Source organism: Thalassophryne amazonica, chromosome 17, assembly GCF_902500255.1.
Source record: "Thalassophryne amazonica chromosome 17, fThaAma1.1, whole genome shotgun sequence".
NCBI classification, from domain to species: domain Eukaryota; kingdom Metazoa; phylum Chordata; class Actinopteri; order Batrachoidiformes; family Batrachoididae; genus Thalassophryne; species Thalassophryne amazonica.
This window is the reverse complement of record NC_047119.1, coordinates 31,273,653-31,417,831: the sequence shown is the minus strand read 5'-3', so window position 1 is coordinate 31,417,831 and position 144,179 is coordinate 31,273,653. Positions and strand designations below refer to the sequence as shown.

General features: G+C 41.2%; 2 protein-coding genes and 1 long non-coding RNA gene across 4 annotated transcripts in view; 2 read left to right on the top strand and 1 right to left on the bottom strand.

Moving 5' to 3' along the window:
* The first annotated feature begins 5,580 nt into the window (after window positions 1-5,580).
* Window positions 5,581-14,072, top strand: LOC117529267. The gene is made up of 3 exons (XR_004565967.1): window positions 5,581-5,591; window positions 12,927-12,931; window positions 13,950-14,072. It is a non-coding gene; the product is annotated as an uncharacterized LOC117529267 (long non-coding RNA).
* A 17,899-nt stretch (window positions 14,073-31,971) lies between these two features.
* LOC117529734 (leucine-rich repeat-containing protein 75B-like) lies at window positions 31,972-110,565 on the top strand. Of its 2 annotated transcripts, XM_034192588.1 has the most exons (5): window positions 31,972-32,596; window positions 52,868-52,996; window positions 56,638-56,643; window positions 69,794-69,900; window positions 109,885-110,565. In XM_034192588.1, the coding sequence occupies exons 1-5, from the start codon at window positions 32,303-32,305 to the stop codon at window positions 110,465-110,467; spliced, it is 1,119 nt and encodes a 372-aa protein (XP_034048479.1). In that variant the 5' UTR covers window positions 31,972-32,302; the 3' UTR covers window positions 110,468-110,565. The 2 variants fall into 2 exon arrangements, with proteins under 2 accessions (XP_034048479.1, XP_034048481.1); XM_034192590.1 differs by lacking the exon at window positions 56,638-56,643 and having other exon boundaries at window positions 69,788-69,900.
* A 30,447-nt stretch (window positions 110,566-141,012) lies between these two features.
* The window catches only part of LOC117529400 (E3 ubiquitin-protein ligase TRIM39-like), a 6,811-nt gene continuing 3,644 nt past the window's right edge, over window positions 141,013-144,179 (bottom strand). Inside the window, exon 2 of the mRNA XM_034192168.1 lies at window positions 141,013-142,941. Coding sequence (XP_034048059.1) covers window positions 141,301-142,932 — 1,632 coding nt within the window. The 5' untranslated portion in view covers window positions 142,933-142,941 and the 3' untranslated portion in view covers window positions 141,013-141,300. The remainder of the gene's footprint in view (window positions 142,942-144,179) is intronic.

The following is a 144,179-nucleotide window of genomic DNA, read 5'->3' as shown; positions in this document are numbered from 1 at the left end:
TATTTTAAAAACAATAAAGACTATTGTATTGTAACTCCTCAAATTAAATACAGCACATTATGAGGATGAAGTGACTAGTGTGTAGTGCACTTTGTTGCATCAGATCAAAGCCAAAAGCAACTTTGTTGTTTATAATCTCCCACAGACACGTCTGCCACCTGCTGGATGGATTGTGGAAAATAATAAATATCTGTGGTACTTGCAGTGCTGTGAGGTTAGTTAGCTTGATTCAAAAAGTGAAGGCCCCCTGTTCAAAGCCACCTGTGCCCTGGAAGAGAGTCTCATATCAACATGCTGTTCCATATCTAACCCTTTGTGGTGACCCTGAACAAATCAGGAACAAAAATTACTCAACAACAGCTATGATAATTATACAACCCCTGGCATAAATTATGGAATCACCGGCCTCGGAGGATGTTCATTCAGTTGTTTAATTTTGTAGAAAAAAAGCAGATCACAGACATGACACAAAACTAAAGTCATTTCAAATGGCAACTTTCTGGCTTTAAGAAACACTATAAGAAATCAGGAAAAAAGATTGTGGCAGTCAGTAACGGTTACTTTTTTAGACCAAGCAGAGGGAAAAAAATATGGACTCACTCAATTCTGAGGAATAAATTATGGAATCACCCTGTAAATTTTCATCCCCAAAACTAACACCTGCATCAGATCAGATCTGCTCGTTAGTCTGCATCTAAAAAGGAGTGATCACACCTTGGAGAGCTGTTGCACCAAGTGGACTGACATGAATCATGGCTCCAACACAAGAGATGTCAATTGAAACAAAGGAGAGGATTATCAAACTCTTAAAAGAGGGTAAATCATCACGCAATGTTGCAAAAGATGTTGGTTGTTCACAGTCAGCTGTGTCTAAACTCTGGACCAAATACAAACAACATGGAAAGGTTGCCTTTAACAACATGGAAAGGTTGTTAAAGGCAAACATACTGGTAGACCAAGGAAGACATCAAAGAGTCAAGACAGAAAACTTAAAGCAATATGTCTCAAAAATCGAAAATGCACAACAAAACAAATGAGGAACGAATGGAAGGAAACTAGAGTCAACGTCTGTGACCGAACTGTAAGAAACCGCCTAAAGGAAATGGGATTTACATACAGAAAAGCTAAACAAAAGCCATCATTAACACCTAAACAGAAAAAAACAAGGTTACAATGGGCTAAGGAAAAGCAAGCATGGACTGTGGATGACTGGATGAAAGTCATATTCAGTGATGAATCTTGAATCTGCATTGGGCAAGGTGATGATGCCGGAACCTTTGTTTGGTGCCGTTCCAATGAGATTTATAAAGATGACTGCCTGAAGAGAACATGTAAATTTCCACAGTCATTGATGATATGGGGCTGCATGTCAGGCAAAGGCACTGGGGAGATGGCTGTCATTACATCATCAATAAATGCACAAGTTTATGTTGATATTTTGGACAGTTTTCTTATCCCATCAATTGAAAGGATGTTTGGGGATGATGAAATCATTTTTCAAGATGATAATGCATCTTGCCATAGAGCAAAAACTGTGAAAACATTCCTTGCAAAAAGACACATATGGTCAATGTCATGGCATAGGGTCAATGTCATGGCCTGCAAATAGTCCGGATCTTAATCCAATTGAAATTCTTTGGTGGAAGTTGAAGAAAATGGTCCATGACAAGGCTCCAACCTGCAAAGCTGATCTGGCAACAGCAATCAGAGAAAGTTGGAGCCAGATTGATGGAGTACTGTTTGTTACTCATTAAGTCCATGCCTCAGAGACTGCAAGCTGTTATAAAAGCCAGAGGTGGTGCAACAAAATACTAGTGATGTGTTGGAGCGTTCTTTTGTTTTTCATGATTCCATAATTTTTTCCTCAGAATTGAGTGATTCCATATTTTTTTTCCCTCTGCTTGGTCTAAAAAAGTAACCGTTACTGACTGCCACAATTATTTTTCCTGATTTCTTATAGTGTTTCCTAAAGCCAGAAAGTTGCCATTTGAAATGACTTTAGTTTTGTGTCATGTCTGTGAGCTTCTTTTTTTCTACAAAATTAAACAACTGAATGAACATCCTCCGAGGCTGGTGATTCCATAATTTTTGCCAGGGGTTGTATATACAGTTTGGTTGAAATATGTTCTCATTTGATCACACTGCCCTTCAAATCAGTGTCAGTTAGTGCTTTACACTGGTAACTGCATAATGGAATATGATGCAAAGTATGTGGATAAATATTGGATGAAATATACAGCAGAACAACAAAGTAAAACCAGAATTTAAGGATGGATAGAATGCATGGCTAGGGGTGATCCCAAGCATTTTCACTGGTACAGTAATTTAGTGATAACACAAATCAAACACTGCTTTGAAATGTTTCAAAACAACTGACACACCTGTGTTTTTTAAACATTATTCTGGAGTCCACATATAAAGGAAGGTGACACAATATGGATCACAATATACAGCAGAAAGATCAATCGGACTTATATAATAATGGATAGAATGTATGGCTCGAGATGGTGAAAAATATTCTGTCAGTACTGCAACTGGTAACAATGCTTTGAAGCCTTTTCACACCTTTGTTCTGGAGTCCACATGAAAACATAATATGGACCAAAAAAACAAAAAGAAAGAAAGAAATCCCACAACTGAATAGTAAAACAAAACTGGAATTATAGAATAGATAGAAAGTATGGCTGGGGTGGTGCCAAATCTATTCAGTTTTTGTCATTGCAAGTTAATGATGATGCCCACCTGGTAAATACTGGCGCCTGGTGGTCATTTCAGGAATATGCATCCATTTCAAGTGATTTTCATGATCTGTTGGTACACTGTTGCATACTTTGCTTGTTTCTTTATGGCATTCATGATCATGGATAACCGCTTTTTTCAGTAATGAGTAATATAATGCTTTAATCTTTACAAATCAGTAATCACATTAAAGTTACTTCTCCAAGTCACTGTGCATTACTGTTAGTTTTGTGTTGTGGGTTAAAACTGGCCCATGGGCAGGGGGAGGCCAGGGGTTCAGGTGAACTGCCCACTTCACCCATGTTTGATGCTGGGAGCTGTTCATCTGCTGTTTTGTGCAGCAGCTCCGAGTTGAAAAAACAGTTGTCATCTCTCAAAGTGCGGTAACAGCAGCACACCTGCACTGAGCTTTGCAAAGACATTTTTACACTTTTTAAAAACTCTTTGCCGCTCTGTGAGTGTCCTCGCCAAAAACAGCTGAACACCCACAACATGTTAACAACAAATACTAATGCTCTCTTTACACCCAAGTCGCTTTCTGAGAACAGCATGATGTAAAAAAACACAGTCTGATTGTGCTTTTTGCATAAATACACATTATCCATTCTTATTGCTCAGAAGGCAAACCAGGGGCGAATCCAGATGCAAAAGGGGAATGGGGGAAGGGACATGACCCCCACAACATCCTTGGATTAACGGTCCACTTTTGAAGACACTTTTTCATATTACTACTACTGCTCCTACTACTACTACTACTACTACTACTACTACTACTACTACTAGTACTAGAAATATAGCAAAGATTCGTGCCATCCTGTCTATGGCTTATGCTGAGACTCTGATTCATGCTTTTGTCTCTTCTAGATTGGACTACTGCAATGTTCTATTTTCTGGTTTACCACAGTCCAGCATTAGGGGTCTCCAATTGGTTCAAAATGCTGCTGCCAGACCTTTGACAGGAAGCAGAAAGTTTCAACACATTACATCCATTTTGGTATCTCTTCACTGGTTTCCTGTCCCTGTGAGATCAGATTTTGAGGTTCTGTTAATAACCTTTAAAATTATTCACAAACTAGCACTTCCATACCTAGCTGACCTACTTAAACCCTACTGACCCAGGCTCTGGGTTCTCAGGGTGCAGGACTATTTTGTGTCCCTAGGGTGAATAAAAAGTCTGTGGGTCACAGAGCTTTCTCTTATCATGCCCCTGTTCTGTGAAATGATCTCCCTGCATCAATAAAACAGTCAGATTCAGAGACAGATGCAGACACTTTCAAGTCCATTCTTAAGATGAACTTATTTTCCCTTTCGTATTGCTAGCATACTGGCATGTTACTATGCTTTCTATCCTTTTAAATTCAGTTTATTAATAAACAGAGCGGGCTGCGGCCTCAGCTTTATCTAAAGTCTGGGTCTTTTAGTGAAGCTTAGGGCTAGTGCCCGGTGATCACCTTCTGTTTTTCTTGTTGCTTAATGCTGACAAATTATATTGTATTTGTTGTCTTTCTGCCGCCTGATTGTTTTTTTTCTCTCATCCAGAGATGGGAGTGGGTGTCGTCTTCTGCAGGCCTCCCGTCCTGTGCACCAGTATGGACTCCCAAAATTTACTGTATATTTGTATTGTCAGTTGTGTCGGTAGTATGTCCCGAGCAGATGGTCACCACTTTGAGTCTGTTCTGCTTGAGGTTTCTTCCTCAAATCATCAGAGGGAATTTTTCCTTACCACTGTCACCTGTGTGCTTGCTCTTGGGGTTGGTAAGGTCAGACCTTACTTGTGTGAAGCACCTTGAGGCAACTTTGCTGTGATTTGGCACTACTGCATATAAATGAAATAAATTGAATTACTATTACTAGTACTTATAATAACAATAATACATATATAATTGTGTTCCATCACTGCCCTAAATGTTTACAGCCACTTTTTGAACTCTACTTACACACAGACACACACACACATATATATATATATATATATATATATATATATATATATATATATATATATATATATATGTTTGTTTTTCTTTTTGTAGTGTACAGTAGCTCTTTTGGAGCACCCCAATTTCATTGTACCCACCCCGTACACTGACAATGAAGACAATTCCATTCTATTCTATTCTATAATAATAAGAAGAATCATTTTCAACAACTAAACTGTTTAGGAGAAAAATACTAGAAAGAATCTAATTGGTACATTTACCGACAATGTAGATTATTAATTGTGTTACTGTTACTGTGCTGTCAACAGTTTTATGAGCTCAAGAAAGGCTGTCTATTTTATTTTTTATAAAAACAAGTATTTATGTTCATTGAATTCAAGAAAGAATGACTTTATAGTGTATAAGTTCAACTTAAAATGTCAGGACATACGTACATTGTTTACTTTAGTTCCTATTATAAAATGCAATTCCAATATAGTGACTATTGGCAAAACTGGTTATCATTTTCATGTTGAAGTGTGTAAGTGTATGTGTTTGTGTGTGTGTGTGGGGCGGGGGGGGGGGGGGGGGGGTTGTCAAGGTTGGGTAGGATTACTTTGAAATGTAATCCAAAAGTAATCAGATTACAAGTAATCCAAATGTACATACATACATGTAATCCACATGTATTCTTTCAAAGTAATCCTACCCAACCTTGGCTGTTGTAACTAGTAACTAAGTTACTTTTTCAAGGAGTAATCAGTAATTGGATTCCTTTTTCAACTGTGGCATCAGTGTTCATGACATGTTGCCCTGACTGAAGACGTCTGCAACCAGTCGTGAACACGTTTTGCACTGTGTGACCTCTTTACATTTCAACAGGTAATTTGAAAGTGGTCGTGAAAACGGCTTATTAGTTCGACACAAGATGCCGTGACACTGTGCAGTGAGCGTACATGTGATTGGCTGAGCCCAGCACCAGCTCGGAGTAAAGCCGGGGCGTGCACACTGTGCATGCATAGTGTGCGCACGATGCTTTGCGAGGTCGATGACGAGCAGACGCACATGAAAAACCAGCAACTTTTCTTCAAGCTGTTTTTATTAGACTGAAAACAGCCGCATTTATTTATTTATTTTTGCACGCGTAATGTTTTGGCTTCATGTGGTAAAAAGAGAATCCTCTCCGCGCGCCGCCAAAGCATCCTCTCCGGAGTGATGGGCTCCAAGTTGACCAGACAGAGAAGTCTGGATTTGGAATCCAAACTGTCCAAGCGGAGACGGCAGAGGAATGACAGCCCTGGAGAAGGAGACACAAGTGTCACCGGCAGAGGCGGACGAGACTTCTTGTTTACCTCTTTGATGCTCAGATCCGACAAGCTTCCAGGGATGCTGCGCAAATCCAACCTCAGCCCGTATGTCAGACGGGTGGCTTGGATCCGGGAGATCCAGAGGCTCCTCCGGGAGCACAAGACGGAACAGGCAGCTGAAGTGCTCAAACTGCTCAGAAAGGTGAGAAAGTGCACAAAAATCTCACGTGAAATGGTCTTTGCGTGAGAAACAACATGCAATTGATGCCGAATTGATTCACTAATTGAGTCATTCAAATGCAGTTTATTTTCATCTGTGCCATACAGTTAATCCCGAATCTCTGCAAATATTTGAGCTACCCGCACGTTCCTGCAGCTTTATTAAAACCAGTGCAGCACTCAGTTCAGTGAGAGTTGATTCTAAATCAACCACCTGTTTCATGATGATGCGTCCTGCTAATTCCTGAAAGCTCATCTGGCTCCAAAAGACACAAAGTATCGTTTTTTTTATTGCTGTGAAATGATGTAAATGATAAAACTCAAGCTGTCCAGGCTGGATGTTTCCCCTGCATCTTCAGATAAAATCAAATAATGCTGCATTCCCAAACCCAGTCTCCCGGCATGTCGTGATTCAGCAGCACAAAATATACATGAATCTATTGCAGGGGTGGGCAACCTGTTCCAGAAAGAGCCATGAGGGTGCAGGTTTTCTTTGCAGCCACTGACTCCACCAGGTGATTTCACTGATTAACTGATTCCATCTGCTCAAAGTGATATTAATCAGTAAAATCACCTGGTGGAGTCAGTGGCTGCAAAGAAAACCTGCACCCTCATGGCTCTTTCTGGAACAGGTTGCCCACCCCTGATCTATTGGTTCGTCATATTGTCATGAAAAGTGCAAAATCTTCATCATGGGAGCATGAATTTATTCAAATTCATTCTGTGATGGGTGCACGTAATTAAGGAGTAGGGTTAGTAATAGTTAAAAAAAACCCGTCATGAAAATTTGAATAATTTTGTGACGGGAGGACGAAAATAAAGCGTGAGACTGTGCTGTGCGTACCAGGTGGGGGTCTGGGCTTTCCTTGTTGAATCATCCCACTTCTGACCCCAAAGCATTCCAGCTTCTACATGCAAACATAAACAACTGGGTGAATAAGCCTCATCTCTGAATAACCAATATTTGTGTAGAAATGTTAACATTTACACCTGTCTGCACCTACACCAACTCACTGGCCTCTTTATGTAGTGCTAATAAACCATTTCTTGAGTGTACAAACTATAAACAGAAATCAAAAAGTGTTAGTGACATATTTTAACACTGGTGTTATATTACTTAGTGTTTTTGTTGCAGTCTATTGGAGGAAAATACCTTTAGTTGGTTAATACCTGTAGCTGATTATTCATATGGACTTCGACATTCTTGTCATATTCAGTGACATCACAGCAACAACTATGTGAGTTTGCCGATAAATTCTGTTGGAGTTTTCCAGTAGGGCCTTTTCCAAAATGCTTTTCAAGTAGTAAATCTTTGAGTTTATAATTACTTTTATAGTGGAACAAACCAGTTGCCTACACAGTATGAACAAACAATTTTTTTTTTTTTTTTTTTTGGTATTCATTTATGAATATTAGTTCATTTTATTTCAGAGTGCAGGCAGTGTTTCCATCTTGATGTTGACATCTCTCCATCACATGCACATCTTTTCCTCTGTCACCATCATGTCACATATCAACACAATTAGAGCTGAAAGGTACTCAACTGACAGAAACAATACTCAACTACTTTTACATTTGTTGATTATTGTTTTTACTTTGTATTACTACTAGAGAACAGATTCATTATTTTATTAGTTTATCAAGAAAATACTACATACGTAGTCTTTGGTTCCACTTTGTGTAGTAGATATTTGTTTCCTCTATAATATCAATGCAGATTTTATATTTTATATTTTTTGTAGTGTTGGTTATTTTTGCATGGTTCTTAAGCTAGTATCTCACTGCACTGTGACTTTTGATGACAAATCGCAAATGGCATTCGCAAGGGATTTTGCAAATGTCTAGAAACACTCCCAGATGTTATCAATTTTCTTGTGTGAGTCACAGGGCCTTGCTTTCATGTCTCTGGAATTTTGAACATGTTCAAAAAATTTGCAGAACAATTTTCTTCAAAATAGTCACAGTGTCTTTGCAGGCCTCTAACCCTTTTCAATTTAGTTTCCATGAGTCAGAAAAGTTCAGGAAATGTAAGACAACTTTGTGAGGGGTTGGTGACCTATGGAACTAAATTGTGACTGATTGGAGACACAAATTAACTCTTGGACCCCTGGGAGCATGACAAAATTGCAAATACAGATCACTGTCATTCCAAGTGAAAATTGTCACTAATTTGTGTATTTTTCTCACAAATTTTTGTCTCCAACTACTCGCCAATAGTTGCAACCCAGTGAGATACTGGCTTTAGTGTTTTGCAAGGTGTTGGCCGAAGTGAATCTTCCCTCACTGAGCTTTGATCTTTACAGATTACATTAATCCTACTGACTGAGATTTGATCTTCATTGCTGGCTGTAATTTTTTTGACACATGACTTTTAGTCTTACTGACTGAGCTTTGATCATGACAGGTGACTTTTAGTCCTGCTGACTGAGCTTCGATCTTGACAGATGATTTTTAGTCCTGCTCATTTTAATCCTGCTAACTGCTTTGATCTTGACTAATGACATATGCATAATCAAAGTATTCTACATTTTCCAAATGATAAATTGAATGTTATGAAGTCGTGTACATAACCAGGTACAGTTATGTATTCTGGACAATAACATAATTTATTATGAAGCCATTTTAATGTATACGATAGACAAAATCATGAAACATAACATTACACCAGACTGGTTTTTGTGGAGGTTTATCGACAAATCTACGAGGCCTTTGTCTGAACTAAGATATGATTGACAGCATTTCTTTAAATTATGCTATGTAAAAATAATTGATATAACCTGCACGCTTTCAGCCTTCTTTCCTTTATATGAAACAATAAATATTAGGTGTATATCTCTTAGACTATTCTCAAGAAGACATTCACAGTAGTCAAGGGTTAACAAAAAGACTTGGTTGAAAAAACGGAAGTAAATAACCTAAATCCACAGCAAGCTGTATCTATTCTCTGTGACTTCCATTGTTCACTGCTTTCTGCGGGAGGGAGGTTTAAATGCTGAATATACAAAATCCACATAAGAAGGTGAGCTTTCTCCAAACCCTGCTTGCACTCTCTAATCTGTCACGGTTTGCACAACATTGTGCAAACACTTCTTTGTTATCAGCTTCATAGCGCCCAACTATAGATAAGGCGTTTGGTCTTGCATTTAAATCTTAAGTGTTACTCATTCCTGTTCGACATCTCTCAGGTCTAATCCTCACCTTCTGAAGGTTCATTCACACCAGAGAAGGAAAGAAAAGCTCTTGTTTTTCAGAGCTCAGCTTGGACTCTGCAGTGCCTTTTGGTAGCCAGGCAATGATCAAAGGGGGAGCAGTTCTGAAGTTCAGACAAAAGCACTTTTGATCAAGATTGCCCCCCCCCCCCCACCCCATCGTGAACCCCCCCCTCACCATCTGTACATCTGTATAGATAGATTAGAGCAGTACACAAGGCTGAGCAAAGGCATATTGTAGCTGAAAGGGCAGTTTTTTTGCATCCCCCCACCCCACCTCCCCATTTCCCACAAGCCATCCAGAAATATTCCACAGGGTAATGGTGGCAACTCAAAATTTTTAAACTTTGTGCATTTATTTAGCAGCAAAGCACTCAACCATGAATGCTTTTTGATGAATTGAACCAAATAAAGTAGTTGTCTCAGTCAATGAATCACTGTTTCAAAATGCACAAAACACTAAATGAACATTTATGGCAAAAAGTTAATTACTGTTTCAACGTGTTCGAACTGCTAAGAGGAATACTTTGTTCTTCTGTGTTGCAGCAAAACTCTCGAAACAGGAAAAGTTTTTTTTAATGCGCTGAACCAAATAAATCAAGTGGTTCAGTAAATGAATCACTAAATGAAGAAATTGGTTCAGAATATTATTCACTATTTCAAAATGCTTGAAACACTAAATGAGACATTTGCTTCAGGAAATTATTCAGCATTTCAAGATGTTTAAAACACACACACAAAAGATTCCTTGTACCTCTGGGATGTATTCCGGGTCCTACTCTCCAACTTTGACTACTGAGTAAGGCTTTGGAGTCCAGCAACTGAGGTACCTTTGCTAATGAGGAGTGGTTCACCTTGACTTTGCAGATGATACTGTGATCTTTGTGGAATCAATGAATGTCCTTGCAACAGTTAAAAACCTGAGCGAGGAATCTGAGTGCTCTGTGAATATATGGCCTCACTCTGGCTAGAGTAAGACCATATGCTCACTGGCAGTGTTTAATTTAACACTGTCAGTGTTAGTTTTACACTGGTGATTTTACTGTGTAGTGTATTGAGATGCATATCGAATTGTTGTGAGTGATGAGATTCACATGCCTAGGCTGGATCCACATGCTGGATTAGAGGATTTCTGTAACGGATGTGGAATGGACTCTGCTGCAGGAACAGATCCACCGAGTGGTTCGATGACACCCCCCGACAGTGGACTGGACACCTACATGAACTCTCATCAATTGCTGTTGTGTTGTGTTCTGTATTGTAACCCTTTTAGTAGAATGACCTAAGCGATGGGTCACCCCTTTGAGTCTGGTCTCCTTGAGGTTTCTTCCTCAATATCATCAGAGGGAGTTTTTCCTTACTGCTGTCGCCTGTGTGCTTGCTCTAGGGGTCGTAAGGTCAGACATTACTTTGTGTGAAGCACCTTGAGGCAGCTTTGTTGTGATTTGCCACTATATAAACTAAATAAATAAAAAAAATAAATTGAAATTACTGTGAAAGCTTAATTAAGCAAAGTGCTTTCATAGAATGGTTCACTGTTTCATAATGCTTCAAACACTTTTTGCCAAATTAAAACACCATGATAGCAGCAACCTGCACACAGTAGGGGCTCCATGCCTTAAAATATGAATCCTGGCTTCGCCATGTAGCAAAAAGTGGCAGGCAGTTTACAGTCAGATTTTCTGTACAGAAAATATAAACTTGTATGTTTGTTTGCAGGTTGTGAGTTTGGTCAACATTCTTGATACTGCATTTTTGAAAGCACAAATACCTGCTGTCTTGTAGGTTTTTTGGGCTGAAGCCACGTGCTTGACAAACAATACTTATGCGCTGAAAATCCAGGTGGAGATCTGCTGTAGAACAGATTTTTCACCTCAGGGAAGGGGAGGATTTGGAGTTAACCACTTTACCATGATAGATGTTGGCACATGTTTCTGTCACACAGTGAAGTCATTACAAAGAGGAACCAATCACACCGGTTCCCTTACAGTATCTCAATCATAGGTCTGCCCTCGGGGCCCTCAAGTTAATTAGTCTGGGATCTTCAAGATATTCATTAGCAAATAAAGTTTCAGCAAATATGCGTTTCAGTTATGCTCTGCAACATGCACATGGCCAAATTGATGTGTAATAATAGAGGAAACACTAATTAAAGTGCTTTGTTTGGTGCACAAACACCTTAGTGAGTGTTTATTTGGCCGTGGTATTCAACATGTTGTGTACATATGTGCATATCGGGATTTGGTGACTTGCATTCATTAATTACTTGCTTTAGGGCCCGTTCACACATACTACAAATGTGGTCGAATTGCGTATGAAGCAGGGATCATATGCAATATGTGTGAAATCGTAGCTGCTTCCAATGCCTCGTAACTTGTTGCTACAACTATTTGTGCACACCAGTAGCTGAAAGACAGAATGTGCCCTGTGAGAGCCCATTCGAACCCTCTCGTGGGAGGTGTCGCCCAAATTCCAGGTGACATCTAACACTACTTTGCTGTAAACAGGTCAAGATGTCCAGTTATTAGTGTTGTTCCAAGTGTTGCTTTATCACACGCATGACACGCATGCGTAGGCGGTCAGGGTTAGGGGAAATCTCTTGGCCGTAATTCTCCTCGGTCTGTACCTTTAGCAGTCCCGCAGAAGATACGGATGTACGTATCCTTAGCCACTTTGATTAAGGAAACATGCACACATTTTCCTTTGGTTCAAAATAAACTCCATAACATGACCTAAACTGTCATCCTCACGACGGGGAGACGCTTTGCCCTCAGCATCCTTTTTAATGTGCTTAAACTCCAGATGCTGCCATGCTGGGTAGGTTGTTCTCTATGTCCTTGTGCGCCCAAACCATGATGATATACCCTGACCAGATCCATTTCTAATGGGGAAATGTATTACATTGTCTGCTGGTTTGTTGACTAATAGCCAACATTTATGTGTCAAGACAATATTGAATCCATGTTTTACAAATTGTGGCCACATTTAAGTAGATTGTGCCCTTGTTTTACTCAAACGATGTGTAAAATGTGTGCGCAATGTAATAAAATGTGTGCACACTATTATAAAACATGGGCACAATATAATAGAATGTGCGCACAATATCATAAAATGAGCACACAATATCATAAAGCGTGCGCACATTCTCTCCACATGCAAAACATTTTGCGATGACACTCCCAGGGCTCCGTACATGTTACCCTGTACCCTGTAACTTTAACACATGCGCACATGTGTGATACACATGTATGTGGCACTTAGACAAATTTCACATCCAGCTCAAAAGTGATCATCTGCTGACTGTTTTCATGGTAATAGCACGAATGGCCACACATTTTCTAAATGCCAAGCGAGCGGTGTTAACCCTCCCACGAGAGGGTTCGAATGGGCTCTCACAGGGCACATTCTGTCTTTCAGCTGCTGGTGTGCACAAATAGTTGTAGCAACAAGTGTACGAGGCATTGGAAGCAGCTACGATTTCACACATATTGCATATGATCCCTGCTTCATACGCAATTCAACCACATTTGTAGTATGTGTGAACGGGCCCTAAAGCAAGTAATTAATGAATGCAAGTCACCAAATAAGCACATATCAATCAATCAATCAATCAATTTTTTTTATATAGCGCCAAATCACAACAAACAGTTGCCCCAAGGCGCTTTATATGTAAGGCAAGGCATACAAAATTATGGGTGTCCCAAAAATGTACATTTTAAAATGCTTTGTTTGAGCCTTAAAAAGCAGTAATTTTGTCACTATTGCTTCATTTCTTGTAGCAGAGACTCTGAAGTTTATTTTGATACCAAGCAAGCTCCAGGAAAAATGCCAAAACCAACCATACACCAACAGACAAAAATTATTGAACTTTGGCACCAGGCGAAAAGTGTCTAACAGGTGCAACGTCTTTGCTAAATTATTCAGGAATTCTATCTGCCTGAATTACGCACTCAGGCCCGTAGGAGAAGCAACATGATCCAGATGACAACCCACTGGTTCCAGCAGGATTGGGCACCACCCCATACAACCAAGGAAACAAGGCATTTTCTCAAAAACACTTTGAAGGCCGCTTTATCTCTTTCTACGATGATGTTGACAGGCCACCATATTCCCCTTGACCTTACTCCTCCAGACTTTTTCTTGTAGGGTTATCTCAAGTACACAATCTATGCAAACCCTAGGTCTCTGACTCTTGGAAAACATCCACTGAGAAACTCTGAACATTCCTCAGGAAATGTTTCCCAAACTGGTGGAGAACATGACAATGCATTTGTAGGCAGTAATCAGACAACATGGAGTCTATGTCGAACATGTCTAAAAGAAAACGACACCTTATATCAATATTTTAATTTAGGTGGCAATTTTGACATTAGTACAATAAACGTTAACCTTTCAGCTTTCTATCCAGACATGTATCTATTTAAAAAATATATATATTATGACCATCTTCTTTGCAGATGAAAAGCTGTATATTTTTCTGGTACACCTTGTATACAGTAAGAATGGAAGCATCAGGAACCCAAAGAGTTGGACATCATGCTCCTGCAAAGATACAGCCAGAGACCTCATGACTCTGTGAGCTCTTCCCAGGCATCTCTCAATCTCAAAGGCAGAGGACCCAGAGACATGAATACCTCCTTGAGTTCTATGCTTTCACCATATAGTGATACACTTCTGATGGCTGAGTCAAGGAAGGCATCTTAGCCTGAATTCTGCCTTCCCTCTGTTAGATGCACAGATTTAATATTTCTGGCTGGCCGTTATTAACTGGTGAAGGTGTATGCGCTCTCTTTGCCTTTTTAACTGTCCCCCATTGATAGAGAAATGTTGTCCGTGTGTCTGTCCATCCATAACGCTGTACTCCCCATAACTTTTCAGAGATTTGAGACACGTTTACCAAATTTGCAGCAGGAATGCATCCCTTGAAGGTCTAGGTCAAGTTTGATGATGAGTGAACTTGAAAATATTGAAGGTCACAAAGCAAAAAAAAAAACAACAACAACAACAAAAAAAAACCTAGTGCCTGTGGTGAAGGCTGTACTCTCAACAACCTTCCAAGGATTTCAGAAAGGTTTATCAAATTTGCAGCTGATGCATCTAGGCCAAGTGCAATGGGGACACAAGGTCTTCAGTGAAATATCACTTTTTTTAATTGCCTATCAGTAAATTTCAGTAAAATATTGAACACTGACTAAGAGCTGATATTGTAGCGGAGTAATTTTTCAAATTTTAGAGAAAAGCATCAAATCCTGACATCATATTTGTATTTAGTCTTGAGAAATCATTTTGCATTTAATCAATTAGACAGTTGGTGAATAACTGTTCATTTTAGCTTTTCTATTAAAAAAACTGATATTTTCAATATTAATCCACATATATGTAAGAAAATGTGTAAATTAGATTGTGAAGAATATGAAGATGATTGGACTGTAATGACGTGTCTATATTAAAAAATACATATATAAATACCAGCTGCCCGAATGTCCTTCACAAGATTCTCAGCTATGTCTCCACTGTAGAAAGCTTCTGGCCCCTCATCGGCTATTTTCTTGTAGGTATTGGCGAGGTTGGTAAACTTTATGTGGTCATTTTCTTTTAAGGTGTCGTTATTTTTCCCACAAAACACTTCACTGTAAGAGAGAAAACATGGTAAAAATCAATATTTCAAATAGTCATCCATTGTGTTTGTCTACTGTGACACTGACACCAAAGGCTGATGACTCACCACAGGGCTGGGTCCTGGGTGATGGTGGTTTTGTGCCTGGCTATAGCAGAAGCGAGTGCCTTGCCCAAATGAAACCTTCTTGTGCCAGCTTAATGCTTGGTTGGAATAAGTCACGCCAAGGTAATCTGCCATGCCGTTTGTGTGCCAGCTCATATCCTCGAATCTCCCCTGGTACAGCGATGGACAACCCTCCTTCAAATCAAAGAAACAGATTTAGATTGCTTCCTCTGACTCCACTTAAGGGGATATTTTCCTTTGGAATTTGTTTTTATGATCATATCACTGAAAGCTTAATCTTTTTTATTTATCGCTGTGACGCATTCCTCAGCTTGTTTGCAGCAGTGATAGCGCTGGTTGATGATTACCTTTCTGAGCTAAATCTGTGTTGCTCCCAAACATGTTTTCTGTTGCATTATTTGGTGCCGTCTCCCTGGCATCAATTATTTCAACTTTGCCTGTGTAGATGTCAGACATGATATATAAGAAGGACAGAATGATGTATCAATGAAAGAGGTGTTTGTTACAGTAAATCTTTAAGGTTGTACCGGTTGTTGCGTTATAGATGGTGAGAAAAAGTCCTCCTCCGATGCCCATACTGTGAGCGTTCATTAGCCCCACACACACACAAAGCAGCTATGGAGGCATCAACTGCAGAGCCCCCTTGCTTCAGGATGTCTCTGTGGGAATTAAACACATGCAGGGTGAAGGATTAATACACTTTAAAGATTTAAACACAATACTGAATGATTGATTAGGCAGAAATGCATGTTTTGGTTGATGCCATGTTTCAGTAGGTACTGTATAGTAAGATTGTGGGTGCATGGATCGCCACTAAGGGGTGGGTGAGAGAAAATTTGTAATGGCAAAAGGTTCATGTTTGTCCATATTTGTGGGGTTTTTTTTTTTGTTGTTTTTTTTATTTTTTTTTGGCTGGCTGATATTGGGGGCCAGTGGACAGCACCTCCCTGCATGTCAAACATTTTGTTTTGTTTTTGGTGGTGGTGAGGAATTTCACACATCTTGCCATCAAAAGGAAAATATTTTTGACACAGAAAATTGACTTTTTATCTTTGACAAGAAGAACAGACAGAGTGTGGCGCAGGCAGTCACACCGTTTTAATCAGGCACATTAATTAAACTGCTGACAGTTTATTTTCTTCTTCTATTGTATAAGGGGTGACAATAGTCCACCCCCTTCCAGTTATTTGTCCAAAGGTCCAAACTTTTCAAACTGTCAGCACACTGGACCGTGGTCCAGTTTCATTCAGTCTGAGACCAGCTCTTTTAGTTGAACCAAAATTGGGTCCTTCGTACGGAAGCGTATTACATTCACAGGATTAAAAAAAATAATTAGACCGCAGATCTCGTAATTATGAGAAAAAATCTCGTAATTACGAGTTCAGGATCTTGTAATTACGAGACAAGTTTTTCTTTTTTTGTAATCACTTCCGTATGGAAGCGTATTGTATTCACTGGATAAAAAAAAATTAGACCACAGATTTCCCAATTACGAGAAAAGTTGTCATAATTACAAGAAAAGTTGTCGTAATTACAAGATCAGCGGTTATATTATTTTTATCCAGTAAATGCAATATGCTTCCGTACTTTTGGTCCCAACTGTGTTACGAGAGAGCTTTCACACCTACTGTTTTGACAGAATATTATAACTAGTTGTTTGTTGAAGACCGTTATGGATTTTTGGTAGGTGAGTAGTTAATTGCCTACTTGAGCTGATGGACATGCATACATGTGAAACAAACAAACAACAAAATACATTATATTCTTTACACTTCCACGAGTATCCTACAGTACATAACTGTGTAGACTATCCACAACAGTTCTAAATATTATGGGCTTCTGGTTCTCCTGAAGAGGTTCTATTAAAAACAAGCTCAGAGTTACTCATTCTCATTCTTTAAAAATATTAACTGAACACAATACTAGTTAGAGATTAAAATGATAAACTGTGAATGTGAATTTGTGAATTTTAATCTTTTTGAACTGACCTTTGAGCTTGGTCTTGCGCAACACCGGTTATTGTTATGAAGGGGAAAGGGAGACAATGGCGGCGAGGGGTGTACGCAGGAGCCACTAATATAAACTTTAATACACTTAATACTTTAATACATTTAAGATAAGTGGTATGTAATAATTAAATAAAAACAGATCACATGAATTTGCCCTCCTTAATTTTGTTGTATACAAAACAAAATAGTCCAAAGATATTCTGTTGCTTTTAACCAACCATAACTAGTTTGTCACAAATTTAACCACTTTCAAGGCATTCAGAGGTGATTCATATCTGGTTTAGAACCCATATGGAATAGTTCAATATCATTTCAGAACATTTTGTCCTTGATAACGACCAATTTTAAACGTTAAAAAAACAGATTGTCTATAATGTAGGCACATTTCAAGCAATTTTACTTTTGGATTAGAAAAATTGTCTTAAAAGTGGGAAAACAACTGTTAAGTTTCTGGCAATCCATAATTTAAGTAATTTAAGTAATCCATTAAAGTAATTTAAGTAATCCATAATTTGAATAATAGTTTCAGGTCTGTTGTTTGCAGACATTCTCTGTGTGTATGGTGCATCCAGAACATATTCACAGCGTGGAGTATTGTGTGTAGAATTTTGAGGAAAAAAATTGAATTCATCCGTTTTGGAACAAGGCTGTAACATTAAAAAATGTGGGAAATGTGCAGTACTGGGATGCACTGTATATTGTGGATGGAAATTTGCATTTGTGTATCTTGTTGTCATTACTTGCTGCCAGTGTTTGCCAACAACTACATTACGGCGTGTGAACTCGAACCTGCCGACCTCTGAACATGGTCCAGCATCTGCTGCCACAGCTGCTGTGGAGAAAACACCTGGATCTTTCATTCCACCCACACCGAAGTAAACACCCAAAAATGTGGCAGCAGATGCCACCAGCAGAAGAGACAAGGCAATGATTATTGTTTTATTCACCATGGTTAAGTCCAGGAATGACTGGACTGCAAAGAGTTGCTGCCTGTAAACAGAAAAAAACATTTTATTCATGTTTTAAATAGGGAAATACACCTTCACAACATATGCATATTTACATACAGTGATAATATCCATGAATCCAGGGGATTTAGTGTTGATTTGAATAAAAGTTCAGATACAGTGGAACAAAACAATTTTGTGGGATGTTGAGTTTAATTCCATTACTATTCCACTATGTCATAAGTGGACCTCTGCCTTTGGCAGAGTTCTTCTAGGGCAATTAGATTTACTTGATAATTGCAACCATGTCCAGAAACAGCATTAGTGAAGGTTACAAATTATCTTCTTATGGCCTCAGACAGTGGACTCATCTCTGTGCTTGTTCTGTTAGACCTCAGTGCTGCTTTTGATACTGTTGACCATAAAATTTTATTACAGAGATTAGAGCATGCCATAGGTATTAAAGGCACTGCGCTGCGGTGGTTTGAATCATATTTATCTAATAGATTACAATTTGTTCATGTAAATGGGGAATCTTCACAGACTAAGGTTAATTATGGAGTTCCACAAGGTTCTGTGCTAGGACCAATTTAATTCACTTTATACATGCTTCCCTTAGGCAGTATTATTAGATGGCATTGCTTAAATTTTCATTGTTACGCAGATGATACCCAGCTTTATCTATCCATGAAGCCAGAGGACACACACCAATTAGCTAAACTGCAGGATTGTCTTACAGACATAAAGACATGGATGACCTCTAATTTCCTGCTTTTAAACTCAGATAAAACTGAAGTTATTGTACTTGGCCCCACAAATCTTAGAAACATGGTGTCTAACCAGATCCTTACTCTGGATGGCATTACCCTGACCTCTAGTAATACTGTGAGAAATCTTGGAGTCATTTTGATCAGGATATGTCATTCAAAGCGCATATTAAACAAATATGTAGGACTGCTTTTTTGCATTTACGCAATATCTCTAAAATTAGAAAGGTCTTGTCTCAGAGTGATGCTGAAAAACTAATTCATGCATTTATTTCCTCTAGGCTGGACTATTGTAATTCATTATTATCAGGTTGTCCTAAAAGTTCCCTGAAAAGCCTTCAGTTAATTCAAAATGCTGCAGCTAGAGTACTAACGGGGACTAGAAGGAGAGAGCATATCTCACCCATATTGGCCTCTCTTCATTGGCTTCCTGTTAATTCTAGAATAGAATTTAAAATTCTTCTTCTTACTTATAAGGTTTTGAATAATCAGGTCCCATCTTATCTTAGGGACCCATAGTACCATATCACCCCAATAGAGCGCTTCGCTCTCAGACTGCAGGCTTACTTGTAGTTCCTAGGGTTTGTAAGAGTAGAATGGGAGGCAGAGCCTTCAGCTTTCAGGCTCCTCTCCTGTGGAACCAGCTCCCAATTCAGATCAGGGAGACAGACACCCTCTCTACTTTTAAGATTAGGCTTAAAACTTTCCTTTTTGCTAAAGCTTACAGTTAGCGCTGGATCAGGTGACCCTGAACCATCCCTTAGTTATGCTGCTATAGACTTAGACTGCTGGGGGGTTCCCATGATGCACTGAGTGTTTCTTTCTCTTTTTGCTCTGTAGCACCACTCTGCATTTAATCATTAGTGATGATCTCTGCTCCCCTCCACAGCATGTCTTTTTCCTGGTTCTCTCCCTCAGCCCCAACCAGTCCCAGCAGAAGACTGCCCCTCCCTGAGCCTGGTTCTGCTGGAGGTTTCTTCCTGTTAAAAGGGAGTTTTTCCTTCCCCTGTCGCCAAGTGCTTGCTCACAGGGGGTCGTTTTGACCGTTGGGGTTTTTACGTAATTATTGTATGGCTTGCCTTACAATATAAAGTGCCTTGGGCAGCTGTTTGTTGTGATTTGGCGCTATATAAATAAAATTGATTGAATTGATTGATGTCCATGAAGGGCTACAACAATCTGACATTTGACCCTAATTACTTTGACCTTCACTCAGACAACTGACCTTGGCTGACAATGCCACAGCAGTTCTTGAATCCACCTAAGTGTGTACCCATATTTGGTCCAAATTGGGTTGAAAATCAAATTACTTGAACTTGACCTTTGTCAAAATAAACATTTTAACAGTAATTTCAGGGACAACCTTCATTGTCATATCAAGGTTGGTAGAAATCAGCAAAAAGACCCGGAAGGAGTTGACCAACTGACAAGTCGACAAGACTTTGACCCCAATGACTTTGGCAAATTTGGCTTTGCCTGGCAGTTCTGGAACCCACCCCATATGTGTGCCAAAATCAATACAAATCAGTGAAAAACTTCCATTTTGACCAATGACCTTGAGCCTTGAACATGGAAATCCCTAAAACCTTGGTCCGAAACTATTTCCTGAAAGGATGAAAATGAAAGCAAGGTCTTGTCCCATTCAGCCAGTTTGAGCCTATGAACTCTCAATGTCCTTTGTTCCAAAAACCATCTACATTCACAACTCCAGATAACTGACCAGATCTGAGCCACAGTCTCTTTTACATAAATCTGTTTTCATTGTTTTTAGTGTTTAATATGTAATGTGTCTTTGTTAATATGTTCGTCTTGTTTGTAAGAGACAGTTGCATCGTATTTTGTTGGTGAGCCTAAACATTTTTCCACCTTAGTGGACATTCATTCATTCATCTTCTACCGCCGTAGTCCAATTCAGGGTCGCAGGGGGCCAGAGCCCATCCCAGCAGTCATAGGGCGTGAGGTGGAGTACACCCAGGACAGGACGCCAGTCTGTCGCAGGGCCACAAACAGACAAAAAACAAACACAGACACACCCACACGCGCACACCACCTACGGACAATTTAAGATCCCATTCCACCTAACCTGCATGTCTTTGGATGTGGGAGGAAACCGGAGCACCGGGAGGAACCCACGCAAACACGGGGAGAACATGCAAATTCCACACAGAAGAAGGCCACGGGAATTTAACCCACGACCTTCTCTCTGTGAGGCAACAGTGCTAACCACCTTAGTGGACATAAAGTTTTATTCTATGTAAGATGCCAGGATCTAACTTCAGCAATAAGGATCTAAAGTCAACCATCAGATTAAACTTTAGGGTCAAAGCTCATTATTGGGATTAAAAGGTGAACAATCAGACTAATGTCTGCAATTGGTTCAGATGTCAATGGTTAGGATCAAAGATGAGGATGAAAGATATGGAATTACAATCACACATCAGGATCAAAGATGGTGATCAGGATCATAGGTCAACCATCAGGACCAAAGGCCAGCTATCAGGCTCAAAAGCCAATGGTCAGGACTACAGATGAGGATGGAAGATGAGAGATTATGATCACATAGCAAAATCAAAGATAATGATCAAGATCAAAGTTCAACCATCAGACCTCAGGTCAGCAATCATGCTCAAATGTCAATGTTCAGGATCAAAGATGAGGATGTAAGATTAGAGGCCTTGATCACACATCAGTGTCAAAGATGAATAATCTGGAGCTAAAGGTCAGTGATCGAGAACAAAGATATGAAAATAAGAACAGAGACATAAACAGAGGTGCTTGGATGGTTGGCAGAGGGATGTGCTCTCACAGTTTTCTTCTAGTTTATATATAATACTGCACTATCCAGCAGAAATAATTCCCCTCTGATGCAGAATTTCTTCCTGTCTGCAAAAACAAACAAACAAAAAAGTGTGGAGGATTTAAACTAACAATTCCGCCACAGTAGCTGTCACGCAGATTCTTAATGCACTGGATTACGTATCACACAAGAATCGAGGCTCCCTTCACCGGGCCTATTCTACCACACATTACAAACCTCACACAGAATATTTGTATCTCACTGAAGCCTGTCTTCACATAGTCCTTATTTCAGACAACAACCATTTTATCAGCATAAATGAGGTTATGGATAAATATTGAATAACTCCACTAAACTATGGTGTCCAACATTATCACTGGCCAAACCGGCACAGATGTGTCAAACAATCTCTCGTCTTACCTTAATTTTTTGCAGGCCTCAGTGACTCGCTGTTCACCGTGTAGCTTCACCAACGTCTCTCAGAGCCGGTCAAAGGATCATAGGCAGTTCACCAGGTGCTTAGAATGTACAGTTACTATCTCACAGTCATTAAACTTAACTCACTACCCTATAAACACCTGTTATGTTACCAAGGTTTAAAACAAAAATCAACGCAGTTACAACAGGCTTGAAGAGATTCACATAATAAAATAATGTGTCATCTGTTGACCTTGCAAACTGCCACAAACTAACAAGTGTAACACTGAAACTATCGGAAAGAACAATCCTTTTGGAAACGTGCCTTTTTATCTGCTGTGAAATTTTTAAACACCACAAAGATTAACCAACAGCAGCGTCAAATTGCTGGGTTGTCTCATTGCAAATAGATGACATATGACTAGATTGTTCTTTGAAGATTTGCATTTAAATGGAGCCCCTCCTCTCTGGGAAAACGCAGGTTTTTTTAAACAGCAGGGAGAGCTGGACGCACAAACGGCCATCAGTCCTTTGTTTAAACAGGCACTGAGGTAAAGAGGATGATATTTCAAATGATATTCGGCTCTGATGCCTGTTTTGCACCATTTGACATGAGAAATGTGAAGCATTAGTGCATCATTCTGTGTAACTAGTATTAAAGGAAATATCTCACTTTCACACTGAACACAAAACAAAGACAAACGTTTTATCTGCTTTTTTTAAAAATGTGGTTATCTTAGCTACAGCTGAGATCACACAAAGTGTTCGTATTATCTCAACTGTGACCTTTAGCTGTGCAACATGCTGAACATTAAAAGGATGTACACTTCAGCTCCTCATGAATACACAACAGGAAGTCATATGTAATAAATCTGGGCTAAGGCTACTAATTGGTCATGTAGCCAAATATTAGGAGAAATGCATGTCACTTAAGGAATTTGGCTGTTTTTTTTTAGCGGAGGGGTCACACATAGTTCATACAAATAGCCTACATGGTGCATTTATTGAGGCAACTATCACTGTACGACTTAAAGAAACTAATTTTGGCTAAAGAGAAAATCATTTAGCCAGATATTATTTTCATCTGTGAATAGTGCATTCCCAGATTTCAATGTATTAAAATATTCCTTCCATTGCACAAATGGAAAACATTCATTATTGTATCACAACTAAATAAATCTGTCATTTGTTCTGCTGCTTAAGCAACAACAGCAGGCACAGAGACAACTCTGCGCCCCCCAGCAGTACTCTGCAGGTTAGCTACTGACACACCGATTGCTTAGCGAGTATCACTGAGGAGCTCAGCAAGCACACATCTTTCCTCAGTCCAATGGAAAAATTGCTATAGGAATTTGTCCAGTTCTTCATCTGACAGCAGCCTGTTGCCTCTGAAGATGTCCTGGAGGAGAGGACACTGTGGGGACTGAGGATTTACCTTCTTTGTGTCATGGAAGCATTTTTACAAAAAATTAATGAAGCTGTTCAATAGAGCAAAACACATGGGGCAAAAATGCACAGTAAATAGAACCAAAATATATGTACATGATGTTACTCATATAATAAATGTCATGTGACATACAATCTACCAATTAAATGACAATTATCTTTTAGGTGTCATAATATACAATTATAGACTTTTGATTTCGGTGTACCCATGATTATGGGGACCTGGTCAGGATGAGTTTCACTGAGCCTCGGTGAACCTCATCCTGACCAGGTCCCCATAATCATGGGTACACCGAAATCAAAAGTCTATAACTGCTTTATTATATGATAAACAAGAAAATTGGGAGTTTGTCAAACATACTAAAACTGAAAAATCAATTTCAGTTTTAACTTTTATTATTACTGTCATACTGCACCAACTGACATCCATCGATCGACTGGAGATGCCTGTTAAGTCCGTGATGAAGAGTCATCAGGCTTGTTTTCTTATAAAGTTCGCCATTCGCCTGTCTAGCTTCCGTGTAAAATCGACCGAGTCTCTCCGTCAAGCATCCGGCTGTCACAGTTTCAAAGTTGGGCGCATATCCCTTTACAGTGACGTACTTGCGAAACAGGTTGGCTGATGACTGTGTATTTCTGCGGGTGTTCTTCACATCTTTTTCGTGTAAAATTTGTTTTAAGTCAGCGTCGCTAACAAACGCAAACCTGTCTTCTGCCATCTTGTCAACAAACTGACAGCCAAAGAAGGCGTCCGCTCGATTAGCTAGCGCTACGCTGCATGCGAGGTTACTCATTTCCCATGCACGGTCTACTCGGTTCCACCAGCGGTCAACTCGGCATGTGGTACAGCTCAGAAAGTGGCGAATGGGCCATCAGAAGTTGGCAAAACTGAATAGTAAAAACAAAACTGGAATTATAGAATAGATAGAAAGTGTGGCTGGGGTGGTGCCAAATCTATTCACTTTTTGTCATTACTATTAATGATGATGCCCACCTGGTAAATACTGGCGCCTGGTGGTCATTTCAGGAATATGCATCCATTTCAAGTGATTTTCATGATCTGTGGGTACACTGTTGCATACTTTGCTTGTTTCTTTATGGCATTCATGATCATGGATAACCGCTTTTTTCAGTAATGAGTAATCTAACACTTTAATCTTTACAAATCAGTAATCACATTAAAGTTACTTCTCCAAGTCACTGTGCGTTACTATTAGTTTTGTGTTGTGGGTTAAAACTGGCCCATGGGCAGGGGGAGGCCAGGGGTTCAGCTGAACTGCCCACTTCACCCATGTTTGATGCTGGGAGCTGGTCATCTGCTGTTTTGTGCAGCAGCTCCGAGTTGAAAAAAACAGTTGTCATCTCTCAAAGTGCAGTAATGGCAGCGCTTTGCAAAGACATTTTTACACTTTTTAAAACTCTTTGCTGCTCTGTGAGTGTCCTCACAAAAAAACAGCCGAAGACCCACGACACGTTAACAACAAATACTAATGCTCTCTTTACACCCAAGTCGCTTTCTGAGAACAGCATGATGTAAAAACACAGTCTGATTGTGCTTTTTGCATAAATACACATTATCCATCCCTTTTCAGCGACGTACTTGTGAAACAGGTTGGCTGCTGACTGTGTATTTCTGCGGGTGTTCTTCGCATCTTTTTCTTGTAAAATTCATTTTAAGTCAGCGTCGCTAACAGACGTAAACCTGTCTTCTGCCATCTTGTCAACAAACTGACAGCCAAAGTAGGCATTGTATCGCGTTATGTGATTGGTCGTTATCGATAGAAGGCGTCGCTCCATTAGCTAGCGCTACGCTGCACGCGAGGTGTACTCATTTCGCACGCACGGTCTACTCGGTTCCACCAGCGGTCAACTCGGCATGTGGTACAGCTCAGAAAGTGGCGAATGGGCCAATCAGAAGTTGGCAAAATCCCGTACCATATAATACAATATAGCACCAGCCCAGAATGTCCATTCAGATTATATGAATCAATGAGGGTTTTTTTTCTCTTTTCTTTTCTTTTTAGGATGATCAGGATTTAGTGTTTTCTAAACTGGAATATTTTGGCAGTTTTTAACCACAAAATTTCAGAGTGGGAATGCTGTGACAGTTTGGATTCAAACGGCATGTGGTACTTACTTACTGAAATACAAATGACTGATTTTACCTGCATCACCAACCAAAATTTTTGGTACTTGTGAACAAAATTCTGTAAAGTGATGATTCTTCAAACAACAAATAAACTGCATGGGGGGGGGACTTATGCAGTGTAACCAGTGCCACCCTGTCTCTTTAAAACAATATCAAGTTTCCCCTAGGACACTTGTATAGTTTACAGACCTCTGCAGGTGCTTGGATCGAGACATCTAAATGCACTTACCACAGTTCTTCTGAAGAGTTAGGCTGTTGTCAATTCATGTAATCTGACCCAGTGATGTTCCCATCAGGGATCTGTGAAGGCTACGAGTCATATTTATTTTGCAGAAGATTCTGTATGTCTTCAGCTGTGTATTTGTGGTTATTGTTATTTTGTGGAATTAATTTGGGACCAGTCAGATGCCTTACTGATAATACTGCATGATGGATTCAATTAAATTTTATTTCATTCTGCATATTGTTGATAATTAACACCTGCATCCTGCATATTGTTGATTAATAACACCTGTATAATTACGTACTGGGGTGGACTATGATCTGAAAATACATTTGAATGTTCACAATATACCTAGAAAATGTGTTTATTTGTTTTTTTTTTAATAATGAAAATGGTTATTGAGTTTATTCCTTGTACTGGTACCATTGAACTTGGACAGCAAAAATGTAGATATGTTAAGTGACCCTAATCCTAATCCCAGCCAGATTGTGTAGATAATATTTTAAAAACAATAAAGACTATTGTATTGTAACTCCTCAAATTAAATACAGCACATTATGAGGATGAAGTGACTAGTGTGTAGTGCACTTTGTTGCATCAGATCAAAGCCAAAAGCAACTTTGTTGTTTATAATCTCCCACAGACACGTCTGCCACCTGCTGGATGGATTGTGGAAAATAATAAATATCTGTGGTACTTGCAGTGCTGTGAGGTTAGTTAGCTTGATTCAAAAAGTGAAGGCCCCCTGTTCAAAGCCACCTGTGCCCTGGAAGAGAGTCTCATATCAACATGCTGTTCCATATCTAACCCTTTGTGGTGACCCTGAACAAATCAGGAACAAAAATTACTCAACAACAGCTATGATAATTATACAACCCCTGGCATAAATTATGGAATCACCGGCCTCGGAGGATGTTCATTCAGTTGTTTAATTTTGTAGAAAAAAAGCAGATCACAGACATGACACAAAACTAAAGTCATTTCAAATGGCAACTTTCTGGCTTTAAGAAACACTATAAGAAATCAGGAAAAAAGATTGTGGCAGTCAGTAACGGTTACTTTTTTAGACCAAGCAGAGGGAAAAAAATATGGACTCACTCAATTCTGAGGAATAAATTATGGAATCACCCTGTAAATTTTCATCCCCAAAACTAACACCTGCATCAGATCAGATCTGCTCGTTAGTCTGCATCTAAAAAGGAGTGATCACACCTTGGAGAGCTGTTGCACCAAGTGGACTGACATGAATCATGGCTCCAACACAAGAGATGTCAATTGAAACAAAGGAGAGGATTATCAAACTCTTAAAAGAGGGTAAATCATCACGCAATGTTGCAAAAGATGTTGGTTGTTCACAGTCAGCTGTGTCTAAACTCTGGACCAATACAAACAACATGGAAAGGTTGCCTTTAACAACATGGAAAGGTTGTTAAAGGCAAACATACTGGTAGACCAAGGAAGACATCAAAGAGTCAGACAGAAACCTTAAAGCAATATGTCTCAAAATCGAAAATGCACAACAAAACAAATGAGGAAACGAATGGGAAGGAAACTAGAGTCAACGTCTGTGACCGAACTGTAAGAAACCGCCTAAAGGAAATGGGATTTACATACAGAAAAGCTAAAACAAAAGCCATCATAACACCTAAACAGAAAAAAACAAGGTTACAATGGGGCTAAGGAAAAGCAAGCATGGACTGTGGATGACTGGATGAAAGTCATATTCAGTGATGAATCTTGAATCTGCATTGGGCAAGGTGATGATGCCGGAACCTTTGTTTGGTGCCGTTCCAATGAGATTTATAAAGATGACTGCCTGAAGAGAACATGTAAATTTCCACAGTCATTGATGATATGGGGCTGCATGTCAGGCAAAGGCACTGGGGAGATGGCTGTCATTACATCATCAATAAATGCACAAGTTTATGTTGATATTTTTGGACAGTTTTCTTATCCATCAATTGAAAGGATGTTTGGGGATGATGAAATCATTTTTCAAGATGATAATGCATCTTGCCATAGAGCAAAAACTGTGAAAACATTCCTTGCAAAAAGACACATATGGTCAATGTCATGGCATAGGGTCAATGTCATGGCCTGCAAATAGTCCGATCTTAATCCAATTGAAATTCTTTGGTGGAAGTTGAAGAAAATGGTCCATGACAAGGCTCCAACCTGCAAAGCTGATCTGGCACAGCAATCAGAGAAAGTTGGAGCCAGATTGATGGAGTACTGTTTGTTACTCATTAAGTCCATGCCTCAGAGACTGCAAGCTGTTATAAAAGCCAGAGGTGGTGCAACAAAATACTAGTGATGTGTTGGAGCGTTCTTTTGTTTTTCATGATTCCATAATTTTTTCCTCAGAATTGAGTGATTCCATATTTTTTTTCCCTCTGCTTGGTCTAAAAAAGTAACCGTTACTGACTGCCACAATTATTTTTCCTGATTTCTTATAGTGTTTCCTAAAGCCAGAAAGTTGCCATTTGAAATGACTTTAGTTTTGTGTCATGTCTGTGAGCTTCTTTTTTCTACAAATTAAACAACTGAATGAACATCCTCCGAGGCTGGTGATTCCATAATTTTTGCCAGGGGTTGTATATACAGTTTGGTTGAAATATGTTCTCATTTGATCACACTGCCCTTCAAATCAGTGTCAGTTAGTGCTTTACACTGGTAACTGCATAATGGAATATGATGCAAAGTATGTGGATAAATATTGGATGAAATATACAGCAGAACAACAAAGTAAAACCAGAATTTAAGGATGGATAGAATGCATGGCTAGGGGTGATCCCAAGCATTTTCACTGGTACAGTAATTTAGTGATAACACAAATCAAACACTGCTTTGAAATGTTTCAAAACAACTGACACACCTGTGTTTTTTAAACATTATTCTGGAGTCCACATATAAAGGAAGGTGACACAATATGGATCACAATATACAGCAGAAAGATCAATCGGACTTATATAATAATGGATAGAATGTATGGCTCGAGATGGTGAAAAATATTCTGTCAGTACTGCAACTGGTAACAATGCTTTGAAGCCTTTTCACACCTTTGTTCTGGAGTCCACATGAAAACATAATATGGACCAAAAAACAAAAAGAAAGAAAGAAATCCACAACTGAATAGTAAAACAAAACTGGAATTATAGAATAGATAGAAAGTATGGCTGGGGTGGTGCCAAATCTATTCAGTTTTTGTCATTGCAAGTTAATGATGATGCCCACCTGGTAAATACTGGCGCCTGGTGGTCATTTCAGGAATATGCATCCATTTCAAGTGATTTTCATGATCTGTTGGTACACTGTTGCATACTTTGCTTGTTTCTTTATGGCATTCATGATCATGGATAACCGCTTTTTTCAGTAATGAGTAATATAATGCTTTAATCTTTACAAATCAGTAATCACATTAAAGTACTTCTCCAAGTCACTGTGCATTACTGTTAGTTTTGTGTTGTGGGTTTAAAACTGGCCCATGGGCAGGGGAGGCCAGGGGTTCAGGTGAACTGCCCACTTCACCCATGTTTGATGCTGGGAGCTGTTCATCTGCTGTTTTGTGCAGCAGCTCCGAGTTGAAAAAACAGTTGTCATCTCTCAAAGTGCGGTAACAGCAGCACACCTGCACTGAGCTTTGCAAAGACATTTTTACACTTTTTAAAAACTCCTTGCCGCTCTGTGAGTGTCCTCGCCAAAAACAGCTGAAACACCCACAACATGTTAACAACAAATACTAATGCTCTCTTTACACCCAAGTCGCTTTCTGAGAACAGCATGATGTAAAAAAACACAGTCTGATTGTGCTTTTGCATAAATAACATTATCCATTCTTATTGCTCAGAAGGCAAACCAGGGGCGAATCCAGATGCAAAAGGGGAATGGGGAAGGGACATGACCCCCACAACATCCTTGGATTAACGGTCCACTTTTGAAGACACTTTTTCATATTACTACTACTGCTCCTACTACTACTACTACTACTACTACTACTACTACTACTACTAGTACTAGAAATATAGCAAAGATTCGTGCCATCCTGTCTATGGCTTATGCTGAGACTCTGATTCATGCTTTTGTCTCTTCTAGATTGGACTACTGCAATGTTCTATTTTCTGGTTTACCACAGTCCAGCATTAGGGGTCCTCCAATTGGTTCAAAATGCTGCTGCCAGACCTTTGACAGGAAGCAGAAAGTTTCAACACATACATCCATTTTGGTATCTCTTCACGGGTTTCCTGTCCCTGTGAGATCAGATTTTGAGGTTCTGTTAATAACCTTTAAAATTATTCACAACTAGCACTTCCATACCTAGCTGACCTACTTAAACCCTACTGACCCAGGCTCTGGGTTCTCAGGGTGCAGGACTATTTGTGTCCCTAGGGTGAATAAAAAGTCTGTGGGTCACAGAGCTTTCTCTTATCATGCCCCTGTTCTGTGAAATGATCTCCCTGCATCAATAAAACAGTCAGATTCAGAGACAGATGCAGACACTTTCAAGTCCATTCTTAAGATGAACTTATTTTCCCTTTCGTATTGCTAGCATACTGGCATGTTACTATGCTTTCTATCCTTTTAAATTCAGTTTATTAATAAACAGAGCGGGCTGCGGCCTCAGCTTTATCTAAAGTCTGGGTCTTTTAGTGAAGCTTAGGGCTAGTGCCCGGTGATCACCTTCTGTTTTTCTTGTTGCTTAATGCTGACAAATTATATTGTATTTGTTGTCTTTCTGCCGCCTGATTGTTTTTTTTCTCTCATCCAGAGATGGGAGTGGGTGTCGTCTTCTGCAGGCCTCCCGTCCTGTGCACCAGTATGGACTCCCAAAATTTACTGTATATTTGTATTGTCAGTTGTGTCGGTAGTATGTCCCGAGCAGATGGTCACCACTTTGAGTCTGTTCTGCTTGAGGTTTCTTCCTCAAATCATCAGAGGGAATTTTTCCTTACCACTGTCACCTGTGTGCTTGCTCTTGGGGTTGGTAAGGTCAGACCTTACTTGTGTGAAGCACCTTGAGGCAACTTTGCTGTGATTTGGCACTACTGCATATAAATGAAATAAATTGAATTACTATTACTAGTACTTATAATAACAATAATACATATAATAATTGTGTTCCATCACTGCCCTAAATGTTTACAGCCACTTTTTGAACTCTACTTACACACAGACACACACACACATATATATATATATATATATATATATATATATATATAATATATATATATATATATATATATATATATATATATATATATATATATATATATATATATATATGTTTGTTTTTCTTTTTGTAGTGTACAGTAGCTCTTTTGGAGCACCCCAATTTCATTGTACCCACCCCGTACACTGACAATGAAGACAATTCCATTCTATTCTATTCTATAATAATAAGAAGAATCATTTTCAACAACTAAACTGTTTAGGAGAAAAATACTAGAAAGAATCTAATTGGTACATTTACCGACAATGTAGATTATTAATTGTGTTACTGTTACTGTGCTGTCAACAGTTTTATGAGGTCAAGAAAGGCTGTCTATTTTATTTTTTATAAAAACAAGTATTTATGTTCATTGAATTCAAGAAAGAATGACTTTATAGTGTATAAGTTCAACTTAAAATGTCAGGACATACGTACATTGTTTACTTTAGTTCCTATTATAAAATGCAATTCCAATATAGTGACTATTGGCAAAACTGGTTATCATTTTCATGTTGAAGTGTGTAAGTGTATGTGTTTGTGTGTGTGTGTGGGGCGGGGGGGGGGGGGGGGGGGGGGGGGGGTTGTCAAGGTTGGGTAGGATTACTTTGAAATGTAATCCAAAAGTAATCAGATTACAAGTAATCCAAATGTACATACATACATGTAATCCACATGTATTCTTTCAAAGTAATCCTACCCAACCTTGGCTGTTGTAACTAGTAACTAAGTTACTTTTTCAAGGAGTAATCAGTAATTGGATTCCTTTTCAACTGTGGCATCAGTGTTCATGACATGTTGCCCTGACTGAAGACGTCTGCAACCAGTCGTGAACACGTTTTGCACTGTGTGACCTCTTTACATTTCAACAGGTAATTTGAAAGTGGTCGTGAAAACGGCTTATTAGTTCGACACAAGATGCCGTGACACTGTGCAGTGAGCGTACATGTGATTGGCTGAGCCCAGCACCAGCTCGGAGTAAAGCCGGGGCGTGCACACTGTGCATGCATAGTGTGCGCACGATGCTTTGCGAGGTCGATGACGAGCAGACGCACATGAAAAACCAGCAACTTTTCTTCAAGCTGTTTTTATTAGACTGAAAACAGCCGCATTTATTTATTTATTTTTGCACGCGTAATGTTTTGGCTTCATGTGGTAAAAAGAGAATCCTCTCCGCGCGCCGCCAAAGCATCCTCTCCGGAGTGATGGGCTCCAAGTTGACCAGACAGAGAAGTCTGGATTTGGAATCCAAACTGTCCAAGCGGAGACGGCAGAGGAATGACAGCCCTGGAGAAGGAGACACAAGTGTCACCGGCAGAGGCGGACGAGACTTCTTGTTTACCTCTTTGATGCTCAGATCCGACAAGCTTCCAGGGATGCTGCGCAAATCCAACCTCAGCCCGTATGTCAGACGGGTGGCTTGGATCCGGGAGATCCAGAGGCTCCTCCGGGAGCACAAGACGGAACAGGCAGCTGAAGTGCTCAAACTGCTCAGAAAGGTGAGAAAGTGCACAAAAATCTCACGTGAAATGGTCTTTGCGTGAGAAACAACATGCAATTGATGCCGAATTGATTCACTAATTGAGTCATTCAAAATGCAGTTTATTTTCATCTGTGCCATACAGTTAATCCCGAATCTCTGCAAATATTTGAGCTACCCGCACGTTCCTGCAGCTTTATTAAAACCAGTGCAGCACTCAGTTCAGTGAGAGTTGATTCTAAATCAACCACCTGTTTCATGATGATGCGTCCTGCTAATTCCTGAAAGCTCATCTGGCTCCAAAAGACACAAAGTATCGTTTTTTTTATTGCTGTGAAATGATGTAAATGATAAAACTCAAGCTGTCCAGGCTGGATGTTTCCCCTGCATCTTCAGATAAAATCAAATAATGCTGCATTCCCAAACCCAGTCTCCCGGCATGTCGTGATTCAGCAGCACAAAATATACATGAATCTATTGCAGGGGTGGGCAACCTGTTCCAGAAAGAGCCATGAGGGTGCAGGTTTTCTTTGCAGCCACTGACTCCACCAGGTGATTTCACTGATTAACTGATTCCATCTGCTCAAAGTGATATTAATCAGTAAAATCACCTGGTGGAGTCAGTGGCTGCAAAGAAAACCTGCACCCTCATGGCTCTTTCTGGAACAGGTTGCCCACCCCTGATCTATTGGTTCGTCATATTGTCATGAAAAGTGCAAAATCTTCATCATGGGAGCATGAATTTATTCAAATTCATTCTGTGATGGGTGCACGTAATTAAGGAGTAGGGTTAGTAATAGTTAAAAAAAACCCGTCATGAAAATTTGAATAATTTTGTGACGGGAGGACGAAAATAAAGCGTGAGACTGTGCTGTGCGTACCAGGTGGGGGTCTGGGCTTTCCTTGTTGAATCATCCCACTTCTGACCCCAAAGCATTCCAGCTTCTACATGCAAACATAAACAACTGGGTGAATAAGCCTCATCTCTGAAATAACCAATATTTGTGTAGAAATGTTAACATTTACACCTGTCTGCACCTACACCAACTCACTGGCCTCTTTATGTAGTGCTAATAAACCATTTCTTGAGTGTACAAACTATAAACAGAAATCAAAAAGTGTTAGTGACATATTTTAACACTGGTGTTATATTACTTAGTGTTTTTGTTGCAGTCTATTGGAGGAAAATACCTTTAGTTGGTTAATACCTGTAGCTGATTATTCATATGGACTTCGACATTCTTGTCATATTCAGTGACATCACAGCAACAACTATGTGAGTTTGCCGATAAATTCTGTTGGAGTTTCCAGTAGGGGCCTTTTCCAAAATGCTTTTCAAGTAGTAAATCTTTGAGTTTATAATTACTTCTTATAGTGGAACAAACCAGTTGCCTACACAGTATGAACAAACAATTTTTTTTTTTTTTTTTTTGGTATTCATTTATGAATATTAGTTCATTTTATTTCAGAGTGCAGGCAGTGTTTCCATCTTGATGTTGACATCTCTCCATCACATGCACATCTTTTCCTCTGTCACCATCATGTCACATATCAACACAATTAGAGCTGAAAGGTACTCAACTGACAGAAACAATACTCAACTACTTTTACATTTGTTGATTATTGTTTTTACTTTGTATTACTACTAGAGAACAGATTCATTATTTTATTAGTTTATCAAGAAAATACTACATACGTAGTCTTTGGTTCCACTTTGTGTAGTAGATATTTGTTTCCTCTATAATATCAATGCAGATTTTATATTTTATATTTTTTGTAGTGTTGGTTATTTTTGCATGGTTCTTAAGCTAGTATCTCACTGCACTGTGACTTTTGATGACAAATCGCAAATGGCATTCGCAAGGGATTTTGCAAAATGTCTAGAAACACTCCCAGATGTTATCAATTTTCTTGTGTGAGTCACAGGGCCTTGCTTTCATGTCTCTGGAATTTTGAACATGTTCAAAAAATTTGCAGAACAAATTTTCTTTCAAAATAGTCACAGTGTCTTTGCAGGCCTCTAACCCTTTTCAATTTAGTTTCCATGAGTCAGAAAAGTTCAGGAAATGTAAGACAACTTTGTGAGGGGTTGGTGACCTATGGAACTAAATTGTGACTGATTGGAGACACAAATTAACTCTTGGACCCCTGGGAGCATGACAAAATTGCAAATACAGATCACTGTCATTCCAAGTGAAAATTGTCACTAATTTGTGTATTTTTCTCACAAATTTTTGTCTCCAACTACTCGCCAATAGTTGCAACCCCAGTGAGATACTGGCTTTAGTGTTTTGCAAGGTGTTGGCCGAAGTGAATCTTCCCTCACTGAGCTTTGATCTTTACAGATTACATTAATCCTACTGACTGAGATTTGATCTTCATTGCTGGCTGTAATTTTTTTGACACATGACTTTTAGTCTTACTGACTGAGCTTTGATCATGACAGATGACTTTTAGTCCTGCTGACTGAGCTTCGATCTTGACAGATGATTTTTAGTCCTGCTCATTTTAATCCTGCTAACTGCTTTGATCTTGACTAATGACATATGCATAATCAAAGTATTCTACATTTTCCAAATGATAAATTGAATGTTATGAAGTCGTGTACATAACCAAGGTACAGTTATGTATTCTGGACAATAACATAATTTATTATGAAGCCATTTTAATGTATACGATAGACAAAATCATGAAACATAACATTAACACCAGACTGGTTTTGTGGAGGTTTATCGACAAATCTACGAAGCCTTTGTCTGAACTAAGATATGATTGACAGCATTCTTTAAATTATGCTATGTAAAAATAATTGATATAACCTGCACGCTTTCAGCCTTCTTTCCTTTATATGAAACAATAAATAATTAGGTGTATATCTCTTAGACTATTCTCAAGAAGACATTCACAGTGTCAAGGGTTAACAAAAAGACTTGGTTGAAAAAACGGAAGTAAATAACCTAAATCCACAGCAAGCTGTATCTATTCTCTGTGACTTCCATTGTTCACTGCTTTCTGCGGGAGGGAGGTTTAAATGCTGAATATACAAATCCACATAAGAAGGTGAGCTTTCTCCAAACCCTGCTTGCACTCTCTAATCTGTCACGGTTGCACAACATTGTGCAAACACTTCTTTGTTATCAGCTTCATAGCGCCCAACTATAGATAAAGGCGTTTGGTCTTGCATTTAAATCTTAAGTGTTACTCATTCCTGTTCGACATCTCCTCAGGTCTAATCCTCACCTTCTGAAGGTTCATTCACACCAGAGAAGGAAAGAAAAGCTCTTGTTTTTCAGAGCTCAGCTTGGACTCTGCAGTGCCTTTTGGTAGCCAGGCAATGATCAAAGGGGGAGCAGTTCTGAAGTTCAGACAAAAGCACTTTTGATCAAGATTGCCCCCCCACCCCACCCCATCGTGAAACCCCCCTCACCATCTGTACATCTGTATAGATAGATTAGAGCAGTACACAAGGCTGAGCAAAGGCATATTGTAGCTGAAAGGGCAGTTTTTTTGCATCCCCCCACCCCACCTCCCCATTTCCCACAAGCCATCCAGAAATATTCCACAGGGTAATGGTGGCAACTCAAAATTTTTAAAACTTTGTGCATTTATTTAGCAGCAAAGCACTCAAACCATGAAATGCTTTTTGATGAATTGAACCAAATAAAGTAGTTGTCTCAGTCAATGAATCACTGTTTCAAAATGCACAAAACACTAAATGAAACATTTATGGCAAAAAGTTAATTACTGTTTCAACGTGTTCGAACTGCTAAGAGGAATACTTGTTCTTCTGTGTTGCAGCAAAACTCTCGAAACAGGAAAAGTTTTTTTAATGCGCTGAACCAAATAAATCAAGTGGTTCAGTAAATGAATCACTAAATGAAGAAATTGGTTCAGAATATTATTCACTATTTCAAAATGCTTGAAACACTAAATGAGACATTTGCTTCAGGAAATTATTCAGCATTTCAAGATGTTTAAAACACACACACAAAAGATTCCTTGTACCTCTGGGATGTATTCCGGGTCCTACTCTCCAACTTTGACTACTGAGTAAGGCTTTGGAGTCCAGCAACTGAGGTACCTTTGCTAATGAGGAGTGGTTCACCTTGACTTTGCAGATGATACTGTGATCTTTGTGGAATCAATGAATGTCCTTGCAACAGTTAAAAACCTGAGCGAGGAATCTGAGTGCTCTGTGAATATATGGCCTCACTCTGGCTAGAGTAAGACCATATGCTCACTGGCAGTGTTAATTTAACACTGTCAGTGTTAGTTTTACACTGGTGATTTTACTGTGTAGTGTATTGAGATGCATATCGAATTGTTGTGAGTGATGAGATTCACATGCCTAGGCTGGATCCACATGCTGGATTAGAGGATTTCTGTAACGGATGTGGAATGGACTCTGCTGCAGGAACAGATCCACCGAGTGGTTCGATGACACCCCCCGACAGTGGACTGGACACCTACATGAACTCTCATCAATTGCTGTTGTGTTGTGTTCTGTATTGTAACCCTTTTTAGTAGAATGACCTAAGCGATGGGTCACCCCTTTGAGTCTGGTCTCCTTGAGGTTTCTTCCTCAATATCATCAGAGGGAGTTTTTCCTTACTGCTGTCGCCTGTGTGCTTGCTCTAGGGGTCGGTAAGGTCAGACATTACTTTGTGTGAAGCACCTTGAGGCAGCTTTGTTGTGATTTGCCACTATATAAACTAAATAAATAAAAAAAAATAAATTGAAATTACTGTGAAAGCTTAATTAAGCAAGTGCTTCATAGAATGGTTCACTGTTTCATAATGCTTCAAACACTTTTTGCCAAATTAAAACACCATGATAGCAGCAACATGCACACAGTAGGGGCTCCATGCCTTAAAATATGAATTCCTGGCTTCGCCCATGTAGCAAAAAAGTGGCAGGCAGTTTACAGTCAGATTTTCTGTACAGAAATATAAACTTGTATGTTTGTTTGCAGGTTGTGAGTTTGGTCAACATTCTTGATAACTGCATTTTTGAAAAGCACAAATACCTGCTGTCTTGTAGGTTTTTTGGGCTGAAGCCACGTGCTTGACAAACAATACTTATGCGCTGAAAATCCAAGGTGGAGATCTGCTGTAGAACAGATTTTTCACCTCAGGGAAGGGGAGGATTTGGAGTTAACCACTTTACCATGATAGATGTTGGCACATGTTTCTGTCACACAGTGAAGTCATTACAAAGAGGAACCAATCACACCGGTTCCCTTACAGTATCTCAATCATAGGTCTGCCCTCGGGGCCCTCAAGTTAATTAGTCTGGGATCTTCAAGATATTCATTAGCAAATAAAGTTTCAGCAAATATGCGTTTCAGTTATGCTCTGCAACATGCACATGGCCAAATTGATGTGTAATAATAGAGGAAACACTAATTAAAGTGCTTTGTTTGGTGCACAAACACCTTAGTGAGTGTTTATTTGGCCGTGGTATTCAACATGTTGTGTACATATGTGCATATCGGGATTTGGTGACTTGCATTCATTAATTACTTGCTTTAGGGCCCGTTCACACATACTACAAATGTGGTCGAATTGCGTATGAAGCAGGGATCATATGCAATATGTGTGAAATCGTAGCTGCTTCCAATGCCTCGTAAACTTGTTGCTACAACTATTTGTGCACACCAGTAGCTGAAAGACAGAATGTGCCCTGTGAGAGCCCATTCGAACCCTCTCGTGGGAGGTGTCGCCCAAATTCCAGGTGACATCTAACACTACTTTGCTGTAAACAGGTCAAGATGTCCAGTTATTAGTGTTGTTCCAAGTGTTGCTTTATCACACGCATGACACGCATGCGTAGGCGGTCAGGGTTAGGGGAAATCTCTTGGCCGTAATTCTCCTCGGTCTGTACCTTTAGCAGTCCCGCAGAAGATACGGATGTACGTATCCTTAGCCACTTTGATTAAGGAAACATGCACACATTTTCCTTTGGTTCAAAATAAACTCCATAACATGACCTAAACTGTCATCCTCACGACGGGGAGACGCTTTGCCCTCAGCATCCTTTTTAATGTGCTTAAACTCCAGATGCTGCCATGCTGGGTAGGTTGTTCTCTATGTCCTTGTGCGCCCAAACCATGATGATATACCCTGACCAGATCCATTTCTAATGGGGAAATGTATTACATTGTCTGCTGGTTTGTTGACTAATAGCCAACATTTATGTGTCAAGACAATATTGAATCCATGTTTTACAAATTGTGGCCACATTTAAGTAGATTGTGCCCTTGTTTTACTCAAACGATGTGTAAAATGTGTGCGCAATGTAATAAAATGTGTGCACACTATTATAAAACATGGGCACAATATAATAGAATGTGCGCACAATATCATAAAATGAGCACACAATATCATAAAGCGTGCGCACATTCTCTCCACATGCAAAACATTTTGCGATGACACTCCCAGGGCTCCGTACATGTTACCCTGTACCCTGTAACTTTAACACATGCGCACATGTGTGATACACATGTATGTGGCACTTAGACAAATTTCACATCCAGCTCAAAAGTGATCATCTGCTGACTGTTTTCATGGTAATAGCACGAATGGCCACACATTTTCTAAATGCCAAGCGAGCGGTGTTAACCCTCCCACGAGAGGGTTCGAATGGGCTCTCACAGGGCACATTCTGTCTTTCAGCTGCTGGTGTGCACAAATAGTTGTAGCAACAAGTGTACGAGGCATTGGAAGCAGCTACGATTTCACACATATTGCATATGATCCCTGCTTCATACGCAATTCAACCACATTTGTAGTATGTGTGAACGGGCCCTAAAGCAAGTAATTAATGAATGCAAGTCACCAAATAAGCACATATCAATCAATCAATCAATCAATTTTTTTTATATAGCGCCAAATCACAACAAACAGTTGCCCCAAGGCGCTTTATATTGTAAGGCAAGGCCATACAATAATTATGTAAAACCCCAACGGTCAAAACGACCCCCTATGAGCAAGCACTTGGCTACAGTGGGAAGGAAAAACTCCCTTTTAACAGGAAGAAACCTCCAGCAGAACCAGGCTCAGGGAGGGGCAGTCCTCTGCTGGGACTGGTTGGGGCTGAGGGAGAGAACCAGGAAAAAGACATGCTGTGGAGGGGAGCAGAGATCGATCACTAATGATTAAATGCAGAGTGGTGCATACAGAGCAAAAAGAGAAAGAAACAGTGCATCATGGGAACCCCCCAGCAGTCTACGTCTATAGCAGCATAACTAAGGGATGGTTCAGGGTCACCTGATCCAGCCCTAACTATAAGCTTTAGCAAAAAGGAAAGTTTTAAGCCTAATCTTAAAAGTAGAGAGGGTGTCTGTCTCCCTGATCTGAATTGGGAGCTGGTTCCACAGGAGAGGAGCCTGAAAGCTGAAGGCTCTGCCTCCCATTCTACTCTTACAAACCCTAGGAACTACAAGTAAGCCTGCAGTCTGAGAGCAAAGCGCTCTATTGGGGTGATATGGTACTACGAGGTCCCTAAGATAAGATGGGACCTGATTATTCAAAACCTTATAAGTAAGAAGAAGAATTTTAAATTCTATTCTAGAATTAACAGGAAGCCAATGAAGAGAGGCCAATATGGGTGAGATATGCTCTCTCCTTCTAGTCCCCGTCAGTACTCTAGCTGCAGCATTTTGAATTAACTGAAGGCTTTTTAGGGAACTTTTAGGACAACCTGATAATAATGAATTACAATAGTCCAGCCTAGAGGAAATAAATGCATGAATTAGTTTTTCAGCATCACTCTGAGACAAGACCTTTCTGATTTTAGAGATATTGCGTAAATGCAAAAAAAGCAGTCCTACATATTTGTTTAATATGCGCTTTGAATGACATATCCTGATCAAAAATGACTCCAAGATTTCTCACAGTATTACTAGAGGTCAGGGTAATGCCATCCAGAGTAAGGATCTGGTTAGACACCATGTTTCTAAGATTTGTGGGGCCAAGTACAATAACTTCAGTTTTATCTGAGTTTAAAAGCAGGAAATTAGAGGTCATCCATGTCTTTATGTCTGTAAGACAATCCTGCAGTTTAGCTAATTGGTGTGTGTCCTCTGGCTTCATGGATAGATAAAGCTGGGTATCATCTGCGTATGGGTATCATCTGCGTAACAATGAAAATTTAAGCAATACCGTCTAATAATACTGCCTAAGGGAAGCATGTATAAAGTGAATAAAATTGGTCCTAGCACAGAACCTTGAGGAACTCCATAATTAACTTTAGTCTGTGAAGAAGATTCCCCATTTACATGAACAAATTGTAATCTATTAGACAAATATGATTCAAACCACCGCAGCGCAGTGCCTTTAATACCTATGGCATGCTCTAATCTCTGTAATAAAATTTTATGGTCAACAGTATCAAAAGCAGCACTGAGGTCTAACAGAACAAGCACAGAGATGAGTCCACTGTCCGAGGCCATAAGAAGATCATTGTAACCTTCACTAATGCTGTTTCTGTACTATGATGAATTCTAAAACCTGACTGAAACTCTTCAAATAGACCATTCCTCTGCAGATGATCAGTTAGCTGTTTTACAACTACCCTTTCAAGAATTTTTGAGAGAAAAGGAAGGTTGGAGATTGGCCTATAATTAGCTAAGATAGCTGGGTCAAGTGATGGCTTTTTAAGTAATGGTTTAATTACTGCCACCTTAAAAGCCGTGGTACATAGCCAACTAACAAAGATAGATTGATCATATTTAAGATCAAAGCATTAAATAATGGTAGGGCTTCCTTGAGCAGCCTGGTAGGAATGGGGTCTAATAAACATGTTGATGGTTTGGATGAAGTAACTAATGAAAATAACTCAGACAGAACAATCGGAGAGAAAGAGTCTAACCAAATACCGGCATCACTGAAAGCAGCCAAAGATAACGATACGTCTTTGGGATGGTTATGAGTAATTTTTTCTCTAATAGTTAAAATTTTGTTAGCAAAGAAAGTCATGAAGTCATTACTAGTTAAAGTTAATGGAACACTCAGCTCAATAGAGCTCTGACTCTTTGTCAGCCTGGCTACAGTGCTGAAAAGAAACCTGGGGTTGTTCTTATTTTCTTCAATTAGTGATGAGTAGAAAGATGTCCTAGCTTTACGGAGGGCTTTTTTATAGAGCAACAGACTCTTTTTCCAGTCTAAGTGAAGATCTTCTAAATTAGTGAGACGCCATTTCCTCTCCAACTTACGGGTTATCTGCTTTAAGCTATGAGTTTGTGAGTTATACCACGGAGTCAGGCACTTCTGATTTAAAGCTCTCTTTTTTAGAGGAGCTACAGCATCCAAAGTTGTCTTCAATGAGGATGTAAAACTATTGACGAGATACTCTATCTCACTTACAGAGTTTAGGTAGCTACTCTGCACTGTGTTGGTATATGGCATTAGAGAACATAAAGAAGGAATCATATCCTTAAACCTAGTTACAGCGCTTTCTGAAAGACTTCTAGTGTAATGAAACTTATTCCCCACTGCTGGGTAGTCCATCAGAGTAAATGTAAATGTTATTAAGAAATGATCAGACAGAAGGGAGTTTTCAGGGAATACTGTTAAGTCTTCTATTTCCATACCATAAGTCAGAACAAGATCTAAGATATGATTAAAGTGGTGGGTGGACACATTTACTTTTTGAGCAAAGCCAATAGAGTCTAATAATAGATTAAATGCTGTGTTGAGGCTGTCATTCTCAGCATCTGTGTGGATGTTAAAATCGCCCACTATAATTATCTTATCTGAGCTAAGCACTAAGTCAGACAAAAGGTCTGAAAATTCACAGAGAAACTCACAGTAACGACCAGGTGGACGATAGATAACAACAAATAAAACTGGTTTTTGGGACTTCCAATTTGGATGGACAAGACTAAGAGTCAAGCTTTCAAATGAATTAAAGCTCTGTCTGGGTTTTTGATTAATTAATAAGCTGGAATGGAAGATTGCTGCTAATCCTCCGCCCCGGCCCGTGCTATGAGCATTCTGACAGTTAGTGTGACTCGGGGGTGTTGACTCATTTAAACTAACATATTCATCCTGCTGTAACCAGGTTTCTGTAAGGCAGAATAAATCAATATGTTGATCAATTATTATATCATTTACCAACAGGGACTTAGAAGAGAGAGACCTAATGTTTAATAGACCACATTTAACTGTTTTAGTCTGTGGTGCAGTTGAAGGTGCTATATTATTTTTTCTTTTTGAATTTTTATGCTTAAATAGATTTTTGCTGGTTATTGGTGGTCTGGGAGCAGGCACCGTCTCTACGGGGATGGGGTAATGAGGGGATGGCAGGGGGAGAGAAGCTGCAGAGAGGTGTGTAAGACTACAACTCTGCTTCCTGGTCCCAACCCTGGATAGTCACGGTTTGGAGGATTTAAGAAAATTGGCCAGATTTCTAGAAATGAGAGCTGCTCCATCCAAAGTGGGATGGATGCCGTCTCTCCTATCTATGAAGCCCACCTCATTTTTTGGACACCACTCAGACAGCCAGCAATTCAAGGAGAACATGCGGCTAAACATGTTGTGTACATATGTACACAACATGTTGAATACCACGGCCAAATAAACACTCACTAAGGTGTTTGTGCACCAAACAAAGCACTTTAATTAGTGTTTCCTCTATTATTACACATCAATTTGTCCATATGCATGTTGCAGAGCATAACTGAAACGCATATTTGCTGATTCTTTATTTGCTAATGAATATCTTGAAGATCCCAGACTAATTAACTTGAGGGCCCTGAGGGCAGACCTATGATTGAGATACTGTAAGGGAACCAGTGTGATTGGTTCCTCTTTGTAATGACTTCACTGTGTGACAGAAACATGTGCCAACATCAGTGATGCCGGTAACGCGTTACTAAGTAACGCGTTACTTTAATCTGACCACTTTTTTAGTAACGAGTAATCTAACGCGTTAATCTTTCCAAATCAGTAATCAGATTAAAGTTACTTCTCCATGTCACTGTGCGTTACTATTATTCTTCATTGTGGGTCGATAACAGCATTAAACTTGGTCTGTGGGCAGGAGGTTGGGGTTCGACTGAACTGCCCACTTTAAGCGAGCTGTGAGCTTTTAATCCGCGGTTTTTTGCAGCTGCTCAACTCGTCCTCACCTCTTAAAGCGCGGTGATCAGCACACCTGCACTGAGCTTTACAAAGACATTTTTATACTTTTTTTCCTCCTTTATTTGGAATTGTGAGCTGAGCCGCTCTGTATCTGGTCGTTAAAAACAGCTGATCCTCCGCGACACGTCAACAACTAACACTATTTTCCACTCGAATGCACCTAAACTCTCTTTCTGAGGACCACATGATGTGAAAACGCAATAAAACTTTCTTACCTGTAAATCTGGTCATGTTTTCTGCATAAATAAATGTTATCCATTCTTTGTGCTCAAACGCCAAAGCAGGGGCGAATCTAGATGGAATGGGGGCGTGGGGCAAGGATGTGCCCCCCTCCCCCACAACACCCCTAGATTAAAGGTGCAATTTTGAAGCCGTTTTTACTACAACTAATATTGCTTAAAATAATAATAATTTCAACAAGTAAAATGTTTAGAGAGAATTTAAATGTTAGAAAAATGTTAGAATTTAATAGTTACATTTATAAACAATGTAGGTTCGAAATTGCAAGTTTTACTGTTACAGTGCTGTCAACAGTTAAATATGAGGTCAAGAAAGACGTCTTTATTTTACTTTTTATAAAACAAGTATTTATTTTCATTTAAGTCAAGAAAGGGTGACTATAAAGTGAGTTTTGGCAAAACAGGTATCATTGTCATGTTGAGGTGGCAGAGGGTTGTTGTCGGCAGCTGGGAAAAGTAACTAAAAAAGTAACTAGTAATCTAACTTAGTTACTTTTACAATTGAGTAATCAGTAAAGTAACTAAGTTACTTTTTCAAGGAGTAATCAGTAATCAGTAATTGGATTACTTTTTAAAAGTAACTGTGGCAACACTGGCCAACATCTATCATGGTAAAGTGGTTAACTCCAAATCCTCCCCTTCCCTGAGGTGAAAAATCTGTTCTACAGCAGATCTCCACCTCGGATTTTCAGCGCATAAGTATTGTTTGTCAAGCACGTCAAGTTTTTCTTCGTAAGGAAGACTATTAAATGGCTTCGCCAAAATCCGGTCCACAACATTCAAATTGTCTGCCATTATGTGCAGCTTGCTACCTAGCTAGCTCACTAGCTGGGACTGGCGCGAGGCTAGTGTGAAGTGTGTCCGCCTGTGAGTGCTTTGTGACGGTGGAGGAGCTCAGCAGCACCCGCTACTCGGTAGGGACAGAAACTGCGATAGAAGTCAGAAAGAGTGATGAAGTCAGCCTCCAAACACAAGCAGCTATAAAAAAAACAAAAAAAAAACACCAGAAATAGAAGCTTGATTTGTCGCTAGTCGTTTTTAACAAAGAAAATGCCACTAAGAAGATTAGGAAAGTCTCCGGTTCCACTCAGAACACAATGAAAACGCTCCCACGGATGTTTACACCAAAATATCGCTGATTCGCTCATTTCACTGTCAATCAAAAAGGGATTCAGCCTCAGACAGATCATCCAATCATCATGCAGAAGCTGAGCGTCTGGGCCACCCGAGGCCAGCCCACTGCCCCATAGACCCCCAGACACGCTGAGCGTCCGATGGGCGGGACAAAGCCCAGCATTTATTCAATGACTCGTCTCGTTTCGCTGCACTCTGCTTTGCTATTGAAGTCTGTTGTCAGCGTCCACACTGTTTAAAGCGCTGTGAAACTGCGGGTTTGAGTGAGAGGAAAGCCGCGTCGTTACCAGTGATAATTAGCTGATTCTGAACAAAAGTTGAGCGCGTTGTAGCGCATATTTAGTCAATGACATGTACACACAACAGTATATATTTGATCACTTATTTTTTGACATTTTAGGGGAATCTGATCTTCCCTTGCAGTCTTAGAGCAATCGCCTCTGACTTTAAGACACCTAAAGCACTTTACACTAAACGAACGGAGCATTTCGCAAATAATCACAACAAAAATTGTAATATTGGACATGCAAACCTACCTTTGTCTTGTTGTTTTTTCTCATCTTCCAACTTCTTCTTTTTTCTTTTCTCCGCTCCAGAGGGATAATTTATTTTCTGAGACATGACTTGCACTCACTTCGTTCCTCACGATTAGTCATCGACCACCTGACCTAAGCGGTGCATCTAAATTTGCCCAACGGTGGCAGCAGCCAACAGGAGGCATCAATTAACTTAGTATTGGTATTTTGTCAAAATGTATTTATTTATTTTTTTCGGGTGTAATACAATTTTGTTTAAATTATTCAATATTATTTTAATTTCATGTATATATTTACTTTTTTATCACAACATCTCGGTGCTCTCGGGGCCCCCTGGTGGCGTGGAGGCCCTAAGCGACCACGTAGTTGGCGTATGCCTTGGGCCGGCTCTGATTTCAACACAGTCAAAACTATTCTATTCTACCTATTAAACTATTCTATATATATTAACATGTCTTGACTTTTCAGATTTGCAAATGTGTTAGAGGCTGCCTGCATGTGGTATCTGCAGATACTTTCAAGAAAGTTTTTCATGTAACAACCATTTGTAAGAAGATCATTACAAAATGTTTGATTCTTTTTATTCTGCATAAACGCAAGTCACCAAAATGGGGATTATGTCACCTGACAGCTGTGACGCTTTTCTTGCGTTGAAACAGAAGACTGTGCATCTGGATTTGTCGCACACTGCAGCATATTTAATTGGATTTTAATGAACTGCATGTGTGGGATGATGTTCTCTGAATCAGAGCTCATCCTTTTTTCTTTTTTTCAGACTTTTATGGCACAGCGGGTGTCACACTAGACATGCAGTGAGTGGGATCTGAAAGCACAAGTAAACAGATGTTTAAAGACATTTCCAATGACAAACATGAAAATATTTCATGTTTTGTGTTTGCAATGCAGTTGAGTTATTCTGCGGTACCTACTTATGTTTGATGCACAAACAAGGTCACCAGCAGACACACGTATGTGGCACTACCCTGCATTGAAATTCCACCATCCTTCCTTTTATTGACACACGATGCCCACAGCATGTGCACAGAATGAGGTTTATTAAGGGGAGAGCTGGTCTGGAGGATTGCCCAGTGTCAGGGAATCCCACTGAGGTCTGCTAGAATCAGCTCAAAAGCTGAAGGAGGAGAAAATGCTGATGGGAGTTTTCCCTCTGAGTGTTTGGGCTGTCAGAGCATATTGTGCATGTTTTGTGCAGCTTCAACCTCCAGCTTTCTTTTTGAAAACCTTTGGTTCACACAGTTATCATTGTGTGCTGCTGAGCTCATTCTGGTTCTGTGCCCCTGCTTGAATGGTTTTACAAGGACGGTGAGGAGCATTGGGACTATTAGATGATGTTTCTGTTGTTGTAGCTATGTATGCAGTTATATCACAAACATAACATAACATATGTAACTTAAAAGGCTGACATTGTCCTACATGTGCAAAGCAATGCAAAATGCAACTCAAGTGTAATTGCTCCTTTCCGCTCAATGCATTTGTCATTTTCACTCCCAGTGCACATTTTCCATCAATACCAAATGTATTTGTGCACCCTGCAGACAGCAATGTGCAATAGCATAAGTACGAACATAAAACTGAATTGATTGCAAAAATGATACTGATGTCAATGAAACAGTTAATTTAAAAACCCAACTTCAATAGATCTGGTTTGTGCCATATTTTAACTCTGCTGTTTTTTCTGTGTGGCGATCAAGTAGACCAAGTGAAGGATTCAGTTTTACATCAGGTTGAACCTTTGATATTTCATAGAAAAAATATCTGCTAGTATTACAAAAATATATTAAAAACAGTAGTCATAGACTCCAACCTTATAACAGATAAAGCAGAGTCACTCCAACTGTGTCATATTGCACAGATAGAGAGCATGACAAAGAAAGACAGAAAAGAACTGTCTGTCATGGGTCAACGGATGGAGTCTATTTCAAAGTGGAGGTTAACTCGTTACAGCTAATGAGCATGCCTGTTTGAAACAGTCTGCTTTTAGAAAATATCATTCCACAGACACAGCTCTCACTAAAGTGGTGAATGAACTTCTGCTTGCAATGGATTCGGACACCACTATGGTTCTGGTGCTGTTAGATCTCAGTGCTGCATTTGATACCATGGATCATCATATTCTACTTGATAGGCTGGAAAATTATGTTGTGATTACTGGGAGTGCCCTTGCGTGGTTGACGTCATACTTGACCAGTCGTTCTCACTGTGTTTTGTACAGTAACAATACCTATAACCTTAGTGACATGAAATTTGGGGTTCCACAGGGGTCCGTCTTAGGCGCCCTGCTTTTCTCCCTTTATATAGCTCCCTTTGGGCACATATTGTGGCATTTTGGGATTACCTTTCACTGCTATGATGGTGATACTCATTCACATAAAATCCTGAGAAGGTTGCCTTGTATCAGTGAGAAGTTGGATGCCTAGAAACTTCCTACTTTTAAATCTTGATAAGATTGAAATGATGGTTCTTGGTCCAGTGAGACATCGGCATCAATTTGACCAGTTAACGCTTAGCATAGGCTCGTGTGTCATATATCACACTGACAAAGTGAGGAACCTTGGGGCAATTTTTGATCCTACATTGTCCTTTGACCTCCACATTAGAAATATTACGAGGACTGCTTTCTTCCATCTGCAAAATATAGCAAAGATTTGTCCCATCCTGTCTATGGCTGATGCTGAGACCCTGATCCATGCATTTATTTCTTCTCCACTGGACTACTGCAATGTTCTATTTTCTGGTTTACCGCAGTCTAGCATTAGGGGTCTCCAACTGGTTCAAAATGCTGCAGCCAGACTTTTGACACAAAGCAGAAAGTTCAACCACATTACACCCATTTTGGCATCCCTTCACTGGCTTCCTGTCCCAGTGAGATCAGATTTTAAGGTTCTGCTACTAGTCTATAAAATTGTTCATGGACTGGCACCTCCCTACTTAGCTGACCTAATTAAACCCTACGTACCGGCCCGGGCTTTGTGTTGTCAGGGTGCAGGACTACTTTGTGTCTCTAGGGTGAATAAGAAGTCTGCGGGTCATAGAGCATTCTCTTATTGTGCCCTGTTCTGTGGAATGATCTCCCTGCATCAATAAAACAGTCACATTCTGTGGAGACTTTCAAGTCCAGACTCAGGATGCACTTATATTCCCTTTCGTATGGCTAGCATACTGGCATAGGATAGTTTTACACTTTTTTCTCTTTCAATTCATTTTATTAGGAAACGGAGCATGCCGCAGCCTCAACTTTACCTAAATTCTGGGTCTTTTAGTGAAGCTTAGGGCTTGTGGCTGGCGATCATCTTAGTATTTCTTCTGTTTTTCTTGTTGATTAATGCAGGCAAAATTATACCGTATTTCTTGTCTTTCTGATGCCTGGTTCTGTTTTTTCTCTCTGTTTAAGGTGCAGCTCCATCCAGAGATGGGTGGGGTATTTGTGCTGGAGACCCTCCTGTCCTGTGCACCAACTGCATTTCCTGTATATTCGTTTTGCGAATTGTTCTGTAATTTATGTCTGTAGCATGGCCCAAGCAGAGGGTCACCCCTTTGAGTCTGGTCTGCTTGAGGTTTCTTCCTCAGAGGGAGTTTTCCCTTACCACTGCTGCTCTGGGGGTTAGTAAGGTTAGACCTTACTTGTGTGAAGCACCTTAAGGTAACTCTGTTGTGATTTGGTGCTACATAAATGAAAATAAATTGAAATTGAATTGAAATTGAATTGATGCCTCAGGCATGGTGGTTAGTTCGACATGTGAAGGGATTCAGTTTTCATGTAGATGTTACAGTAATTCATCTGTCACTGCAACTTGTGTACCAAAGTGTAGGTGACACCAAAAAATGTGCACAAATAATCACTGAAAATAATGAAATGTTGATATTTAAAAAAATCCTGAACAATAAAAGTTGATAAGTGCGCAGGTGAAGGATAAGCAAAAGCTGTCTGAAGCCTGCGCTCTATTTCAGCCCTCAGCCGCAAACACAGTGGAGGTCGAGCTGTTTACGGGCGATTTTTTTTCTAGTGTGGAGTTTTTTTTTTTTAAGTCCAGGCTGAACGTGTGTCTGAAGAAACTGTGGAGGACACAGCCTTATGGTTTTGAGCCTTATTCAGACCACAACAAGGGAGACAAAACCTTGGAGAAAAACCTTTAGTCTGACAACATTGATGATATTGGCAGATTTCAGAACACAGAATGGTGATTATAAAATAAATAATAAATAATGCAGGTGATTTGGGGATGCCGATGGAGGTGATACTTTTTTGCCAGCTCTTTGGTCTAATCAACTGATTTTAAAAAATATATACATATTTTTACTATCTGTGACATCAGAAAAACTGATGGTGTGGATTTTTTATTTATGATTTTTTTCTGAAAAACAGGTATATTCAAATCTGAAAAATGTCATGAGGGACTGATAATACCAGCTATTTTTTAAATAAATATCGTTTCCTTCTTGAATACTTAGTGTACTGTACATTAGTAGTGTAACAAGTTATTATTAAATATTAAAACCATTCACACAAGGAGTAAATAGTCTTACCTGTCCATTTCAGTGAGATCATCTGAAAACTTATCCACCTTTACAAAACAATGTCTGAAAATAATTTAATTTGTTGTTGTGGCTGAAGAAAAGTCCATGATGGTTCGAGTCTCTGCTGTACTGATCTGCGACCAGCCCGGTCAGCTACAGGTGTAATCTGTTCATTGCATCTGCAGCTGATGGTTCGAGCCTCTGCTGTGAATGGATCCTCTTGCTCCACTGCAAGCCGCTTTGCGCTGCAAGTTAAAAGACTTGCAGTTCCTCATCTGCTCCTAACGTCTCAGTCTGCATGCGACAAAATTCCCATGATCCACAAAACAATAAAATAAAATAAAATAATGTGAAAACAGTCAGCTTTGCCTCCATGTCGACTGGAGAAGCTGCAGACACCGTGCTTACGGGTTCGTCAATATAAGTGTCACCTACTCTTAAGCAATATGTTTTTCTTACCAAATGATTCTTGCACAAATCTGTTCTCTCACCACAGTACACACCTCAACAAACCTGTCCAGTGTGTTCATTCAGCACATCAGCATTAGGCATCTTGTAGTCTGGTTCAACAGGTGATGTGCAGATTGGTTGACTTCCTGATATGCTGACAAAATTCCCATGAGAAATGAACCAGATAAACTCAACCCCTTTGCACCTCTTTTAGTGCCTAGATTACACATCCTGTAAGAGTAGGGCAGTGAGTGTTTATACAACAGAGACGAGGCTAATGTTAAAAACATACAGAATTGTGCAAAAACAAATTCATTTCTATTCAAACAAACGTAAACAAAATTTGAACCCACACAAGGAAGTCAGCTTTCAAATTTAGCTGATTTGCTATATTTTGAAGTAAGAAGTAGTTACAGGTAATGTAGTTGTTTAGCAGTTGGTGCAAAACCATAAAAGTATAACTTCACAGACAGTAGTGCTATACTTTCTGAATTTAGGGCAAGATTTACTAATAGTGTGTAAAAATGTGCTCAAACACAATTGCACTCACAGATATGCGTGTATGTTGAGTTACTAACCGTGCCCAACAAGGACTGTGTCTGTCAAAATAAGATGTACTATTGTTGATGTAGCATTGTTGCCTTCATGAATATGCAATTTGGGGCTTGTCTACCTAAAAGCGCAAAACTGTAGGAGGAAACATGGAAATAGGTAATGTTTACACATGCGACATGATTTGTCAAGGTCAAAAGTAAATTGAGCAGATGCTGATAGTGTCTGGATTTTGCGAGTTTGAAAACTTGGCTTTTACTGATTGTGAATGTGATTGCCATTCAAGCACAGAGGCTGCACAGAAATGAAAAATCATTCATTATGAACATCAGGTAGACCAAAAACAGACACACATTTCAGAGTCTTTGTGGGACATCATGGCTGTGCGTAAAAAACATGCAGTGCTTGATCATGCTCATGTGCTAGCTATCACAAAAACCAACAAACAAACATAGAAAACAATGTCCTATTTCAAACATTTAATTCTTGTTTTATCCATCTTGGTTTAGCAAATTAGTGACGATTTATGACGCTTTCTGCTCATGGAAAGCACAGACAACTGTGCAAACTCCTGATCACCCATTATCAGAAGACGGAAAGGGTCACAGCAAGAAATTATTTAAAAGAAGGTCATGTCTGGATTATAGAGGATTAGAGGAAATTCTCTAACAATGAGAATCATGAATGCATGGAACAGCCCGCAGGAGGACATATTAACAGGATAAAGTGTTATCAGTTTGAAAAAGAGATGAGGCAAACATTGGAGAAGTCATGATAGCAAATATAATATAGACAGCATTAGATAAATCAATAAAATATACTGCTATTCAAGTGCCTTGTCTTCATGCATATTAGATCTGGATAAGGAGATGCCTTGCAGCTGCGCCGACTAACTTAACTTATGTGACTGATTTAATTTGAGTTTGCTCTTACGGTCATTAAATAAATTACATACTGCTGTCTGCGTCACATTACCACCCACTATTAACTGTGCATTTACTCTTAGTGAATCACCTACATAACTAGCTAAACCCCTACGCACAAAAATTGCCCATGCAATTTAAAACTCTGGGATCTTAGTAAATCAGGTCCTTAGTCTGTGTGAGAGAGTTAAACAAAAGAAAGAAACAATGCAACACTAATGCATCTCTGCCAAATACGGCACTGAAAGCATTAACTGGAAATGACCAGTGTCCTTTTTGTGCTCCAACACAAAGAAGGTGAGGATGGTAGAAGTTTTATTGAGCTCTGGGGATGTATCCTGGTTCCTGTGTCCATGAAACAATCCTTTGCTTGTCAGCACTAACAGTGGAGGGTTAGCAAACAGATGTGCGTCAATAATGACTCACTTTATATGGTTCGGAGCTGTGGTTTGTTGAAACGAGAGGATGCATGATACAGCATGACACGCGGTGAAGAAAGAGCATAAACATTGACACTTATTTCCTGTAAGTTTTCGTTTTTTTTCTTGTTTGATTTCAATACGAACTTTCATGTTGATTTGGTGCAATTTTCACATCGGATGCCCTTCCTGACACAACTCATTACATGAGAATGGGGCACTGGTGATCCTTGAACTGGGAACCTCCTGTTGTCGAAGCAAGAGACTGACCATTTGGTGTTGAGTGTAGATCAGATGTTTTGATGGCTGTTGAACCATGTGTTTCATAACCAATTCATTTCTCCACTTTTCCCTCAGGACTTGGGACTCCAGGGATCATCGCTCAGTGACATTTTGTATAAGAATGCAGCTTTTCTCAACTTGGTGGATCCCATCTCTCATGAACTGCTGCTCAGTCTGGCCCGGGACTTGCAATGTCCAAAAAAGGTATGAAACCAAACTGATCCAGTTTGAGTTAAGTCCTAGAGTTTATAAGAATCATGAACAAACAAACAAACAAAAAGAACTGCTTTTATCATTAAAAATTCTTAGTTTTGCACATCTGTTTCACAAAGCAAGATGAGGCAGAACCCTGGGTTCTTGATTTTGTGTTTGTTCCTGTTCCAGTGTTTTTGTACTTTGCCTTCCTGAGGATTACATTCATTATAATTTTCTTTTCCTATAGGTGCCAACAGTTGACAAGCAAGAAGGGACATAAAGTTGACACAGCAGATGGATGTTTATATATATATATTGGGGCCTTTTACATTAGCATTGCTATATGATGATATCAGTACAATCGAAGAATAAACTGTTCTCTAGACAGACCTTCATAATTTAGTCAGTTTAAGACCCTCTACCAAGGTCCATCAATTTTCTGTTTACATGATATTTTCCCCTTATTTGATCCTAATTACTGACTGTGATTGTTATGTCAAGCTTTGATCCTCATTCCAGAGCTTTGATCCTCATCCTTGAGCTTTGATCCTAATTGCCAAGCTTCCATCTCGATTGCAGAGCTTCCATCCCAGTCGTCGAGCTTTCATCCCATTCACTGAGCATTCATCCTGATGACAGAACTTTGATCTTGATCACTGAACTATGAATCAGTGAGCGTTTATCCTGATTGCTGACCTTTGATCTTGAATGCTGACCTTTAATCTTGATAACAGAATTTAGATCTTGGCCTTTGTGTTGTGTGGGCCGCTGAAGAGGAGGTACTGCTGGCCCACCACCACCAGAGGGCGCCCTGCCTGGAGTGCGGGCTCCAGGCACCAGAGGGGCGCTGCCGCCTCACAGGAGCAGCCGGGGTGACAGCTGTCACTTATCACTACGACAGCTGTCACCAATCATCTGATAAGCAGTGGTATATCAGCAAGACGACATCTCCACCTCTTTGCCGAGATATCGCTCTACCTAGGAGGTACAGTACTCAGCCGACTGTGTTGTCTTTTTGACATTAACACTTTGTTACTTTTGTGCGTTGAATAGCAGACATTTCTTCCGACGAGAGGTGGAGGTGGTTTTCCCCGCCATACGTGTTGCTGGGTGCAAACGCACCCACATTTAAATGTTTTTGTTCCTCGCCAGCAGTACCAGATCCGACACGCGGAGGCAGTGGCCACCTGGGAGTTCGGGACTTGGCGGCTCCAGTATTCCCGGGGTTCGGTGGCGGAGGAAATCGTGTGGTTCCGGTTCTGCTTTGGACAGACGTCTCTTATCTTCGAGCCTGCCCACGTGACACATTTTGTGAATTGACTTCTTTGTCTATTATTGTAATCTGTTGTGTTTGTTGTGCTTATTCAGTAAAGTGTTGTTATTTATTTGATCAGTGAGCTTTTATCCTGTTTGCTGAATTTGATACTGATCGCAGAACTTTGATTGGGATCACTCATCTTTGATTTTGATCTTTAGTCTTGATTACTCCTCTGATTTCAAAGTTTTGTCTTGATCACTAAGTACAGATACTAAAGAATACTGCTGAAGACATACAGGTAGCTCATTCATGGATCCTGTATTGTGCATCTCACTGACTGTCTGCTGACTGTATCATCACACTCCCATAGACCCCTGAAGAGAAATAAGAAAAGCTAAAACATCACATTCATGAATCTTACACAGTCTACCTGTAACTGACAGAGTGCATACACCCAGCGGGGCATTAAGAGCCAAATGCTTTATTGCTGTATCACCACCAGATGAGAGAAGAGGGTAGTTGTTTTTTCATAATTTCCACCATTTTCAGTGGGTTAGTAGTATATTGTAGATACACCAAGATGAAAAATTCCAGAAGGGTCCGTAAATTGATGGAATTACTTTTCAAAGCTTCTGAATGACTTACTGGAATAATTCAGGTTTAATCTGTGAGACTTTTGTTGGGAAGGTGTAGTGACATGGACCCACAACAGGGGGCATTAATGAACGGACAATGGATGAGCCAAAAAGTAACAATTTAATGTTGTGAATTGCACAACGGAATACAGACAGACAAAAGCACGGCTCCTATCCCTGAGTCAGAGGCATCCACTTCGACTATAAACTGGTGTTTTGGATCGGGCCACACTAGAACTGGTGCAGTCGAAAACCGGCGTTTCAACTCCCTAAACGCGGCCTCGCACTGATCCGACCAGGTGAAGGGGACTTTTGTGGAGGTCAGGGCTGTCAGGGGACTAACTACCTGACTGTAGCCTTTGATGAACCTCCGGTAAAAATTAGCAAAACCGAGGAACTGCTGTAGTTTCCTATGGTTTGTTGGTTGGGGCCAATCTCTCACCGCCGCAACCTTGGCCGGATCAGGAGCGACGGAGTTGGAGGAGATAATAAACCCCAGGAAGGACAAAGAAGTACAGTGGAACTCACACTTCTCGCCCTTCACAAACAGCCGGTTCTCCAATAACCGCTGCAGGACCTGACGTACATGCTGGACATGGGTCTCAGGATCTGGGGAGAAGATGAGCATATTGTCTAGATATATGAAGACAAACCGATGCAGGAAGTCCCGCAAGACGTCATTTACCAAAGCTTGGAACGTCACGGGCACATTGGTGAGGCCGAACGGCATCACCAGGTACTCAAAGTGACCTAACGGGGTGTTAAATGCCGTCTTCCACTCGTCTCCCTTTCGGATCAGAACCAGGTGGTACGCATTCCTAAGATCCAATTTCGTGAAAATTTGGGCTCCATGCAGGGGCGTGAACACTGAATCCAACAGAGGCAAAGGGTATCGATTGCGAACCATGATCTCGTTCAGCCCTCTGTAATCAATGCATGGACGGAGTCCGCCGTCTTTCTTGCCCACAAAAAAGAAACCTGCACCCATCGGGGAGGTGGAGTTCCGGATCAGCCCGGCAGCTAATGAGTCCCGGATGTAGGTCTCCATTGATTCGCGTTCCGGACGTGAGAGGTTGTACAGCCTGCTGGACGGGTACTCAGCGCCCGGTATCAAATCAATGGCACAATCGTACGGACGGTGCGGGGGCAGCGTGAGTGCCAGATCTTTGCTGAAGACGTCAGCGAGCTCGTGGTACTCCTTAGGCACCGCCGTCAGATTGGGGGGGACTTTAACCTCCTCCTTAGCTGTCACACCGGGTGGAACCAAGGATCCTAAACACTCCCGGTGGCAGGTTTTGCTCCACTGCGTCACAACCCCAGACGGCCAATCAATCCAGGGATTGTGTTTTAACACCCATGGAAAACCCAAAATCACTCGGGAGGTAGGTGTTACATAAAACACAATCTCCTCCCTGTGATTTCCAGACACAACCATTGTCACTGGCTGTGTCTGATGTGTGATTAGTGGAAGAAGGGTGCCATCTAGTGCCCGTACCGACAATGGTGACGGTAAGGCCACCGGAGGGAGCCCAACCTCCTTTGCCCATCTGCTATCCAGCAGATTCCCCTCTGACCCCGTGTCCACCAGTGCTGGGGCGTGAAGGGTTAGATCCCCACTCAGGATCGTAACTGGGATGTGTGCAGATCATCGGGGTTTCCCCGCGTGAGTATTATGACCCACCCTTAGCCCAGGACGAGTGCTGCTGTTTTGACCGTTTGGGGCAGTTTTTCTGCGTGTGCTCGGTTGAGCTGCAGAGAAAACACTCCCCACGGACCAGCCTCCTTTGTCTCTGATCTGATCTCATTTTGGTCCTGCTCGTTTCCCTAACAACGGCAGCAGGGGGAGCTGTCGTCACATGGAGTACCCTGGCTGTGGAGCGTGGAGAAGGCGGCTCCCTTTCGGACCCGGGAGGAAGAGGGACGGCTTGTGCCTGACCACGCCCTTCGTCTCGCTCCCGTCGGTGTTCTGTTAATCGGTTGTCTAACCGTATAACCAGGTCGATAAGCCCGTCTAAATCCTGCAGCTCGTCCTTCGCCACCAGGTGCTCCTTAAGGACCAGAGACAGTCCGTTTACGAAGGCGGCGCGGAGCGCAACAGCATTCCAGCCGGCTCGCGCTGCCACAATGCGGAAGTCGACTGCATACTTAGCTGTGCTCCGGCACCCCTGTCTTATCGACAGCAGCACGCTTGAAACGGTCTCGCCTCTATGAGGGTGGTCGAACACCTGTCTGAACTCCCTCACAAACCCAGTATATGTCGTTAGGAGCCATGAATTCTGCTCCCAGAGCGCCGTAGCCCAGGCACATGCCTCTCCTCGAAGCAAATTTATTACGTAAGCCACCCGGCTGGCGTCTGACTCGTACATGACGGGACACTGTGAAAAGACAAGCGAGCACTGCATTAAGAAGTCCGCGCACGTCTCGACACAGCCTCCGTACGGCTCCGGAGGGCTTATGTAAGCTTCAGGAGATGGTGGGGGGGGGGGGTCGTTGAACGACCAGCGGAATGTCTGATTCAGGTCTCTGGTCAGCAGGAGGAGGTGCTGCAGCAGCGCCCTGAGCACGCGCTTCCACCTGGGCGGTGAGAGCCTCCATCCTCCGATTGAGAATAACATTCTGCTCAGTGACTAAGTCCAACCGAGCAGTGAAAGCGGTTAAGATTTGCTGCAGCTCACCTAACACGCCTCCTGCTGACACCTGTTCACCTTGCTCTTCCATTGGCTGTTCAAATGATGGTTGATGTCCCTCAGGATCCATGACGCTGGCCGAGAAATCCTGTTGGGAAGGTGTAGTGACACGGACCCACAACAGGGGGCGTTAATGAACGGACAATGGATGAGCCAAAAAGTAACAATTTAATGTTGTGAATTGCACAACGGAATACAGACAAAAACAATAGAGGAGTACAGTCAATCATACACAAGGTGATGTGTGGGCAGGCTCGAGGATAGAAGACGTCTGTCCAAAGAAGAGCCGGATCCCACACGGCTTCCACCGCCAGCGGATCTGAAGAACACCGGAGCCGCCAAGTCCCGAGTCCCAGGTGGCCACCGTCTCCAGCTGTCAAACCAGGTACTGCTGGCAGAAACAGAAACAGTTAATGGTGGGTGTGTGAAGACACACCCAGTAATCGTCCCTTAAGTAGTTCCTCCGGGAGGGAGAACCTCCACCTCCAGAAACAATGTCACCCGTGCAGCTCCTGTTGGTCTCTTTCATGGATGGAGTGAGAGGCGAAGAACGTTGTCCTCTCACTGTCTGCCAATCCAGCCTCCGATAGAGCCTGCAGGAACACGGCTGCACACAGACCAATATTTTTAGTCAACGATAATCACAGCAGAGAAAATTACCTTGCTTGGTAGCTGATTTCTCGGTGGGGAGGTGGAGTTGCAGTCCGGCCTTTATGGTGATGGTGTTGAGTGGTGGATGAGTGACAGCTGGTATGGATGATGAGTGACAGCTGTCACTCCTGGTCGCTCCGACGCCCTATCGTGCTTGAAGCCCGCACTTCAAGCAGGGTGCCATCTTCTGGTGGTGGGCCAGCAGTACCTCCTCTTCAGCGGCCCACACAACAACTTTGGCTATATTTATGGGCCAACCTGTAGAAGCAGTGCCTTATTGTGTTTAACGACAGGAGAGAAATAAAAAATCTCAAGAATTAAACCATGGCCTCTGCAGCAGAAATTAGTATTGCCAATTTGGCTACTTTCTCGCTAAGGGCCCTGTCCCACTGGCGTTTAGGAGGATTTGCGAATGGAATGTGCACAAAAGTGGCCCACATCCGCCAAACAACCACAATAACCATGTAACATTCCAGTATGAGTCAGCCGCCATCCGAACACGTCCGTGATCATCCGCAGAGGCACGCATGTCCGCAGCCAGGATTTTTGAGCGGCTCAAAAATCCTGCTGCGGATGAGATCCGCATCACTGCCTGAACACATACTGAAGACATACGCAGGACATACACAACCAATGCGCTGCATATCCCCTGTCATCCACTGATATCCGCAACCGATGGGTTGGCGCGGCTTGGCGGCGGACCGGGACAGTGTGCAAAACAGATATGACGCATGCCCAGCACGGCCACATCACGGTCGCAAATGGTATGTCGCGCATGCAGACAGAGTGGGCACGGATGGAGTGAGTGCATCACGGCCGCTGTGCCCCTCATAGGGGCGCCTCCGCAGTCGCCTTCGCTTCTGTTCCCTGTTATATCCGCTTTTCTTCCTCATGTATTCGCTGATCCACCCCGGGACATTTGTCATTTCCACCCACCTTTGTTGCGGACGCTCAGCTTTTGTCTCCTCATTTCATGCGCAAATCCTCCTAAACGCCAGTGGGACAGGGCCCTAAAATCTGACGACTTTCCAACCCTCTTGCCGACTTATTCTCTCAAAAGTGACTAGTGACAAATCTAGCTACTTTTCCTGGCGTCATTGTAGACTTTTCTGGTGTTTGGCGACTCAAAAGTGAAAGAACGTATTGAGCTACAAACCCTGTTCAGCAGCTGCTGCCGTGAGGTCCCCCACCACCCCAAGGCAGTCACAAGCGGTCAGTACAGTGTGCTCCATGGCAGCTGCAAAGCACTGAGAGCAGAGCGGACAGAGATCTACACTCCTCCATATTTAAAGTAAATCAATCACGCATGTGTGATGTCGCCACGGCTGATCCCACCCTGTTTTAGAGCGGGATTTACAACAAAAAATTTGTTTCTCATCTAAATCACTGCTGCTGCAATGATCTGATCATGGAATCGCAAATCTCACTCAGAGTCATCTAACATTTCAGCTAATTGGGAATAGATGAATGAACGTGTGATGGGAGAGCGTCATGTGATAAACTAAGAGGCTGCCAGTCCGGATGTAGGCCTAATTAGTCTCCAGACTTTGAGAAGCCCTGAACTTGAGAAGCTATTATTTTATTTTGAGAAATAATGGCCAATTTTAATGACAAAATAGATAAACAAACCAAGAATCAAGTTTATTTGTGTAGTTCGAAATACTGTATTATTAAGGTGTTTTTACTCACTTTTTTGTCAATCCCATGACGTTATTCTTTTTTCCTACAGCATCTGTTGCAACATCATATTATGCAAATTTGACTATGATGTCATTTAGCGACTTTTAGGACAGCCAATAGGTACTTTTCTTACTGATGATTTGGCAACACTGGAAGAAATTTGGAACTGGAGATTTGTATTCTCCCTTTCGTATGGCTAGCATACTGGCATAGTATGGTACTATGCTTCCTACCCTTTTAAATTCATTTTATTAGAAAACAGAGCGGTTCTCGGCCTCAACCTTATCTAAAGTCTGGGTCTGTTAATGAAACTTAGGGCTCGTGGCCGGCGATCACCTTAGTATTTCTTCTGCTTTCCTGTTGCTTAGTGCTGATGAATTATACCTTAAGAGTAGTTTTTCTGGCCGACTGATTCTGTTTTCGTTTCCTCTCTGTCTGAGAATCTGGATCCACGTGCTGGATTGGATGATTTCTGTGGCGGATGTGAGACAGACTCTGCTGTAGGAACACATCCAACGAGTGGCTTGCTGACTGTTTTTGTGTTAATAGTGCGAATGGCCACACAGTTTCTAAGTGCCAAATGAGCGGTTTTAGATGTGCGTGCGTGTGACCTGGAATTTGTCCAACACCTGCCTCAAGAGGGTTTGATGGGCTCTCACAGTGCACACTCTGTCTTTCAGCCACTGGTGTGCAGCAACAGGTGTACGAGGCGTTAGAGGCAGCTACGATTTTACATGTACTGCATATGATTCCTGCTTCATGCGCACTTCATGCGCAATTCGACCAAATCATCATTAAACTGAAAATGCTCAGCCTTTGTCATGCTGTATAACTGAAAAGTTTTTAAACTTTTTGGGGAGCAGGGGCGGGTATATGTTTGGTGCTCTGAATTGCAAGAAGCCATTAGGTCTTTAGGTTAATTACAGGCGCCCCAGTTAACTCATAATTCTGTCAAATTATTAGTTTGAAAGTCTTTATCCAAGCTGTATGAAAACTCATGTAATCTTGGCATGCTATGCAAAGACAAACGCTGTGTTTTAAAAATAGATTTTTTCACCTCTTTCTGATTAATGATGACATACTGAATGAGTTATGAATAAAATTATTAGATTTACAGTCCTGTATTATAGTGGATGTTTCATATTTAATCACACTGAAAGTGATCAAGTCTAGTCGTGACCTAAATGTGATTTTATGATGCAACAGTGTAAGAACTGTGAACACTGGCCTGCTCTTGGATAATATTCTTGCTGTCCTGGTCGGGCCAGAGTGAAGCAGAGGGCCAGTGTGTCGCTGTGAAGTGGCCTCATGTGGTTTTCCAGCTCATTTGTTGATAAAGGAGCAGCTGTGCTCCGGAACCTGCAGGTGTTAGTGAAAAGTGAGGGGAAAAATGTTTAATTTCACACTTTTTTGCGTGATTTCCATGCACACCGGTGCATGTGTCCATCTCTTGAGGAGGTCTGCTAAATGTGCCACTCCGTCCCTAGCCAGGTCTAATAAGCATGTTCAGCTGGAATGATGCAGATGAAGTGTCATGTTCAAGGACACAGACAGGCGGTGTGACCAGGAAACAAACCAAAGTCTACATAACAGGAGCCCAAATCCTACATGAAAGTGTATGATATCTTGATGACATTTCTAAAATGACATAAAACTACACTGTAATACAAAAATAATTTTTAATCTGTGCACAAGGTATTCATCATACTTCAGCTGCCTTTGTTTTGTTCCAGCGCAGTATTCTTTCTCCATTTCTGGTGTGTTTGGGTGACTGCTTTTATTAGAATTGGGTCAGATTGTTCTTCCTTTCCTTTTAAAAATATGCTTATTTTTTGCATTTTGGATTTGAGTCTGTTTCTTAAAAAAAAACTTTTCTTCACAATACCTGCAAATTGGTTTTGACACTTTTAAATAAACCAGCAAATAAATCAACAGTGGTGTTCACAGTTCAATTAGTCAGTTCACAACTCATTAGCAAATCCAATCTCTTTTGTTTGAGGATTAGCTTTTCAGACGTGTGCTAAAAGTAGTCTATTGAAGTTGAGCATAGAAACATGTTGTATTTGATTAGCTAACTCAACCTGACAAATGCAAGCAGCATGGTGGTTTAGTGGTTATAGCACAGTTGTCTCACAGCAAGAAGGTCATGGGATCACTTCCCAGCTGGGGCCTTTCTGTGTGAAGTTTGCATGTACTCCTCATGTTTGCGTGGGCTCTCTTTCTTCCACATCCAAAGACATGCACATTAGGTGAAATGGAAACTTTAAGAGACTGTAGTTGTGAATGTGTTTGGTTGAATATATGTGGTCCTGTGATAGGTTGGCATCCTGTCCAGGGTGTACCCTGCCTCATGCCCTAACACGGCTGGGATAGACTCCAGCCTCCTTTAATTGGAGAAAGCGGGCATAGAAAATGGATAGACGGAACCCACTAAATACTGTTAATAGAAAAGGTGTACAAATCTTGTTTTTTCAATAGGGAAACAACAGCTTATCGCATTCTGGCACACAAGAAGCACCTAAGTCCAGTGTTTTAATGTTAAAAATGCCTTAGTCTGAATAAAACAGTCTTTGCCAAAGAATGGTCTGTGGACCTCTGGTGGTCCGTGAGTGACTCCAGTGGTCAATGAGTATATTGGTAAAATATCACATTTTAAATTAATATATCTATTTTAGAATTACCAAGTGGCCTCTGTGTGCGCGTGTGCAGCTTCGATCACACAGAAGCCAGGGAGAGTAGACATTTACTGTTTGGTATGCTTATGTATTCTGGGTCAAAGATGAACGCTGCAAAACAGAAAGTTGATAGGACAAATATTTTTGGAGAAATTAGCAATTTTAGCTAACCAGTAAACATGTTAGTTTAACAGTGTTGTTAGTGTTATTGATTTATTGTGTTTTTGTAGTTCAATTGGTTTAGTCAGTTTAGTTAAGTGTCATGTTGTTGTTACCATGCATGAAAAGTGTAGTGCGTTTGATGTCTTGCGCCACCATCTCTGTTTGTGCGTGTGTAGAAATGAAAAGCACCTGCTTGCAGCAGAATGCAAAAAAACAAAAAGCTCTGCATGCGTGCGACTGCGGGAGAGCAGACATTCACTGTTTAGTACCCTCAAAAAACTGACTCATTAGATTGGATTTCCATCTAATAAATATTTGTAATGCCAACTAAATTATATTAAATTATCTTGCATGGATGTGCTTTTTTGGGGGATACACATATTTATTAGATGGAAATCCTGCTCATCATTGAATTGAGTTCATCCAATGAGTCATTTTTTGGAGTGTATACTTGTATATTTTGGGTCAAGAAGCAACAGCACCAAAACAAAGTTGATAGGACAAATATTTTTGGAGAAATTACAGATATTAGCAAATGTTGCTAATTACATTCTGAACTAACACGCCTTTCCAGCAGGGGGCAGTGAATATCTGTATAATAAAAGCGTGAGTGCATGCATGATTTTATTTAGTAAATTCAATGTAAGTACAATATATAATTGTAAATACCAGGGCTGTCCATAAAGTATAGGTCCTTTTTATTTTTTTCAAAAACTATATGGATTTCATTCATATGTTTTTACGTCAGACATGCTTGAACCCTCGTGCGCATGCGTGAGTTTTTCCACGCCTGTCTGTGACATCATTCGCCTGTGAGCACTCCTTGTGGGAGGAGTCATCCAGCCCCTCGTCGGAATTCCTTTGTCTGAGAAGTTGCTGAGAGACTGGCGCTTTGTTTGATCAAAATTTTTTCTAAACCTGTGAGACACATCGAAGTGGACACGGTTTGAAAAATTAAGCTGGTTTTCAGTGAAAATTTTAACGTCTGATGAGAAATTTTGAGGTGATACTGTCGTTTTAAGGACTTCCCACGGTGCGAGACGTCGCGCAGCGCTCTCAGGTGCCGTCGTCAGCCTGTTTAAGCTGAAAACCTCCACATTTCAGGCTCTATTGATCCAGGACGTCGTGAGAGAACAGAGAAGTTTCAGAAGAAGTCGGTTTCAGCATTTTATCCAGATATTCCACTGTTAAAGGAGATTTTTTTAATGAAAGACGTGCGGACGGGAAAAACACCTCCATGTTGATAACCATTTGTAAAATCCAGGCGGCTTTTGATGGCTTTCAGTGGAGTGAGTATATGAGAAATTGTTTAACAGCTGGACATGTTCCAACTTCCAACAGAGGTGTTTTTCCTGTGGCGGAGCGTCGCGGCGGCTGCGAGCCGACGCTGCAATCCGTCCGCACATCTTTCATTAAAAAAATCTCCTTTAACAGTGGAATATCCGGATAAAATGCTGAAACCGACTTCTTCTGAAACTTCTCTGTTCTCTCACGACGTCCTGGATCAATAGAGCCTGAAATGTGGAGGTTTTCAGCTTGAAACAGGCTGACGACGGCGCCTGAGAGTGCTGCATGACATCTCGCACCGTGGGAAGTCCTTAAAGCGATAGCATCACCTCAAAATCTCTCATCAGCCATTACAATTTTCACCGAAAACCAGCTTAATTTTTCGAATCGTGTCCACTTCGATGTGTCTCACAGGTTTAGAAAAAATTTTGATCAAACAAAGCGCCAGTCTCTCAGCAACTTCTCAGACAAAGGAATTCCGACGAGGGGCTGGACGACTACTCCCACAAGGAGTGCTCACAGGCGAATGACGTCACCGACAGGCGTGGAAAAACTCACGCATGCGCATGAGGGTTCAAGCATGTCTGACGTAAAAACATATGAATGAAATCCATATAGTTTTTGAAAAAAATAAAAAGGACCTATACTTTATTGACAGCCCTCGTGTGTTAAAATACACAAGAAAGTGAAAAAAATTATTTCCATTGTGGTCCATTTATAAATCAAATGACAAAATAGAAGTAATAATAAGATATCAGATGTCCGTAATAATCTGTTCTCACATGCACTCCAGTGATGCAATGTTCAGGGGACCCTGGTTTACATGTAATCGGTCCATGGGTTGGATGTCATTCGACACCCAGCAGTGTGACACGGCAGGTCTTCAAAAAAGTAGACCGCAGTGCACGGCAGTGTGAATGTCTGCCCCATACGAATGCAGTTTGTTTTTCCAATTCGTGTGATTAATACTTCATTCGTACTCTAGTGTGACGGGGCCCGAAACGATGCATAAAGCAACAAAGGCTTTAATGGCAGACTTTATGACTGAATGATATTTCCAGATTTGACTTTTTTTCTAAACAGACATTTTGTGAAAATGGACATCAGTGACATCAGTACTTTTATCACCAGGGTATTCAATTACCTTCCGCTAAATTTAGTTCCGCCAACTTAAAAATCATACGTTTGTTCCTTTTGGAGCATATAAACTAATCCAATAATTGAAATTGACACATCACATGAGGCAACAAGCATCACCACAAGGAGATGGAGAAGCTGGAGGTTCAGCTACAGTAAATGCATGAATTAGATTATTAAAATATTTTCCTTGTCATTTTTTCTTAATACTTCTTTGTTTAATACTGTTAATATTTTGAATGTAAACTACAATTTAATTTAATTTGTTCCTTTAACTATTTATGCATATCTTGATTACAAAAATGCAAACAGGTGATCTTGGCACACTAAACCTATTTAGTAACTTCCATGTCTATGCTTCACTATAATAAAATTTCAGCACTTTTTTTCTGTTTTTCAGGGTTTTAGAAGAAATGGTTTGTATGTTTCATACTATTGCAGTATAGCAGTGAAGACATTAAATAATCGACTTACTGGCTGCAACACACAAACCCACTATCGCAGTCGACAGCTTGTCTGTTTGCAGAAGAGTTGTCAGAGATCAGCTCAAGATAACGTCACAGTGACATCGTCTTTACTTAGTGTTCATAGGCGATAATGACCTGAAAGAAATTGTAATCTGTGGCTGTTTGCTGAGGAAATCCTGGAAGGAACAGTGAGGGGAGAGCAGCTGACTAGTTGTCAACCCATTGCAGGATACTGTGTCAGACGTGATGAGGATTTAGAGAAGCAGCGTGCTGAAGATAAAGCCTGGCAGCTGAATTCGACCGCCAGTGTCTTCCCTCATATTGAGATTTATTTCTATTACAAATTCAAGGACATGCTAAGGCTATACAACACGTCCGGCCTGACTGAATGCTTCAAAGGCCTTGTTTCACATATGCAGGTTATGATGCACTCAGACTGTAGCGTGACTAATTTGCAGCGGTGCACGTACACCCTTGCAGGCCCACACATAGCCACATTTTCGAACAATAATTTTGATTCTGTAAATTCTACGATGTGGAGTTTAAGCATCCAAGCAGCAGCACTGCAGGATTTTTTTATGTATCAGGCATTTTTTGTTTGTCAGCCAAGAAAAGAGGTGGCAGCAGCAACAGTTAATCGCTGTAAGGTAGATTGGCCACTTCTCCCTCTCTCTCGCTCTCAACATCTCGCCTCTTCCTTGTTGCCGTGTTGTACCATTAATTAGGTTTACCATGCTCCATTTAATGTTGTTGACAGAGGAAGCGCGAGAGAAAAGAGGAAACCTCAAATAATAAATGTATAGTTTCATCAAGCGGCAACCTCCAGTGCTGAAAAATGAAGCCAACTCGAAAATGCCAAAGCTTGCAGTTCCTCGAGTGCCCACTTGAGGCTAGCTCTAAAAGTGGGACAATCTCATTGGAAATCCTTGCTAAAATGTTCAACTTTACAACAGAAATCACTATTTAAAATCACAAAGTTATGAATAAGTAGGAGCAGGGTCACTATAAGTGACACCTAGTGTGTCAGGGATCCAGGCAGCCACTGCAAGCGACCCCTGCTACCAGTTGGCCACAAGCTATGGACTCAACCATATTTGTCCTTTCTGAGCCTTTTATTGTGCTAGAGTATTTCCACTGAGTGAAATTTTAGCATGATTTCATTTGTATGATAGCACCATAAGCAGGTACCGATAGCATAGCAGTGTTAGCTACACTGATCGTGCCACTGTTATTGAGGCTATATGCTGGTCATAGGTTTGAATAATTACATCCACATTATAAGGCTCTTTGCCTAGTTTGCAAAAATATACATTACCCAAACCCAGGTTATCGCTAGCCCATTAGCCTTAGCTAGTTTAGTAACTTTGAGGTCTGTTCAGGCTTTATTCATCCTGTCCAGATCAAACCACCCTTGCCCACATGGGTTGGCCAGGAGTTTGGCATAGCCAGAAACTGCCAACATGGTGACACAGAAAACCTGTCGGTAACATCATGGAGGGTTTGTCTAGTCTACAGGGGTCTGAAACCTTTACTTTTAAGAGCGCCATTTTTGTCCCGTCTTCCACAAATAAAATTCTTGTTGAGCCACAAAAAGTATTTGACCCTTAAAATGAATGAAGTTAATACAGCTTATAAGGTTTTCTATATACAGTTCAACTGTGTGTGTGTGTGTGTGTGTGTGTGTGTGTGTGTGTGTGTGTGTGTGTGTGTGTGTGTGTGTGTGTGTGTGTGTGTGTGTGTGTGTGTGTGTCTGTATGTATATATATATATAAAATAGTATTTTGTTTGTTTGTTTGTTTTTTACAACCCCAAATCAGAAAAGTGTGGGTTATATGGAAAATGTGTGTGTGTGTGTGTGTGTGTGTGTGTTTGGGGGTTGGGTTGGGGAGAACAATGATCCTGACATATTCTTTGCCTTCTATTTACATAACTGCAGACAGTTACCAACATATTTCATGTTTTGTGTGGTCAGCTTAATTTTATTTGTTAATATACATCCATTCCTACATTTAGGACCTGCAACATTTTCCAAAAGTAATAATAATAAAAAAATGTAAGAATTAATTAATCATTTTTACAGCCAGTTTTCTTTGAGAAATGTCAGGGGATGGATACATGAACATTTATGAATCACTGAATATTTCTTAGACTTTATTTACATAAATCATTCAGAAATACAAACAGTGTGGTACTTTATGGTAAATCTGTGTCAGAAAGACAGTTCTCAAAAACTAAATATCCATGCTGGAAGGAGACGAGTGAGGGAAGCCACCAAGACACAACTCTGAAAGATTTTTTGGCTTCTGTGTGTGTGTTGAGTAGAGAAACTGGGAATAGCACAACATTTTGTTTGTAATTTCCATTTTACATATAGTCCCAGCTTCTTCTGATTCGTGGTTGTTTTTATTGCATTTCTGAAATTACAAAACTGCAATAAAGAAAAGTGTTAACATGTTATTGTTTTTTAAAACTTTGTAAAACAAATGTAAACACTAAACTGTTAGACTCAGTAGTGCACAGTGGTAGGACACAATTGCAGGATTCAGATGTAGGTTTGACAGGGTTCGATACACAAAAAGGCTGACTGTTATAAGCAAAAGTATCCAAAGCATTTGGCAGAGAACAGGGTCTAAAAAACAGACAGACAGGCAGGTCAAACACGGAAAACAAAACAGGAGTACACACACTGAGGAAAACCTCTCGAAAGAAGCACACAGCACAACAATCTCACAACCAAATGAGGGAAAAGGTGCAACTAATAAAGATGGAGTGATTAGGAGGAAATGCAAGGCAGGTGTGGTGGAAGGATCTGGAACGGGACGTGGCAAGCAGGAGGGAGTACAGGAGGGAAACGCCCAACACCAAACACCAGACAAGAGAAATCCCTGACACAAAACCCAAGCAAGAACAAAAAGACAGCAAAATAATACAAAGCCCACAAGCCCAATCATGACACAAACATTTATAAAGAAGGGAAAAATAAATGGGCATGTGCAGCTATACTGTCAGATATAAACTGAACAGAAGGGTCAGAATAAGAAAATTATTCTTATTTGACTCCACATATTTTTTGAAAATAAACAAAAATAAAATGAGGTAACTGATGTTAAAATAAATAAAACATATAGCTGCAGCCTAATAACTTTGAAAAACAACATAAAAATCAACCAGTTTATATTTTTATTATGACTCATGCTCATTTTAGTGTGATAGAAGTCATCCTGATTTTTTTCTCCTTCTCAGTAACGTTTTGTGCTTGAACATAAAACAACTACATTAGCTCAAGATCTACAATAAATACCTTTGAGAAATAACAGTCTATTAAAGTTCAGAGTTCTCACCTGCTTAATGTGGTTTCTGCTTCTGAACATCACTGCAGAGTTTCTCCACATCAGGTTTTTTTTATGCACATATGTGTGATTTTTATTCAGTACATTCTCATATCCTCATTTTTTAAAGGAATTTTGATGATTTCTATTGTTTGTGATGAACCTTAATGCATAAAGTGACATCAGTGTCGTCTCATAAATTCAGTATAATTGTCGCAGATGAGCACATGGTGTCAACAGGACGGTACAGTCAGTACCGCACTGGTACTGAAAGTGGAGCATGAAATAAGGCGGCTTCAAAGTTTTGTTTTATTTTCTTAACATGTTGCTCCACACTTGGGCTAAAATCGTCTCTTTCCGTTCCTGGCTCACTGTTTCACGTGTACTGATGTACTCACCCTCGCTCAGCAGAACATAGTGTCTGAGTCCAAAAACAAAGTTCCCGCCTTCGTGAAGATACTCCGTGTGATTGGTTGCCTGCAAAGGTGCCTGAGTTACATCATAGCGTTGCTCAGTCTGAAATCCTCTGATTTTTCAAATTAAAAGACGGTGCCACACAGGAAGAAAAACAGATTCACAGAGCCTTTAAGGTACAGGGAGGTGCTGGGGAGGGGTTAAAGAGCCACAGGTTGCTGACCCCTGGTCTAGAACATATACAGTCAATGGCTTTAATGTAGAAAATGTTTGAAGCAGCAAACATTTGACAATCAGTGGGTCACACATTAGGCAGTTCATTATCACTCATGTTGAGCATTCTTTTAGTTGTAATTATTTGTTGCATGAACTTTTGTCACTCATATTATCCATCAGTGGATCTTTTTGTGTGTGACAGGAGATCGAGTCCCTCAAGTCCACCAATAAGATCTGCAGACAACTGATTTACCACCTGACTCCTCACTCCAAGTGGACGAGACAGAATGTGCCCAGGAGGAAATCTCAGGCTTGGTGAGTCTGTAAGGATGGATTGTTCCAGCCACAGTGGGATGAGCTTTTATGCAAACAGCCTCTCTGTCATAGTTTCCTGCATAAGACTTTCAGAAAATACCTTTGACAGTTTCTCAGGTAGTGCTCCACCATCCTGTTATCACAGTCATTTTTTGTTACCTTATTCACAACCTTTAATTTCAGTCATCCGTGTATATAAAACATTCTAGTTAATGAGTTAGTCCAAATGTAATTCAAGCTCTAGTTAGCGACGATAAAATAAGGTTTCATGAATAATTCACTGTTTTTTTTTCTCAGCTCCACTAGATGATTTTCTCAAAAGGGTTCAGAGCAAACTGAATGGGATGTCCTTTGAATGTTTTCTTCTTCTTCTTCTTCTTCTTCTTCTTCTTCTTCTTTCCAAGAGACCACGATTGAATGTCTTTAGGGAAAAAAAAGTAAAATTCTTCAGGAAGCCCCATTTAGCCATCACTATCTCTAATATGATTGTTTGGTAGATTTTTTTGAAATGGGGTCATAGACCCAAGATATTTGAATGCTCACGTCACAAACCTCTCACCTTGACCTATTGCATTTTCCTGTATAAATCAAGTGTAAGTCGCCTGTTATTTTACTAGTTTGGGGGGTTTCTGTGACTTGGATAGTGGAGTGACATATACCAAATAAATAAATAAATACAAAATTGCACATTTATTGTTGTTATTCTTATCATATTTGTATAGGGCTTTCCCAGGAATCAAAGCACTAAATGAAACAAAATCAATTCAAATAGTAATAAAGAAATGCTAACAATAAAAGTACACAACAACAGTGGACAAAAATCCCAAATTAAACAGCTGATAATACAGAAAAAAAAGTGTGAATTATACTCTGGAAAGTATGGCACTTTTTAATGGTCAAATCCAGGACATTAAAAATAGAAAATAGACCGTTGATGCATGGTAACTGTACAAAAAGGCACCATACACCCAAAATATTTGTTCACTTCACAACCCTCTTGAGTGATTTCTGAAGGCATCAAATTTTACGGAGATTTTCTGGGTCAAATCAGGAATTGTTGAAATGTCAGTAAATGCTAGTCTCTACCAATATGGTGAGAGCTTTTGCTCCTTCAGCACAGATATCCTGCTTTAAAAGAGTAAATCCCTGAAAGCGCAGAGCCACTGGTGCCAAAATCTCGGTGAATATCTACTGTATATGTGAAAAATGGTAAATTATCCAGTGCAAGCTACTCTGGCTGAAACTGTGAGATAATTCTCTGGGGAAAAAAAAAAAAAAGCTTTGCAGCTTGCTTTTAAAAGAAAAAAAAATCATGCACAAATGATTATCTCCTTGCACAATTAAAGTTGCATTGAAGATTTCTTTTGACAGCCTTGTTCTCTTGGTAGCAACATTTTGAAATGTGACTTGGCAACAGCAAGACAGACTTTCCCAGTGGGTTCATTAACAAATGCTTTTTCCTCATAGCTTTTACCACAGCAGCAGTGACTCTCCATCCACAACAAATTGGTTCTGTCCTGACAAAATATGTAAACCAACTGTCTTTGGATCTAATATCGTATTTTAAATGACATGGTTTTAATGCTGTCCTCTTGTTGATACTTTTTATCACTCCGGTCTTGCTGTCGTCTCATCTGTCTGCTTCCTCCCCTCCTCACCTTTCAGTTCTTTTTTTTCTAGCCCTTCAGTTTTTCCTATTTGAAAACCCCATCCTCGCATTGATTTTCTTCTTCTCTTTTCCTGTGGGGCTTTTTGCTTTTTCTTGCGAGAGTCCATTTTGTTCAACAGTTGCCGCATGTAGCCGTTCTGCAGTTTAAAGCCGTGACTCTCGGGGGGCACTCTGTCAAATGGAAGGAAAAAAGGGGGAGGCATAACCGCTGCAAGCTTGCTGATTAGTAGTCATGTATTTACCTCTCTCCTCCTGTGCTTATCGATCATGGTTTTGAGCTCTTCATATTTGGCAATGCAAAACTATGACCTATATCCCTGTTTTGATATTAAGCCAATTGCATGATATATTCTGCAGTCTATTCCAACACTGCCTCAAATTGCTGTCTTGAAATATATAATTTGAATACAAATGTGTTAAAGCATAAATCATAATGCATAAAGTTTATAACTGCAGGTTGCTTTGTTTTTTGATAGCATGACTGTACAGCATTAGCGTCACACGTAATAGATTGCCCAGACACTTTTATTTTTCACTGCCTTTGCATAAACAAGATCTCTCGGAAATACGGCATTGCTGAGTCTTCACAGACTTCCGATGTAATTGCTATTGAATTTTCAGATTAATCATATTTTTATTTTTTGCATTATAATTGCCCTTCCAGCATATTTTGAAAAGATTGGACATCAGTTCCAGATGTGTTTTCAATATTTATCTCTTCTGGAAGACCTCAAGGCTTCTACAATTGATGCTGCAAACATCTTAGAACAGCAAGTAGCGGCTTGTCATTTCTCCAAGCCGAACGAAATTGTCTGGGAAGACTCATGGGGGAGGACTCTCTTTATATATCAACAAACGTCGGTGAACAAACTGTTCTATCATTAATAGCCACGGCTCTGAAGTAGCTGAATATTTGATTATCAAATGCCAGCCACACTAGCTAACACAGAAGTGCACACTGTAGTTGTTTACATCTCCGCGAGTGCTGAAGCTAGCATGGTGCTCGGTGAGCTACATAACATCTGCTCTGTCCAAAATGAACACTTTTTTTGGTTGCAACTGACTTTAACCATGTCACCCTGACAGGCACTATACCACTAGTCCATGATATTAATCCTATTATTTATTATAGGGATGCACCGATCCTGACACCAGTATCGGGTATGCGCCAGATACTGTATTCATTTACTTGTACTTGTTATTATAAAACTTATAAAAACTCCTATACTACAACACTCAATACCCCTTTACAACAGCATGATGTCAACCTCTCAATGGGGGATTTTCACGCACACACTCTGTAATTTCTGGACTATAGGCCCCTACTTTTTTCATAGGTTTTGATCACTGCGGCTGAAACAGTGATGCAGCTAATTTATAGATTTATACAGGTTTTTATGTAATTTACTCATAAGTCGAAATGAGTGCATCAATCTTGTCCACTGATTGGCTGAAAGCTGCAGTCCATCATGCGGAGTAAATTCTCACATGGAGTAAATTAAAAGTCTTACCTGTTCATTTTAGTGGAATTCATCATCACATGAGCCTGAAGGAAAATTATCCACATGAGTTTGGAACACAACATCTGAAAATACTTTAATTCCTTGTTGTGGCTGAAAAAAGTTCCTCTATGGCATTGGCACTTTGTGCAACAGTTGTTCCATCAGAACTCACATCACGGTTTCAGCGACAGAGATTGTCAATCAGGTTGGTAAGTTTCAGCCCCTGGTGTTGCTGTCCAAGCTGATACGAGACTGACTCGGTCCACTACAGGTGTAATCCATTTGTTGGATATCTGTGGCGCTGCGAGCAGAACCTCCTCTTCCCCCCACGGGCTGCACTTTGGGCCACAAATCTGGTTGTTAAGCTCTGATGTAACGCATCACGTGATAAATCTGTTTCCGGGTCCAAAGACCTGCAGGTTTACAATTAAAGTTAGGCCTGTATGATCTTTTTAAGGATCTACAGTGTGAGTTCAGTTTATGTTTACAGTGTGCGCAACCCTCCGTCCCTCCCTTGTCCACCTCCACCTCCGTTAACCGCATTCATCTGTTTCTAAGGTAAGAACACTTAATAAAACTTTTTTCTTTTACTTCACATATTTTATTATGCACAGGTAAAATATACATGTCTGTTTGTAAATAAAAAATCATTTTTTCATAATTTAGAGTGATGGAATAAATCTCTGTCCACAAGGCTGGAACGGATTAAAATTGTTTTAGTTATCTTCAATGGGGGAAATTCATTTGAAATATGAGCAGATTGGCTTACGAGCTTGGTCACAGAACAAATTAAACTCATAAATCAAGGTTCCACTGTATTACTAAAATGTAATTTTTATGCTTTTCATCATGTTAATAAGAGACTGCATCCATGAGACCCTGACAACTTGCTAAAACAAATATTACCAATGATCAGTGTCTGCTACATTTAACCTGCATGAAATTTAATAAATGCAAACCGAATTTCAGACATTTTATATATATTACTCTGGAACAAAGAGGAAAAACAGTGTTGTAAAGGACAATAAACAGGACGTTAAAGTGCAAACTTCACTTTCCCCCCGAACGACATGAACAGGAAGTGATCGCAGCTCGCTGCAACCCCCAATGAAAATAATGGAGAAACAACCTGATGCGTTACATCACACTTAACCAGCGTTGTATAAAGTACCGGAAAATCACACTTAAAGTAGACCTGCATTGAAATAAATGTGGTCAGATCTCAGAAAGAAATAGCTGGTATGTATTTATAAGACCCTTATGAATGCAGTAAAGTAAATCTGCAAGCCCAAATTTGTAATTCAGCGGAGAAATCTTCATTTAAAATGACAAATTTGCAGCTAAAATTTGGCCCTCAGCGTAAACTGTTTGTACATCCGGGACATTGCAGTGACATCTGGCAGAAGACGGAGCACTCCCGCCTTCAGTCCGATCCCGCATTGAAACTGATTTTATCTGTTAGTAATGTTACTGTTATGCACATACTGGTTTCAGCATCCAAAAGTAAGCAGCAATGAATGTGAGATACAGCTCTGCATGCTCAGATCAGCGGCGACATCGACAGCGGGCGACGTTCTTCCCCGACGCCTCGCTCTCTGCCTCCGCTGCGCTTACTGAGTCTGCGGGCTCGATAAACGCTGAAGCGGGCCACTCACATCGCCCCGTGTCTGCTGTGCAGCCGGCACCACATCCCTGTCTACTGAATGGAGGTGCAGCCAACTTGGCACAAGTCCAGAGAATACGCTCGCTGTTTTGATGCGAGCGGCCGGTGACACCTGTTGCTGCAAGAACAGATTTTCCGCAGCGCCACACGTCTCGGTAATCGGAGCCGCAGAGCTCCGTGGCCGCTGAGAGAGGTTTATATCTGTTGTGAAAGTGTAGGTACATGGACCCACAACAGGGGGCGTTAATGAACGGACAATGGATAAGCCAAAAGTAACAATTTAATGTTGTAAATTGTGCACAACGGAATACAGACAACAATCACTGTGGAACTACAGTCAATTACACGTTGGGTGACGTGTGGGCAGGCTTGAGGATAGGAGATGCCCGTCCAGAACCGAGCCGGATCCCACACGGCCCTCACCGCCAACGGATCTGAAGAACACCGGAGCCGCCAAGTCCTGGGTCCCCAGGTGGTCACCGTCTCCAGCTGTCAGACCTGGTACTGCTGGCAGAGAACAGAAACAGCACAGGTGAGTGTGAGTATGCACACTCAGTAATCCCACAGTCTGTGTTCTTTTGGGAGGGAGCACCTCCACCTCCAGTCACACACTCGTGCAGCTCCTGTCTAACCACTTATCTGGTTGGGGTTTGAAGCGAAGCCGTCGCTGATCACACCAAATGCCAATCCCACAGATAAGGCAACACCACAGGAAAATGGCTGCAAAGAAGTTCAGACTATTAGTCAGCGTTAAATACAGCAGAGAATATTACCTCCAAGGTAGCTGATTTCTCGGCGGGGAGTTGGAGTTGCAGTCCGGCCTTTAAGGTGGTGGTGATGTGGATGAGTGACAGCTGGTGCTGATGACGAGTAACAGCTGTCACTCCCGGTTGCTACAACGCCCTCTCGTGCTTGAAGCCCGCACTTCAAGCAGGGCGCCATCTGGTGGTGGTGGGCCAGCAGTACCTCCTCTTCAGCGGCCCACACAACAATATCTTTTTAATGACTTGGATTCTTTGCGGGTCCCGCCTCCGTACCCCGCGACAGTAACACCGGAGGCGAAAGACAGTAGATTTTCAATGCGACACCACTCAATCAAACGGGCGTATGAAAAAGTCTCCCAAAATAATTTTCAAGCACAAATAAAAGAAATGTGTACTCACCAAACGTGCCGCAAGACAATTTGAAGTTTTAAAAAGTAGATTCTTCCGTATAAGACAAGAAAAAGGTGCAGATGCAAACTGATGTAAATCGACAAATTACAGTTGGCACGCACAATGCATGCCGGGAGAGGGTCTTTTCCTTGACGTCTCGGCAGCATCCCGGATGTGATGACAGTTTTGTGGAGGGCTAAATTTTAGCTGTAAATTTGTCATTTTTAAATGAAGATTTCTCCGTTGAATGACAGATCTGGGCTTGCAGATTTACTTTACTACATTCAGAAGGATCTTATGTGTAAATATAAGTCATTTTTTGGTCCAAAGATCTGACTGCATTTATTTCAGTGCAGGTCTACTTTAAGTAAAAGTACAGATACCCATTAAAAAATGACTTTGGTAGAAGTTCAAGTCACCGATTGAAATGCTACTCAAGTAAAAGTGTTAAAGTATCTAGTATTTATTGTACTTAAGTATGACAAGTAATATACAACTAAATGTACCCAAGTATTGAAAGTAAAAGTACAAGTAAATGTTAATAATCAAAAACAGACTGATTTTTTTTTTTTATATTACAAAGTTTATCTAGGCTTGTAAATGACTGGTAGTATTAGTCAAAATACTGAAAATTGTACACATCACACAAAAACACTTCAGAAACAAGGTTTCAAAACCTAAACGAGAGTAGGCCACTCACTAGGTGTTCACAGGAAACAGTTATTTATTTCTATATGTATTTATTTATTTTCATTGTTACATGGTTTTATTTTTTCTGTTGTGTTTTGTTTCAGTGTTTTTTTTTGTCTCTCTAAAATTGTATTGTAACATTATTAGTCTATTATTATTGACTATTATTGTCTATTATGTAGACTATTATTGTTGTTGCTATATCTGAATAAAAATAAATTTAAAAAATTACAATTTGATTCTTTTACGACAACAAATGCTGAGCCATTAATTATACAGAAAACAAATCAACACAAATGTGCTGATGCAAACAACTTAATGCTAACTTTGACATTGAAAACGCCATAGACATGCTAACGCGTTAGCATCGGCCCCGTTTTTAAGTTAGAAAATACATCTATCAACTGTTTCAGAAGACCATAACAGGTCGGTTTAACATAAAAATATTAAATATTACTGACAGACATATGCTCTTCAGGGTTTTAGCGTGAAAAAATTAGGATAAAGCGAAATAAAATCCATGAATCATAGATCGAAGCACTGCTTCGACCTGCGAATCACTGCTTCGATGGGTTCAAGGTTTAAAGCAAAGCCGCACTGCAGAAAAGTTGATTACAGACCCGCTGCAGGTCGGTAATCAATGTAGAGAAATGATCATTTTCCTGACAAACACCCCCCCAAGTGTGCAACTGCAAAAAAGCCTACCGGACATGCCTCATGACAAATCGGCCTGACTTCGTTGCAGTCATGAGTAATTAGTGGTGTCTCTGGGGGAAACACAACTTTTTTCGTGTGTGTGTGTGTGTGTGTGTGTGTGTGTGTGTGTGTGTGTGTGTGTGTGTGTGTGTGTGTGTGTGTGTGTGTGTGTGTGTGTGTGTAACGAGTAACGGCATGGTGAATAGAAAATGTATCGGAGTAGAAGTATGCAATTAAGGTCGGAAATGTAGTGAAGTAAAGTGAAAATAAGCTGAATTAAAAACTCAAGTAAAGTACAAAGTCTCCCAAAACGTACTTAAGTACAGTAGTGAAGTATTTTTACTTCGTTACTATACAACACTGCACTTAACAACCGGATTGAAAGACTCACTGCACCTCGTTAGCGTCTCAGTTACCACAGGCAACAAGCTGTTCTGTCTGCACACGATGAAATTATCCCATGATCCACAAAGAAAAAATAAAATAAAATAATGTTAAAATTACTCTGTTTTGCCTCTGTGTTGAGCAGAGATGCCACGCAACACTGTGTGTGTGTGGGCGTGTGCGCGCACGCTGTGCTCCTCCAATATTTACGTGTTCCACCTTTGGGTAAAAAAAACATTTCCGGTATGTATTTGTGTATGTTACCGGTACATATTTAATTAAAAGTTAAAAAAAATAGTGTGGAGAGTGAGTGTTTAGCTCAGTGTCACATTATAGATAAAAACAGAAACATTCTCACAGCTAATAATGCAGAGAAGCTTCTTTTCATCAAAAAGAATCCGCCCTCACGCTTTCAAAACGTCCTCACAGACATAAATAGTTAGTGATGGACAATTTCAGTTTTTTCCTGGTGTGTTTTTTTTTTTATATTTTGTAGTGCTGAAGTCAACAGGTTACAGTTAAGTGTGATGTCTGGCAGTGTCATGTTTGTTAAGAAATACACAGTTAATGTTAAAGGACAATTTGTTGTAGTCAAAAAGTGATGTTACATGATTTAAATGAAATGTTTGTAAAGAAAAACAAAGCCTAATGATATTGGTAGCAGCTACAGTCAAAAAGTAAGGAACAGCTGATGAATAAAACATGTTTTCAAAGTCATCATAAAACTGTAATGGTATCATTAAGTATTCGTATCGGTACTCGGTATCGAAGAGTACCCAAATGTATGTACTCGTACTTGTACACAGTCTGAAAAAAAGTGGTATCGGTGCATCCCTAATTTAATATTAATTCTATTATTGGCACCAGGGTTGCTGACTGATGTGATGTTCAGGTGATGCCACCTTAGAGCTGAAAAAACACACACCTCACTGATATACTTTTGTTTGAATTATGCTTTTGAATCCTCCCTTGAAACGTCTGACAGTGCTGTTATTCTGTCTTGCAGATCATCTTGCAGGACTGTTGAAAATTATAAAAAGTCATGAGTATAGTAGCTGATTGGGTGGCCTCATCAGCTAGAGGTGACCGTTGATAGAGTGCTTGCCTTTCAGAGTCCTAATCTTTGATCGAGACATCACACTGCTCCCCTTGAATGTGTGTTTCTTCCTACAGCTTGTAAGAAAAGACGGTCCAAGACTCATTAACTCCACCAAGAAGCTTACAGCAGCATTTGGCTTTCAGCAAGATGACTCAAAACTTTTTCAGCCAGGCTCCACAAAGCTTTGTGTTGAGTAAGAGCCAGATGTGAACTCTGGATCCGGTTTTACTTTCATTTTGATCAGATTTCTCAGAAATGTATGCAATAATGAAGCTGCAAACATTCCAACTCTCAGGGGTGTCAGACAAAGGTGCAAGGATGCATTTACTGAGAGGCTTAACTGGGTACGGTACACAGGAAGGCAGTCCAAGAAAAGCAAACAAGTCCAAAACGTCAGGCAAAGGCGTGGTCAAAAAATACAGGCAGGCGGTCCAAACACAAGGTGGAAGCAGGACTTAGACAGAGCGAGGTACAGAGCTTGAAACAATGGCACAGGGCACAACGATCAGGCAAAAACCCGGTGCAACCAGTGGTATTTAAATACCCCCAGCAAAGGTGCAGAAAGACCCAGAACAAGGCGTGACCAATCACAAAGAACCGCCCCCCACCAAGCTCAGAGAAGGCAGCCAAGAGACATACAGACCAGAAAAACCCAAGCAAAGCACCCCCAGCCAGAAAAGCAACAAAATCCAAAACCAAAACCCCACATTTACAATAGAGGGCAAACACAATACATGACAGGCCCCCCCCCCCCCCCCCCCCCAACGGCCTGCCCCTGACGGCCCGGGGGACCCAGGATGCCGAGCGTGAAAGTCCGTGATCAGTCCAGGATCCAAAACGAAATGAGAGGGGATCCATGAGCGTTCCTCAGGCCCGTAGCCTTCCCAGTCCACCAAGTACTGCACCCCCCTCCCACGCCGCCGAGACCCCACGAGGCGCCTCACAGTAAAAACCGGCACACTGGACCGAGCAGGCTTGACCTGGCTGATGTGGAAGGTGGGATGAATTCTCATAGACCGGGGCAGACACAGACGTACCGAGACTGGATTAACCACCCTTGAGATGGGGAACAGCCCCACGAACCTGGGAGCGAGTTTCCTCGCCAGACCTCGGAGGGACAGATGCCGGGTGGAGAGCCAAACCCATTGTCCCGGGGAGTATCTCAGTTCCTGGGTCCTCCTCCTGTCGGCTGCCTCTTTGTAGGTCGCCGAAGATCGTAGCAGTGTTTGTCGGGCCCGCTCCCAGGTTAGGCGACAACGGCGGATCAAGGAGAGGGCCGAGGGCACCTGAGAGGTCAAGTCTGTAGAAGAGAACAAAGAAGGGTGAAACCCATGTGATACGTGGATAGGAGAGTAGCCGGTAGAAGCAGATGGCAAACAGTTGTGTGCGAGCTCTATCCATACTAATTGAGATGACCAGGAAGCTGGGTGCTGTGAGGCGAGAATACGAAGTCCCTTTTCCAACTCCTGATTGACCCTCTCAGCCTGCCCATTAGCCTGAGGGTGATACCCGGAGGTGAGGCTGGAGGTGACTCCCAGGAAACGACAAAGCTCCCCCCAAAAGTGTGAGACAAACTGGGGCCCTCGATCGGACACTATGTCTTGTGGGAAACCGTGTAATTTGAACACGTGGTTAACAAGGCCTCTGCGGTTTCTTTGGCTGTAGGAAGCTTCGGTAGCGGTATGAAATGGGCCATCTTGGATAGACGATCTACCACTGTAAGAATTACAGTATGTCCCTTGGAAGGAGGCAATCCGGTAACAAAGTCCACTGAGATGTGTGACCATGATCGGGTGGGGACAGGTAACGGATGGAGCTTGCCGGTTGGTGATCGGTTGGACGACTTGTGCATAGCGCATGTAGTACATGCCCCAACATATGCCGTGACGTCGGAGAGTACACGAGGCCACCAAAATCTTTCCCGGATGAGTGTGGCTGTCTTTCCTATTCCTGGATGGCAAGCGAAATGGCTGCTATGTGCCCAACAAATCACCTCCCCCCTGAGGCCCTCTGGTACGTACAGCCTCCCCGGAGGGCAGTCCTGAGGTACAGGAATACTGCGCATTGCGGACCGGACTTTGGTCTCAATGTCCCAGGTAAGAACCGAAAGGAAGCAGGATGCGGGCAAGACGGACCCCGGTTTCAGCCGTTTCAATCCGATAGTTCTTCCCGACGAGAGAGAGCATCGGTTTACCGTTCTTTGTTCCAGGCCGGTATGATAAAACGAAGTTAAACCGACTAAAGAAAATGGACCATCTAGCCTGTCTGGCATTGAGTCGTTTCGCTGAGCGCAGATATTCGAGATTCTTATGATCGGTCCACACTAAAAACGGCACTTGTGCCCCTTCCAACCAGTGGCGCCACTCCTCCAAGGCCACTTTAACCGCCAACAGTTTGCGGTCACCGATATGATAATTACGCTCAGCCGGAGTCAGTTTATGGGACAAAAACGCACAGGGATGTAATTTCTGATCAATGGGATGGACCTGAGACAAGACGGCACCGATCCCTATGTCGGAGGCTTCTACTTCGACCACAAACTGTAGGGCGGGGTCAGGGAGGAGCAACACAGGGGCCGTAGTAAAGCATTTCTTTAGGACCTGAAATGCTTCCTCACACTCCGGAGTCCAGCAAAAGGGCCGGAGTACTGAGGTGACATTATGCAGAGGGGCAGCTACCGCACTGAAATTTCTAATGAACCTTCGGTAACAGTTTGCGAATCCAAGAAACCTTTGGACCTCCTTGCGATCCTTAGGTGTAGACCAATCACGCACAGCGGCTACCTTAGCTGGGTCCATCCGGATGGACCCTGGTGTTATTATAAATCCTAGAAATGATACAGTGGACTTGTGAAATTCGCATTTTTCTGCTTTTACATATAACTGATTACGTAACAGGGTCTCAAGCACGGTACGCACATGTCAAGAGTGTGTTTCAGCATCCAGGGAAAAAATCAGAATATCATCGAGATACACAAACACAAATTTACCCAAAAAATCTCGTAGCACGTCATTAATCAGGTTTTGAAATACCGCAGGTGCATTGGTTAAACCAAAGGGCATGACTAAATATTCATAATGGCCAGTGGGAGTATTGAAAGCGGTCTTCCATTCATCTCCCTGTCTGATTCGCACTAAATGATAGGCATTGCGGAGATCGAGCTTGGTGAAGATTGTGGCATCTTCTAGTAGTTCAAACGCGGACGCTATTAGGGGCAGGGGATAACGGTTCTTCACAGTGACGTCATTAAGCCCGCGATAGTCAATACAGGGATGGAGTGACTTATCTTTCTTTTCTACAAAGAAAAACCCTGCCCCTGCGGGAGAAGATGATGGACAAATCAAACCGGCCTCCAGGGATTCCTGGATGTATTCGTTCATGGCGATGCGTTCAGGACCGGTCAGAGAAAATAGTTTTCCCCGTGGGGGATTCGTGCCCGGAAGTAGCTCAATGGCCAGTCATAGCACGATGATGGTGGCAGCAACTTTGCCTTGACTTTGCTAAACACTTCGGATAAGTCGTGGTACTCAGTAGGAACGCCTGCCAAATCAGGGTTAAGGGGATCAGCGACCCTCACGGACATCGCGAAACAGTGCCCCGTACAGGTGGAGCCCCAGGAAGTGATTCGTCCGTCGGACCAGTTTATAATCGGACAATGTATTTTTAACCAGGGATGCCCCAAAATGGCGGAGTGAGTCATTTTATCGAATACATGAAAGCTGATCGTTTCTGAATGGGTACCGGCTATGATCAACTGAACGGACTGAGTGCGGTGGGTGATGTGACCCAGTACATGACCATCAATGGCATGCATAACCAGCGGCCGTGTGAGACGGTAAAGCTTGAGGTGTAAAGACCTGGCGAGAGAAGATTGCACTAAATTTGAGTCAGAACCTGAATCAATAAATATCGGAACTGAACATGACGAATGATTGGAAATTAACCTGGCCGTGATCACGTTTTGAGGAGTGACAGAAGTAATAGAATATTGACTCACCGGGCGTACCCGTTGTGTTTGCATGGGGGCACCCCTGGTTTGGCACTCAGTGACCACATGACCCGCCTGACCACAATAGAAACACAATCCCTGGTCTCTCCGACGCTGCCGCTCCTCGGTGGTCAGCCGGGTACGACCTAACTGCATCGGTTCTTCTGAGGCTGCATGAGACGAGCTGGAGCTGGAAGCCGAGGACCCGACGTGACAAGCGGATGAAGATTCCGAGAGCTGGGACGAGGCGCGCACGTCTCGTCGGGGCAGATCTGCCAGCCGGCGATCAGTACGGATGGCTAACGTGATTAGCTCGTCCAGTTGTTCCGGGAGGTCAACGGCTATCAGCTGATCCTGGATCTGTGTGGACAGGCCTTGGAAGAACACGTTGTGGAGGGCAGCTGGGTTCCACTCGCTCTCCACTCGAGAATGCGGAAATCAATGGCGTAGTCGGCGACACGTCTGTTTCCCTGCCGGAGACGCATCAGGGAATGGGCTGCCTCACGGCCCGGTGACGTATGCTGGAAAACCTGGCGGAGTGCGGTCTTGAAAGCCTGGAGCGTTCCACATGCCGGAGACTGCCTGCTCCACTCTGCCGAAGCCCACGCCACTGCCCGGCCGGTGAGGTGAGTTATGATGAAGGCAATCTTCGCCCTGTCAGACGGAAACATTGCTGACATTAACTCGAAGTGCAGGTCGCATTGTGTAAGGAAAGGCTTGACGTCTCCGGATTCCCCGGAGAAATGCTCAGGTCGAGACAGCTGGTTGCAGACGACAGGGGCAGCTGTAGGCAACGGCGGGCCCGCACTCGGTCCTGTCGGCGGCTGGTTGGTAGAGGCCGAGGTGGACGGAGCCTGAGGCGTCAGGGAGGTTACGAGCTGGTTAATCTGTGCGCTTACTGAGGACATGTAGGCGTCCTGTCTCTTGGCCAGGTCAGAGATACCGGTGCTTAGGACGGTGATGCGGTCCTCTTGCTCTGCCAGCTGCCGGCTATGGTGATGAACAGCCAGCTGGAACGGGTCCGAGTCCGCTGTCTCCATTGTTGGCCTGATTGTTCTCTCAGGGGTGTCAGACAAAGAAGGCAGGAGACAAATGCAGGACTCACTTAGTAGCTCTGGTGCAAGGAAGCGTTTACTGAGAGGCTTAGCTGGGTACGGTACACAGGAAGGCAGTCCAAGAAAAGCAAACAAGTCCAAAACGTCAGGCAAAGGCGTGGTCAAAAAATACAGGCAGGCGGTCCAAACACAAGGTGGAAGCAGGACTTAGAGCAAGGTACAGAGCTTGAAACAATGGCACAGGGCACAACGATCAGGCAAAAACCCGGTGCAACCAGTGGTGTTTAAATACCCCCAGCAAAAGGTGCAGAAAGACCCAGAACAAGGCGTGACCCAATCACAAAGAACCGCCCCCCACCAAGCTCAGAGAAGGCAGCCAAGAGACATACAGACCAGAAAAACCCAAGCAAAGCACCCCCAGCCAGAAAAGCAACAAAATCCAAAACCAAAACCTCACATTTACAGTAGAGGGCAAACACAATACATGACACCAACCATGCAATCAACAATAATTTTTTTAAAATGTAGATCCAGATCATGATTGGCTCGGGTCAAATATACATTCTGACACGGAGATGTTAACTATTATTTGAATGTAAAAATCAACAAGTGGCCTCGACAGAGGTTTACTAGTTACTGGACATGCAGTTGGCGGATATTTCTACCACAGGTTACTTTGGAAAACCTAGATCCTAGGTCCATGTGTTTATCTTTTTTAAGATAACAAGCAACAGATATCCTGCCTAATTCTGTACAAGAAGGGGCCCCCACGCATTAGCTGTTTGACAGAGATTTATTCAAATTATTTCTTTGTGATTCAGTGATACTGTAAGATATTTGTGGGCTTGACATTTGATCAGTTCTGTCCACAATTAAACCATGCTTGACTAACACAACTCTTTCACCATATTTATTCCATATTGGCTCCAAACTAGGGTGGCATGGTAGCTTGATGGTTAGCACTGTTGCCTCACAGCAAGATCGTGGGATCTCTTCACACCTGGTCCGTCATTGAAGTATAGTAAGTGAGTATAGACAGGCATGCACATAATTGGTACCCATGGTGCTTGTGCATGCTAAAAATAAATGATGCGCAGCAGAAAATACAAAGGAAGCATTTCATAGGAGGAAAGCAATGACAGATTGTAGGAAAAGTGTTTCCCATTGTCTGCTGTGCATTAATGATTGTTAGCACACATGAGCACCATGAGTACCAGATATGTGCACCCCTGGGTATAGAAAATGAATGACTGGGTCCAAACTGCTTGAGTAACACAATTATAACTTTGAGTTTGACGTTTCAAGGTCATGTGACCATGACCAGCAAAATGGTGATATATGACTTCATATTAATGCTTAATAATAACCATAGTTATAGCATCTGTTAATCATTCTAAATATCCTATATATCCCATATCCCAGGATCTTGGGATATTTCAGAGATCAAGCAGGGTGGTGGCCAAGTGGTTAGTCCACTTTGTTTCAGTGCAGAAGATTTGTGGTTTAAACCCCACTCCTGCCACATTTCTCCATGTCAGGAAGGCCACCTGGTGCAAAACCTATTCCAAATTAACATTCAGATCCTCTTTGGATCTGCTGTGGTGACCCCAAGTGGAAAAAGGGAGTAGCTGAAGAGACTTACTAACTCTTAACAACAATACCTTTAAAAATTGGTGATTGGTCTTTTGACCCCCACTTTATTAAAACACTCACTGTTGAAGCAAAAAGGTGAGCCATAAGAGTTCAGAGCTATAGTCTAGCTGATCATCAGTTGACATCAGCATGAAGGCTGCTGCTGTGAGTAAAAAATGAAAACAGGATGAGTTAATAATTTCTACTGCCCCAAGACCCACTAGGCTGATGCTTATACCCAGACTGATGCTTAAATGCATGAGAGCCTACTCCCCCTGGTTGTAACAGCTGAAGGATGGCTCAGACCCCAATGCAGAGATCACACATACTAGAAAGGCAAAAATACAATCTTTAATGACTCAAGAAGCAAAGGTCAGTACACAGGATGGCAGTCCTACACTCTAAATGCTCACTGGGAAACCATGTTTTGCCAACAAGAAGTCATACACAGGAAATCACTGAAAACAACCCCAAGAAGGATCGCCAAAAAAGCACAACACAAGGGTATAAATACACACTGACTACGTTTACATGCAGCCAATAACCCTTTCATAACCGGAATAGTAGCAATAACCCATGTAAACACCCGCAAAACCCCGAATAAGACCCCTGGGTTACTCCTTTTCTAACCCGAATATCAGGTCATATAAACGCGCATCGGGATATCCCCACAGAAAGGAACATTATTTTGTGTTCTGCGCATGTCCTATCCACAAGGAATCTTGGTCTTTTGAGTACAGCAACTACTTGTATGCTGCGCACGCAACCCACCGGACACCACAGAAGCAGATGTAAACAGCACATTGTGTTCTTCGTCCTTATCAGACGGGCCGGTCGCGGCACCAGTCGGCATCACCGCGATTGCTCTCACTGCCTCCGATGCGCTTACTGAGTCTGCAGGCTCGGTAAACGCCGCAGCGGGCCACTCACACCGCCCCCCTCTCTGTTGTGCAGAGCTGCGCCAAATCTGGCAACAGGTCCAGAGACTACGCTCGCTATTTTGATGTGGAGGCAGCCCGCAAGGATAGATTTCTTGCAGAAAAAATCCACAGCGCCGCAGGGTCTCGGTATACTGCAGCGGCAGAGGTCCGTGGCCATGACTTGGATTCTTTGTGGGTCCCGATCCGTACCCCCGGAGGCAGTGAGTGAAGGGAGAGAGCATGCGCATTGTGTTCTGCGTGTGTCTGTTTATAATCTTCTCGCCAAGAAGAAAAAAGAGAGTGTTTACACAGGAGAGAAAAGTGAGGAAAATGTTAATGCCTGTTTAAAAAAGTGTATAAAGTGTGTAGTGAGGGGTTTTACACTAAGCAGGATTACACAAAGCAGGATTTGCACGAACGCCAGACCAAATCAAGCACCGGTGGAAGACATGCGTCGCTGTTTAGAATGGGATATTCCAAATGATACCAATGACCATGTATACAGGAGTAACTCTGTCTGCTTAAGCATGTAAACGGGTTATTCCTAATGATTCAGAAACCGGAATATTGACCTTAACCTGAATATTAATGGCATGTAAACGTAGCCACAGAAGGCAATCATACAAATGGGACTTAGATGAGGGTAAACAGTAATTAGAAACAGCTGGGGTAAGAGACACAGGAAGAAAGTTAATTAAAAAACACAAGTAAACATGACCACCAAAATAAAACAGGAAGTGCAGGAGAAACGGAGCAGTGACAACACAAAGAACCCAACCCAACCCTCCTGAGGACAAGGACAGACACAGACAGATCATAACACTGGTCTGGCCACCAGTCTATCACAGGTTACTTTCCCAGTCAAGGCAGTTCCCATTTACAGCTGAGTGGACTGGAACAATGCAGTCAAAGTGACACAAACAGGTAGCATGGTCTATATGTTGGTGTCCAAACCCTATCTCACTGATCCACCTGTTCATCTTGGCAGAGCTGCTAAATCGCAAAGGTTTGACTCCAAATAAATTTCCCTGAGTCATGATAAAAGTAGTAATGACTGATGAGTGGTATGAACAGCTCTAAGGAACCAGACGTTGCAGTGAAGAGGTTATAATTCCTTCAAGAGGTAATGGTGAACAGGTAGTGGTGCAGATTTGTGAGCTTGCAGCAGAACATATTACCTGGATTACATGTGAACAAGCAAAGACTTTAGAGCCACGAGGTGGGTGGCAATAGTGATCCCACAAGTAGTTTTGAACCCAGCCATTTGACCAGTGACCATTCACTCATGGTGCTGCATGTTTCTTCTTAATTTTGACATCACACAATCACTTGTGGACATAACTGAGAAACTTTAAAAAGCTCACCTCAAGACCCAGAATGAAACTTTCCAAATAACAGCATAAGTAGACACTGATTTATCATTAGTTGTTCCAGAATCATTTGTGCTGCTGTGTTGTAATCAGACAACTGTCTTTATTTCAACAAAATCTCCCCTGATACAATTTGAGAAGTGAAAAGAGCATATGGCCATTTTTAGTATAAAGTTCCAGGAGGAAAACTTTTTTTTCCCCCATTACATCAGGGAGGACATTGTCCTTATGATGGTGATAATCCAGTCATGTCCACCACAAATATATTTACATTTAGGCAACTAATGCGTGCTGATGAAATATTATTAAATGTGTGATTTAATGTGGGATCTGAGTTGGTTTATATATTTAACAATTGAACACTCACTATGGAATAATTATAGCTCATTATCACATTTAATAATAACAATAATAACAATAATAACTAGGACTGCAAGCAGTCATATACGGGCTCTCGTTCCGCGCGACCGCCTCCCCAGGGCAGTGTGTTGTCTTGTGACCACATGTGGGCATGTGCATGCAGGGGCAACCACTCATCACACAGTTAATATTTTAAACAAATCATACAATGCATCAAGGAGTTATGACATGTTGATTGTTCATCCACTAGGGGGCACTCACTGTACAAACAGAAGGGCTGGGTGTGTTCAGGAGCCAACCGTCATCATACATGTGAAGTTTCAAGCCAATCAGGCAAAGCATGAAGGAGTTATCATGACTCGATGTTCCAAGGCAAAGGGTAAAAATGGCGGCACCATAGCGGCCACACCCTTCAACATAGAGAAAAGCTTTCGAGAACTTTTGGTCAGTGTCATCTGTGGATGCTGTCAAAGAAATTTGAAGTGCATTGGACAATATCCCTAGGAGGAGTTCGTTCAAATACAACATGTGGAAATCATTGCAAAATGAGAAGAAAATTCAAAATGGCCGACTTCCTGTTTGGAGTAGACTGATGGTGCAAGAGACTTTTGTGTACCAATTTTCATCTCCCTACTCCAAAAAAAAAAACTCCTATGGGGAGGGGTTTTTGAAATTTTCAAGGGGGCGCTATTGAGGCACTTTGCCCCGCCCATGGGCGAGGCCCCTATGACTTGTAGGAGGTTGTCATGCTTGACCTGTGTATAAATTTTCATGATGATATGACAAAATTAAAGCCGTCAAAAGGAAGAACATAATTTCATGGCGAAGGGGCGATATTCGGTACGCCACCACACAGAAGCCGTTACACGTAAGTTCACGGTGATCATTGCCTATGTTCACCAACTTGTTCTGCATGTTTAGAAGTGGAAGGAAGTTGATGGTGTTAAGTATGTGACATCAGTACCTGTTTAAGTATAATGTTCCATGGCGAAGGGTCAAAATGGTGGTGCCATAGCGGCCACACCCTTCGACATAAAGAAAAGCTTTCGATAAGTTTTGGTCAGTATCGTCTGTGGGTGATGTGGAAGAAATTGGAAGTGCATTGGACAAAATCCCTAGGAGGAGTTCGTTCAAATACAACATGTGGAAATCACGCCAAAATGACAAGAAAATTCAAAATGGCTGACTTCCTGTTTGGAGTAGAACCATGCTGCAAGAGACTTTTTTGTACGTCCATGCAATTCACGCATGTGTACCAATTTTCATCTCCCTACTCCAAAGTAGGGGTGAGGGGTTTTTGAAAGATTCAAGGGGGTGCTATTGAGGCATTTTGCCCCGCCCATGGGCGACGCCCCTATGAATTGTAAGAGGTTGTCGTGCTCAACCTGTGTATCAATTTTCATGATGATATGACAAAATTAAAGCTGTCAAAATAAAGAACGTAATTTCATGGCAAATGGGCAATATTCGGCACGCCACCACACGGACGCCGTTACTCGTAACTTCACGGCGTTCATCGCCTACATTCACCAATTTGTTCTGCATGTTTTAGAAGTGGAATAAAGTTGACTGGGATAAGTATGTGACATCAGGAACTCTTAAAGTAAAAATAGGACATTTCCCGCCACCACCGGGGGGCGCAGGTGGGAACTTAAGATATGTAGACGTTCAGGGCAGAGCCCTCATCATGTCCAGCAAGTTTGAAGGATCCACGATGAAGTATGTGGGCGTGACAGCCGTTTGAAGTGAAATGGTGCGCTCCGAAAAGCTCGCCAAAGTTTGATGACCCCTAGCAGCCATGCCTTTTGACTTAATTAGAATCTTTTGATAACTTTTGATCACCATTGTGTTGTGATGATTTTGACCAAATTTGAAGACGATCGGATGAAATCCCTAGGACTAATTTGTTCAAATGTAAGTAGTGGAAATGGCTGAAAATGGCAAAAATTTGCTCAAAATCGAAACTTAAAATCAAAATGGGTGACTTCCTGTCGACATTTCACCATGAAAATAAGAGACTTTTTCGTGCGTCCTGGCATGGTAAATATGTTTACCGAATTTCGTGAGGCTATGACGAAAAAAGCCCAATGCGGAGGGGTTTTTTTAAATTTCTAGGGGGCGCTGTTTCGCGAGTTTTCTGCGACCATGTGCGACGCCCCCAAAATATCGAATTTCGGATCCGGCCGGACGACTTTGGAAAGTTTGGTGACTTATTGAGCATGGGAAGGGGCCGAAATTTCGATTTCAAGAGTGAGAATAATAATAATAATAATAATAATAATAATAATAAACAGTGCAATTACAATAGGGTCCTCGTAGGACGTTGCCTACTCGGGCCCTAATAACAGTACATGTTTAGGTAACGTGTTATTAAGTGAAATTGAATGTATAAGTTAATACTCACTTGCACACATCATTATTATATTTACAATGCTGCTACTCACATTTTAACGACCTCCAAAATGTTCATACACACAGGTCACAGTCTGCATACATGTGAAGATTTTGTGATCTTGTTTTTTATGAATCACAGTAACTCCTATATATTAATTCAAATTGTAATGCACATCGTTTTGGTCCCTTTTTTCCATGCACGATGGTTATAAATGAGGCCCTTATTCTGTAAATATTTTTTTTCACCATCTCTATCTCATTGTTCGTCATCCTAATTTCTTTTCAGTCCATAAATTAAGCACAAAATTAGCACAACAGAACTGGTGTTCTTTAACTTTTGTTTTTCATTGGTACTGAGAGAATCTTCCCAAGTTGTCATGGGATTGCAATAAGTCCTCTTGTGGCACTAGATAAAGACAAACCCGTGTCCTATCTTGCAGGATTGCACTCTGCATCACGTATCCAATCAAAAGGTCTTTCCCTGGAGAGCCCTACCTTCTCATTGTTCAATTTCCAATCACGCCTCAACGTCAGTGACACAATCATCGCTCCTTTTCTCCCCATCTGAGATACTCAACTCATGAAATTTGCAACCATTAGCTTAAAATCACCCACATTAAACTGTCATGCCGCTTGGTTTCCTCTGGCTGCACAGATCTTCAAATCCAAATCCCTGAAGCTGATATACATCATAATGTCTATAGCAAACACCAGTCCTTGACCTGCGTCATGTCTGTACCACTCACTTATCTTCCATTCGCAAATTTAGCTCCTTCTCTGTGATTGCCATTGCTGAGATTCCCTGCTCGCTTCAGTGTGATCAGCATCTCTCTATCTGTGAGGCTAAAAAACTAATTTCCTCAAGAGCCCCTCACATCATCCTCATCTCTGAATCATTCTCTGCCAAGTATTAGTCAGAGAAAGAGAGGAGAAAAACCCACTTCCATTATAACTAGGCTCCAATTGCCAGAGAAGTCTAACTTTTGAGACATTTAATTCTTGTAACCACTTTTTTACTTGAGGCTCTTCAATAGCTTTTCACTGCCTAATCACGAGTGCTCTGTGAGAGTCTAACTGCATGATCTTTGCTGAAGCTAATTTACTTTAATCCTCTGGGGCCGACGCCATTGTATACAATGGCTAAGACCAAGCTTTACTAAATTATAAATAACTTTTTAATGATATGAGATAGAAACTTACCTTTTTTTTGCTGAAAAGTTAACTCCGCAGACTTCCGAGTCAGCCATCGGCCATCTTTGTACTCCTCATAGAAGCTGTGTGATGATGTGCGCAATGTGAGTGTCCAATCGGAATTAGTTCACCGTCACATGGTTTTCCAAAATCCAATCGTAGGGCAGATTTACCTCACGTGAAAAGCCAAAGATCGTTTTCAGGAGTGATATGTTACTAGTTGGCCCGTATGAATAGCCCCCTGGGTGCTCCAATGAGCACATCCAGTGCGCCCTGCACCATTAGGCACAGCGATCAGTGAAAGCAGGAGCAGACGGAGAGCCTCTGATGACAATCTCACGTGCTTAAACAAAGAGTGTGTAACTATCAGGATTGCTCCACTAGTTTGCATGTGAATGTTACTGGATAACTCGCACTTGTTTACCATATCAATGGAGCAAGGGAGGGCCACTCCTCAGACTGTAAGGAGCCAAAGTGGGCCAAAGTGTGAATGAAAGCTGCTTTAAGAGCAGCACAGAACAGTCCAAAACACAGAAGTAGAAGTTTGTGTTGTAACCTTTGTGTAATAGCAGACAGAAATTGCTTTGAGATGAAGACAAAAAAAAAACAACAACAAATGCATAGACCATTTTGTATATATTGTTTAAAATGTGCATTTGTGTTTATTGTTTGAACCTTTTTGTTGTACAGTCTTTCACACAAGATCTCAAATTACCTTTATAAAGTGTCAAAACAGTTGTTTATTATAGTTTGCTGTGTGTTTTGAATAAATGTGTGTGGAAAATTATTTTCCGCTTTACTTTTTCTTTCTTATTTTTGATTGTAAACCTTTATTACACTTATAAAACACAACATATATTATGAAATCACAGGTTGTCCTGAAAAAAGAGACATAAAACTTGATTGTGGGATGCAGGGAGAGCTGTTAACAGCAATAAAAAAAAACATTTATGCCAGGCGAGTGAACTGTCCAAAAAATGCCCTCAGACCCCAGAGGGTTAATCTGTAAGGAAATCCCTTCATACTTGTGAGGTCATTTCCTTTGCATGATCCTTACAGAGCCAGAGGTACGTATACTGTTCATCACACCTTGGCAGAAAGTTAGAGTCTATATTTCTTGATGCTACCCTTTCACGAACAATAAATTGGCATTTCAACACTTGAAACAATTGTCTTTGGAAAGCATTTGTTGCAACAGACAATCCTTCAGTATCGCAGTAGTCTTCACTCTCCAAAGACAAGACCCTTGTTTTTGACATGGTTGGGGTTTTGTTTAGTGTTATCTTCTATTTTAGTTAGTATTCAGTTCTTGTGTGGTTTTTGTTCTGGGGTTTTCTGGTTTGTGTTTCTTTGGTTGCACACTCTTGCCTTTTGATGTGGGCTTTGGTTTGGGGTGTGTCTGTCCCCTTTGTTTGCCATGCCCTTTCCCTGCTGGTCTCCCGCACCTGTGTCTGATTTACTGTGTGTCCCAGTCCTTGTTCTGATTGCCTGTTGTGTTTTTGATCAACTGCCTGTTTTATGGACCTCGCCCTGCCTTATGTATTTGTTAAGCCCCAGTCATATGGCACTAACGAAGGACACCAAAGCCAAAAATGAAACAAGAAATTTGGACTTACGCTGACTTTTGGAGACATCGTTTAACCGTTGTCCAGCTTCATTTCTGTAGCTGGCACTTCGTCCGAATTTTCAAACTGTTGAAAAATGTAAACGAATCCTGACGACAACTTCAATTCATCCGTATTCTGTTTTGCTTTCTGTCTTGAGGGTTCCTCATCGTTTGCATCGTTCCCGTACTGTCAGCGTTCCGTTTGATTGTCGTCCAACTTCGTCCAACCTCCAGCCTCTCTCTCTCTCTCTCTCTCTCTCTCTGTTTCGTTTCAGTCTTTTATTCGCTCTGCAGTCACAGGGTTTTCGGTGATGGGACTCATTCGTCCACTTTTTCTCGATAATTTGTGGCTTTGGGACTTTTTTCCTTTGTTCAACAAACGCTGTATGCCGTGTGACTGGGTCATTATCGTTGCTGATCTTTGACTGCCTTCTTGTGTACCAAATCCTGTCTGTCCTCTAGTTCCAGAGCCTGATAGGTTTGGGGGTAGGGAATCAATACTCATGGTATTTCAGTATTTAATTTTACTATATGAAATCGATTTCAAAAGTCCAAATGCTGGTTGAAATCAGGTGAACAAGCAGTACTTTTAGACATCACATGATGCAATGTTTTGTAGTTCTGATCTGAGTGTTACCTGATGTCGCATCCATTTCAAACAGACCCAAGACAACTTAATGTCGGATTGCGAAAGATTTCTCCTGGCATCAGCTCAAGGGGCATCAGCCTGAGACTGTAGACATTAAGGATGGGACCAAGTCTTCACTTGTGATAAAAACACTGTGCTAGGAAGTAGAGACCTCAGTGTTGAGGACTCAAGCCACTGGAGAAGGTGAAGCGTTGCCCATGTTTCAGTTGGCTGCAACAGATAGATAGTTACTTACAAGTGGTGGTCTTTAAGAGGTGATTTCACTGGATTGTTGCTGTCCAGGACCAAGAGAGTTTCATAATGCAGTGGATGCAGCGACGCAGGACAATGGGCTGCAAATAACAAGACAGCATAGCACAACCAACAGTTCTAAAGTGGTACAGGTGTCTGCTGAACATTGCGGCATGCAGAGTGCAATGCCACGATGATGGGAACACACCTTCAGGTCCACAGAGTTGTGACCACCAGCAACATGCTTAAAACAAACCCACTATGGACTTGGATTTGTGCTCCAATTTACTCATAACTCCAGAAATTACATGGAAGAAAGTTATGTCATCATTTGTTAACCAGTATAGCCTTTATCTTCTTGCTTTCTTGCTTCTCTCAAAGCTAATCTCAAACCTGTTGTTGGCGTTAAACCTCTCAGTTCCACTTGACTTCTTGTTGTACTCAGTCTGCTCGTGCTCTTGTTTCATTTTGACCTCAGCTTTTAGAGCTGTAAAGATCGACCCACTATCCTTGTTCATTAATAATTGAAGACTTCCCGCCGTGCAGACTGATATCTTTGAGGATGAGAAGGAGGAAGAGACGCTTAGAACTGAATGCTCCACTACATACAGGCCCTGAATCAAAGTAAACAGAAGCTCAGAGGTAATGTGAGCTCACGGCATCCTGCTCCAGAAATCTGCGTTATAAAAAAGTCTTTGTGTTTATTTAAAGACTGAACCACTCTTGACCTTTTACTGATGGAATTTTAAGTGCACTTTGGAGATAATGTTACTGTGGCTTGTTCTGCTTCTGATCGCTGATACAGATCTGTCCCATGAGCCAGCCAGCCAGTTGTGCATTTTAAGGCTGGTTTCATTACTGCGTCTTGATGCAGCGCAGCAGATGAAGGCGCGCTCCTCCGTCATACACAGTTATGTAATGCAAACTATATCTGTGTGTTCTGTCACATTATTCTTTTCTCTTAAGGGTCCAGTTTGTCGCATTGGATCAGATCATGACTGAATATATAGCACTGGCACCACACTGCACTGTTGCACTGTGGGATATTATGTCGAGGTTTGACAGTTATTGGCACAGCAGCGTCTGTGTGCAGAAGTCACGTATGAATCGGAATAATCCACATCAAGCTGTCGGTGTTATTTTTGGTGTAGCTGAGCAGAGACAATGGACTTTAATTTGAATTATTTTGCTGTGGTAGTTCATATCTTGTTTTTAAATCTTACATTATTCAACAAACAAGGCAGGGGTGGTGGCCAAGTGGTTAATGTGCTTGTTTTCAGTGGTTCCTGGTTCAAACCCCAACCCTGCCTCATTACTCCATGTAATGTGTCAGGAAGCACATCTGGAGTAGAGGTGGGCAGATCGATCCTAATATCGATAATTTTAATACCAACGCTGGTATTGATATTGAATGATCCTCGTGTAAAAAGATCGATACTCAAGCTTTTTTTCTCTCCCGCACACACTGACTGCTGCGCACGCAGATTCATCAAAGTCTACTCTCTGTCTGTAAGAGCAGCGCTGCGCTGTGTCACACAACACGGAGCAGCGCACCCTTGTATTGTGGTTTGTCAGTCCTCTACCTCAGGAGATTTTGTTTTAAGTTGTGTTGAGTGATTTTTTAAAACAAAAATGTTGATTGTGATAATAAAGTATTTTGTTGTCACATATAATGTTTGGCGTAATTCACTGCCCTATCCCGTTTTTGTTTTTGTTTTTTTTCTCAATCATGCATTTCCACTTTCGTGGTTTCCTATGACACAAGATATATTAAATGTCACTAACACCTGACACTCCTTTCTGTGCTGTTCAGTGTTGATTTAGGCTCTGACTTTCAGGTTTGTGGCTAGTTCCAGTTTTGAATCTTTGACCATCTGGCTTGTCCACTTGCAGATATATAAATTATTTTAAACCAGCCATTCTCAGACTTAATAATGCTGCAGGTTATTTTTATATCTGAAAATCTTCCAACATAAATACCACCAAATTGTGTGTGTATGTGTGTGTGTGTGTGTGTGTGTGTGTGTGTGTGTGTGTGTGTGTGTGTGTGTGTGTGTGTGTGTGTGTGTGTGTGTGTGTGTGTGTGTGTGTGTGTCCTTCTCCCGTCCCAAAAGCATCTCAGAACTGAGCCAAACTTGACATACATATACTTTGACATACAGCGAGTTACATAGCGACCCAATCTCACACCATTTTGTGATGACATCACAAAACATCAGTCTATTAGTTTGTGATATTGTCACATAACATGCCACATTTTCGTGACGATATCACAAATTCATTTTGTGACGGTATCACAAAATGCGGGTGAAGCGGGGTGGTCTCTGGGGGTTATGGTTAGGGCAAGGGTTAGGGTTAGAAATAGTAAAATAAGAAAAAAACACGTCACGAAAATGTGATTTATTTCGTGACATAATCAGCTATGAGATGAACTCAAAGATCTAAAACTTTTTCCACATACACAATATCACCATTTCCCTCAAATATTGTTCACAAACCAGTCTAAATCTGAGATAATCCATCCCACCTCACAGGTGTGCCATATCAAGATGCTGATTAGACACCATGATTAGTGCACAGGTGTGCCTTAGACTGCCCACAATAAAAGGCCACTCTGAAAAGTGCAGTTTTATCACACAGCACAATGACACAGATGTCGCAAGATTTGAGGGAGCGTGCAATTGGCATGCTGACAGCAGGAATGTCAACCAGAGCTGTTGCTCGTGTATTGACTGTTCATTTCTCTACCATAAGCCGTCTCCAAAGTCATTTCAGAGAATTTGGCAGTACATCCAACCAGCCTCACAACCGCAGACCACGTGTAACCACACCAGCCCAGGACCTCCACATCCAGCATGTTCACCTCCAAGATCGTCTGAGACAGCTGCTGGAACAATCGGTTTGCATAACCAAAGAATTTCTGCACAAACTGTCAGAAACCGTCTCAGGGAAGCTCATCTGCATGCTCGCCGTCCTCATCGGGGTCTCGACCTGACTCCAGTTTGTCGTCGTAACCGACTTGAGTGGGTAAATGCTCACATTTGCTGGCGTTTGGCACGTTGGAGAGGTGTTCTCTTCACAGATGATGCGAAGGAGATGTGTTGCACTGCATGAGGCAAATAGTGGTCACACCAGATACTGACTGGTATCCCCCCCAATAAAACAAAACTGCACCTTTCAGAGTGGCCTTTTATTGTGGGCAGTCTAAGGCACACCTGTGCACTAATCATGGTGTCTAATCAGCATCTTGATATGGCACACCTGTGAGGTGGGATGGATTATCTCAGCAAAGGAGAAGTGCTCACTATCACAGATTTAGACTGGTTTGTGAACAATATTTGAGGAAAATGGTGATATTGTGTATGTGGAAAAAGTTTTGGTTCTTTGAGTTCGTCTCATACAAAATGGGAGCAAAACCAAAAGTGTTGCGTTTATATTTTTGTTGAGTATACATATATATATATACACACAAGGTCTGTTAGAAAAGTGTCCGACCTTTTTTTTTTTGCAAAAACCTGATTTGTGTGAGGTCATGTGTCGTGCTCTCGGCGGATTTTCAATGCAAGGAAAATGACGGAACGACTGGAGCAGCGCTACTGCATCAAATTTTGCCAGAAACTGGGCGACAGCCAGGTGGAAACCATTCAGAAGATTCAGGCAGCTTTTGGTGATGATCCTATGGGCATCACACAGATTAAGGAGCGGTACAACCGGTTTAAAGACGGCCGCACAATGGTGGAGAGCGAGCCGCGCTCCGGTCGGCCATCAACATGCTGAAATGACCAGGTCATTCCAAAGTGAACGCTGTGGTGATGCGGGACCGTCGTGTGACTGTCCGAGAAATTGTGGAAGAGGTGGACATCAGCACTTTTTTGGCACATTCCACTGTAACAGAAGATTTGGCCATGAAAAGAGTGGCGGTGAAATTCGTGCCGAAGCTGCTGACAGCGGAGCAAAAGCACCTTCGTGTTGAAGTCTCACAGGACATGCTGGACTCTGAAAAATGATGCCCACCTCTTCCACAATTTCTCGGATAGTCACACGACTGAAAAGCCACCGAAAGCCATCTGAATCTTACGAATGGTTTCCACCTGGCTGTCGCCCGGTTTCTGGCAAAATTTGATGCAGTAGCACTGCTCCAGTCATTCTGTCATTTTCCTTGCAATGAAAATCCGCCGGAAGCACAACACCCATCCTCACACAAATGCTGCTTACCAGCAACTGACGCAATCGATAGGCCTGAAAAAATTTACGCATGCGCACGAAGGTTCAAGGTTGGCTCATGCAAGCACACGTGCTTCAAATCCATCAGGTTTTTGAAAACATAAAAAGGTTGGATACTTTTCTAAGAGACCTCGTACATTTACATTGAGAGATAGATAAACTAAGTCAGACAAAGCGAGACTAATAATCCATGGCTTTATTACTTCATATCACATTTTAATAAATAACCAAACATTGGGGGGGGGGGTTCAACTTTATTACAAAATTGAAATTCAGACACTTTTTAAATGAGTTCTCACCTGCAGTGCCTTCAGTATACACCAGAGGGCCACAACCCACACTTTGAGAATCACTAATTTCAGGTATTACTCTAACACTTAAGAGACAAAAGCACAATACTATTTTGACATATTGTTAATTATTTAAGCCAATTTATTTATTTTTTTTAGAAAATCATTCACATTTTGCCTCTTTCAAGATTTTAAAATATGAAGGATTGCTCCATTACGTGACACTGGTTTTTGAGATTTTCTGCACAAAGATAACACTTAGACTAATCTGCTGTGTAACATCTTCAGACTGCTTTACACTGTCTCTGTTCCCCACATCTCTTTGTCACATTTATGTGCTTCAAGGTTGAGCAGTTTTGGGGTTCACTTGAGGACAGACTGTGCACCATAAAAGTCTATAGAAGAACTGGAAGGTGGACTCATTGCATCATGCAACAAACACAATTTTCTTCAGTACTTAAAACGATTCAACCGGTTGTATGTGTTTACTATTGCACTACTCCAGTTTTCTAGTTCTGTGGGCTTTCTAAGCTTCTGTGCTGCCGTGGAAATGCTTTATAACTGTGCATGTAATGGTTGCTTGAGGCAAAGTAAAACTAAAGCAACCCTTGAGTGATGGTGTACGGCTTCACATGGTGGCACACACGTGATATGTGCATGGTATCAGGAGTCCATCCTGTAGTATTTTTACCTTTCCTTGCGGTGTACACAAATTCACAGTGAATTGCACCATCCTGAGCCAAGTATGGGCAGGACAGAGGCAGTTCTTGTTATCAGTCATCATGTTACCTCCATCTTTTTTTTTTTTTTTTGTAACATTAACCATTAAATAAGCAGGGGTGGTTAATGCACTTGGTTTTACTGTGGAAGGTTCCCGGTTCAAATCCCACCCCTGTCACATTTCTCCATGTAATGTGGAGTTGTGTCAGGAAGGGCATCCGGCGTAAAACATCTGCTAATTCGACATGCAGCTCCATCTCGGATTTGCTGTGGCCACCCTGAGTGAAAACAAGGGAGCATCCGAAAGGTCTCTCTCATTAACCATTAAATGCTCCAGTGTTAATATCAAAACAGTATTAGTTTTAAAAAGTGTAAGTAAAAACGTGTTCTCTTGTATCACTGTTCCCTTTAGCACTTGACTGGCTGTGACTGTAGTTTAAAGTTTGTCAGCCCTTGGGGGCCTCCTACTGGCCTGGGGTCCCAAGCAGTTGCCTGGCTTACTGATTGGCAAGCAGCACCCCTGGCTGGGAATCCATCAAACCAAAAAAAAAAAAAAAAAAAAAGAACAACAATTTTCCGAGCTTTTGCAGAGTGGTGTGCCTCCCCTGGAGCTCTGGGCGCTGAATGCTGCCAAACAACAGCTGCTTGGGGAAATTATCTGAGGTGCACAGAGTTGTTACTCAGCCCATTATGGCACCAAACTTAGCCAAGTGTGAGAGCTGCCGAACTGGTCATGACTAAGTGGTAAAATTCAACACAATGTCTTTGCATTTTGATGTCATCTGAGCAAAAACATTTTATCAACTAAATTATTTGAAAAAAAAAAATTTTTTTAAATCAACATCTGCCAAAATAATGGAGGACTGCTGTGATAAGTTGTGGTTTTAGCCTTTTTCTTTAATGCATTTAATGCTAAATGCATTTTAATCATCAATAGCAGCGCTACATGTTTTCAAATTGATTTAAAGTATGTTATAAAGATGTAAACATAAAGCTGACAGTACAGAGCAAATCTTAATCAGATCATCTAGTACATGTTTTACGAAATTTTAAGCCAAACCCAAATGAACCTTGGGGCATTTTTTTCCGTCTCACGTGATGTTCTATTTTCTCTCTGAACCTGGAGGACATGAAATCACTGCTTTCATGTCTCCAAAGATAATTTCTCCTCAGTATGACAGTGTCGATGTGACTTCAGGGGATTCTCATTAACTCAGACCCATTCCTGAAACCTGAGAGTTACATACTTGGTGCTGAACCGAAGTTCAGGAAATGTTGAGCCTGTGGGCCCACTGAGATGAAACGGAAATACTCGAGTGCTCCTTTATCAGCGCCACTTGTGTTTCCACTGTCAGTTTATACACCAACTCTGAGCCAGACTACCTATTACAGACGCCTGGCGGCGAAACGGAGCAGATCGAGCTGAGGACTGAATGAGTCAACCAAGGCGTCGATGAAGCACACATTAATTCGACCGCTCTCACGAGTGTGAAACGGCATCCAAAGTTAGGTAAATTAGGGTTGGATGCTTTTTCTAAATATGTACTGTTTCTACAGATAGCGATGGCTGCCGCCAGGAGGTAATGTTACAACGCCCCACCTGGGGAAGTGGTGGTGGGTCAATATTTCTACTATTTGATTGAATTTACTTAAAGCTACAATGTATAGGATGTAAATGGAATATAGCACACATAAACATTTGTGAAATTAGTGTGTAATACTTTCAACAATGAATTGATGCTTTTTGTTTCGTCAACCTTTGTTTTTGTGAAATGGGGAATCAAACATATTGCTTATCACAAGAGAAGGCCAGGGAGCAGGAATCTCTGTCATTAAAGCAGCAAAAATGTGAAGGGAAACAAAAATATAATCAGCAAAGGAATAATGCAATATGCAACTCTCACCACCAGATGGCACTAAATCCTACACACAATAGCTTTAATAATGTGAATTTGCTAGAAAAATCATTGTCCTCTGTTACTATTTGCATCAGAGACTTTAGTTGATAGTTCCTGTTTTCTCCTGTATCACACTTGCTCGCACAGTAAATAAAAATGAGGGAAAATAACATCTAACACTTCCTTCTCTTATGGCTGATTCATGTGAGTCAATGATGGGGAACGTGTATTCGATGTAGGTGAACAGATTACAAGGTAGGTAGGTACGTAGGTAGGTAGACAGACAGACAGACAGACAGACAGACAGACAGACAGACAGACAGACAGACAGACAGACAGACAGACAGACAGACAGACAGACAGACAGACAGACAGACAGACAGACAGACAGACAGACAGACAGACAGACAGACAGACAGACAGACAGACAGACAGACAGACAGACAGACAGACAGACAGACAGACAGACAGACAGACAGACAGACAGACAGACAGACAGACAGACAGACAGACAGACAGACAGACAGATAGATAGATAGATAGATAGATAGATAGATAGATAGATAGATAGATAGATAGATAGATAGATAGATAGATAGATAGATAGATAGATAGATAGATAGATAGATAGATAGATAGATAGATAGATAGATAGATAGATAGATAGATAGATAGATAGATAGATAGATAGATAGATAGATAGATAGATAGATAGATAGATAGATAGATAGATAGATAGATAGATAGATAGATAGATAGATAGATAGATAGATAGATAGATAGATAGATAGATAGATAGATAGATAGATAGATAGATAGATAGATAGATAGATAGATAGATAGATAGATAGATAGATAGATAGATAGATAGATAGATAGATAGATAGATAGATAGATAGATAGATAGATAGATAGATAGATAGATAGATAGATAGATAGATAGATAGATAGATAGATAGATAGATAGATAGATAGATAGATAGATAGATAGATAGATAGATAGATAGATAGATAGATAGATAGATAGATAGATAGATAGATAGATAGATAGATAGATAGATAGATAGATAGATAGATAGATAGATAGATAGATAGATAGATAGATAGATAGATAGATAGATAGATAGATAGATAGATAGATAGATAGATAGATAGATAGATAGATAGATAGATAGATAGATAGATAGAGCCTTTGCGAGAGAATGCACAAAACGGAGCATGGCACATGGGAAGTGAAGCCCCAGGAAGTCAATAAGAAGAGCAACTCTGGAAAGCCACATGTGGGAAAACACATTCAAATTTCATGAATAAATCTTATTGTGCTCAACAACCCTTTAGTTTAATTTGCCTAGATGTAGGGGTGGTGGCCAAGTGGTTAATGCACTTGGTTTCAGTGTGGAAGGTTCCCGGTTTGAATCCCACCCCTGCCACATCTCTCCATGTAATGTGGAGTTGCGTCAGGAAGGGCATCCGGCGTAAAACATGTGCCAATTCAACATGCAGATCCACCTTGGATCTGCTGTGGCGCCTCAAAGGGATAATATATATATATATATATATATATATATATATATATATATATGTGTGTGTGTGTGTGTGTGTGTGTGTGTGTGTGTGTGTGTGTGTGTATTGCTCCTGAATCGTACCCATGTAAAGAGCTGCACATTGTATTGTTTTATAAGAGAGAAATACACACACATACTAGTCAGCAATACTAGCTTGCATAACATGACCGTTGTAATGAATGCACCTTAATGTCCTCTATAACGTGACCGACAGAGAGAGATAATTGATGGCTCAATACAGTATAATAAGCAGCAAAAGGGAAATAACTATGCAAATTAACTTTGTATTTGAATATTTTAATCTTGCTGCAGAAACTGTGAGAATGAAACCAATATGTTGTGTGTGTGCAGTTCTTTTAGGACAAATATCTGCATCAACAGTTTCTGACTGCGAGATAAATCAGACTTCTACAGATTTGTGCTCCAGTAGGAACTGTTGCAAATACAGATGGAATCATTGATCCTTAAGCAATGTATCATTCAGAACACATTTTTCTAAAATGCTGCTTCAGATGATTTCAGTTTGTTCTGACCTTTTGTCTCAGCTGAGCGCCCCTTTGCCTCTGCTCTATTTCCACATCAGAAATCCCAGCTGTTTCAGTTCTTTCCTCTAGGGTTTGCATATGAAACAGCAGGGACTCCAGTTCGGAGCAGAGACGTTAACAACATCCCTGAGGAGACACAGGCTCCGAAAAGCAATTAGACAGTCTGCCTGAGCCCACATTTAAGCACCCAATACTTTGACACATGAGAGTTGGCTCTCATTAGATTCCTGCACTGTTGTATCAGTTGCTCCTGAGGATGTCAATACAAGGATTTCTTGTGCTTGTTTGATTTTAAATGAGTCCCGATGCAGAATGAGCTCTTGTTTCACCTCATATTTATGTAAGTAGATTTTGCAAACCTTTGAAGTTGTTTGTGTCTGAGCTGGTCCAAGAGGAGATGAACCGTTGCCTACTAGCGTAGCAGCACATCAGAGGAAGAGCGATCAGACATTTTGTTGTTTATATCATGGACCACGCGGCCCACTTTGTGGCTTTAGAAATGCTAGTTGTGCCCCTGGGCCCGTGGCCAGGCGCGGAGCCAGTGGGTGGAATTGTGCCCACGTAGCTGGGAAGCAGAGGATTTGGAAGGAGGTATGAAGTCTTCTCTACTTCGTCTCATTAAAAGCACATTACATCCCTCCCTCCTTTGCATCACCCACCCTGCTTGCTTTTGTCTGAGGATTACATGCAAATTCAGTTCTTCCTCTGAAAGCACAAGCGCACAGGTGAGGTGATGACTTCAGTGAAATCAAACAAATCCTCTCCGATTTGAAGAAAACAAGTCGAAGGATGTTCATTGTCTCAATAATTGCAAAAGCTTCACCGTCACAGAGAACTGAAACCATAAGAACAGCCGTGTGTGATGGCAAGGTGCAGACGCAGCTGGAATTAACTGCTGGGTGAACAGCATGGATCGGAAATGTGCATCCTGGGGGCTGAATGAGTCCTGTGAAGCTGAACGTTGTAGCCTGCCACCTGACTTATTGTGCGTCATAACAATTTTCTTCTGTAAATGAAAATATAACGCAATGCTAAAATACACTCGGTCATATGAGCATAAATATATTGAAAAGAATGTGACTTTTTGACCCCTTAAAATATGTCAAGGTTCACCATCTTTGCAATTGTCCATGGTCTGTGTCTTAAGAATGTTCCCTGTGAATTTAAAGACCCTGGAAATAATAGGAACAGACTTAAGCTGAGCACAGACAAATGGACAGACGGACAGACACATCGTCTTCGCAAAAAACCCGATGGCCATATTTTGGCCTCGGGTAAAAAGAAAAGAAAATGCACACTCACCCCACTTTTGATCATCTATTCAGTTGGCAATACAACCAGTTTACTTACATTATTTGTGTTTTTGTACAAAAGTTTACTCAAGTTGTTTGTGCCTTCTACAGTAACAACAATTAGCTCATTAGCTTCTGATTACTAATGCAGTGTTTGCTTTATAAATAATGCAGCATGTCTTCAGAAGTTAAACTAAATTGCTCATTTACCTCAGCTGATTATCTGTTCAATGGCAACAAGAAGCAGTTCATTCATCTTTTATGGCACGTATACTAACATTAGTTCGCTTTTTGGTTACTGCTTGCTAACATGGTGTTTGCGCTATAAATAAATATTGTGCTGATGAAATTCATTTTGCTTGTTGCCTGAAGCAGAAGCACCACATTATAGTCCATTATTTTTTTTGTTTTCCTGACCCATTCATAAACACACACACTGATGTTAGTGTGATGCTAATAATAATAAGAAAAAGATGAATTTCCGAATCAGAATCAAATTATTGCCAAGTACGTTCGCACATACAAGGAATTTGATCTGGTGTTGTTGGTGCATAAACAACAAACACGAAAAGAAAAAACTTCTGTAAAACGTAAAAGACTCAGATAGGCAATAGTATATACACTGTTAAATAATATACAAATAATGAATATTTATGAGTTCAATGGTACAAATATTTCATGAGGTGAAGGCTGGAACATACCATTCAGCTTTCACCAAATTAAATATTCGTTCTGTTGAAAGAATGTAAAAACGTTCATTATTTGTTTGATATAACAGCTAAAACAGATCCTTGTCATTTGATATTTTATTAATTTATAAGCAACAGAGAAGGGACTTACATTTTGGTGTTCCACTGCTGCTAAAGTCCTAATTGTGAAGTGTAGTCCAGTGATGCTGTGCACTGACTTCGTACTTCCATAAAAAAAGAGAAAAAAAAAGACTTAGTTCCTCAGTCCAGCCAAAATCATCAACTTTTCATCTGAATAGCTCATCATGCATCCAGATGATTACAGCAGAGTGGATTTTGTGTGTGTATGTGCGCGTGTGTGTATGTGTTAGAAGAATTAGCAGCTCAATCAAATCATCGTGCCGTTGTCCCCGCGCGCACACAACACGCAACAGTGTTGGCACTTGTGTGCGTGTGTACTACCAAAAAAAGACTGTGTACATCCTCAGTGCAGCGAAAAAAAAATATCACGTCAGAAATTAGTCCGGCTTTTCATTCTTTCTGTTGGGAAAGTGTAGTGACACGGACCCACAACAGGGGGCGTAAATGAACGGACAATGGAAGGAGTCAAATTATAACACTTTACTGTTGTGAATGACACAACTAAACACAGCAGATTACAGAATGTGCAAAAGTCAATCAATAAGGTGTCGTGTGGGCAGGCTCGACGACAGGAGATGCCCGTCTGGAAACGAACCGGAACCACACGATTCCCACTGCCACCGAACCCGAGGAATACTGGAGCCGCCAAGTTCCGGAGTCCCCAGGTGGCCACCTTCACGGCGTGTCGGATCTGGTACTGCTGGCAGAAAGCAAAGACAGTCAAGGGTGGGTGTGTGAACACCCAGTAACAATCCTGGTGGGAATTCCACCTCCACCTGTCACTCAATACTTGCAGCGATCCCTCAGAGGAAAAAGAGTGCCGTCTTGCACAGCCTCCACAAAAAGGACCGGTACTCCTGCAAACACTCACAATAAACTGATTTACAAAATATCACAAAAAGGCTGAGGATATTACCTCTGGTAGAAGATGATATCTCGGCAGTGTGGTGGAGGTGTCTTCCTGCTTTTATTCCAGATGTGGATTGGATGATTAGTGACAGCTGTCACGGATGATGGGTGACAGCTGTCACCACAGCTTGTTCCTGAGGCGGCAGCGCCCTCTCGTGCCTGAAGCCCGCACTTCAGGCAGGGCGCCCTCTGGTGGTGGGCCAGCAGTACCTCCTCTTCTGGCGGCCCACACAACACTTTCTTCCTGTTAACAATCGCCTCAGTCTTGTCTGAGTTTGTAAGTAGACAATCAGAAGACATCCAGCATTTCACTGCAGCCTGACTGGTTGGAATCAATCGAACATCAGACCAGCTGCTTGTTAATGAGCAACTCTACCGCTCGATAACGGATGAATAGTGTCAGCTGGCAGTATCAACTCCATCATGGTGTCAAATAAACCATCGTAGTATAATGAACTCTATTACAGTCAGTCAACCTGATATAACACTATTATAGGGCTGTTTTAATGTTATGAAACAGTCAATTTTACACAGTTTGGGGTGGAACCATATGTATGTACTCACTGCAGAGTCAGTTTAACTGTACAAAATTTACAGTGTAACTCAGGTTATTTCAAACCAGATTTTGTTAACCTTGTATCACTTTTTGAGTCTGAACTATCAAAGAATTAGAAGAGTATCTGACAAATAACTCTTGAAAGTAGAGGAAAAACAGTAAAAAGTGAAAATCAAATGCAGAACGCAAAAAAAAAGAAAAAAGAAAAAGGAAAATAGTCCAAGAGAGAGACGCAGAGATGAGATAACCAGAGCATCAAAGTGGAAAACAAAGGAGAGAGTAAGACTGGGGAAATGAAGGAGGGAGAGATGAATTATTGTCTAGTGCTGGAATCAATAATACTGTGAATCATGGCCTCGGTTTGCTGCAGATCTTTTTTTCTTTATGTTAACTGAGCAGAGAGGGTGACAGATGTAAAGACCGTGGATTGCCGATTTATGAGGCTTCCAGACAGACTGCAGCGGGAAAGAAACAGATTTGAGGATAATCCTCGTTATGCCTGAGGAAGCAGAGGGACATCCAGGATGGACTGAGACAGTGACGGGATAAACGTCTAAAACCGCACATTTTAGCCTCATTTGTCAGCTTTTTTTATTTTTTATAACCTGCTTTCCACCTCCTTTCTCCTTGTTTGTTTGGCAGGTGTCTTCAGTCAGATTACTTCAGCAGAAATAAGGGGATTTATCCGGTGCTGCAGAGCATTACCATAGTCACCATAGGTGCATTACAATACTCCGGCTTTTAAATGAGTTTTAAAAATCTCTTTAAAGTAACATTTTTATAAAGAATAAAGCTGTGATGCATGCCTTTACTCTTCCACACTAAAAAAAAGAAAGGAACAAAAGGCAAACTGGATGAACTTCATTCAGCTTTGTGTACGATTTCCATCCAATAAATATATTTGTGGCCCAAACTCAAAGTATATACATACAATATAATTTATTTTATTGAGTTGGACCAACGTATACTTATTGGGTGAAAATCATGTCAAAAGTTCATCCAATGTGTGCATTCATTCATTTTCCTCTAGGTGTAATCTCAAGGTTCTTCTATGCTCATGATAATTCCAGAATGCACTGGGTTGAGGCAGAGAGCTCGTTCTACCAGAAAATGTATTTCTCGTTTGAATTTTCTTGCTATGAGGCAAGCTCCTCTTTGAGTATTTTTCCTTCCAATGATGTGTCCTTGTCCTAATTTCATGTTGCATGTTAAAAACGTAGTTTGCCTGATTTGGGAACTAGAAATCATTGGTATCTCATTATTTTGCAGTAATTGTCAGAGCATTTGTGTCTGATCATTGTGCAACAGTGCAAGTTCAACTTTCCAAAAAACAAACAAAAACATTTACATGGTCCATATGGTCTCTATTGACATTCACCTTTGATCCAAAGTTCTTACCTGCGATCCTGATTGCTGAACTTTGATCGTGATGACTGACCCTTGTGTCTCATCAGTTCTCTTTGATCCTATAAACTTTGATTCTGATCAGTAGCCTTTGAACCTCATCACAGAGCTTTGATCCTGATCTGTGATCCTGATTACTCACCTTTGATCTGATTGTTGTTCTTTAGGTCTTACGTTGGAGCCTGAAAATGAAGTTTGAGTCTGATATTTGATCCTGATCACTTTGATCCTGATTGTTTGCCTTTGATCCTGGTCAGTGAGCTTTCATCCTGACCACCATCCTGATTGTTTCTCTTTGATCCTGATCTGTAATCCTGTTTTCTCAGCTTTGATTCTAATCACTGACCTTTGATTCTTCACAGAGAATCTGATTGTTGAACTTGAAGCCTCATCAAAACGCCAACATCAAACTCAAAGGATTGAAGAATAAAGCAATGAAGATCAAACATTAGATATCAAAGACCAAATCCACACCAAAATTTAAAAAGTTCTTCCTTGGAAAAAGACCTACAGTATCTCTCCACTGTATTTCATAGAAACCTGCCCACAAACCTTTCCAATATCCTGTTGAAAATCAGACAAATAACCTCTTCAGTGGAGGTAATAATGATCCATTTCTTCAACACGTTACAAAAATAATAATCTAAAAAATTCACAATTTCTACTTTTTTTAAACGCTTTTCCATCATCTGCACTGTTCTCATTCAAAGTGCTTTGAACTAGCATGTATTACAGAATTGGGACACAGCTCAGATGTAAAGGGAACACCTGATTGCTACTTTTAATCACATTTGGAATTATGCAAATTGCCGCATCGGCTCATAAACACATTTTCAAAATGATGCTGAGGAATTGCTTTACTGTGTTTGTTGGATTCTTTTTGTGCTTTCCCATAACATTTCCAAAAGAAGTGGTTTGATTCTGGAACATGAGGGATGTTTCTTAAAATAACTTTTCTGAATGGCACATGTCCCAAAGGGGACACGTCAAAACGCTGTGACGTATTTGTACCTGACTGGTCTCAACAGGAGGACAATGTGTTTGTTTTTTTCGCCGTGGTTTTCCAAATACGGATTTATTTATTTGTGTGTGGTTGAAGTCATGCTTGTCTGGCACAGACTTTCAGATGAGTCTGTGGGAAAAGAAGTGGCAACTGAAACCGCAACCATCTGGTCCTTTATGGTGGACGACATTCATCCCAGGAGACAGACTTTGTTGCTTGAAGCTGCAGAGACACATTTAAATGCAAATTCTGTCTTTACGTTATTGATTGCTTACGCGCTCCAGAATGTGCCGGCTCATTTTTAATTTTTTGCACAGTCTGCAGTTGCTGTAGTTGCAGAGTGATGTGCCACCACATTACAGTGGACTTAAAAAATCAATACCAGTGGTATTGTTAAGTACCTGCTGGAGCTGAAAGATTTGCTCACTTGTTGGTTCAGGGTTCCAACTTTTAAACAAGAACTGAATGTTTGCTTTTGTCTTCTTTGTGCAACAGCCTGAAAACCACCCTGAAGAAAAAACTGTCCAACGACATCGTCAACCTGGCCGGGATCCCTCTGTCTGGCCGAGACATCCACCGCGTGGCCTTCCACCTCCAGAGTAGCAGTGACGCTGTGTCTGCGGTGGACCTGAGCTTCACTGAGCTGCAGGACGAGAGCCTCCGCTTGCTGCTTCCGTTCCTCAGCTGTCTGCCCAAACTGACTGTACTCGCCGTGAATGGCAACCGACTGACGGTCGCCATCCTGAAAGACCTGACAGATGCCATCAAGGACCCTAAGAAGTTTCCCAGCCTTGCCTGGGTGGACCTGGGCAACAATGTGGATATCTTCACCGTGCCGCAGCCGCTGCTAGTGGCCTTGCGGCGCCGCTTCGGTTTGCGCAGCAGCTTGCCCACTATTTATGAGTACAATGAGGCGCGGGCGCTTGGCGGCTACAACCCCAGCATGGAGACATCTGTGGAGGAGCCCAGTCTGTATGAGGAGGCTGAGCTAGATGGAGGAGAAGGTGATGAAGAGGAGGAGGACAGGTTGGAGCTTCAAACCTGGGGCCTTGGAGAGGAAAGCTACTGTGGGAGGTGATGGCCTGCAGACTGGCAGCTCCTTATAGTTGGTTCTTTGTGCTTGCCTCACCTTAAATATCTCCTCGTGTTTCATTGTGACAGAAGGCTCTTCCTAGGGGTTTGTGGGTGGTGCAACTCCAAAATAAATCTGCACTCTGAACACATGGAGCTCAGTATTAGCAAAGTGATCTCAACCGATCTGTGTTTGTACAGAAATTCAGGTTACGTTTACATTATCAGCTAAAATGTTCACTTGGATCGAACAGAAACATTTCTGGGTTTTTGGTGTGTTTGTTTGTTTGTTTGTTTGTTTTTTGCCAGTTTGTGATGTTTCATGTCCTGACAAAGTGTTCCATTAAAGCACCACAATTAACAAAGTACAACCTGAAACCATATACAAAGTACAAAAAGTTACTCGCAGATGTACACAAATTGTACACTGTACAAAAGTTAGCGCATTTATGTAAAGTTCAAGACTGTTGTAACTCATGCCAAACACAAAAATGTTGCGACGCTCACAAAATTTGTTTTGCCACAACAAAATTAACACTGTACTAATGTGACTTTCGAGACAAAAGGGCGATTAAATGTATTTGCTGGTTTAATCACTTGCTGGCTCTGTTGTGCTTTTGCACCTTACAGCGTCTGCCGCCGGCTGCTGTCGCTCTGATAAAGCAGCTGAGGGTTCATAGTGCCTTGCACAGAACGGCAGTGGTGGTCGTGGGGGGGGGGGTGATGCTTATCTTGATCCTCACACCTATGTTTTCCCAGCAGGTGTGAATTTGAACGAGATCGACCTCTCACTTTGCTGCAGCTGCAGAGGAAAAACCAAAGAAGTAAAAAATAATATATCATTTTGAAAATGGGCCATCTTTATTTTAACTTTATAAATAAACTGAAGCATTCTCACAGTTTTCATCAGGAATTATTTAAAACTAACAGAAGCTTATATTTTAAGAAAAAGTGAGAATTGAGGTTATAAATGCGGAGATGCTGCTGAGCTCATTAGAACGCTCAGACACAGATGGTGATGAGTGGATCTATTTTTTTCTCTCTGTAGCTGCATCGGGGAGAAGCCCCAGATAAAATTTGTCCAGTGGTGGTTTATGGATGAATCTATTTATGAAAACAGCAAATGAGTACACCTTGTAAAGGCATGCACAGTGACCACAGTTCTGTTTTTCGTGTGTCACATCAGTAAAGTCCTGCAGATCTTTGTGACTCTTTTTGATGTGCATTTTGTTTCTTTTGGTCCTTATTTTAACTGGCATGCCTGTTACTGTCAACACAAGAGCCCAGAAACGGGGAGCATGTTTCCATTAATATCCTTCGAAATTTGATTGTGTGTGTGGTTTCTTTTTTTTTTTTTTATACCTACACTCCAGCCCAAATTTTATCAAAAGTCAAAGTCCAAAGTGTCTTATTGTCTCCCTAAGGAGAAATTTGCCTTGGACAGGGTCCTGCTACACAACAACACATCCAGTTCATAGCATCTATACATTAAAAACAACAACACAGTAAGCAAAGGATAAAATATAAATACACACATTATTAACATCTTTGTGCAAATTCCGCAATACATCCCCTTATGCTATCTTCCCTGAACTATCTTCTGATTTATGAGCTTCACTGATAATAGAATAATGAATGTTTATATCGATTTATCATGTGCTCATTTTATTATTCATCAAACTCTATTTATTTTGTTAATATTAATAAATGCAAAGCTTGGTGGGCTGGTGAATCACAGCATGTTGTGCATCTGACTACCTTTATTGTAGAAATAAACTGTTTATTCATTTGCACTTTAAAGCTGTACAGCCTCTCAAAATTCACCAATTTGACAAAAATGTAGTTTCTACTGAAATCCAGCATTATAATATTGGTTTATTTTTGTATCTTGTTGCAAAATTACAGCCACATTTAATAACATACAGTATTTATCTGGGGAATTCCATTGAAATATTGTCTTTTCCTTCTCACGGTGTCCTGCAGATGGACTACAGTTGGACACAAGTGTCCGGATAAGATAAGATAAGATGAACTTCATTTATCCCAAGGAAATTATTTCACCAGAGTACAGTAACAGTAAACACTGAACAATGTTTTGTTTTTTACAATAAGTACGACAAATTTACGCTGAATATGTCTGAATAGCTATGTAGTTAGCTATATAGCTATATAGTTAATAGCTATATAGTTATGTTGTATTCATCCTGCAGAAGGGGTTGGAGTTGTACAGTCTGATTGCCACAGGTAGGAAAGACCTCCTGGCGTTCTGTAGAGCACCTCATGGTCTCAGTCTATGGCTGAGCCTGAAGGTGCGCTGACAGGACATCAGTGTGGCATGCAGAGGGTGGGAGGTGTTGTCCAGGATGCTGAGCAGCTTCCTCAGCATCCTCCTCTCTGACACGTCCACCACAGACTCCAGCTCAACCCCCAGGACAGAGCCAGCTCTCCTGATGAGTTTGCTGAATTTGTTTGTGTCAGCTGCCTTCAGCCTGCTGCCTCAGCACCACTACAGCGTAGAAGATGATGCTGGAGACCACCTAGTGATAAAACATCTGCAACATATTTCTGCAGACATCGAAAGATCTGAGCCTCCTGAGGAAGTACAGTCAACTCTGACCTTCCTTATACACAGCATCTGTCCTCACAGTCCAGCCCAGTTTGCATGCATGAGGCTTTGAGGTTACTTGTGACCTGACCCACTTGCTTGATGCATTTTCCTGGAGCGTGCACGTAAGATGTCTTGTAAATCACTTCAGAGGTGTTAATCTAGTGTAAACAGTGTTTTTAGATTTAGAAGTGTTTATTTCTCACTGCCTTTTACAGGATACATGAGAAACACATTAGGTTTACACAAAAATAAGGTGTTTCAAAGCGTTTTTCGGAATCTTGGTTTATTTTGTTTGAGCGAGCAGCCAGCTGATGTCACACTGCCTTTCTTTGACCTGACTGACAGTCGCTGTGTCCTTCCCGTCATCCCTTGCGAAGCTTGGTGAAGCCCTCACATATTCAGTGACTTTCCTTTTTGCTAAAGCTTATAGTTAGGACTGGATCAGGTGACCGTGAACCATCCCTTAGTTATGCTGCTATAGACTTAGACTGCTGGGGGGTTCCCATGATGCACTGAGTGTTTCTTTCTCTTTTTGCTCTGTATGCACCACTCTGCATTTAATCATTAGTGATCGATCTCTGCTCCCCTCCACAGCATGTCTTTTTCCTGGTTCTCTCCCTCAGCCCCAACCAGTCCCAGCAGAAGACTGCCCCTCCCTGAGCCTGGTTCTGCTGGAGTTTTCTTCCTGTTAAAAGGGAGTTTTTCCTTCCCACTGTCGCCAAGTGCTTGCTCACAGGGGGTCGTTTTGACAGTTGGGGTTTTTCTGTAATTATTGTATGGCTTTGCCTTGCAATATGAAGCACCTTGGGGCAACTGTTTGTTTGTGATTTGGCGCTATATAAATGAAATTGATTTGATTTGATTTTGATTGATCTATGGTGTCGCTACTAAATGTAGGTCATGGCATCTGATCACTTGAATTTCTGCCCATCGGGGGTCGAAATTCTAAATAGCTTTATAGCTTAATTTTGATCACAATATTATGATTTTGATCACAATATTATGAATACCTTATTTAAATGCTAAGGAATATAATTACATTTGCCAAAGAAAATTCGTTTTATGACTTAAATCTTAAAAAACTGAGGCCATACAGCTTTAATGGCGGCTTGGTCCCTGAATAAATAAATAAAAAAAAAATCTTACATTGTCAACCACCCAGTGTGACATCATGTGTAAATTATCTCTCACACAAATGACAATAATGCGAAAGGCTTTATAGCATCATGATACAGAAAGTGATGTTTGCCTGCTGTAATTTCAGAAATAAAGATGACTTCGTTATTTCACAATGTATCAACCTTTGTTTGCTTATTTGTTGAGATTTGTTGAAGTTTTGCACCTCTGAAAAGGTGTTAAACATGGTCATCAAGATGCATATCAAGTTAGGTGGAAATCAGTCAAAGAACATGGAAGGAGGAGGGGAACAAACAGAGAAATACATGAATTATAGTTCATACTGTACATTTAAAATAAATGTGGGCCATCTTGACCCTGAACAAGAACTACTGTACAACTGGACACATTAGATTGTAACTTTCTAGCTTAAAAAAAGAAAGAAGGAAAATCCATTTTAAATGACCTGCCAGGTTCTGAACCCACAACCTTTGTGTTTTAATGTAGCTGGTGACCCAGCAGAGTTACAACACACTTTATCCAGTTTAATACGTTAATAGAGCCAGACGATAATTACACTCGTGCTGTAACTGACACTGCAGGGACAAATTAGAGACATTGCTGATGACCCCAGCATTTTGTCAGCATTTAATCTTGTGTGTGTGGTTGAGAACGGAGGCCTGTATGAACGTGTCACTGCAGAATATCAACAGCCTGCTGACTTCTAGCCGCTCTGCTCGCAATGCATCTTTAGGGGGACAGCTTCTTCTTCACCCTGCTTAAAATAATATTAATAATCCGACAGACTGAGTATCACATAACAGAAAATCTTTCTGCAATATGCATCTGATGCTGACATACACACAGTAGACATTTAACAGTTCACTGGCTACCGGAGGACATTCTGCAGATGTTCATCCAATGGCTGCAGCTCCTCTGCACATTATCATTGTAAACAAAATTACACAGTTTCAACTTTTTTGAATAGAAGCAGAATATGGTGTTATACGACATTTACATGTATGTTTCCATACACCTCATGTCTGCACTGAACATTTAATTAAAGGGATAAAATTCAAGCGCTAACCTTCTGTCAACTTAAATGTGACTAAAGCAGCGGTTCCTTGAAGGGCCACTTGAGGCAGACTCCAACAGTGAGTTATTCCACCTATAGGGGAGCAGATAAGTTTGATTTTGGGTCAGAATAGTTCACTTGGTGATACAAGCATCGGATTTGACAAAGTTGCTCCAATCTTTGTAAAATGTGATTATTGGTTGCGTTAATAGGAATAGTAATAGGAAATAGGAATAGTTTCCACCATGTGTCATGCTCAATTGTCACATTACAGGGTAACATATGTCACATGCAGGGGCGTAGGTTTGCATATGGACCATAGGGACAAGTCACAACCAATATTTTGGGATGGCAAAATAGTCCCTACCAATATTTAGCATTTTTGTTTATATAACAAAATCATTCACTATTTTTTTGCGAACTCGATACTATAATTTTAGTCGTCACGTTTTGTGTTTTCGACGTGCCAGAATGACAGGGTTACCCATGGTGCAATTTCATTGGCTCACGTTCTTCTCACATGGATGTAAACAAAGCGCAACTCGTGGTAGGCAGTGCTTCATTTGTAAAGTGGGAGGTCCCGGAGCGCAGAGGATGGGTGGCTCCGGTGCAGTGTTGCCAGATGTACGATAATTATCGTATTTGTACGATAGTTTTGCCATCTGTACGATCTATAATGGGAAAAAACCCAATATGTACGATAATTTCAGTTGGTTGCCCAAACACACATCTCTCTCTGACACCCAAGAATCATTTTGCAGGCGTTGCACTCAGGCGGCATCAAAGACACACCACACACAGGGCTGCTGCTGGCTTTGGGCTGCCGGGACAGTCATTTGAAAGCCCGCCCCCTCTCATACAAAGTAATGAGTTCCCATCCAATCTCTGCAGGACAGGAAGATTCCCCAACCAACATCTTTTTTTTTTTCGAAACTGTATTTCAACAAATGCAACAACAAACGAACAAAACACAAGAGCAAAGAGATATACAAGAAAAATAAAAAAAAAGTTAAAGTTCCTTATGGAGGTGTCAACATTTTTCTGTGTTCAACAAAATCTGCACAAGTGGCATCGGATGACGACAGCGACCTCGAGGTTGAATTCGACTCTTTCTAGTCTGGTAATTAACACGTTTGTGTTACTTCACAGTCTTGCTTGTGCATTTGCGTTCTTTTTGTGCCATAGTTTCCCCATTACTATAATTACTGTTTAAAAATGTGACATAAAATTCTTTGTAAATTAAAAAAAACGCTAAAATAGCTACGTTGTATGCGTTTTGTTTGTGTACGATAATTTCTCCCAAAATACGATAATTTTGAGGTTTTGGTACGATAGTTTCATATTTCATATCTGGCAACACTGCTCCGGTGCAGAAAAACAAGAAGGGCGGGGGGGAGGGGTTGCGAACAATGCTGTGCGCCACACTTAAAATAAACTGCACACACCTTCACAAATGACACTAACACCCTGCCTTTTCCTCAAAAAATACTACATTTATGTTTGCTGTCTGTCTATGTACTTTTCTGTCACTTTTGCGCTCTTTTTCATACTTTTCCCTCGTTTCAAAAGTCACCGAACGCACTTTACCGTAATATATGCAACATATAGCACACTGTTGGAAAGCACGGGTTCTTGGCTTGCTGTCAGTGTTGAAATTTTTCAGAGTGAGGGCTTACATGAGAACTTACGGTAATGAGAATCAGCGGCGCACTAGTGTGAAACTTCCGTGTTTTTCCTCTGCGTTATGACATCACAGGCTTACGTTTACCGTAATACACCATATATATCATTGGAAATCCCTTTTTTTTTTTTTTTTGGCAAATTAGGTTGCCAGATACCTACAACTGCATTATTGATGAAGAGAATAGATTATACATCTTGTTTGCAAAAACTTTTTTTTTTTTTTTTTTTGTTAGCTCCACAAGTATTTTTTTATTTTGTTGTCTTGTTCTCTCAGGTGTAGGCCTATAGAATAGATTCGTGATTTTGGGTGCAATTTTGTTATTTAAGCTATTTGTTTGTTTGCCTACACACTTAATATTGTAAATAAAGTGTTAAATTATTCAGCATTATGTCGTCATATGTTATGTATTATGCTGTACTTGTGCATCTAATGGTATGAGTGGGTTAGGGGGTGATGGTGGTGAGCAGGGGGGCCGGGGGGGGGTGGTATTGTCCCTACCAAAGCTGAGACCAAACCTACGCCCTTGGTCACATGCAATAGCATCCAATGTACGTCGACATTGTTTGACATGTACTTGCAAATCAAGCATTCAACACAGTCAAAACTATTCCATTTATTAATCCTATTAGCTCAACCAATAATTTGCACCACCTTTTACCAAAATTGGAGTAAGTTTAACTTTTGACTCCTGTACAAATTGAAATTGACCTTTGTCACCATTCATGCTGTTTTTACCCCATAACTCCATAACATTCAGTCATAGATAGTCCAAACTATACCTTTTTGGAATCTTTGTGATCAGACGCATAATGTCGTATAGATTTCAATATGACTGGAGCATTTTAAAATTTTGACCCCTGTGTAATTCTTCATTGACCCCTACCTGGCCGCCATATTGGATTTTCAAGTGGCCTGCACTTTTTTCTCAAACACTGATTTATGAAGAACATTCATGCCCAATTTGATGCTTGTATGACCAAGTGAAGGATTGTTTCAGTTATCTGCTGCACTACTAGAAGCATATTATCCCTTTGTGGTCCAGGGGTATTTAATGCATTTTTTAAAAAATTCTTCAAATCATTATTGAAAACGCACCCTTAATCATATAGACAAGCTGTTTTTTTTCTGAGCTGCACCATCTGTTACAGTTTGTAGAGATATTTTAAAACTCAAATGTTACTTTGCATGTAAAATAACAGCCATCATCCACAGAACATCTGAAAAGCCAAAGGATGTGTGTGGTTAAAGCTTATAGGTTAGAACACAGTGTACATCTGCTCCCAGGGAAGACGGAATGCTTCCCTTACTACATTTTTCTTTTTTTCTTTCTTTTTTTTTTTTTTTTTTTGTAGTTTCACACTGAAATCCTCAATAATTCCCCTTTAATGACAGCAGCTTTATAGATCATGAGACAGGTTTAGTGCAAATTTACAAGCCTCTACAATATTCTTGTGTACTTTTTTTAATAAGTGTAATTAGTTCATTTTTTGCATCTGACTTTGTGGGATAAAATTCACTGACACCATTGTGTACTTTGTAACTTTGATTTGAAAATAATTATATTAAATTTAGTCATCTTTATAGTACTGTTTTCCAACTACAGGTGCATAGTGTTATGTAGACTTATTAAAACAGAAGAAGCAATGATAATAAATTTATTTTTATAGCACTTTCAGTGCATTTTTATTATACCAATGGCAAATGACAAATTTGCACAACTATCAAATAAAATAGAAGTTAAACCGTCATTGAACAGCTGGTAGCTTTTATATTGTTGGATTTGTATTTTCTAAGATACGAACACATTATAGTTGCATTACACAAGGTATCTGCAAAATAGACGTGTCACAAATGTTGTTACATTTTTCTCATAAAGCTGAACAATCATTAAAAACATGTTATAGTGAAAGTGGCCCAGCTAGAGCCCAGACCTGAATCCATCTGAAGATCTCTGGAGAGATCCGAAAATGGCTGTGCACCGACGCTCCCCATCCAACCTGATGGAGCCTGAGAGGTGCTGCAAAGAGGAATGGACAAAACTGCCAAACGATAGGCGCACCAAGCTTGTTGCATCATATTCAAGAAGACTTGAGGCTGTAATTGCTAAAGTAAGTAAAGTATTGAGCAAAGGGTGTGAATACTTATGTACATGTGATTTCCTAGTTTTTTTTTTTTTTAATAAATTTGCAAATTAAAAAAAAAAACTTTCTCCACACTCTAAAAACTGTTGTTGTGCGCTACTTTTTTTTTTTTTTTTTTTTTTTTGTGAAACATTTTTACACTTAAAAATATTGAGTATATTAAAAACTGAAATTGTTTAAATATACTTGATGATCTTGGGAAAACTTAAGTAAAAATAGTAAGTATATTAGGCTTTTCCAAATATTCTGAATGAAATTTGCCAAACTAATTAAGTATATTTCAAAAAATATAATTTGTTAAGCAAATGCTAATTCATTTCAATGAGATGAACTCAAATAATAAATGTAAAGTTAAGATGAAATTAACTGTTAAATTTTTCGGCATTTCATTTGGTATATCCAACTCAAACAATCAATTGAATGTGTTTCAGAGATTTTATTAAGTCAGTATAGCTATTTCTTACTGTGATATGTACAACGCCACTGAATTACTTTTTAGAGTTGTCATTATGGGGTGTTGTGAGTAGAATTTTGACAAGAAAAAATTAATTTGTTCCATTTTAGAATAAAGCTGAACCATAACAAAATGTGGATAAAGGGAAGCGCTGTGAATACTTTCCAGGTGCACGGTACGCTGGAAAACAATGTGGAAAAATCTATCAGATTGAGTCAAATGAATTAAAAGTTCATAAATGTATTAAAATTCGTTCTGACAACTATTTTGTTGAGTGTTATCAGTTGGAGGGAGCCAAAAGTACAGGTTATAAATATTTCACACTGTCTGCGGACTCCAGCAGTTTGAAACAAAAAAGTCACTTGTGGTGCAGAAATATGATGAAACACTCATTCTGCAGTTTAGAGTCCTCTCCACAGCACTCTTCACAGCTTCATGCTGGGTTCTGGCTCCTTTTTTGTTGTTGTTGTTGTTGTTTTTGTCCACAAACACTCCTGGCACATGTGTAAGCTCAGTAAAAGTGATGCAGTTTTCAATTCTTGTCACAGATTTGCTTTTTTCCTGCAGTGTTTGTGTCCCTGTCCTCTGAGGAGATATCTGCTGATTGGCTCCAGCATAAAAGGCATCTGAGTCAAGTTGGGATTCTTCAAAGTCCACAATCCACTTTATGTATTTGTTAAATAATTGTTTTGAAATGCTTCACCTTGTGTTTTTTCATCCATTAGCTAAGACTTCAAGCTGGATGTAACAAATGTGGGGCTTTGTTTAAATGATAATTTTATTTCCCCCCCCCCACTTGAGTGCATTCAGCAGAGTTGGATTGCAGTGTTTTTGCTAAATAGGCCATGGGAGGAGACCAGGGGACTATTTCAGGAAGGACATTCAACAAAGTCTGAGTCTGTCGCTGAAACCGGAGTTGATTTTTTTACTCTGAGGTTTTGGTTCCAGAACAGTCATTCTCACGCTCTCATCTTCAACAGCTTACTTCAATTAATGGTCACGAGGGGGCTGGAGCCTATCCTAGCAGTCATAGGGCATTAGGCAGGGTTCACCCTGGACAGGACGCCAGTCTGTGGCAGGGCCACATATAGACACATTCTCACCTAGGATCAATTTAAAGTTTCCAATCCACCTAAAATGCATGTTTTTGGACGTGGGAGGAAGCCAGAGCACCCAGAGGCTGCAGGCCACATGTGGGAATTGATCCCATGACCTTGTTGGTGTGAGGCAACAGTGCTAACCACTAATCCACTAATAATATAATTATTGTAAAGTATATAATGTGAATGTGTTTGTTTGTCTATATGTGGCCCTGCAACAGACCGGGGTCCTGTCCCGGGTGCTCCCCACCTTACACCCTAAAACCGCTGGGAGAGGATCCAGCCCCCCATGACCCTTGATTGGAGTAAGCGGGTATAAAATTTCTCACCAATCATATGTGTTTGTTATAAATTTTTATTTTATCCATTTATTAATTAACAAACAAAAAAACTCATAAAGGGTAGGAAATGCATGTTTTTAGTATGTTTTATCAGATTAGTCCCTTTTTAACCACTAGACCGTCACCTCCCCTCATACATAACCTCAACGTAATATCAAACAATGTCAGTGCAAAATTTGTTTTGACCTTAAAGCACACAATCATTTCACATACCTGTCCTACTAGGGGTGTTGTGGATTAGTGGTTAGCGCTATTGCTTCACAGCAAGTAGTTTCTGTGAGGAGTATATGTTTTTTGCATGGGTGCTCTGGTTTTCTCCCACATCCAAAGACATGCAGGTCTGTTGAATTGTAGACTTTAACTTGACAGTGAGTGTGAATGTGTTTGTCTATATGTGGTTCTGTGACAGACTGGTGCCCTGTCCAGGGTGCACCCCGTCTCACACCCTAAGACTTCTGGGAGAGGCTCCAACACCCCGTGACCCTTGATTGGAATAAGCAGGTATAAAAAAATATATGAATATAATCTGCCACCTCAAAGGTTACAACTTTTGATGGATTGCCTTTTTTGATAGTGTTGGGAAACTTTAAAACATGCTGTTCCTGTTATGCATCGCTGCTTATCTTACAGAGCAGCATCTGAAAAATGTTTCAGAGACATCTGTGTGATCTGACCAGTTTGTCAAAACACGTCAGGTTGCATAATTTAACATTTTTTCAACATTTTCTAAGGAACATGATGTCGATCCACAACAGCCTGGTGTAAAACCTCCTCGGAAGGAGAAGAAAATGTAAAGGAATTTTCTTACAGAGATGATAATATAATTATCATAAGAAAAGTGCTACCTTGGTAATGTCACAGTCTCAAATTCTCAACATCCCTTGTGATACATAGGGGTGGACAGAAAGGCCTGAATTGGAACACACACACACACACACACACACAGAAGTCTGATGGGAATCATTTTTATATTCTGAATATACTGTGATTATTTTTAAGAGAGATCAGCATTCAACCCACCAGTTCTTGCCGATACCCAAAACTTCCAAGAGAAAATGAAACCTATTGGATAAAAGCAAAACCTCTGCACAATCCAGCATTTTACTTAATCTCTGCTGGAATTTGTAATATTTAAACAAATTAAATGAACAAATAGAGGCAAGGAAATACAACCCCAATTCCAATGAAGTTGGGATATCGTATAAAATGTAAATAAAAACAGTATACAATGATTTGCAAATCCTCTACAACCTACAGTAGTGTTCAGAATAATAGTAGTGCTATGTGACTAAAAAGATTAATCCAGGTTTTGCGTATATTTCTTATTGTTACATGGGAAACAAGGTACCAGTAGATTCAGTAGATTCTCACAAATCCAACAAGAACAAGCATTCATGATATGAAATTGGGCTATTAGTAAAAAAAAAAAAAAAGTAGAAAAGGGGGTGTTCACAATAATAGTAGTGTAGCATTCAGTCAGTGAGTTTGTCAGTTTTGTGGAACAAACAGGTGTGAATCAGGTGTCCCCTATTTAAGGATGAAGCTAGCACCTGTTGAACATGCTTTTCTCTTTGAAAGCCTGAGGAAAATGGGACGTTCAAGACGTTCAGAAGAACAGCGTAGTTTGATTAAAAAGTTGAGTGGAGAGGGGAAAACTTATACGCAGGTGCAAAAAAATTAGGCTGTTCATCTACAATGATCTCAAATGCTTTAAAATGGACAAAAAAACAGAGATGTGTGGAAGAAAACAGACAACAACCATCAAAATGGATAGAAGAATAACCATCATCATCATCAATTCATCAATTTTTTTATATAGCGCCAAATCACAACAAACAGTTGCCCCAAGGCGCTTTATATTGTAAGGCAAGGCCATACAATAATTACATAAAAACCCCAACGGTCAAAATGACCCCCTGTGAGCAAGCACTTGGCGACAGTGGGAAGGAAAAACTCCCTTTTAACAGGAAGAAACCTCCAGCAGAACCAGGCTCAGGGAGGGGCAGTCTTCTGCTGGGACTGGTTGGGGCTGAGGGAGAGAACCAGGAAAAAGACATGCTGTGGAGGGGAGCAGAGATCGATCACTAATGATTAAATGCAGAGTGGTGCATACAGAGCAAAAAGAGAAAGAAACAGTGCATCATGGGAACCCCCCAGCAGTCTAAGTCTATAGCAGCATAACTAAGGGATGGTTCAGGGTCACCTGATCCAGCCCTAACTATAAGCTTTAGCAAAAAGGAAAGTTTTAAGCCTAATCTTAAAAGTAGAGAGGGTGTCTGTCTCCCTGATCCGAATTGGGAACTGGTTCCACAGGAGAGGAGCCTGAAAGCTGAAGGCTCTGCCTCCCATTCTACTCTTACAAACCCTAGGAACTACAAGTAAGCCTGCAGTCTGAGAGCGAAGCGCTCTATTGGGGTGATATGGTACTATGAGGTCCCTAAGATGAGATGGGACCTGATTATTCAAAACCTTATAAGTAAGAAGAAGAATTTTAAATTCTATTCTAGAATTAACAGGAAGCCAATGAAGAGAGGCCAATATGGGTGAGATATGCTCTCTCCTTCTAGTCCCCGTTAGTACTCTAGCTGCAGCATTTTGAATTAACTGAAGGCTTTTCAGGGAACTTTTAGGACAACCTGATAATAATGAATTACAATAGTCCAGCCTGGAGGAAATAAATGCATGAATTAGTTTTTCAGCATCACTCTGAGACAAGACCTTTCTAATTTTTGAGATATTGCGTAAATGCAAAAAAGCAGTCCTACATATTTGTTTAATATGCGCTTTGAATGACATATCCTGATCAAAAATGACTCCAAGATTTCTCACAGTATTACTAGAGGTCAGGGTAATGCCATCCAGAGTAAGGATCTGGTTAGACACCATGTTTCTAAGATTTGTGGGGCCAAGTACAATAACTTCAGTTTTATCTGAGTTTAAAAGCAGGAAATTAGAGGTCATCCATGTCTTTATGTCTGTAAGACAATCCTGCAGTTTAGCTAATTGGTGTGTGTCCTCTGGCTTCATGGATAGATAAAGCTGGGTATCATCTGCGTAACAATGAAAATTTAAGCAATGCCATCTAATAATACTGCCTAAGGAAAGCATGTATAAAGTGAATAAAATTGGTTCTAGCACAGAACCTTGTGGAACTCCATAATTAACCTTAGTCTGTGAAGAAGATTCCCCATTTACATGAACAAATTGTAATCTATTAGATAAATATGATTCAAACCACCGCAGCGCAGTGCCTTTAATACCTATGGCATGCTCTAATCTCTAATAAAATTTTATGGTCAACAGTATCAAAAGCAGCACTGAGGTCTAACAGAACAAGCACAGAGATGAGTCCACTGTCTGAGGCCATAAGAAGATCATTTGTAACCTTCACTAATGCTGTTTCTGTACTATGATGAATTCTAAAACCTGACTGAAACTCTTCAAATAGACCATTCCTCCACAGATGATCAGTTAGCTGTTTTACAACTACCCTTTCAAGAATTTTTGAGAGAAAAGGAAGGTTGGAGATTGGCCTATAATTAGCTAAGATAGCTGGGTCAAGTGATGGCTTTTTAAGTAATGGTTTAATTACTGCCACCTTAAAAGCCTGTGGTACATAGCCAACTAATAAAGATAGACTGATCATATTTAAGATCGAAGCATTAAATAATGGTAGGGCTTCCTTGAGCAGCCTGGTAGTAATGGGGTCTAATAGACATGTTGATGGTTTGGATGAAGTAACTAATGAAAATAACTCAGACAGAACAATCTGAGAGAAAGAGTCTAACCAAATACCGGCATCACTGAAAACAGCCAAAGATAACGATACGTCTTTGGGATGGTTATGAGTAATTTTTTCTCTAATAGTTAAAATTTTATTAACAAAGAAAGTCATGAAGTCATTACTAGTTAAACTTAAAGGAATACTTGGCTCAATAGAGCTCTGACTCTTTGTCAGCCTGGCTACAGTGCTGAAAAGAAACCTGGGGTTGTTCTTATTTTCTTCAATTAGTGATGAGTAGTAAGATGTCCTAGCTTTACGGAGGGCTTTTTTTATAGAGCAACAGACTCTTTTTACAGGCAAAGTGAAGATTAAATTAAATTAAATTAGTGAGATGCCATTTCCTCTCCAACTTACGGGTTATCTGCTTTAAGCTGCGAGTTTGTGAGTTATACCACGGAGTTAGGCACTTCTGATTTAAAGCTCTCTTTTTCAGAGGAGCTACAGCATCCAAAGTTGTCTTCAATGAGGATGTAAAACTATTGACGAGATACTCTATCTCACTTACAGAGTTTAGGTAGCTACTCTGCACTGTGTTGGTATATGGCATTAGAGAACATAAAGAAGGAATCATATCCTTAAACCTAGTTACAGCGCTTTCTGAAAGACTTCTAGTGTAATGAAACTTATTCCCCATTGCTGGGTAGTCCATCAGAGTAAATGTAAATGTAAAGCACTCATTCTGCTGAATCACCTCTAAATTATTTACACATTATTCACTTTGCGTGTTTTTAGGAATCCGCTAGCTTAGCGTAGCTACTAGCTCTTAGCCGATTTAGCATGGCGGCTTCTCCTGTCTCTCCCGCACTTTTCTGCTCTGGGTGTGAAATGTTTAGTTATTCCTCGGCCTCCTTTAGCAGTAATGGTACTTGTAATAAGTGTAGCTTATTCGTAGCTTTGGAGGCCAGGCTGGGCGAATTGGAGACTCGGCTCCGCACCGTGGAAAATTCTACAGCTAGCCAGGCCCCTGTAGTCGGTGCGGACCAAGGTAGCTTAGCCGCCGTTAGTTCCCCCCTGGCAGATCCCGAGCAGCCGGGAAAGCAGGCTGACTGGGTGACTGTGAGGAGGAAGCGTAGCCCTAAACAGAAGCCCCGTGTACACCGCCAACCCGTTCACATTTCTAACCGTTTTTCCCCACTCGACGACACACCCGCCGAGGATCAAACTCTGGTTATTGGCGACTCTGTTTTGAGAAATGTGAAGTTAGCGACACCAGCAACCATAGTCAATTGTCTTCCGGGGGCCAGAGCAGGCGACATTGAAGGAAATTTGAAACTGCTGGTTAAGGCTAAGCGTAAATTTGGTAAGATTGTAATTCACGTCGGCAGTAATGACACCCGGTTACGCCAATCGGAGGTCACTAAAATTAACATTAAATCGGTGTGTAACTTTGCAAAAACAATGTCGGACTCTGTAGTTTTCTCTGGGCCCCTCCCCAATCAGCCGGGAGTGACATGTTTAGCCGCATGTTCTCCTTGAATTGCTGGCTGTCTGAGTGGTGTCCAAAAAATGAGGTGGGCTTCATAGATAATTGGCAAAGCTTCTGGGGAAAACCTGGTCTTGTTAGGAGAGACGGCATCCATCCCACTTTGGATGGAGCAGCTCTCATTTCTAGAAATCTGGCTAATTTTCTTAAATCCTCCAAACCGTGACTATCCAGGGTTGGGACCAGGAAGCAGAGTTGTAGTCTTACACACCTCTCTGCAGCTTCTCTCCCCCTGCCATCCCCTCATTACCCCATCCCCGTAGAGACGGTGCCTGCTCCCAGACTACCAATAACCAGCAAAAATCTATTTAAGCATAAAAATTCAAAAAGAAAAAATAATATAGCACCTTCTACTGCACCACAGACTAAAACAGTTAAATGTGGTCTATTAAACATTAGGTCTCTCTCTTCTAAGTCCCTGTTGGTAAATTATATAATAATTGATCAACATATTGATTTATTCTGCCTTACAGAAACCTGGTTACAGCAGGATGAATATGTTAGTTTAAATGAGTCAACACCCCCGAGTCACACTAACTGTCAGAATGCTCGTAGCACGGGCCGGGGCGGTGGATTAGCAGCAATCTTCCATTCCAGCTTATTAATTAATCAAAAACCCAGACAGAGCTTTAATTCATTTGAAAGCTTGTCTCTTAGTCTTGTCCATCCAAATTGGAAGTCCCAAAAACCAGTTTTATTTGTTATTATCTATCGTCCACCTGGTCGTTACTGTGAGTTTCTCTGTGAATTTTCAGACCTTTTGTCTGACTTAGTGCTTAGCTCAGATAAGATAATTATAGTGGGCGATTTTAACATCCACACAGATGCTGAGAATGACAGCCTCAACACTGCATTTAATCTATTATTAGACTCTATTGGCTTTGCTCAAAAAGTAAATGAGTCCACCCACCACTTTAATCATATCTTAGATCTTGTTCTGACTTATGGTATGGAAATAGAAGATTTAACAGTATTCCCTGAAAACTCCCTTCTGTCTGATCATTTTTTAATAACATTTACATTTACTCTGATGGACTACCCAGCAGTAGGGAATAAGTTTCATTACACTAGAAGTCTTTCAGAAAGCGCTGTAACTAGGTTTAAGGATATGATTCCTTCTTTATGTTCTCTAATGCCATATAACAACACAGTGCAGAGTAGCTACCTAAACTCTGTAAGGGAGATAGAGTATCTCGTCAATAGTTTTACATCCTCATTGAAGACAACTTTGGATGCTGTAGCTCCTCTGAAAAAGAGAGCTTTAAATCAGAAGTGTCTGACTCCATGGTATAACTCTCAAACTCGTAGCTTAAAGCAGATAACCCGTAAGTTGGAGAGGAAATGGCATCTCACTAATTTAGAAGATCTTCACTTAGCCTGGAAAAAGAGTCTGTTGCTCTATAAAAAAGCCCTCCGTAAAGCTAGGACATCTTTCTACTCATCACTAATTGAAGAAAATAAGAACAACCCCAGGTTTCTTTTCAGCACTGTAGTCAGGCTGACAGAGTCAGAGCTCTATTGAGCTGAGTATTCCATTATCTTTAACTAGTAATGAGTTCATGACTTTCTTTGCTAACAAAATTTTAACTATTAGAGAAAAAATTACTCATAACCATCCCAAAGACGTATCGTTATCTTTGGCTGCTTTCAGTGATGCCGGTATTTGGTTAGACTCTTTCTCTCCGATTGTTCTGTCTGAGTTATTTTCATTAGTTACTTCATCCAAACCATCAACATGTTTATTAGACCCCATTCCTACCAGGCTGCTCAAGGAAGCCCTACCATTATTTAATGCTTCGATCTTAAATATGATCAATCTATCTTTGTTAGTTGGCTATGTACCACAGGCTTTTAAGGTGGCAGTAATTAAACCATTACTTAAAAAGCCATCACTTGACCCAGCTATCTTAGCTAATTATAGGCCAATCTCCAACCTTCCTTTTCTCTCAAAAATTCTTGAAAGGGTAGTTGTAAAACAGCTAACTGATCATCTGCAGAGGAATGGTCTATTTGAAGAGTTTCAGTCAGGTTTTAGAATTCATCATAGTACAGAAACAGCATTAGTGAAGGTTACAAATGATCTTCTTATGGCCTCGGACAGTGGACTCATCTCTGTGCTTGTTCTGTTAGACCTCAGTGCTGCTTTTGATACTGTTGACCATAAAATTTTATTACAGAGATTAGAGCATGCCATAGGTATTAAAGGCACTGCGCTGCGGTGGTTTGAATCATATTTGTCTAATAGATTACAATTTGTTCATGTAAATGGGGAATCTTCTTCACAGACTAAAGTTAATTATGGAGTTCCACAAGGTTCTGTGCTAGGACCAATTTTATTCACTTTATATATGCTTCCCTTAGGCAGTATTATTAGACGGTATTGCTTAAATTTTCATTGTTACGCAGATGATACCCAGCTTTATCTATCCATGAAGCCAGAGGACACACACCAATTAGCTAAACTGCAGGATTGTCTTACAGACATAAAGACATGGATGACCTCTAATTTCCTGCTTTTAAACTCAGATAAAACTGAAGTTATTGTTCTTGGCCCCACAAATCTTAGAAACATGGTGTCTAACCAGATCCTTACTCTGGATGGCATTACCCTGACCTCTAGTAATACTGTGAGAAATCTTGGAGTCATTTTTGATCAGGATATGTCATTCAAAGCGCATATTAAACAAATATGTAGGACTGCTTTTTTGCATTTACGCAATATCTCTAAAATCAGAAAGGTCTTGTCTCAGAGTGATGCTGAAAAACTAATTCATGCATTTATTTCCTCTAGGCTGGACTATTGTAATTCATTATTATCAGGTTGTCCTAAAAGTTCCCTAAAAAGCCTTCAGTTAATTCAAAATGCTGCAGCTAGAGTGCTGACGGGGACTAGAAGGAGAGAGCATATCTCACCCATATTGGCCTCTCTTCATTGGCTTCCTGTTAATTCTAGAATAGAATTTAAAATTCTTCTTCTTACTTATAAGGTTTTGAATAATCAGGTCCCATCTTATCTTAGGGACCTCGTAGTACCATATCACCCCAATAGAGCGCTTCGCTCTCAGACTGCAGGCTTACTTGTAGTTCCTAGGGTTTGTAAGAGTAGAATGGGAGGCAGAGCCTTCAGCTTTCAGGCTCCTCTCCTGTGGAACCAGCTCCCAATTCAGATCAGGGAGACAGACACCCTCTCTACTTTTAAGATTAGGCTTAAAACTTTCCTTTTTGCTAAAGCTTATAGTTAGGGCTGGATCAGGTGACCCTGAACCATCCCTTAGTTATGCTGCTATAGACGTAGACTGCTGGGGGGTTCCCATGATGCACTGTTTCTTTCTCTTTTTGCTCTGTATGCACCACTCTGCATTTAATCATTAGTGATCGATCTCTGCTCCCCTCCACAGCATGTCTTTTTCCTGGTTCTCTCCCTCAGCCCCAACCAGTCCCAGCAGAAGACTGCCCCTCCCTGAGCCTGGTTCTGCTGGAGGTTTCTTCCTGTTAAAAGGGAGTTTTTCCTTCCCACTGTAGCCAAGTGCTTGCTCACAGGGGGTCGTTTTGACCGTTGGGGTTTTACATCATTATTGTATGGCCTTGCCTTACAATATAAAGCGCCTTGGGGCAACTGTTTGTTGTGATTTGGCGCTATATAAAAAAAAAAAAATTGATTGAATTGAATTGAATTGATTGATTAAGAAATGATCAGACAGAAGGGAGTTTTCAGGGAATACTGTTAAGTCTTCAATTTCCATACCATAAGTCAGAACAAGATCTAAGATATGATTAAAGTGGTGGGTGGACTCATTTACATTTTGAGCAAAGCCAATTGAGTCTAATAATAGATTAAATGCGGTGTTGAGGCTGTCATTCTCAGCATCTGTGGGGATGTTAAAATCGCCCACTATAATTATCTTATCTGAGCTAAGCACTAAGTCAGACAAAAGATCTGAAAATTCACAGAGAAACTCACAGTAACGACCAGGAGGACGATAGATAACAACAAATAAAACTGTTTTTTGGGACTTCCAATTTGGATGGACAAGACTAAGAGACAAGCTTTCAAATGAATTAAAGCTCTGTCTGGGTTTTTGATTAATTAATAAGCTGGAATGGAAGATTGCTGCTAACCCTCCGCCTCGGCCCGTGCTATGAGCATTCTGGCAGTTAGTGTGACTCGGGGGTGTTGACTCATTTAAACTAACATATTCATCCTGCTGTAACCAGGTTTCTGTAAGGCAGAATAAATCAATATGTTGATCAATTATTATATCATTTACTAACAGGGACTTAGAAGAGAGAGACCTAATGTTTAATAGACCACATTTAACTGTTTTAGTCTGTGGTGCAGTTGAAGGTGCTATATTATTTTTTCTTTTTGAGTTTTTATGCTTAAATAGATTTTTGCTGGTTATTGGTGGTCTGGGAGCAGGCACCGTCTCTACGGGGATGGGGTAATGAGGGGATGGCAGGGGGAGAGAAGCTGCAGAGAGGTGTGTAAGACTACAACTCTGCTTCCTGGTCCCAATCCTGGATAGTCACGGTTTGGAGGATTTAAGAAAATTGGCCAGATTTCTAGAAATGAGAGCTGCTCCATCCAAAGTGGGATGGATGCCGTCTCTCCTAACAAGACCAGGTTTTCCCCAGAAGCTTTGCCAATTATCTATGAAGCCCACCTCATTTTTTGGACACCACTCAGACAGCCAGCAATTCAAGGAGAACATGCGGCTAAACATGTCACTCCCGGTCCGATTGGGGAGGGGCCCAGAGAAAACTACAGAGTCCGACATTGTTTTTGCAAAGTTACACACCGATTCAATGTTAATTTTAGTGACCTCCGATTGGCGTAACCGGGTGTCATTACTGCCGACGTGAATTACAATCTTACCAAATTTACGCTTAGCCTTAGCCAGCAGTTTCAAATTTCCTTCAATGATGCCTGCTCTGGCCCCCGGAAGACAATTGACTATGGTTGCTGGTGTCGCTAACTTCACATTTCTCAAAACAGAGTCGCCAATAACCAGAGTTTGATCCTCGGCGGGTGTGTCGCCGAGTGGGGAAAAACGGTTAGAAATGTGAACGGGTTGGCGGTGTACACAGGGCTTCTGTTTAGGGCTACGCTTCCTCCTCACAGTCACCCAGTCGGCCTGCTTTCCTAGCTGCTCGGGATCTGCCAGAGGGAAACTAACGGCAGCTAAGCTACCTTGGTCAGCACCGACTACAGGGGCCTGGCTAGCTGTAGAATTTTCCACGGTGCGGAGCCGAGTCTCCAGTTCGCCCAGCCTGGCCTCCAAAGCTACGAATAAGCTACACTTATTACAAGTACCATTACTGCTAAAGGAGGCCGAGGAATAACTAAACATTTCACACCCAGAGCAGAAAAGTGCGGGAGAGACAGGAGAAGCCGCCATGCTAAACCGGCTAAGAGCTAGTAGCTGTGCTAAGCTAGCGGAGTCCTAAAAACACACAAAGTGAATAATGTGTAAATAATTTAGAGGTGATTCAGCAGAGGGAGTGCTTTAGTTAAGGCACGTGAAGATTACACTGTGAAGCAAATCGTTATCTAGGTAACTAGATCAATCTAACTGCGCAGATTAAACAGCTAACAGATACAGCAAAACACCGCTGTGCTCCGGAACAGGAAGTGATACAATACCGCAGTGAGAGCCAACCACCAGTAGAGGCAAGCAAGAGCCCAAACCAGAATGGCAAAGGCTCACCCATTGATCAGTTCCAGGATGATCAAAGACAGTCTGGAGTTACCTGTAAGTGCTGTGACAGAAGACGCCTGTGTGAAGCTAATTATTTTGTAAGAATCCCCCGCAAAGTCCCTCTGTTAAATAAAAGACATGTGCAGAAGAGGTTACAATTTGCCAAAGAACACATCAACTGGCCTACAGAGAAATGGAGGAATATTTTGTGGAGTGATGAGAGTAAAATTGTTCTTTTTGGGTCCAAGTTTGTGAGACGACCCCCAAACTCTCAATTCATGCCACAGTTCACAGTGAAGACAGTGAAGCATGGTGGAGCAAGCATCATGATATGGGCATGTTTCTCCTACTATGGTTTTGGGCCTATATATCACATACCAGGTATCATGGATCAGTTTGGATACGTCAGCATACTTGAAGAGGTCATGTTGCCTTATGCTGAAGAGGACATGCCCTTGAAATGGGTGTTTCAACAAGACAATGACCCCAGGCACACTAGTAAACAAGCAAAATCTTGGTTCCAAACCAACAAAATTAATGCCTTGCAGATGTGAAGAAATCATGAAAAACTGTGGTTATACAACTAAATACTAGTTTAGTGATTCACAGGATTGCTAAAAAAAAAAAAAGCAGTTTGAACATAATAGTTTTGAGTTTGTAGCATCAACAGCAGATGCTACTATTATTGTGAACACCCCCTTTTCTACTTTTTTTTGCTAATAGCCCAATTTCATGGCTTTAAGAGTGTGCATATCATGAATGCTTGGTCTTGTTGGATTTGTGAGAATCTACTGAATTAATGGTACCTTGTTTCCCATGTAACAATAGGAAATATACTCAAAACCTGGATTAATCTTTTTAGTCACATAGCACTACTATTATTCTGAACACTACTGCATATTCAATTGAATACATGACAGACAACATTTTTAATGTTCAAACTGATAAACCTTATTTTTTTGTGCAAATATTTGCACATTTTGAAATGGATGCCTGCAACATGTTTCAAAAAGCTGGGACAGTGGTATGTTTACCACTGCGTTACATCACCTTTCCTTCTAACAACACTCAATAAGCATTTGGGAACTGAGGACACTAATTGCAGGTGGAATTCTTTCCCATTCTTGCTTGATGTACAACTTCAGTTGTTCAACAGTCCGGGGTCTCCATTGTCGTATTTTGCGCTTCATAATGCGCCACACATTTTCAATGGGCAACAGGTCTGGACTGCAGGCAGGCCAGTCTAGTACCCGCACTCTTTTACTATGAATCCACGCTGTTGTAACACGTGCAGAATACGGCTTGGCATTGTCTTGCTGAAATAAGCAGGGACACCTTTGAAAAAGACGTTGCTTGGATGGCAGCATGTGTTGCTCCAAAACCTGGATGTACCTTTCAGCATTGATGGTGCCATCACAGATTTTTTTAAGTTGCCCACGTCATGGGCAATAACACACCCCCATACCAGATATCATAACAGATGTTGGCTTTTGAACTTTGCGCTGGCAACAATCTGGATGGTCCTTTTGTCCAGAGGACACAACGTCCATGATTTCCAAAAACAATTTGAAATGTGCACTCATCAGACCACAGTACACTTTTCCACTTTGCGTCTATCCATTTCAAATGAGCTCGGGCCCAGAGAAGGCGGCGGCGTTTCTGGATGTTGTTGATGTATGGCTTTCGCTTTGCATGGTAGAGTTTTAACTTGCACTTGTAGATGTAGCGACAAACTGTGTTAACTGACAATGGTTTTCTGAATGTTCCTGAGCCCACGCGGTAAGATCCTTTGCACATTGATATCGCTTTTTAATGCAGTGCTGCCTGAGGGATCAAAGGTCACAGGCACTCAATATTGGTTTTTGGCTTTGCTGCTTATGTGCAGGAAGTTCTCCAGATTCTCTGAATCTTCTAATTATATTATGGACTGTAGATGATGGAATCGCTAAATTCCTTGCAATTGAATGTTGAGAAACATTGTTCTTAAACTGTTGGACTATTTTTTTCACACAGTTGTTCACAAAGTGGTGATCCTCGCCCCATCTTTGCTTGTGAACAGCTGAGCCTTTTGGGGATGCTCCTTTTTACCCGATCATGACACTCACCTGTTTCCAATTAACCTGTTCACCTGTGGAATGTTCCAAACAGGTGTTCTCTGAGCATTCATCAACTTTCCCAGTCAGTTGTTGCCACTGTCCCAGCATTGTTGAAATGTGTTGCAGACATCCATTTCAAAATGAGCAAATATTTGCACAAAACAATAAAGTTTATCAGTTCAAACATTAAATATCTTGTCTTTGTAGTGTATTTAATTAAATATAGGTTGAAGAGGATTTGCAAATCATTGTATTCTGTTTTTATTTACATTTTACATAACGTCCCGACTTCATTGGAATTGGGGTTGAACATGGTGTTAAATATGTTGTTCTGTTGCAAAAAGTAACTCCAGTGCAGCCCCACTGGTGCCAGTGCTTATCAGCGGATTCAGTCACGTGAAATGGATGGGAGTCTTAGATGGGATGGGATGGCAGTCTAACATTGGTCACTTCCTCAGCCAGCGCCAGTACCCATTTACATCCGAGCACATGAAGTGTCTTATCCAAGGACACACACAGACAGGTAACATGACCGGGAATCAAACTCACGTCTGCCTATTGGCAGTCCAACTTCTTATCCTGCTGTGTTACCTGCTCTGTTGCAGTAAATTGTAAAATACATGACATAATGCAATTATAGTTGGAAAATAGTTGAATGAGTTAAAACATTATTGGGGATAACAGTAACAAATTTACCAGCAAGGCTTCACTTTGGCCTTTTAATTGGGTCCCATTGGACTATACATTATTGTTTACTTGTATATACCATTAACAAAAACATAAACCACTGAATTTTTGCAGTTTTACATTTGCTCAGTCACACAGACCATACATAGAAAGCTGCATATTGCTCTTTTGGAAAGCATTCATCCGCCATCTAATGGTAGATGTTGGTTCATTCAAACACAGCTGCTTTTACTTCTACTTTCATGGCTTTGTGTATGTGTGTGTATTGCTAATGAGGTCTGGTGTTCAGGTTCAGCGTGGTTTTACTGCTGATGTTGCACAATCCTGCAGCTGGATAAGATTTAGACTCTTTCCCAGCATCTACAAGTGTGCTTGACAGTCAAAGCCAGTAAATCTTGCAAAATCTTTAACTGTGTCATCTGGTTCTTATCCAAAGTTAGTTTGGTAAATCAAGTGATTCCCTCAAAATATGTGGGAATCATCCACAAACCCCGTCCAAAAAAATGTTGTAATAGATACAGTGTAAAAGATGAATTCATTGAGTAATTTCAAGTGCATTTGTTTGATAGCATTCATCCTAGAATGTATGATTACAGGTGAAAGGATAAAATGATGTCCAACAGGGTGGATTTTGTGGGATGAAGCTGCAAGAAGATAGCATAAATGTTCAAAGGTACAAGAAGTGCCAAAGGTGTCTGTAAGACATGAACACTGCAGACAGCAGAACTAGAGCAGGAAAGGTGTTGGACTGCCAGCTGGTGGTACCAGCTGTAAACAGGTACCAGCCTTGGCTGGGCAAGTAACCTGTAATGGACTGGCGTCCTATCCAAGGGGAGTCGTAGCCTCTTTTCTGTTTCATACTACAGTATCCAGAGATGCGCACCAGCCTGATGGACCTCAGAGCATATATAAGACTACTTATTTGACCACAAAATGTTCTATAACATTTCATTCAAGCTACCATGTTGGTGATTTAAATGTTTTGGCATTCAATTTAATTTATCCTGTTTTTGAAAGGAGAGCAAAGAATGATGAGCTGAAAGTTGATTGAAATAATCAAATTTTATGGTGAGTGGGTATAAATTGATTTAAGACTCATTAACACATTGTCAATGTGTACAGGTGTACAGGTACTGCCATCCCTACAGGACCTGTACGCCTTCAGGGCCCTGAGGCAAGCAAGGAAGATAGTCGTTGATGAAAGGACACAAACTTTTTGTCACCATCCTCTCTGGCAGATGGCTGAGGTCCATCAGGATTAAAACGTCAAGACACAAAAACAGCTTCTGTCTTGTCCGCAGCTAGACTAATAAATAATGCCAGAGACCCCCATTTACCCTGCCTCCCCCCACCCACAAAGTACAGAATGATCATCCCTGTACTGAAAGGTACTGTACCTGCATGCCTTTGCACAGCCCCACTACGTTATATTTATTAGACAGTAAATATAGTTTTGCCCATTTGTCTATTTGACTCCTTTATTTCTTACACAAGTATTTTTTTTCATTTCTTTTCATTGTTGTTTATACACCCAATTACTTCTTACATAAGATTTTTTTCCTTTTCTTTTTATTGTTGTTTATGCACCAATGACACCACATCAAATCCCTTATACGAGGTCTATTAGAAAAGTATCCGACCTTATTATTTTTTTCAAAAACCTTATGGATTTGAATCACGTGTGATTGCGTCAGACAAGCTTGAACCCTCGTGCGCATGTGTGAGTTTTTCCACGCCTGTCGGTTGCGTCCTTCGCCTGTGAGCAGGCTTTGAGTGAGGAGTGGTCCAGCCCCCTCCTGGGATTTTCATTTTCAGGAAATGGCGGAGTGATTTGGGCTTTTTTTCCCATCAGAATTTTTTCAGAAACTGTTAGAGACTGGCAGCTGGAAACCATTAGAAAAATTTATCTGGCTTTCGGTGAAAATGTTACGGGCTTGGTAGAGAATAAGGAGTGTTACTGTCGCTTTAAGGAGGGCCCCCAGCGGCTATATGCCGCATGGCGCACAGCAACGCCGTGATGAAGCCTCACGGGACATGTTCTGGCATGTCCAGGCACATTCACATTTCTCGGATAATCACTCGATGGAAAAACCACCGACAGCTGTCTGAACGCCATCTCAAAGCCGTCCTGTGAGACCAAAACGGAGGTGGTTTTGTCTCGCTCCAGTAGCGAATCCATTGTGATGCGCGAAGCCTCCGCTCGGCTTTCCATGACAAAATCTCTTGTTAAAAGTGAAATCTGCCAGAAAATGGTTGATGTCCAGCTCTTGTGATAACCAGAGAAATGTCACACGATGGTCACGGATCCAGACAGCCATCCGTTTAGAAATGAAATGGTTGTTCAGCCTGTCGATGGCGGCTTCCGAGCGCGGCGCGCCCCACAGCTGCTGGGGGCCATCCTTAAAGCGACAGTAACACTTCTTATTCTCTACTAAGCCCATAACATTTTCATCGAAAGCCAGATAAATTTTTCTAATGGTTTCCAGCTGCCAGTCTCTAACAGTTTCTGAAAAAATTCTGATGGAAAAAAAAGCCCAAATCATTCCGCCATTTCCTGACAATGAAAATCCGACGAGGGGGCTGGACCACTCCTCACTCAAAGCCTGCTCACAGGCGAATGACGCAACCGACAGGCGTGGAAAAACTCACGCAAGCGCACAAGGGTTCAAGCTTGTCTGACGCAATCACACGTGATTCAAATCCATATGGTTTTTGAAAAAAATAATAAGGTCGGATACTTTTCTAATAGACCTCGTATGTGAGAACTTACTTGGCAATAAATTTGATTCTGATTTTGATTCTCACAAAGAACTGTGACAAATATTTAACCATTTTATGTATTTACAGTTTAACATCTCTTTGAGCAGATGGGATGAGTTTGTCAGTGAACACATGTGGTGGAGTGAATGGTTGGCTGCAAGGAAACCTTCACCCTCTTGGCTGTTTCTGAAATGTCTTTGGAGGCCATTGTTCTACAGAAATTTGAGAGCAAAAACTCAAAGTAATTTCCTTTATTCAGTCAGCTATTAATACAGTTTGACCTCCAACCTCTGGATTGTGTTTTAATCTGCTTCCATTTGTTATTGGTTGATTGTTACATGTAGCTCCACTGAGATGAGTCAAAGCCAGTTGGTTGTGGATGGTTTGTAGGTTTAGAGGTCAACAGGTTGGAATGTGGGGTGAGGTTTATATCACCGATGGCCCTGTCTCCTGTCTGTCTGGTCTATTTGTTCTCTGGGACTTCTGCACTTTATCCAGGGACTATTGTGGGTACCCACATACTGTGATGTCTTTCCGTACATGTTGTTGTTCTTTAGCCCTTCTCTCTGTAGTTGTGGGCACCTGTAGGGCTCTGTGTTGAAGAGTCCTGATCACCCCAAGCTTGTGTTCAAGGGGGTGGTTTTGAGCCAAAGATCAGATATTGGTCATATTTGACAAATATCTGCAAAGAACAAAGAGACCAGACAGACAGGAGACAGAGCCAAGAAGAGGAGTGTCTCTCCCTTATTTAGCAGGAGTAGGGGAAAAACTACAGAGGATCTTCAGACAGCACAAAATCCCAGTTTACTTTAAACCTGTTAACACTTTGAGACAAAAATTACTTCACCGTAAGGACAGGAACCCTAGTTACAAACAAAGCAATGTGGTGTATTCTATCAAATGTCAGGAAAACTGTAACAAACACTACATAGGTGAGACTAAGTAGCCGTTGCACAAAAGGCTATACCAGCACCGCAGAGAGGGTGCCAGTGGACCTCAGTCTGCAGTCATCTCCACCTTAAAGACACAAACCACACGTTTGAGGACAAGGAAGTTAAAATCTTAGCCAGAGAAAAGAAATGGTTTGAGAGGGGAGTGAAGGAAGCTTTGTATGTGAAACAATTGAAACCCAGCCTTAACTGGGGAGGGGGGGTCTAAGACACACTTTGTCCCCTGTTTACAGTGGGGTGCTCAGTTCAAAGCAGTCTCAGCCTTTTGTTCATGGTAATGAGTCATTCACATTGTCAGGAGAGTCAGCAGGGGAGTCGTCAGTCCCATCGTTAGGAGGGACAGCTACCCTGTCATTAGGAGGGTGCTAACTAGAGTGCAATAGGTGCTAATTAGAGCAATCGTTAGTCACTAGCCAATAGCAGTCTGCCTCTCAGTAGGATGGGTCTGGTTAGGTTTAAAACTCCAGCTTTTGCTGGCTTCTGTTATTCTTTTCTACAAGAGTCAAGACAGAAGTCAGACTACCAGAGCAAGAATTTTAACTGAGGAAGCTTCTACGATTAGAAGCGAAAGGTCCTCACGTCAAGCAACCCAGTCCAGTCGAAGATTCAAGCTTCTCTACTCCTTGGTATACATAAACCTGAATGGGCCTCAATGATTGCTGAATTATGGATTTGAGTTAAAGTAGATAAAAGTCCTGCTGTCTCATGGCAGAGTTTACTGAGCGCACTTCTAGTTACTGTTTTTATTATATGAAGCTTGAACTGTACTGTGGCCTCTGCTTTACGTCTTTTAGTTGGCACGGCTTTGTGCACACAAACGGCTGTTATTACTGCCGTCCAACTGGCATCAAACCGCCTGACGCCTTCTTTGACCTCACGTAGTCACTGACATGCTATTTGTTGCACAAGTCTGTAAACTTGTCTGGCAACATTTATCAAATACCTCTTTCACAATGTCTTAAATCAAAGCCATTGTCTAGATGTGCACCGTTTAACCGAGCTTTAACTGAACTTCTGTGTGTTTTATAAGACCTGAGATCACAGAGTAAATGAGCTGATAGCTGTTTGCATTAACAAGCATAATAAAATGCATTGATGGACGACAATAGATGGTCTCTTTTTTCTTTTGGCTGGCTGCAAGAATATTTCCCCCAAACTAGGCAGCCTGTATGCCACAGCATTTACAGGAATATTTGCTGAGCTATGAGATCACTGGGGATGACAGACACTTAAAGTGGGATCTTTGTGGCAGCTGGAGGAGGGAATGCAATGGAAGGGGACAGTTGTGAGCCTCCTGGGACATTCATTATTCATGTCTGTGTGGTAATTTATGGTTCTCAATGGTGTTTGTGAGTGGTGGTTTGCCATGTTTGGGTGGCTGCAGAATGGTGCCATTTTGTTAGAAGTCTAGTAACTCCCCTAGCAGGAGCATGCACACAGTTAAATCCATGTTGCTGACTGCAGTGTGTCCTGGAAGAAGTCTTATCCAGGGCCTGAGGCCTATCTGGTTGGTGCTCATCATGCCTGTGAAAGTTATCATGCCAAATACCACAGCTTGAAGTGGCTGAGAGCCTTCAGCTCCCACTGAATGTGACACCAGTCCACTGCAGGTTACTTCTTCAGCCAGGCCTGGTACAGCTGCATAAACTGAGATGATGTAGACGAAGTATCTTCACCAAAGACACAGATGGGTAGCCTGAAGCACACACCTGGAATCAAATCTCAGGCCATTTCTTAGTTGTTCAACTCTAATCCCACAGTCACCCAATCTGTGAATAAAGCTGTATCTCTGTGAGTAGTGCTGCTTACAGGGTATGAGACCAACCAACTCAAATCTGGGGACTTGCACTGGTGCCCCACTCTTCCACAATACCACTGAAGCACACTGAGTCCTGGATACTCAGGCAAGCCATTCCCAACTTCTTGAAAGTAATAAGTCATCTGCTGCAGAAAGATGAAATGTTTGCATCCCCTTGGCCTTCTCCAGCCACAGAGGTCCTCAGCACTAAGGTACCTACATGCTGAATCATGCACAGAGAAATGCACCACATGGCCAAAAATGTCATAGCTGTTGGTCCGTCACAATGCAAGTGATACTTCTCATCTTAGTTTCCCAAAGTAACTGCTGATCTGATACAAAGTCATTCCAGCTGTACTCAAGGATCCTCCGAAAAGACCTAGTACCAGTTACAGTCGTTGCCTTTGGTCACTGGTTAGTATCCAAGTGTATGGTTGTGAAACTATACAGTAAAATGAAAAGCACCAGGATACTGAAGAGTTGGACCTTCAATCTCGTGATACCAGCATTACCAAACCCCTCTGTGCAGCGACTTCACGACTCTCAGCTCTTAACCGGGCGTGTCTCTATCTCTAACCCTAACCCGAGGACCAACAGACATAAATGTCCCTGCAGAAACAAGTGAACGTCTTGGCAAGTTCAACACTTTTACTGCATGGCCAAGTCTAGGAAGTCATTGACTAGGGCCACCAATAAAACTAAACTTCTGTGTCACTGACCATTCTTCTAGTGTATTTGTTATTGCATTTGATGAAAGCAAAAAGATACCAACCAAACAAAGAAGCTGATAGCCATTTTCAGAGGTCAATATTTTAATTGCCTAACAGGGATAGAGCAATACAGCTGTTTGATCATTTGAAATTTTTATGAATTCAGTATCATTTATGCTTTATAGCATTTACAAAACTAACTGTAATACAGTGTGTGTGTGTGTGTGTGTGTGTGTGTGTGTGTGTGTGTGTGTGTGTGTGTGTGTGTGTGTGTGTAACATGAATCTCCATCCATATTTAACTGTTAAAACTAAATAAAAACAGATTTGATTACTGTAAATTATAATATTCATGTTACTCAATGTGATTGACAGGACAGATGATCAGAGGGGCGGAGTTTTTGCCACCATCATTCAGAAAAGGACTAAAATAAGGGTAGATTTTCTCAGTGAAGGAGCAGCCAGTAAAGGAGTAAAGAAGATCTGCAGCATCAACATCATAAAATGAGATCAGACCCTCCTCATAATCCACAAACACCCCGACCTTCTCAGGCTGAGACCTCACAGAGAGACGGACTGGAGGGTCAGAAAAGGCTTTGTACTCATTTTCATTCATCATACCTATTCTCCAGTAACCATACTGAGGTCTTAATGTGATTTTTCCTTTCCTGTTGACAGAGTCTCTGGCCACTCCTAAAGTCCACTTAGTCTTCCCTTTAACCTGGACTTCGTAGTACAATCTACCTGCAGAGAAACTCTGCTTTGCTAAAACACAGGCTTGATACGAATATCTCTCTGGGTTGTCTGGGAGTTTCTTCCATACATCACCAAGTTGTACTTGTTTTCCATCGTCAGACAAGATGAGGTTGGGATGTGCTGTATCAGGATCCAGAGTCACATCCACTGCATACTGCTGGACCCTCTTCAGTTTAGCTTCACTCACTTTGTTCTTCAAGTCTTTCCTGAGTGTCTCCTCCAGCTGACTCACAGCTCTCACCACACTCCCATCATATGATGGTGGATGGACTCTGACCTCAGTCCAGTCCTTGCTAGGTGAAGTAGGGCTCAGGTTCTGGAAGCCTTGGAGGAGGTGGAGGTGGTCTTCAGACTGTGAGAGCTGCTCCACCTCAGAGCTCCTCTTCTGCAACTCAGAGATTTCATGTTCCAGCTCTGCAATGAACCGTTGACCTTGTTTCTCAGTTGTGTTGTGCTTCTTCTCTATGTTCTCAATCAGCTCGTTCAGACCTCTCTGAACAGACTCCATCAGAGCAGTGAAGATCTGAACACCAGCTGATTTCTCTTTGTCTGCATTTTTCTGGCTGAGCTCGACTGACTGACTGATTTCCTGAATTTTCAGTCGTCTCTTCTGGATCATCTCCTGAATTTCAGCCTCTGTCTTCCAAAGCTGAGCCTTCTTTCCATAATATTCTTCTTTCAGAGGAACAACATCATGTGACTTGTGGTCTAAAAAAGTGCAGAGCATGCAGACACACATCTGGTCATTCTTGCAGAACAGTTCCAGTAGTTTGTCATGGTTCTTGCACATTCTGCCTTCCAGGTTCTCCACAGGGTCGATCAGCAGATGTCTTTTCAGGCCTGACATTGTCAAATGAGGGTCCAGGTGAGTCTCACAGTAGGACACCAGACACACCAGGCAGGACTTCACAGCTTTTAGTTTGGCTTCAGGACAGACGTCACAGAGAACTTCTCCTGTTTCAGCAGATCGTTGCTCTGAGCTGCTAGTCACATTTTGTTTGAACTGATTGACCATCTCAGAGATGAAAATATTGACCTGCAGCTCAGGTCTTGAGTAGAAAATCTTTTTACAAACTGGACACTGGCAAGGAATATTAATGTCCCAGTATTCAGTGATGCACTTTTTACAGAAGTTGTGTCCACATGGTGTGCCAACTGGATTGGTGAAAACTTCCAGACAAATGGAGCACAAAAGCTGATACTCAGAAAGCAAAAAGTTGGCTTCAGACATCTCCACACCCTGAGAACACAAAACAAAACAAAACTGGTATTAGATTTTTGCTTATTTTGATTTTAACATTATAAACTATCATTCTTGTAACCCTAAAATAAAAGAGGAAAACGTTCTATCTAAGGGTGTGTCCACACACATGCACGCACACACACACACACACACACACACACACACACACACACACACACACTTACAATCAGTGGTGGGCCATGCATTTCACACCTAGGCCTTCAGAACTATCCTCCCTCAATTACTGAGAAAATAAAAGAATCATAATTTTTAATGCCCACACCAAAGCCATGTGTTATGAAAATCCCCCCCCAGTCCCCAAAAATATGATTTAATAAACATCCAAACCAAGGGTAGCCTGTTAGCTTAGGTTGTTGAGTAAATCTAAGAAGGGGGGTGTGTTCAGTCTTCATTCTTCCCACCTAGGTCATGTAGGTATTGTGTGGGCCGCTGAAGAGGAGGTACTGCTGGCCCACCACCACCAGATGGCGCCCTGCTTGGAGTGCGGGCTTCAAGCACGAGAGGGCACCGGAACCAGTGGAGTGACAGCTGTCACATCATCACCACCAGCTGTCACTCATCTACGTCAACCACCATAAAAGCCGGACTGCAACTCCACCTCCCCGCCGAGAAATCAGCTACCATACAGGTAACTTCTCTGCTGAATCTAAAAACCGTGTGTAATAGTCTGATCTCATTTGCAGCCGTTTTTCCTGTGACGGTGTCCTTATTCTGCGGTATTGGCGTTTGGTGTGGACTGCGACGGCTTCGCCTCACACCCCAAACCAGATAAGTAGTTAAACAGGAGCTGCACGAGTGTGTGATTGGAGGTGGAGGTGCTCCCTCCTAACTGAACACAGACTGTGGGATTACTGAGTGTGCGTACTCACACTCATCAAACTGTTTCTGTTCTCTGCCAGCACTACCGGGTCTGACTGCTGAAGACAGTGGCCACCTGGGGCGCAGGGCTTGGCGGCTCCGGTGTTCTTCAGATCCGTTGGTGGTAGAAGCTGTGTGGGTTCCAGCTCTTCTATCACCAGACGTCTTCTATCTTCGAGCCTGCCACACGCCACCTTGTGTACGATTGACATTCCGCACTATTGTTATTGTCTGTACTTCGTTGTGCACTTCACAACATTAAATTGTTACTTTTTGGCTTATCCATTGTCCATTCATTAACGCCCCCTGTTGTGGGTCCGTGTCACGACACCTTCCCAACAGTAGGGTCCTGCCCA

Bases quoted from the DNA above. Each gene is read 5' to 3' on its own strand.
- LOC117529734 (XM_034192590.1), top strand. From the start codon at position 32,303: ATGGGCTCCAAGTTGACCAGACAGAGAAGTCTGGATTTGGAATCCAAA. The intron at 32,597-52,867 runs GTGAGAAAGTGC...CTTTTCCCTCAG, and splicing joins TGCTCAAACTGCTCAGAAAG to GACTTGGGACTCCAGGGATC. The intron at 69,901-109,884 runs GTGAGTCTGTAA...TTTGTGCAACAG, and splicing joins AGGAGGAAATCTCAGGCTTG to CCTGAAAACCACCCTGAAGA.